Raw genomic sequence first — 110,677 nt, forward strand, 5'->3', positions numbered from 1 at the left:
ATAAGCAAATATCACCTTCACTAGAGGTTTAAATGGCAAGTATTCTGCCCACAGAATGTATGCAGACACCCCATCCATTTCAAAGACACACCAAAAAGATTGTAATATTCATCTTCATCCCAACCTCCTACTTCACACAAAAATTAAAAATCCAACCTCTCTGCCTGGAATGAATGTGCTTTGTAATCATGAAGCTCAGAGCTTAGTGCATTTCTATTTCAAATTAGATGTCATCACCTATGTTTAAAACACATACCATATAAACTGAGCCTCAGTATTGTTCCATTTCTTTATACACAAAGACCAACTTACATTAATTTGATATGAATCTTACTTTACAAAGGCACTTTAGTCTGATGATTTTTATTTTAGATTAAGAGAACAGGAAACAAAAGTAAAGAATCCATGACACAGTGCAGTGTGACCATCCCTTCTGTAACAATCTGTACTTGAACATAAAATGGTTGTTGATAAACTCCATAGTCATTTATAGGTGCTATCTGATTCATGACAGCGTCATCATTATTGTCTAGCTAAATACACCACATATTCATTTTGGCCCTATTATTTTAGGAATGGAATTATAACCTCATCCTCTCCATTACTACAGTTGTTCTCAAAAACCCCAATGAGGATCAGGGCCCTGTTGCACTTCGCATTTTATCCTATGCATAGCGGGTGCTATGAAGAAAGGCCTAAGATGGTTATGGGAGATGAGACAAATGGGGTATCTAGGCTGGCATCACTGACCCAGCAGAGGGGATAAAGGGTAATGTGATAAGAGACTAGGTCAGATATGTAGGAAGCAGCAAAGCTAGCTTGTAAGCAAGAACAAGAACGTTTAACTTGCCGCAGTGGGGAAGGAGGGACTAAAAGTGTTCAGATCAGGAAGTGCTCTGGAAGCTAATTTTAGCAGTCACATGTCTGATGGATTGAAGGGCAGAAGGCTAGTGGGGGCATTGAGGAGACCAGAAAGGAAAAGTTTAGAGTAACTGAGATAGAAGACACCATATCAAGGCACACACAAGAGTTTTAGCTGTCAGGCTCAAGAGGAAAGGATGAATCTTTGAAATGTGGAGAAAAAATGTCAATGTTTGGGTATAACCTGAATGTGTGGAGAGAAGGAAAGGAAGGAGTCAATGATTGGTTATGAGGCTGAAGGATAGGGTGGATGGGGTATTAACAGTGGCAGAAGATGGAGGAAATGCAAATACATTTGGGAAGAAATAGAAGGCACTCAGGTTTAACCACAGGAAATTTAAATTGTCAGTGGAGGAGGAGATGTAAGAGAAAGAGAGAGATTCCTCTACTCTTAGCTACCCCTCCAGGTTCCTCTGCCGTAGGGGACAATCCATCCTAAGTTAGGGAAAGGTGTTTACTCAGAAAGATGAAATTCACCCCTTAAGATATAAGTGAGACATACAGTAGCAAACACAAGAAGAACGAGTGGATAACATTTCCAAATGCACCTAAGTGACTTTAAATGAGATTTTAGCTCCTAACTCACTTAGGTGCTACTGAAAATTTTCCTTGAGCACTTTTGAAAACTCTACCCACTATGCATATTTTAATATCCTACACTTAGATTTCAAATGCAATTCATTGTTCGTACGTTATAAGCAATTTATTTTTATTGCCCTGTGTGGACTTTGTATACTTTGCTGAGCAAATTGGGTGCAGTTTCCCTCTATCATCCTTTTATTGTATTTGCTGTGTATTTAAGAACCTTCTAACAGTTAGGGTTTGAATTCTCAGAATTGGCCTTTTCAAATCACTCAGCTATCCTCACACTGGAACAATGGTGCATTATTCCATTTTATTCCTAGGATAATGTGCTTCCAAAAAGTGGTGTCCGAATGAAGATGAGCAAATTTGGGATGCTTTTAGTTTTGCACAATCAAAACGATGGTGATGTGTCTGGATCTGGGTCCCATTTTACCTAAAATCTCCAAGTTTGAAGGACGGAGGGTTGAATAAATGACACTGATTTTTGCCCAATTCTAACCCTAGATACCTTATACTTAGCGTTCTCCCCAAACCCCAGGACTTTCTCACCATCACCACCTTTGCTACTATGCCTGGCGGATACTAACCAACTTTTTAAGAGGCTTTTCTCTGCAGTCACTAAATTTTAAAGCATCTGATCTCTACCTCTTTCTGAATCCTTACCCTGTAAAAAGAAAATTCTCCAGCATTTCTGATCCCACAGGGATGACGACAAGAATTCAAGAAGAAACTTACTTCCTTTTTAAAGACAGCTACTGGCAAAATCTGACATCCTTAAACTGACCCCACTATTCAGCCCACGATGGCTGGCCTGTTGAGCCTGTGGACTATCAGATTTGACCATGTCATTGTTTTGACACTCAGTGAATCAGAAACAGGAAAAGGTGACTTGTCTTTCAAACAGGATGAGACAGTTTCACTTTATCCATTGAAGCTAATTTTGCTGAAGATATGCTGATTACAAGAATTTTGTATGATCTCATAATACCAGAGCATGTACTTAGGGAATGACTCATCTCACACTTCCCTATACCCACCTGCCCGAGGAAGGCATAAGTGCAGCAGATGTCCGGGAACCATCTTCTCTGCCGAGGAAGGGGGTCTCCCATTATTATAGATGGGCTCAGACTTGAACCAGAAATCCAGCACATGTGCCAAAATGCTATACCAAGGAAAGTCATTTCCTAAACACAGGTTTCAGAGTGGTAGCCATGTTAGTCTAGCAAAAACAACGAGGAGTCTTTCCTAGGGCTCCTCATTGTTTTTCCTAAAACACAGTGATTCAGCATATTACATCTCTGTTTGGCGTCAAGGAAAACCCTGTAAAACATTTTCCCATTTCAGGTTAACCTAACAGACATTGTTCTGCGTTTTTTAGTAGTAGTTGAAGAAGCAAAATGTTCACTCTGGCTCCGGTTCTGCTTCCATTAGTCAATGGGAGCATTGCCATTGTTTTAATGGGTCGGATTTTACTCAGGCTGAGTAGTGTTACTCTGCATTTATTTATATTGAAGAAAATGAGACAACTGGGAGAGTACAGTACTCCTCTAAGTAAGGGTGGGCAACAGTTGGCCCAAAGAGAGATGGATCAGACCCTTTTTAGCTAAAGTAAAATGAACCAGAAGAAATTTGGATATTCATTATTAATTTCAGCAAACCTCAAACTGAGCCGGAACTCCACCACATGCTCCAGGAATGAGGCCCCATCAGACTAGGTAGGTGAAACAATGTACATAATTTGTACACAATGTATCACAACTCAGACATCCTCCTAGTGCAATGAGATTGTGATGTTTACAGAATAAGTGCTGAACCTAAATCGTAATGTTAAATTGGGGTTTTTCCTATGTGAATACAACTGCTTTGAGTGGACTAGGTCTTCCTCTTAAAACATTTGCCCAGTGCTAGATTAGAGAGATGAGATGATAAATCAGCTTTGTTTCTATGGATCAGCTTATAGAATGCTGAATATAATCACTAACCCCACCACACTTAGCTGTAGCCACATGAAAATCACCTTTTAAATGTAGATAATACCTTTCATCCAAATATGCTCCCCAAATAATATAGTATCAGTGAAATGCAGCCATTCTGCCCTAGGAAGGAGGCGTGAAACAGTGCAAAGTACAGTGCAGAAGAGTACAGGTAGAGGACATTTAGGCTAAGAACATCACTGCAAGCTTTACCCTTACACAGAGTGTCATGGGACCTTTAAATGTTCACACATCATGACTATAGATGAGCAAATAATTTATTCAAAAATTATTATTCCTACTATTAAAGTAGCAACCAAGATCTGCATCCCTTTGTGCTAGGTGTTTTGCAGAGTCAAAGGGTATGTCTATGTTTAAATCAAAGGGGTGATTGCAGCATATGTAGACATGCCTGAGCTACCTTTGATGTACAAACAACATTGGCAGTGAAGCCAGGGCATGATGTGTGAACATTTAAAGGTCCCATGACACTCTATGTTAGGTCACAGCTGGAGTACATACCCAGGTTTCCAGGTCTGATGGTATAGCCCAGGCTCCTTGCTGTTTCTACTTCCTGCCTGGATAATTCCTTACGTCTTGGAATGAGTTTTCCCATGTGAATACTTAGACCTTCAACAGCTGGTGTCCCTGAATAGTCTCTAATATTTTGTTGGTTCCACAAACGTTCCTGCCAGCGAACTTATTCATTATCATTAACGGAGAGGGCGCACAAAAGTTGTGTGACTGGGTTGAAGTGAATTGATAATTGTGACACTGGTAAACCACATGCCAACTCTGGCCAAGGCCATAGGCATTAGCTAAGAATTGACAAACTCATAGCTGGAAATCTAACCAGCTCACCTGTATGTTAGTTTTATTCAAAATAGGTATGAGTCTTATAAGAATATATGTAGTGTTAGAGCAGTGGTACCCAAACTTTTCCTATCACTCCCCTTCTTACTAGTAATGAAATCTGTCCGCACTCCTCCCAGCCCCCGCATTACTGCACAGTTGGCTCAGCAGAGGAGCCTGGGCTGAAGATGGAGTTGGGGGCAGAATTGGGGATGGGGGAGGAGCTGGGGCTTGAGGCAGAGCTGGCCTGGGGGCAGAGAAGGAATGAGGGCAGAGCTGTGCTGGGGGTGGAGCGGAGCTGCAGCTGGGGCTGGGGCCAGGACCAGAGTGGAGCTGGGGGCAGAGCAGGGCTGGGTGGCACTCCTTCCCCACCTCCTATGCGGGCTGGCCCGGACCCTGTCACATACTCCTCCTGAACGCTCCTTCCCACCCCCTTGGGGGGCACACCCCACAGTTTGGGGACCACTGGTTTAGACTCTCAGAAATGCTTGTATGTTGCTGCATGCATTAATCTCACTTGTCATGCTGGTATTCCATGCTATAAGGAAATAGGGAAGTTTTGCTTTATAACAACTTTGAACATGTTTGCTCTGATCTTGTGAACCCAGGCAGAGGAATCGTCCCCCCGCACTCACCCATTAAGGAGACCTATCCAGATTAAACGGGCCATTAAGAAACAGCACAGAACAAGGCTTGGTGAATGGGCCTATCGCACCTTGGAAATGCTACATGCAATGAAGCTCATCTTGTGGCCTGGAAGGCCGAATGCGAACATAAAACAGAGTCACAAGACAGTGTGTTGTCTCTTTGCTGTTTGAACTCTCATAGGGGCAGAGACATTGAATGAAGGCAGAGATCCCCCGAGGTTAGCCCTGGGTCTCCCCAGAAAGACATTTTGAATTGACAGATTACCACCTATGTCATCTTTAGGAGTAATAGATGGTAACTCATTTGTGTGCGTATGTTTGCTTGCTTTAACCTGTAAATGATTCTCTTATTTCTGTTTCCTAGTTAATAAATCTTTAGGTAGTTTATTACAGAATTGGCTGCAGGCATTGTCTTGGTTGTGTGATCTAAGACACAAACTGATCTGAGGTAAGTGACTGGTCTCTTGGGACTGGAAGCAACCTGAATAGTTGTGATTTTTGGTTTAAGTGACCATTTATCACTAAGTCCAGCTTGCCGGGGTGGCAAGATAGACTGGAGAGTCTGTGACTCCATAGTAAGACTGTTATGTGATCCAGGAATTCACATTTGTTACTGGCTTGGTGAAATCTAATTATAGAACATATCACCAGTTTGGGGTGTCTGCCCTGTTTTTGACAGTCTGCCTGAGGTAGGCACTCACAGGTGTGAGTCACTCCAGACAGCGTGACAATAATTTTCCTGGAAAATTTGTTGCAGTATTTGTGCTGCTCCAGAAAGGAACTTGAGCCCAAATTTTCAAACCTGGGTGCTTAAAGTTAGGCACCTAAAGGTAGGCAGTGTGATTTTTGGATGCCCTGTCCCTAGGGAGGCGCGGGGCCCGGGACATAGGCGCTGAGTTTCTAATCTGCCGGGGGGAGCACCCAGGCCCTGCCCCCATTCCACCCCTTCCCCCAAGGCCCCACCCCTGCCCGGCTTCTTCCCACCCCTGCCCCACCCCACCTCTTCCCTCCCCATCCTGCCTCCTCCCCACCCAGTTCTGTCCCCCTCCCCCTCGAGCATGCTGTGCCCTTACTCCTCTCACCTCCCTCCCCCCAGCATCTCCTGACACTGCAGGCAAAACATCTGATCTATGGTAGGCGCTGAGAGGGAGGGGGAGGCACTGATCCCGCAGGTGGGGCCCGCCGGTGGGCAGGAGGCATTGGGGGAGGATCTGTTAGAGGGGGCTCCTCCTCACCCCCCCTGCATGCCTGCCCCTCACCACCACCCCTTCGCCTCCTCACCTCACTCGCTTGCCAGCCTCACCTCCCTGTCCGCCTCCTGCAGGCCCCCCCAAAGCACGGGGTGCCGTGATTCGCTGTACCCTAGAGACAGCTCTGTCCAAAGTCAATGGGAGCTGTAGGCACTCTGCCCCTTTTGCAGACAGAAAATTGATCACTCTTCATAGTGCATTTCCGCACATTTTCCCTATAAAAAGGGGGCTTCCCCCCTTTAAAGAAAAACATTATGTGGAATTTCACAGGAGTAACTGCAAAAGGTCCAAAGCAGTGCACAAGAACCAAGGAAAACTGCGCAGAAAGTGGCACTTCAAAAAGGACTCATTACACTTTTCTTTCTCCTGCATTAAAGCCTAATAGCAATTGTATGTACTGCTGAAATTGACAGTCCATCCAAGCAAAAATATACATGCTCACCTCATGCCCAAACCAAAGCTTCCTAAAGTGCTAAAGCTCTAAAGAGGGATAGCTCAGGGGTTTGAGCATTGGCTTCCTAAACCCAGGGTTGTGAGTTCAATCCTTGAGGGGGATCCTGCTAGTGAAGGCAGGGGACTGGACTTGATGACCTTTCAAGGTCCCTTCCAGTTCTAGGAGACAGGATCTCTTTATTTATTTTAGCACCTTCTGCTAAGATTTTTGAAAGTGTGGCTATTAGTCTCCTATTTTCCTGCCAAGTTTTTATGGAAACGTCTTACTATCTAGTGGTAGCTACTGATTAGATATATTCAGTTTCCCAAGAAATGCCCAATGAGTCCTGATGTCAGTAAAAAAAAAAAATCACTAAATGATTATCACTAGCTGCCAATCCTTTTTCTTCGATTTGCTTAAACACCTCAGATCCTTAGTATTCAAACTTTTTGTTCATGTCTGTTAGAAAAAGGGCCACATTCTGTCCCCATTATCCCCATGCAGCTTTATTAAAGGGCACGCGTGTAATCAAACGCAAAATCTGATCCAGTGAGACAACCAGAAAATAACTCCTTATCTTTGCTTGCTCATTGCCCTGGTTATGCATGTACAACAAGGGAACTGCAAGATGCTACCTGACATCAAAGGGAGTTGAGGGCACTCAGCAGCTAGCAGAATCAACCCCCTGATGAGAGACTCCAGTTCCCACCGCAGAAACTGAAGGTATCTCTGGTGAAAATGAAACCCATCATGGTCTGAGAGGTCATGCTCATGACAGCAGAGAAGGGAGGAAAAAAAAACACATTTGCAACTACAGCACATAGGCTTAAAGCCACTAGGAAACAGAAATCAGTGAAAATTACTTCAAAGTGGCAAGAAACCTAACTCAGAAAACACATCAGAGCTAGTTAAACAATAGTCAGAGAGATGAGGAAGTGTTGGGTCCTATTTGGGTGTTTCTGGGAACATGTCAATTCCTTTAGTGTACACAAGGAGGAGCAATGGAAGGAAAACTGCTTCAGAATTCAGCAATGACCAGCATACAAGCATAGGGAGAATGTTGCCAGCTGGCTAGCAAGAGAAAATTCTGACATTCTTTATCTTTAAAAGAAATGCCTATAAAGAGACCTACCGTTCCCTCAGCATGAGAGTGGGCAGCTGTGAAAACCAAAATAAGCTCCATCCTTTGCAAACTGCTCCGTTTGTGTGTGAACTGAATGCACACTCCTGGGCTTTGATTGACCCTCCAGCATGATGGACCCTCTCCTCCCTCTTGAGTAACTCTCTGCTTCTTCTATTTCTCTCCCCCCTGAACTCCTGATTCCAATAGCCTGGGGCAGCCGATTAGAGTAGCCAAACAAATAGTGTTTCTGCTGCTCTCTCAGCCATGCTATAAAAACCTGCCTTCCCTTTGTGTACCTTTCAAGCTTAATTTTAATTTTGTTCTCACAATTTAGTTTTTAATGCAATCCTCAGTCAGGGAGATGGACATCAAAGGGTATGTCTACCCCTGGCTATCAGAGGTGTCATTGCAGCTCAGGAAGGCATACCCACACTAGCTTTAATCTAGCTTGATATATTTAGCTATTCTAGCCAATAGTAATGAATCTGTGGTGGCACAGGCTTCGGTGTGGGCTGTACAAGGGAACTCTGGGTAGGTGGCTGAAGCCAACACCATCACATCTACACTGCTATTTTTAGTTATGCCAGATGAAAGCTAGCACAGAAAGGCCTACAAACACACTTCCGATTGCACTGTAGACAGATCCTGAGTGACATCAGTTGTGTTGGCATGTTACTGCAGCCACAAAAACAGGCATCAGGCTGAGGCCTGCTTTCAAAATCAGATACTCCAACCTTTCATTTTCTCGATGGCATACTCCACGATCAGTAAATTGTGCTAGCAGAACAACCTGTTGTTAACAAGGTTCTAGAGCAGTTTCCCTTACCAGCCTGGACATCGATTTTTTTTCCAAGGACCAAGCCATGATATAGCTTACATGGTGTGGGTTTAGGGCATGATTATCACATGATGTCCAGAAAATGTAACCTGTCTATGCCAGTCAGAGAAACTATGTTACAATCTTGCCAAATACAGTATATTTTTCAACCATATGAACATCTCTCTCTCTCTCTCTCTCTCTCTCTCTCCTGTTTTTATTTATTAAACTGATATAAGATCATTTGTATATAATTCTCCAAGTCTCCCTAATTTGTAAGGATCAATTGTTGGAAAATTGAACTCAGACTCTGTCACTGTCCATAACAGTAACAGGTTAAAAGAAACACTTAGGAACAGATAGCTGAATCTCTGGTCTCTTAATGCAGTGGAATAAGGATACATTTGAGTCAGTTTAACTCCCATTATACTATAAACTGTACCTCAATGCTGATTTAGGGGGCTTTACCCCATTACAACACTCCCACTCAGAGCTTTTCCACCAATGGGTCAGGAACTGTACTTTTTCAGTCAACTTTTAAAAATATGCTTCCTTCAGTGGCCAATCTTCCATTTTAGACAGAAGCCTGAGCCATTAATATAAGAATTGTTGTGCTCCTGTTAGCTAGAAACACCTGGGAACCATAAGCGGTGATATATTGTTGCAAATAATGCTCTCATTTGCATCTGGGTTTAATTAGGTAACTGAAGTCTGTGGTCAGACCTGTGCAAAGAATTGCTGAGGAGAGCGGAGACTAGCTTGCAGAAGCTGGTTAGACAGCTGCTCGTGTCTGTTGCTGCTTGGAAACCTGTTCTTTTCCTAATAAAGGTTGTTGGTATAGGTTAAGGCTTTGTTAGGCAGTTCCAGAGGGATATTTTGTAATTCTTCTGTGCACAAAGGGGGAAAAAATGACTGGAGGCAGAAAATAGAGAAAGAAATGGGGCCTTAACAGACAGGAAAAGGAAGAGGCTGGCAAGAAGAAAAACTAACAAGTCCCCTCATCTCTACTTCCTATCCCAAGCTTTGGGTATTAGTGCAATTAGTACAACCCATCCCCAGGCCTGACGGAAGGGCTGCAGTTCTGAAGATGACGTCCGAGAAAAGTTCACAACACAGCTGAAAACTGGACTGGGAGTGGGGGACAATAGGCACCTATATAAGAAAAAAACCCGAATATTGGGACTGTGCCTATAAAATTGGGACATCTGGTCATCCTATGCACAGAGCAGCAATGGCTTCAGTATAGTGTAAGAAATGTGAGGTAGACAGTTATGGACTACGCCAGAGATGTTTGCAGTGGATTGAGTTTAGACTGAGTTTACAGCCTAGGTGTGAGGCCAAATGACAGAGAGATTTCAGGGTTTGGGTTCAACAGTGACAAAACCTCATGAGCTGGTCTCTCTACATTTTAATTTAAATCACATTCAATCCCCTTCTTGACTGCGACAAGAATTTTAGGGATGGGAGAATGCATTGTGGCCCAGATCCCCAGAAGTATGCGAGCAGTAGGGTTGCCAACTTTCTAATTACACAAAACCGAACACACTTGCCCCACCCCTTTCTCTGCCTCTTCCCCGAGACCCTGCCTTTGCCCCACCCCTTCTCTGAGGCTCCATTCCCGCTCACTCCATTCTCCCTCCTTCTGTTGCTCACTCTCCCCACCCTCACTCACTCGCTCATTTTCACCAGGCTGGGAAAGGGGGTTGGAGTGTACGAGGGGGTGAGGGTGTCAGTTGGAGGTGCAGGCTCTGGGGTAGGGCCAGGGATGAGGCGTTTGAGGTGTAGGAAGGGGCTCTGGGGTGGGCGAGTGGGGCCGAGGGGTTCGGAGTATGGGAAGGAGTTCCGGGCTGAGGCAGGGGATTGGGGTGTGGGAGGAGGTATTGACTTTGGGCCGGGGTGTGGACTCTGGGGTTGGGCTGGGGCCAAGGAGTTTGGGGCACAGGAGGAGGCTCCAGGCTGGGGCCGAGGGGTTTGAGTATGGGAGGGGGCTCCAGGCTGAGGCAGGGGGTTGGAGTGTGGGAGGGGTACAGGCTCTGAGCTGAGGGTGCAGGCTCTGGAATGCGGCCAGAATTGAGGGGTTTGGGTGCAGGAGGGTGCTCAGGGCTGGGGCAGAGGGTTGGGGCATGGGAGGGAGTGCAGGGTGCAGGCTCTGGGAGGAAGTTTGGATGCGGGACAGGGCTTGAGGCAGGGAGTTGGGTCATGGGAGGGGGTGCAGGCTCCAGGAGAGAGTTTGGGTGTGGGAGGGGACTCAGGGCTGGGGCGGGGGGGTGACATGACCCTCGGCTCCTAGGCAGAGGCGCGGCCAGGAGGCTCTGCGCGCTGCCTCCACCCACAGGCACTGCCCCTGCAGCTCCCATTGGCTGTTGTTCTCAGCCAATGGGAGCTGTGGAGCTGGCATTTGGGGCTGGGGCAGCGCACGGAGCCCCCGTGGTCATCCCTCTGCCTGGGACCCAAGAGACACATCAATGCTTCCGGAAGCCTCACAGAGCCAGGTAGGGAGCCTGCCAACCCCACGCCAACTGGACTTTTAACGCCCAGTCAGCGGTGCTGACCAGAGCTTCCAGGGTCCCTTTTCGAGCAGGTGTTCTGATAAAAAACCAGACACCTGGCAACCCTAGTAAGTAGGGGTACTGGAACAATTTTTGTAGTAGGGGTGCTGACGATGAGCTTGAGAGGGGTTGCCTGCATTAAATTCTCCAGAAACGTTTTGAACAAAGTCAGTTGCTTTTTTTCCCCCCTCTTTTTCCTGTGGGCAAACTTCCCTGCTAGTGAGGGGGATTTTTAAGGTTTGCCCAAACAAACCCCTCCAAAATAATTAAGAAATGATACAATCAAAGAAACAAAGTCAGCTTGTCATGCTAGTCATCTCCAGGGCCTGGTTAGAACTTGCTTTCTCAGGGAATGAAGGAAGAATGGCCAACAACTTATATTATTGTTTTATTTGTCTTTAAAAGGGGACGGAAGATAATGCTATTGAAGGCAGGGCTCTTTTCCGTAAGCGGGGGAAAGAAAGAAGCCAAAAAGTAGAAAGAGAAAAAAAGACATCTGGCACTGAAGTAGGAGCCTGACCTAGGTTTATCTGGTCCTAGGGTTCTTCCCCTCTCAATGTCCATCCCATCATCCAGGCCCATTGGCCTCTACATCTACTCCCTCCCTCGAGAGAGCTTCCCTACAATCCCCACCAAGAAGCCCCAGCGTCCGTCATCCCAATCCCCACTCCTCACCCCTCCCTGCTGGCAAGCTTCAAGTCCGTCTGTCTGTCCCACTTCCCAGTCTCTGGCATAGTGAGGAGGAGGAGCTTCAGCTGCTGCAGTTTCAGCACATTGAAGACCCAACACGCAGAGCAGAACCCAGGTGCTACAACAGCAATGCTCTCAGCCACGTGACCTGCACCACTGGCCTTTCTCTTGCCAAATTAAGTACTTGAATGTGGATGGGGGTGTGCACGCTGCCCTCTACTGGCTGGAATGAGACCTGCTCAAATGAGTGGCATAGGCCCTCTATTGTTAACAACTAATGGAGCCAACCCCAAGTGTTCAAAAATCGAGAGTCAGCCCCTCTTCGCCCCCCCCCCCCAAAATCAAGAGATTGGCTTAAAAATCATGATATTTAAAAAATAATAAATTTGGTGTTCTTTTTATTTGCTTTTGAGTTCTGCTCTGCTGCTGTCATAAAGTCCCAAGAAGCCAAGCTATGCAGCATGTGGCAATTCTGAAGCAACAGAGAGCCACTGGCTATGGATCTGTTGCAGTATATACATGTTACTTTAAATATCCAGAAGAAAATCAAGATCACCTCTGCCCATCTTGACTGCACAATATCCTATTTTCGTTCCACTTTAACAATCTCCAACATGCTTTCTCAAGGGAGTATTATTTACATTTCATTTTACAATAATGCACTCCCTTCTGGACAGATGCCAACCTATACCAATTCTATTCTGAACTGACCTCCATATGGTTTACATTACATTCCCAAATGTCCACTGAAGATAGATTGAAAAGATTGTTGTTATTTTGTGTAACATACAATAGTTGATTATTAAAATATTTGTGAGGTTCAATAACTCTTTAATACACACACACACACACACACACACACACCTGTCATCCGGCTGCTGCTAAGACTCATATATATATAATATATAGGAATCAATTGATATATGTTTAATATTAAAGACTGGTCAAATTTTTTGTCAAAACAGCTTTTCAATTAAAAAATGACATTTTCATTGAAATAGAATCTTTTAAAAAAATGTCAATTTTGAAATAAAATGAAGTCAAGCACTTTGATAACATTTGGAATGGAAACATTTTGATTTTTTGTTCCAAATCTAATTTTTTTAATTAAAAATATTTTTTAAAGATCAAAATTGGAACTAATTGGATTTTAAATCAGAATAAAACAATTCAATCAAAATTATCAAAAATGGGGTTTTGGAATTTTGTTTCACAGGAAATTTTGTAATGTTTGGTTTTGTTTTGGACCACAAAAAATTTGGAAATCATGGAATTTCCTACAAGATAAAAAATCCAATTCCTGGCCAGATCTACTTAATATGCAGCATAACCATTTTTATTAAATCTAAAATGAATACATACGTGCAAATCCTTATATTAAAGAACATAGCCAAGTGCTGATTTCTCCAACTATGCTTTATTCTGAAGAAGTCACCAATAGAGAGACCCAAGTCCCTGAACCCTAGTCACCAAAGAGTGGTCTCAAGACTTGACATTGCAAAGTGGAAATATTTCTGAACCTTCTTTTCTTTGTGTTTAGCTTTACAACAGAAAGACAATGCACTATTAAGGAAAAATGCACCACTGTGAGGAGCTTACCTAAGATCCCTGTGCCACTTAAGTCCCCCTGGAGTCCTATTTTGACTTCAGTGGAACTATCACATGAGCAAAGTTACACATATGCTTGTGCTTTGCATGATCGGGCCTTGATTAATTTGTGACTAATCGCAGCTGCAGAAACAAAATTTTCTTTCTATGAATATTCACAGGAACAGAGCTTTGCTAGCAGAATGGTTCACACTATATCACAGGGTTGGGGGAGATGAAGCCAAAACTTTTGCTTACAATTTTTGTTGCTGTTTCCCCAATTCTGGACTGAAGCCACCACAATTAAACAGGCAGACAGTTTTGTGTTTGTCTGCGAGAATTATGATATACAATAAACTATGAAATATTGGTTTCTGATTTGGAAGATTTGTGGGATTTGGGAGTTTCTATTCTCTTCTGTCCAGGTTCCTCTATTGTGTCCATTACTGTGGTTTCGTGTTGTCCTATTATGTTATTATAGCAAATGTAATGCATGTACTAGACATGCATGTTTTATAGTCAATGCTGAATGTCTGGTACCCATTGCCAGAATACAGCAGCTATGTACACTTGGTTGCACTGGCCACATTTCAGACCAGCATGACACATTGTCCTACCAGAAGCACAGAGTGAGCTCACCCAAATTACAGCTTCCAAGAGTGTGAGACGGCTACTAACACAGATAACTCACCCCCAGCCTCCTCAGCCTAGATATTAGTTTTGAACTTTGGAAACACAAGTAGGATCTTCGGTTGCTTGCCAGCCTTCAGAGACAACAACAATAGCAGGTCTGTGTGATGTGTTTGTGAGTGGGTAGGAGGACAAGTTGTTAGATCTATAATTTGTAGCAGTTTGGAAGTGGCACCCCCACTCCCTGCCGTCCACAAGCTAAAAAAAGAGTCAGAGTTCTCTGATTTCCCCAGAGGAGGAGGAGTGTGACATCCATTTACAATACACAACGTAACAGCAGGCTTTTTCTATATTCCCAAGTGAAACGCTGTCAGGCACATGCCCTCTGCCAGCTCTCACCACCACCACCACCACCCACCTCTTTCTGACACACACACTTTTAGTATATGACACCACCCGTACATAGCTCCCTCGGTTACAGCCCCGTGTTGAGAGCTATGCAGAGGTATTCTGGAGCACATGTTTATGCAGGGAGTGCAACATACATTCCCCTAATTAGCGAGCAAACTCTGTATCGCCAGCTCTTTGGGTTGGCAACAGCCCAGAGGGCACAAGCAAGAAGTAGTCCCTGTGCTCGGGAGGGTCTGGGGACTGCTACTGTGGGCAGTCACTGCACAAGAGGGACAGGGTAGCATTGGTGGAGGCTCACTTCACTTATTCAAACCACTTGGCAAGCATCGTCGTCATTACAGGCAGAGTGCAGAGAGAGACTCCTCTGGGTTAATGCTCAAGCATTTCCTTTCCATATCTTTCTCAGACATTTCCATTTGGGGCTGAAATCATCCACATTTATGCTCGGCTGGAGAGCGAATTTTGGGGGGCAAGTTTGAGGAAAAAAATGGCACAGGCATTATTGAGGACAACGAGTGGGCAGGGAAGGAATGGCTGTACAGTTTTGGTTTTATTTTTAAATGTTTGCAACTTAAAAAAGTAAAAAAGAAAAGATGAAATTCTAGAGTCTCTGTAGTTTCAGTAGAACGCTGAAATATGGGGTCAAATCGATTTGAAATACCTATCTGTAGACACAGGGACATAGTCTCAGTATCTGCAGAACTCAGTGGGATGTGGTCCTGGGAAAATTGGTTTTGATTTGGCCATGTACAAGGGCTTTAAAAAAAAAAAAAAAGACTACTTTGCCTGTGTGCACTGATTGTTGTTTTACAATAGCAGGATTTTCACTAATCATCTCCCAGTGTTCCATTGACACTGAGCATGCAGGTGTACATACACTGAATGGAATTTCACATTTTATATGATCTCTCCATATTCTTTTAACTCTGCTTACACAAGCATAGGAAAGTTGAATGGAATTTTTGTTTTTAATATATAGGAATGAATATACATTATGATATGTAAAGCTGCCAGTGAGGCAAGGCTGAACACAAAGGGAGGTCAATTGATCTAGGTTCTATTCCTGACACTGCTTCTGCCTGCCTGCATGACCTTGAAAAGGCACACAGCCTGTTTTCCCATTCTGTAAAATGGTATGATGATATCCATCAATATATTTTAAGTGCCGAGTATCACGATCTTTTACTGGACCAACTTCTGTTGGTGAGAGACACAAGTTGGTCCAATAAAAGCTATTACTTCACCCACCAATCTGGCTACAACAACACTTCACACAAGTATTATTATGTAAGACATTGTCTCATAATATCAGAACATAGGGACGGTCAATGAAAAGGTGGCAAATTCAAAATCCATAGAAGGATATGTATTTTTCACACAATGTGTGAATAAACTGTGGAACTCACTGCCACAAGATGTCATTGAAGCCTAAAACTCAGCAAGATGCAAAAAAGGACTGGATATTTATATGGATAACAAGAATATCCAGAGTTACAATAATTAATGCTGATGAATTTTGGAAGAGAGATATTAAACCTCATTCTTCAGGGTTTAAACACAAACTCCAATGCTTAGTGTCACCTAATCCTTAACCGGATGGCAGATTATCCCACACAGATTTAGTGCAAGATGGGTTTTTTGCACCTTCCTGTGATGCATCTGGTGCTGGCCACTGTTAGCAGTGGGACACTGGAAAGATGGACCTCGGCTCCGAATCAATCAGTGTACCTGTTCCTATGTTATGGAACGTACTCACAAGGATGTGCAGAAATCTTACAGAGTTCTTCAAGGAAAGACTTCACATAGGACTGCTTAAGGACATTTTGGGGTGTTGTAGTTTATCTTTACAACACCCCAGTAGGGTAGACAGAGACCTAACATCCCAATGGCATTGACAGCCTAGAGAAAACAAAGGTGATGCCTGCTGCAATGACTGAGCTCATTAAGCCTTGACAGTCAGCAGGGCATTGTCCTGCTTACTAACAACAACAATCCTTTCTCCTCGTGGGAGTGGGAAGACAAATTCTTACGAAGCTGGGCATGTTCATTCTGTCCTCAGTAATTGATTTTTTAACTCTCCTCTCTGGGAGGGCAGAACCTTTCACTAGCGATGATGCATCTGGAGACACAGAAGGGACAAAACATGTATGTTTTGGGACTTGTTTATTTGATCTAGTTTCTGAAAAAGCCAGCTGAGTGCCCTAGAGACAGAGGGGAAAGGCCAAAAGATTATGGCTTTCTGGCAGACAAGTTTGTGTGCAAAGCCTTGTGGCTACAGTAAATTGTGACAACCATCTGCTTGAGCTCTAGGTACATTGAAGCAAAATAGCGATTCCTGCCCTAACTGTGGTTTCCCAAAAAGGAAGTTTTACAACAGAGGAAGTTCAATGTAAAGAAGAACAAAGTTTGCTTTGACTTTAGGAATATATATTGTCCTTCAGTGGAAGGCACCCTTCGTAACACGGGAATTGAAAAATAGACAGAACAGGTGGGTACTGGGTGAAACAAGACCAGTTTTGTGATAACTACAGGTCATTTCTCCTACCTTCTTCTTGCCAGGATGCTGCCATGCCTTCAGCTCCTGTTAACTTCAATGGGAGCTGCAGCAGGAGCGGCTCTATTTTTTTTTGCCGCCCCAAGCACGGCAGTCAAGCGGCATGCTTGTGGGTGGTCTGCGGTCCCGTGGATTCGGCGGCGTTTCTGAGGGTGGTCTGCCGGTCCTGCGGCTTTGGCGTACTTGCCGCCGAATTGCCGCTGAAACCGTGGGACCGGCCGCCAGAGAACCTCCCGCAGGCATGCCGCCGGAGGCCGCCTGATTGCCGCCTTCACAGCAACTGACACGCCGCCCCCCGCGGCTTGCCACCCCAGGCATGCACTTACGGCGCTGGTGCCTGGAGCCGCCGCTAAGCTGCAGGCACGCAGCACCTCACAAGCACTAAGCACGTTGCAGGACCAGGACCATTGTTAATTATAACATAAGTATCAAATGGAAGATTTAAAATGAAAGGGAAGACCTGACAGATTTATAGCTCCAGACACATAATTATAAGAGGAACATTGCTAAATCAATGGGCAGGCAAGATGGTCTAGGCTAGTAGGCTGAGCATGGTGCTGGGAGCTAGTCAAATCTTGTGTTCTAATCCCAGATTGACACTGATTTGCTGTGTGACCTCATGCGAATGTATCCACATCTTCCTAGTTTCCCCAGATACAAAATGGGGATAATACTTACTTACCTCACAGGAATGCTACCAGCATTAAATACTGTTGGGAAAGAGCTTTGAAGATTAAAAGCATGATATAAAATGCAAAGTATTATTATTATTAATATTATGGTAGCACCTAGAGACTCCAGTTGAGATCAGGGCCCCATTAGGCAATTGACAAACTCTTGGTAAGAGAAAGTCCCTGCTTCTGAGAATTTACAGTCTAAATATACAAAACAGACAAAGGGTGGGAAAAATGATTTTATAGGTGGGGAACAGGGATATTATGTGACATGCCTAAAGCCTAAGTATATACTGTCATTCCCATGTGACTGCAATCTGTACAGGTGCTTCCAACAGCAGAAAGTTTAAAAGAGGAGATGGTTGAGCAGTCTGCATATTGCCACCGAACTGCAAAGAACACTTGCCATATTAAAGGGTCCAATCCTGCGAGATGTTGTGCTACTTCGCCTCCTGCATAAAGCAGTGGGAATTGTGGGTATTCAGCACCTTTCAGGATCAGACCCCACTTTCAGGTTAGCTTTTAAAACTTCAGAAACCTTCATTCCAATTGTTTGAACCAAATTAGAAAGATTTACAAAGGGAAAAAGTAGTAACTGGGTTGGGTTGGAGAGATAGAGTCTTTACAATCTAGATCCTTATTTCAGATGCTTTTATGTTCAGTCCTCGGTGCAATTTTACCAGTATAGCCAAAGCAGATGAAAGGTTACATGTGGCTTAAGAACAATTAAAATGGATTTATTAACAAAATCTATGGGTGGGGGGGGATTAGCACTATCCAGTGTGCATGCATGCGCTCCCCCCTCCTCCCCCCCATTCTCCCCCACACCCTTCTTTTCAGAGGTGCTGAACACCTGAAGCTCTCATTAACCATACTGGACATGTGGGTGGTCAAACCCATATTATATACCCGTTTATACCTTGGGGGGGGGGATATATGACTGGGGCATAAAGACTCACCAGAAGCCCTGGATAGAACTGGAGTGAAAAGAAATCTCTAATGTTCATTTAGAAACATGCAATTGAGGTATGGCAGGAATTTGGGGGGCGGGGGGTGAATCTATTTTGCTTTTCCTTGTATCTGGTTTCTTCAATAGAGGGCAGGCTCTTATTCCCCTTGCTACAAAGGTGGCACATCAGGATATTAGAGAAAAAGCAGGCATCTAAAGAGAAGGTCAGCTGATAAAACAAGGGACACTGATGCCAACAGCACAAATTAAAAGGTACTATGAACTTCCTTCCCTTGCCTTCCTGTTCCACTTCCAGATAGGACATTTTGTTATGACTTAGAACTAGCAGATAATTAGGAGAGCACTCATTATTATATGATGCCTTATTGAACTGAAAAATGAGGAAGTGTTTACTTAAATGTTAGATGCTATTATTGTAGGGCTCGGTCTTCCCATGTACCGAGCCCCCACAAATCCCATTGAAGTAAAGGAAGACAAGAGTGCTCACCTCCACAGGAACGCTCAGCACCTTGCAGGATAGAACCTTGCAAAGCAGCAAATCTGCTAAATGATTCCTAAGCATATTGGACCCAATCCTGCTCTTACAAGAGTTAATGGTAATATGCCCATTGACTTCAGTGGGAGTAGGAGCAGGCCCATTGGCTCATGGGAGAAGGCCACTAACAATTCTGAACCCAAGTATTGCTAGAAAAGGGAAGTGTGAGCTGAAGTAGTTCCTATGGAGCACCTCTGAAGTCACTGCAGTCTGGGATGAGGATAAAATGAAGAGTCATTCCCATCCAACCCACTTGCAGAGATACCTAGCACAGAGCTTGCTACCCCCGTTCCAAAACTCTCTGGGCTTGATTCTTCATTCTGTCCAATCTTCCGAGTTCAATCTCCGTTGGGACTACGATAATACAAATAATGATAATGTAAGAGAGCTCAGGTAAATTTGGGTCTAAAAATGAGTCATATAACCCTCCAAATGAGGACACGTGCAAAGTTAGTTATGAAACCTAGATTCAATTGGAAGTGACTAAAACATACCCGAATAACGATTTTTTTATTCCCGGTGACTACAATAGGATTTCCACATCCATAGCAACAACAGGATACGGCCCATTATTTTGCAATAAATGAGCACTAATTGAAGCGTAAAATGTATCTATTGAGCTAAATACCTTGGTCATATAAAATGTAATGTCTACCACACTGATAAAATAAGTTTTGAGAATTTAATAATTGATTAGTGTTTAACGTACCATAACTGTAATACCCAATCTAATTTAAATATGCATTTGGGAACCTTAAAAAGTGTTACCAGTATGTTCATAGATCCATTTCTTGTTTTGTTTTTAAACTATCCTATAATACCTTAAAGATGTGGAAACTGTATCCTTAAAGCTTTATTCCCTTTGAAATAAACATGTCACAATGTTACCTTTTTCTTTTACTCTATGAATTTTAAACATTTAGAATGGTATAAATAAGCTTTTTTTAAAAGCAATATATCGTTTGTGGAACTCACTGACTTACGATGGGATGGAGGTAAATAGCTTACCAAGTTTCTTTAAAAGAATTATACATTGATCTGAACAAGAATACCATCTGCAGTTACACTGACTGTGCCAGAATCACAAAGGGACTTCAGCATTGCAAAGCAGAGCATCACACCGCCTACTGTTTAGAGACCTAGAAAATCACTGGGATTCACAGAGCCTGGAGCAGGCACAAGGCTCCCTGTTCAATGAATGGGGAAAGAGAGATGCCTAACAATGGGATTCACAAAAGCCAGCAGAGTGAGTTAGGAGCTGCCTAAGCTAGCCAATGGGAGATGTTGTGGCGAGAGGTACATCCTAAGCCCTGCTCCTCTCAGGGAGTTAGGTGTTTAAAGTTAGGTTCCTTTCTCCCCTCTGCTTGAAGGGGAGAAAGGATTTGAACATGGGTCTCCCACATCCTAAGTGAATGTCCTAACCACTGGGCTAAAAATAGGCACCACCTCTGCCTCCTCTTGCAAAGGGATTTTGAATGGCATGCAATCTGGTAGGTAGCCTATGAACATGCCTGCAAAATTGAGCCCCACAGATGCCCTTCCTATCTTCCCCTGCTTTGTGAATCACACCGGGACTTAGACATCTTGGTGACTAGAGTGAGGCATCAGTGCAAATGCCCAGAGGCAGAAACATAGGCATCTAGGGAACTTTTAGCCTGAAAATGTAGGTGCCAAGTAGGTTTTTAGGTGCCTACTGGGTTAGGAGCAGGAGTTTTGTGAATGCCAGTGGCACCTAAATGTTGGACTTAGGTGTCTACGTCCCTCTGTGACTTTAGCCCCCTTGTATGTAAGTGATAAGATATCACAGTGCCTATGCTTGAAGACAAAGCTGATCACCAGAGCAGATCAGAAAGTGGATTCCCACTTCTGATAAAATATAACAAAGAGAGATGCCATTGGAGGGTCTGCTGCCTCCATAACCAGTGCTAGAAACAGGGTATTCATCTATGGATCATTGGTCTTTTCCAGTATGACAAATCTAAACTCTTATAATGCTAAGTCTGACTGCTGCCTATTTCCAAGACTGCATCTATTTTTTTTTGTTGTTGCTTTGTTTTGTTTTGATTAAAGTGTTTATACCAAGGAGGTTTTAAAAATGGTTCCTGCCTTTTCCCAGAAACAAGCACAGTTGCATAGACAAGAAAGAGGAAGATCCAAATTCCAATCTCATTTATGCAGTGTAAGTCCAGAATAAACTCCACTGAGATCAGAACATCAAATCAGGATCTGGCTCCTAACCAGAACCACGGTACAGGAATTTCTTTCTGAAACTTGCTTATGAGTAGCAGTCAGGCAGTCAGAGAGTTAACAGGGCTGGACACGTAAGTTGATCTGTCAGTGAGTAACATACATAGTTGTTATGTTAAAGTTTTCAACAGGATTGCAATTTGTGGAGAGAGAGAGAGAGCTCTTATCTCTTGAGCTGTGCAGAGCTGATTTTGCCTTGGAAGGGGCACAAAACGCAAGGTTAGTGGTACTTAAAGAATTAGCAACCTGCTCTAGTTTCCTTTTGGGGCAGACATCTTCAAACACAAGCTTAACAAATGAAGTTATGCTGTTTATAATGTTCCTTGTCCATGGAGAAATGTTCCGGTGTATATTGATCAGGTTTACTAGGCAAAGTATCCTACAAAATCTTTGTATTTAATGTGGCACGGGTACCACACTGGATTTTCAGAGAGCAGGTTTCAGGGTTGGCAATATTTGTTTCAGCATCAGAGGGGAAATGATTCCTGGTAAATAGGATCTTGTTAGGTTTCTTTTGCACACACACACACACTTCTGTGTGTTACAGAACTGTACTTGTTTTCACAAGCCATAACTTGAATCCAAAATGTATCCATATTTCAGTGTAAACCAACATATAATTGTAAAAGGAGCTAAACAGGTTGAGTGACTTTACATTGTGGAAGGGAATAATGACTTCTCAGGCTGTTTTGGATAACCGAAGCAACTAGTCTAGGTGAAGATGAAATTGCAGAGCTCCTTAACTAAAGTAATACTAAACTCCTTAACTAAAGTCTCTCTTCCAGGTACAAGAATTAGGTTTGTATTTGGGTGACTTTTTTTATATAGAATTGCTGCCAAAACTAGTAGAAAGAAAGCTAATTAGGAAAGATGTTAAAAATGAAACAGTGTGGGTGTGTGTGGGATTGTGTGTAACTAAACTGCTGTGTTAAGATTGAACATATTTACTCTCCACTCTATGGGATATTTACCAGAGGATCTCCGCTCCTGATCTGGTTGAAGTATTGTTATACTATTCTTAATTAACATTAGAATAGACTGCAAGGCATTACAATAAAATTTTCCTACAGTACATGTGAGAAGGAATGTTCCTGTCTTGACTGAGTTGCCCTGCTTTGGGTCACAGGCATGAATTAGTATGGTTGCTTCAATCTGAGCTACAGTTATTTATCTACCCTGACGAACAGAAGCTTGGTCTCTCCTGCAACAGACTTGAGCTTGAATACAATTCTTCTCACTAGTACTGAATCACAAATGACTCACTTCAAACTTGGATGTGAGAGCAAAGTATACATTTGCAAATTGGCTCGTGAGGCATTGCTTTGCAATGTAGGTGGGATAGGTTTCATACTGTAGCAGTCAAGTTCTGTTCTTTTTTCTCCCCTCCTCCTCTCTTTTCCTTCATGCAGGATGGTTTTCTGAGTTCAGGATTTCAGTGTCGTTTTTGAAGGTACTGAAGCAACTGCTACCCAATGCTCTAGTGAATGTATCATGTGGACTTTCCTGGCCTCACGTGAGACTGAAGTTCTTCACTAAAGATGGACGATTTTGCTTTACTTGACCTGTTGGAATGTCCTGTGTGCTTTGAAAAGCTAGATGTCACGGCCAAGGTGCTACCATGCCAGCATACCTTCTGCAAGCCTTGTCTACAGGGGATACTGAAATCCCAAAATGAGTTGAGGTGCCCAGAGTGCAGAACTCTAGTCTACTGCAGTATTGAAGAGTTACCATCCAACTTGCTTCTAATTCGCTTACTGGACGGTGTCAGATATGGACAAAATGTTACGAGGTTTGGCTCAATCCAAAGATCTCGGGTCCTGACCTCTCCTGCCTCAATCAGGAGAGACAGGGGAGATCCAAGAGGTTTACAACTTAATCAGTACAGGCTGGCACCAAATCCCAGGATCCATATGGAAGGGGTAAGGAGAGTCCATGTTTCTTAATATCTTCATAGGCAGAAAAAGTTGCATCATTATGTGTCAAGAACTATGAAAACCTTCATGTTAGTAACACTGCAGAAATATTTAAAAATAGGAGAGATTTATTCACTTGATTACAAATCTGCCTGCTGTCTCCCTGTAATATTTGGCTATTTTGAGTTGATCTCTGCAGTAACAACATCAAATCTCAAGCTTATCAAAAAATAACTTGTCTTTCTGAAAATCAGGTTGCAAAAATTTCAAGAAAACAATTTTCATCGTGAGTTTTCTGGTGCTTGCTAGTTTCAGTTGGGCCAGAAATATTGTGTGCTCTGACTTGCAGATGATATTTTGGTACATATATCTCCCGTCCGAGATTAACTCGGGAAATGCAGAATCATGGAAGTTAGAGATTGAAACGTTTTTTCATTTTATCCATTGACTGAGACTGGTCTTTTTTTTCTCTTCAGTGATTTTCGCAGTCTAATTTTAGAAGTCCTAAGTGGCTTTTGGCATAAGAGTAGTTTTTTCCTATATATTCAACTCATGTTATTTGACCTTTTGAATAGGTTTGTTTCTGTCTGAATTTGGTGTAAAGGTTGACATTAGGTTTTATTTTATCTGCACAGGATTCCTGTCCCTAACTTGTCATCGCTTCGATTCTTAGGCACTCCTCATATAATGCTCATCTAAATTCTTTTCATAATACTCGAGAACAAAGAGTTGCGAAGACAGAGGGTATCTGGGTAGAATGATTGTCAGAGACAAGAATTTACAAATGTATATACAGTGAAGAAACTCACACTTGCATGTGCATAGTGTTTATGTAACATTTATGTACAAGCATATTTCTGTATACATTTAGAACCGGGTACAGTTTGTTATACTGTACCCTATATAAGTACAATTTGGTAGATGCATCCCATTGAATCTCATAACGTCTATTGAGTTAGAAACTCTTCTTGCATGTATGGCACTTTAAAAAATGATCTTTGGAGAATGAATCTCAGATTTTTCTCTTAGTGTGAGAAAATGTGACATTGTTGTCCAAGAAGTTTATGCACTGGACCGCCTTCTGATGTGGCCACCAAAGACCTGTGCTGTTCAGGGGAATGGATGGCTGTTGTTATCAGCCAATGGTTCAAATCCAGCACAGTTTGGTGGTAGTGATCCAGAATTCCTACTCCCTGGCAGCTGTTGGGTGGTGTATGAGAAATATGTTGTATCTTCATTCCAATTTCCAATGGACTAATGAGGCACAGTGACATTAATGGCCTCCCGTTGCAGCCTTAACCAAGAGTCTGAATTTCCCTCAGTTATAGAAGTCTGATTCTTTAAGGTCAGGGTTGACATACATCACAGGGACAGGATGGGTAAGTGTGCATTACCTCTGTGTGTTCTTGACCTGGTCTGTAGTAAATGAAGGGCTGGTGGTTCCAAGGCTGTCAATCCACAACCTTTCATCAGCCCTATATTCATATGATAAATAAGTAAATAAATAAATACATACACACATACAGAGGAGGGCAATTAGAAGACTGGCCTCCATTATTATATTGTTACATTCATCATGAATGCTGTAGCAAATGAAATTTTACAATTGTTTGGTCACTTGCAATCTCCTTGTGACAGTAAAAAGTGAAAGGTAAGGGTTGCTCAACACCAGATTCTTTGCAAAAAAAAGGAAGACATTTTATAAGCTGCAAATCCCACTGGAGAGCATTAACAGACTTGGTAGCCTATCTTTGGATATTATTGTAATCCCAATGGGGTTATTAAGCGAGCACACTGGCCTTATCACTGCCAGTAGTCGTCTTTCATTTTCATTCCGTTAGGTCGCTGTCCAGATAAGAAACCAGAACCAGTCAGCATGGAGGAAATCAATCACCTAGTACTCTTGCACACATACCTGTTTTGCCACAAAATATATTTAACCCAGATCAGGCAAATTCTGGCTGCAACTCAAACCCAGTCCCAACCATCATAGACTAATCACAATCCAAAGGGCCCAAACTGCAATATTCATAGTAAGAACAGGAGTACTTGTGGCACCTTAGAGACTAACAAATTTGCATATATGCATCCGAAGAAGTGGGCTGTAGTCCACGAAAGCTTATGCTCTAATAAATTTGTTAGTATCTAAGGTGCCACAAGTACTCCTGTTCTTTCTGCGGATACAGACTAACACGGCTGCTACTCTGAAATATTCATAGTGTGATTCATTAAGTGGAAGGTAAATACCATAAAAAATCAATCTCTTGCTATTTACTTTATCATTTCATTCTGTAAATTATTGTATGAGTGAACGCAGGGCAAGAGTTAGTTAGTCTTAGGGACTCTAAGTTCTCTAGCCACGGAACAAATACATCAGATAGTGTATGTGCAAACTTCCTTTGACAATATCCAAATCTGTGTTCCTCACCCCAGAGAACACCGCATGGGTATTTTAACCTCCATCACCATGTAACCCTTGGCTGCTGTATTAAAGCTGCCAATGAGAAAGACAATCAGTGGCATGGCCAATGATGGGTTTTCCAATATAAAATAGCTCCCCACTAGGAGCTGGAATTAAATCACTCATTTATTTCAGAGAGGCTACTAATCACTTATCAAATAGCAGTCGTTTTCAGTCACTATCATTATGGGCTGAATTTGCACCTTGAGGTGAAAAGTTTCATAATTTATCCTGTTCAGAACCCTTGTGTCATCCAGCCCCCATTCAAAAGCTTAATTCCTTTTTATGATCATCTTACTCTTTTCTCTGTGTGCTTTAGGTTTTACTTAGCATTCAGGACAAGTAAAAACTTGTTACTGATCTTGTGCAGTGGTGTCATTCGGCTATTTTCTGCTACCAAAAACAGTTACGATCAAATTATCCTTGGGAATCAGAATAGCTGCTTAGACTATTTCCCTGCTGGCTAGAGAAGAGTCCTAGACAACAGGACTGTGATGTTCTGTACGTTGCTCTGGCACTGCCTCACTGAGTAAGACTGAGGAAGTCACCATGCCTTAGTCTACCCATCTGGGAAAAGGGTAGAACAACATATTATACAAGAGTGCTGTAAAGCTTAATTCATTCATATTATAAAGCACTTTGATATCCTCAGCAGCAATGTGCTACAGAATGGAACATGTTTTGGTAGCTCAGTATATATAGAGCAGTGACATATTTCCTTAGCTGCTGTACCGGGTCATTCTCTCACACACACACACACAAACACACACACACATCCCTAATTGAACCAGCCCTTAGTGACAAGAAGCTGTTGCCTCTAAGACGGTAACAATTAACCTCAGGTGTGCTTATAGTGTAAAAATTCAAGACTGAGAAATGATGGCTGATCTTCTGTCTACATCATGGGAGTATTTGAGTTTATGTCCTCTAATCACCAAAATATATCACACTAATCTGAGACCTCCATAAAAATGTATGTGAATGTTGCCCCTGTTGTGAACATAGCTATATAGAGAGAAATGGTTTTCTGGTTAAGCAGATTGGGAGGAAGGATAGTCTTCTGGCAACAGTACAAGAGTAGCAATCTGGAGGTCATTTCTGTTCTCCCATCTATAGAATGGTGATACTTACCTAGCTCAGAGGTACTGTATATTGTGAAGCTAAAATTATTTGATGTTTGTAAAGCACTTTAAGACCTTGGGCTAGAACAGGGGTCGGCAACCTTTCAGAAGTGGTGTGCCGAGTCTTCATTTATTCACTCTGATTTAAGGTTTCGCGTGCCAGTAATACATTTTAACATTTTTAGAAGGTCTCTTTCTATAAGTCTATAATATATAACTAAACTATTGTTGTATGTAAAGTAAATAAGGTTTTTAAAATCTTTAAGGAGCTTAATTTAAAATTAAATTAAAATGCAGAGCTCCCCCGACCAGTGGCCAGGACCCGGGCAGTGTGAGTGCCACTGAAAATCAGCTCAGATGCCGCCTTCGGCACGCGTGCTGTAAGTTTCCTAATCCTGGGCTAGAAGTTGCTAAAGGAGCCTGTTCCAATGCCCACTGAAGTAACGGGGAGTCGTTCCATGGGCTTTGGATCAAGCCTTAGATGTGACTAGCATTATTATTATATAGCTAGGATGGAGGAATTTTGAAAGACAGTAGCCTGGTCTCTTGGGTATTTTTAGATCTCATAGCTGTAGAAGAACAAGTTTGAACTTCTGAGATGATTTCCCTCTCCCCTGACCCTCTCCAGCAGCTTTCCTAATGTTCTTGAAATGACTTGATTACAAAAAAATACTAGTTTAACGAAAAGTAGTGAAAACCTCTGGGAAGATGCAGAGAAATCTCTTGAAGCCTATTGATTTTTAGCTCACTGTTTGCATTCAGATGAACTGTAACAATGATTCAAACGGGTGACTCTTCTCAGTTTAAAATTGCTGAAAAACAAGCTATTGGAGCCTGTGATAAAGAGTAATCTAGTCCTAGGAGAAAACCCACCCACTACCTTCTCGCCAGTGAAATTTCCCATTTGGTGCAGAGTAACACATGAGGCTGCCCTGGCCATTCTACAAGCTTTTGGGGTTTTTTTTTTGGTTTTTTTTTTTAAAGAACTCCTAAAGAATCTTTATTAACATTTTAACCTTCCCCATCCCTCCTCTCTCCTGCCCCATATACACAAGGAGAGAAACCACCCACCTACACACCTCTTCTGTCATTCCATATCCTTTCCAACACCTCCCCAATCGTATTTAATCCTTTCCTCCATCAGCACCAGGCAGACTCAACACAGTCCTGCAGTATAATAAACAACTGTCTTCCAAGCAACCCGCTTATGGGCTGGATCTGTGAGAATAGTTTTGCACATGGTAAAATTAGAGGAATTCACCTCAGCGTTGTTTTTACAGTGGAGGTCGGGGTGAGCCAGACATCTTTGGGGCACATTCAGTACGTGCAGTTAGAATTTCTGAGATGGTAGCTCTTGAGGGAGAATGGAGAACATTATTTTATTTTACAATGTTGCTCATTTGGGGCATGAGCCAAGGCCCACTGAAGTCAATGGAAAGGCTCCCATCGAAATGAATGAGCTTTGGATCAGGCCCTGAGATAGGATCTCAATGAGCATCTCATTTTGGTGAGGATTTTAGTGGGGACAGCTACGATAGTTCATCACAAGGCTAACATCGGTCACTTGCTTGTGTGTGCACGGATGCAGTGTCTATGTATGACTGTAGTAGTGAAGATCGGTGATGCTCAATGGAAGTCGTCTCCCTTCCCCGCCATGGGAAGCTGTGCATCTGCCTCAAGCTATTTCCTCTTACAAGGCTAATAAAATAATCTACTCTGTTCTTAAACCTCTTCTTGCCACTGATACTCAGCAAGCTGTTGCTCTTCAGCCTCTTGAGCTCAGGAGAAGTGTCCATGAAGCCAAAAAACTAAAACAAATCCCATCACCACAGAGCAAGCAAAGAATTCAAACCATTCCAAGCGCAAAGTGCATACGAGCCTCAGCAGAGCTGCTGAAATAATGTTATCTAGAGACAGACCGTAGCCAAGAATTTCACAGCCAGAGCCAAACTCCTACAAAGAGAAAGGGTATTTTATAGTTCCAGCGCATCTCTACATATTTTTTACCTGGTGGTACCTAAATCATTTTTATCCATGCTCTGCACATGTGAATACAATGTAGTATGTTGTATGTGTGTGTCTATATTGGTGGTGTTTGTATAATGATTCACATGTGTGTGTCTATATATATCTAGACACACACATGTGAATCATTATACAAACACCATGGAAGTGCAGCCCACCACGGAAGTGCAGCCACTTCTGAAGTGGAGGACACAGGCAATTTAATAGTGCACCATTTATTGTTCAAGAGCCAGGGGCAGGAAGAATTTTTGCAAAGGAAACTAGGGCAAACCTCAACTGTTACAAAGAGTGCCATGAGATTTTTAATGCCTATGCAGAAGGCATAAGATTTTTGCTTTTAAAAGTGTTATCTGAAAGATCCCCACACAATAAACTGCATGGGACTCAATCTAACAGAGGGCTAAAGGATTTGCTGGGAACTGAATGCTAGGGAGTGTAAATAATTTAACCTGATTAGACTGTTAAAAACCATCCTCTCCATGTGCAATATAAGGTTACTTTCTAGGTGAGGGCTCACTTCACAGCTCAGGGGGAAAGCTACAGTGTGGATACAAACTAAATAAAATACATTTTTGACAGTCGTGAGAAGCGTGAAAAGTTTCTGCGTGGAGCACTATGCATGAAGCTTCCATGGTCCTCCAAAGTGTAGCAGGGCCAAACTGTACCCCAGACACAGATATCTTGTTCATGAATCATGCCACTAAACTGCTATTTGGGCGATGAACATTATAGTGCAAGGAAAGTACAGGGAAAAAAACAGAGCCAGGCAAAAATATCCAGAGAATATAAACATCTGCCCTTAGAAACACAGAAAATACTAGTCCGCCTAAGGCCTATGTTCTTGTCTCAGTGCATGAACAGGAGGAGAACACACACACACACACACACACACACACACACACACACACCCCACACAGCATTTTATGAGAGATAGACAGATGCCTCCTCTATTGAGATAAAAATACAATATACTCCAACGTCGCCACCTTCACACTGAGTCCTATATATAGTGACTATGCCTTGCTATTCTCTTCTCTTCTGAAATCATCTCCAACTCCTTTTGGAATTGACAGACAGGATTTACTTTGCCAGCTCTTTTAAAGCTATAATGTCCAACATTCTTTGCATTGGCACCCAGGATTCCAGAAAGAGGAGACAAGTGCAGCAGGAAACAAATTATTGACCCATTGCACTACTTAGCTTTCCTCCCCTTGCATTTTGCACCTTTCCAATCTCAGGAATGACCTAACAATACAAGGCAAAATCCTGTCCCTACTAATTAGAGTCAGGTTGGGCTTGGAAGGGAAAGGAGTGGATAAATGCTGAGCATGCATTAGGAACAAGAGCTTTCCTACCAATGCACACTGACTCAGGGTGAGGCACACACTGCTGTTTCTTTTAAATGAAGGACCATTTTCTCCATGGCTAGCAGCTACTGCAGGCAGTGGTATATGTGCTGCTCACTTGGGGGGCCCGTTCATGCCACGCTGGCTGCCATACCATGTCCCATTGTCCACCAGCTAGAGATGAAGTCAGTTCTCTTTCCATTCCTGGGGCTGGGCTATGCTGCTGGAAAAGGATGCAACCTATGCCCCAAGTCAGGATTTGCCTTATGGTGACCAGAACAGCATAGGGTATCCTACGGTGTCATCAGTTAGGAGGTCCAGGGAGCCAACGTTCCTCCCCCATAGGGTGACCAGATGTCCCGATTTTATAGGGACAGTCCCAATATTTGTGGCTTTTTCTTATATAGGCTCCTACTACCCCCCACCTCCATCCCGATTTTTCACACTTGCTGTCTGGTCACTCTACTCCCCCACAAGGCTTTTGCACTTCCTCAAAGTTCCATAGGCTGCTGAGCAGAAGGGCGGGGCACGGCCTGACACCTTTAAGCAGTGGTCCTGTAACAAATTAGTACAGCTGCTACTAGAGCTGTGTGATTTCAGCACCACTGACATTTGATCTGACCACCCCTCCATATGGATGGAGGGGCAGCGGGGCCAAATTTCATGGAGTGATGTTGCCACCTTGCCCATGGGATCTGTTCCTGAATGGCAGAGCACAGAAGAGTCCATTGAGAACTTGACCCCTGGTAGCACCGGCTTATGCACAATGTGGTTAAGAGACAGGAAGAACTGTGGTCCCTACAGGAGGTGGAAAGGAAACTGGAATTCCCCCACCCCCCCCCCAAAAAAGAATCTGAAATGGCGCCACTGGTATCCTACATGTGACTTGACTAATGATTTCCGTACTGCCAGAACAAATAATGCACTTTGCACTGTGCACCCTCTGTGCATCACAACATTGTTTGCCCCCACCCCTCCTCAGATGGTCTTAGTGTGGTAATTACTGCCTATTGGAATTAGAAAGCAATTCACTGAAATGCAGAGAGCCTGACAATATGAACAGTAAAAGAGGCTAGCCCTAGAGACACAGCAGGCTTTCAAGAGGCAGCACTGCGTGCTACGTTTTAAGGTCTCTATATGCCTCCTGCTAGCCCATGAAAAATATAGTTACCAGTGTTTACAAGGGGACATCAAAATTTCAGTCATTTTTATTAGAGGGGAGCACAAACCAAAACCACAGCTAAAAACACTCTCAGTGAAGAGGATTTTAGCTCTGAATTGTGCAGCATTAGGAACGCACTAAAAAGGCCACTCATGTAAGAACTTGAGAAGAACATTTAATCTTGGAGCAGGAGAAAGGAAGAAGCACACAAATTCACCTAAAAATGTGAGTAGGGATTAGCGGGCTCAGTATGGGGGAACTGAATGAAATTTTCTGGCCTGTGTTATACAGAAAGTCAGACTAAATGATTTCATGGTCCCTTCTGGCCTTAAAAAAAAAAAATCTATGAATCTACTAATCGCTTACCTGGTTAGAAACCTCTAATCCAGCTTTGCTGGGTGATGATGAGCAAGAACCACACTCGTGATGCAGAGAGTGAACCAAATAACTACAGGGAGAAAAAGGTCCCCCCACCTGAACCCATCTGTCAGTAACTTGGAAAGACTGCAGAGATATTTATCCCTGATCCATTACAGCTCACCCTACATGCTTGTTCAAGCAATTGGTAGGGGAACAAAAATGACTATACATGAGCCAATTTGTGCTTCATGCAAGCTCTCAGCTGTTTCCCATCCCACAACATGAGTGCAGTTCTGACTTGGGCATGCGTGGAGAGAGCGACACATAGCATGCACGGGTTTGCAATAAATTAATCAGGTATAAGAAAGAAAAGAGGTTGGATTAGGGTAGGGCCGTGCACTGACAAATAGCAAAATGACCTGCCCTAAATCTCAGAAGCTGGTTTCCCTGGTTTTACAAAATTAGGTCCTGAATAGCAAAACACACCCCAAAAAAAAAGTGTTTTAATTTGTTACCAAGGCAATGAGTCAGACTCAGATGGCAAGTCAGGAATAGAATAATCCAGGCTTTCGGCAGTGTGCTATGTTCATCTATTAAATACTGCAGTTGGAGGCATGGATGGGGAAAATCTTAGACTCTTTTATTCTCCTATCAAGTATTCCACACAGGTGGTTGGTTGGGTTTGTGATCACAGAGTTCAAGTCAAATGGATTGATTTTGTAATTTTCATTGCTGGAGGAAAGGGGAAAGAAAAGGCAGATTCATGGGTCAGTTTTGCTTTTAGCCTCGGGTTATTCTAAAAGATGAGCTGAGAGGTCTGAGGCTAGTTCTTGACAGGAAGAACACTGATTCATTGCTTCAATTTTAAACTCTTCTCTTGGTCTCCTTCAGTTCTCCTCCTCGCTAAGAAAACTATAGCATTTGCAGTTAAATGTTGGCTTTTGTTTTGTAGTTATTATTTATGAGGCATTCACACCAAAAGATGCTCCCTTAGCAGGCACTTTGAGTAGCATTGATACAGTCTTCCATATATATAGGTAGCAGAATGAGACAGCTACATACTATCCTTCCCCAGCATCAGACTGGCACACAAAGAATCTAGTGAGAGAAGAGAAGAACTTTGGAGAGTGATCTTGGCAGCAGTGTCAGGCTGCACACTCACCATCATTAGGGACCAAAATGATGGGCCTGGTCTCTTCTCCTTTAAGAGAGTTGGGAATGTCTTTGTGATCTTCCAAATGGTTCCATCGCAGCTTGACCTACTACATGCATTGGTTATCTAGACACATACTGCCATCTTTTTGGCAGCCCTACCTGTCTATGAGCAGTATCATCTTCCTTCCCTTGTTCAAGTACCATATAAGGCACAAACATGTCATCTAGCTTATGCAGGCCACTCCGCTAGACTCAAAGTCTCTAGGCACCTACTCTGTGATGAAAATTCCCACCCAGCTTGTCACAGTACTTACTGAGGGCCTGGTCAAGTGTGCATGCAGCCAAGAGACCATGTAGAGCAGAGATAGTCAATTATTTTTTGCCAAGGTCCACATTTCTTGGTCAAGGTATAGCAACAGTCCAGACTCCACAGAAAATAATACAAAAAAACACAACAACAACGATGATAAGTAAATAAAAAGATTTTGGGGTCTATTTGAAAGCATCTGGTGGTCAGGATTTGGTCTATCAGTTGACCACCCCTTATGTAGAGTATGAACATCAAGGTCTTCTTGTTGTTGTTGGGTCTGGGTCTGGTGGACCCAGTCATTCATATCAAAATGGCTGCCCTCCTGGAGTTCCAAGCTGATGGTTAGAAGCATGTGCCATCATTAACAATATTCTGCTCTGAATTAACTTGCAGAAATAAATCACATGCTGCAGTTCCTATGAAGAGACAGTTTGGGGCCCTGTGCAATGATTCTTATAATGGTGACCAGAGACCTTTCAGATGATTCCCTTTTCCACTTGACCTCTCTGAACAAAATCTCTGGGGTTTTGCACGTTGGCCAATTTTCTACTCTGCAGAGGTTCTGAGGTGCCCATGCCATGGGATTTCATACCTTCCATGGGCAAAGACCTGGACAAGAGGACCCAATAAATCTTTTCCATATGTAATTCCTATGACTACAAGGGTAACCAGCTTTCCTGCTAGTGGAGCATTAGTATATGATCACCTCTAGTGATTGCTGCTGCTATAAGCAAACTATCAAATGTCCAACCCCTAAAAGCCCAGTCACCCACTCAAACAGTTACTCAACACTGCTGCCCCTAACATTTTCCTTCCCTCGGTGATAGGCTCAATGATCAATTTGCCGTACTCTAGCAATTTAAGGATACTGATGGCTACAGAGCCAAGCAATCAGATTCTTAAATCAGAGGAACAGAAGCAAAATACAAATTTCCCATTGCTACTGACAATAATCCTGGGTGAGGATTAAACTGTGGTTCTAAAGTACAAAGAATCAGGATTGAACATGTTGAGTGAGGGCTGGCACATTTTATTTCTGATGCCATTTAAAAATCATGACACACTATTTAAACAATGTCCCAGATTGCTGACACATTGGTGGGGGGAAAAATCCAATAGCAAAAACCATGAATGGAACAGCTGTAAAAGGTTTGATGCAGAGGCTACAGCTCACACATGCCTGTTGTAGCTACCACCAGCAGCAAATATACTGTGCCTCCCATAAGCTACAGGACCAAGATGATACATACTGCTGACAAATTCTTCCCCCTACTTCCTCCCTCCACCTCCCCAAGAAAGAAGATAGGATGATTTCTTCAAACCTGTCCCTAATCCATCTTCACCTTTTCCTACCACCTACATAACATAGTATGCACAAAAGAATTTGTAACCATCAAATGAAGCCAAATTCCGATATAATCCCTGAATTATACTTTGTTTTGACATTAATTCTGCCTATCTCAAAATTTCAGATACAGTAATACTTAATATGGTAATGTCATCATCCTGACCTGTTGTGCGGTATTACTGTGCACTGTTAAATAGCTGATGTGTTCCACCCCCAGGATGGGTGCATTTCAGTAGTGAGTCATGTAATTTCAGGGTGTAAAATGCTTTGAGATCCTTTGCAATAAAAGGGGCAAAGTATTATCTTTAATCATTTTTTTCTGCGCTGTTTCAGTCACGACCCCTCCCCAGTAAATAGTCACAACAATACACCCAATTCACAAAATGATGTACGTGTGGGTGTGGTTGTGTATCGAATGCAAATTAGGGAAGTGCTCTGATCGACATTGGTGAAGCACCATTGGCTGACGTGGAGGCGCACAGCTGCAGCAGAGTAGAAATTAGCCCAGTGAGCATAATTTACATGCTCTTTACTTTATATTACATGCTTTTAGATACTACTTTTGGTTGCCTTTCTTGATATCTTTCTTCAGTCTGTTACACCCCCTTACACCTGGTTTCTGACCAATTTACACCCAATGGGTAAATTAGGCCAGTGTTTTCCATACTTTGCTAAATCTACATCACTTACATCACCAACTTCCACATGAGTTGCATCCACTCCCATCAGGTCTGAACATGGCTCATTCATTAACTTGAGCCACAAAGCAGCTTTCACCGAACGTCTAAAATGAATGAGGAGAAAAGAAGGCAGATTTGGTGAATGCTATGAAAGTACTTTCACAGGGCATGGTTTTATTCTCCCTGGTGTAAAAACAGGCTGCTGGGGAGATGCTAACATTCTTCCTGAGGGGAGAAGTAATGCAAAAACTACCCAACTGTCTGAATTCACAGAACATAATTATATGAAGAGATTGAAATGACAAGTTTGATGGTTTTGTTCTATGTGACAAGGCTGACGTTAATGCTGTTAAAAAGAAGAAAAACAGAATTGTAATGATAATGAACTTACCTTCAAATGGTTCCTTTCAACGAGTTGGATCCAAAGAGCTCTGGAAACTTTGTGAAGTGATTGTACAAACTCTATAGATGTAGGAATCACTTCTCCCGCCTTTGAAATTCTGTCCCCTTTGGGACATACTATTAAATGGGGGTAGCAATGGAGATTTAGGTTAGTTATTGAAATGGAGTTTCTATTGCTTGTCTTTCTTCTCAGAAGGATGAAAGTCAATACAGCAATAAAAACCTGCCTTCTATTTCTATGGGTTCTAGCACTATGCGAGGATGCTAGAGACCTGGATTCAGTTCCCAGATCTGCTACAGGCTTCCTGTGTGACTTTAGGCAAGTCTGTTAATGTCTGTTCCCCATCTATAACAACACTTCTTCCCCCACCCCCTTTGTCTCACTTGCCTTTTCAGATTGTAACTTCTTCTGGAAGCAACTTTCTGCTACCATGTGTTTGTACAGCACCTAGCCAATGAGACTGTGATATTGGTTGAGGCCTCTAGGGGCTACAGTAATATAAATCATAATAATGACTGATAGCAGCAAAGTCATTGTAAATGAGAATTGTTAGATTGGGTATTTGTTTCAGAGCTTAAGCTTCCAATTTTGGCACACATTCGACATGTATATTTGTATCTGATATTTTCATTTGCATAACAGAATAGTCTGTCTGCACACTGCCAGAATTCAAGTACACATAGTACAAGTACCATGTATGTTTCAAACCATGCCATGTCTTCACTTCTTACATGTAAGAGAAGCAAAATGATGTGCACTACCACTTGAACAGCAAAAAATCCATAATAATAGTGAGGTGATTGAAGCAGTATGAAGCCATGTCTACACTAGGAGCAGAATAGAAATCCTGATACCAGCAACGTTCCTAGTGTGGGTGCAGCTATAACAGCAAAGTTGCACTTTGTTCCAGAAGAGCAAAGCAACCCTTCACAAATGGAACAAGCTATTCCTGTAAAAGTGAAGTTTTGCTGGTACCTGTATAGCTGTGTCTACACTAGGGACCACACCTATGTCAGTCAGGGATAACAACATTTCATGCCCAACCGAAATAACTATGCTGGCAAAAGTCTGGAGTGTAGAGTTGGCCTAAGTAAACGTTTGCTATCAAAGAAGTGCAATAGTGGGAGAATTTAAGACAAAGGCTAGGGTAGACACAACCCAAGCCAGCAAGTTATCTATAATAAGCCTATAATCGTGCCAAGTTGCAGTCCTGAAACTTCAATGACAGCTTCACTTATCTGTTAAAAAGTTAAGTAGGTCCGGCAAGATATAATACGCTTCCCTGGTCTCAAACAATGGGAGTTTGTACGTTATTGCATAGCGTGCACAGTGATTCGGAATTGAGAAGTCTTCATGCTTGTGTGTGTCACAGAGGTTGAAAGGAAAGGGAATATGGCTAAAATGAGATACATTTATAAGGGAAAGGGTCAACAGATCATCCTATTCATATCTATACTGGCTACTCCTTGTCTTTTGTTTTAAAGGGGAACTTAGTGCAGGTGAGATACGATGGATTGACCAAACTAGAAACAGTTTAGCTAGCTGAAATGGGTACAACATGTGCAGCATGAGCACAGATTGTGTGCTTGAAATATAATCTACAGAAACTACTTCTAGAGATGAGTAGATAGCTCACTGTCTTGAGTCACCCTTTGTCTCGCTAATGAGACTGAAAACAATTCTGAAAACCTTTAACTCAGATAAACAGACCTTTGCAGTCAATAGGCCTACTCATCTGACTCAGGACTGCTCAGGTGATTACAGGTTGACAGGATTGAAACCAAGGCTGTGTCTACACTTAAAGTGCCACAGTGGCAAAGCTACAGTGCTGCAGCTGTAGCGCTTCAGTGTAGCCACTTACTACAGCAAGAGGAAGGGTTCTCCCATTGCCAGAGGTAATCCACCTCCCTGAGATGTGGTAGCTAGCTTGGCAGAAGAATTCTTCTGTTGACCTAGTGCTGTCTACACGAGCAGCTGGGTCAGCTTAACTATGTCACTCAGGGGTGTGGATTTTTCACACCCATGAGCAACGTAACTGGGTTGACTTACCTTTGAGTATCGACCTGGCCCAAGATTGTAAATTGTGGTGGTGGGTTAGTGATGGGGCCTCCTGTCTATTATGGTCAACCCATTCATTTCACATAGACCACCCAAAACCCGATAGCTGTCAGTGGCCTGTGGTCACTACTAAACTTCACTCAGACCAGCCCTCAAGGAGGTGAAAACTACTGAGCAAAACCATGCAAAGCAATCTTAATTGAAGGTGAAGTCAGGCAAAACTCACCCACTTGGTTGTATCTAGTTTCATGTTTAACTAAAAATGGAGTTTTGTTCACTGAAAGAGTAGTTGAGGGTTCAAGACCCCTCTGGTGTCTCTAGGCCTTTGGCAGGCCGTGGGCCTTATGAAATGCTCTGGTGGGCCGTGTATAGCTGTACGTTGGGCACCACTGTCTTAGGCAATGAAGACAAGTCCTTTTTTTTTCCAGAAATGTCATTTTTGCACCTTTTAAGCATTTGCTTTTATGATAAGGAGAAGTAACTGGTGCAGCAGAGTTGCAGCTCCCCCTTTTTCACATGTTGACACTGATCCTCAGTCTTTACTCCTCTGTGGCTTTGCAGGGAGTGGGAGGAGGATGTTCTTTCAAAAACCTCAGTATGGTTTGAACACTTGACTAAACTTTGTTCAGACTTTCGATGGAGCACAAGGCACAGAACCAGTCTAGAGGAGTTAGGGACAAGTGGTCTTAAATTTCACATGCTTCCATTAGGAATGGGTCTGAACAGAAACTATGGATCCAAACACTTCTGAACATTGGGGTGTTCAAAATACAGATCCGGATTATAGATTTTGGCCCATCTCTAACTGATGTCAGGGCATCATAGGATGGGACCAAGGGGCAATGGCGCCAAAGAGAATTAAACAAATATTTACAAACTGAATCAAAAGCCTCCAGTGGGCAAGAAGTCAATTTGGAAGATCTCCAGATTTGGGTTTCTTTTTCCTAGCGATGAATACCTTGTTCCTAGAAATAAATCACTGCTCCAGAGCAGACCATAGTGAGGTACATAAACATCTACCAACTGGCCAGCCACTGCCTCAGTGTGCCATTGCCTTTAACCCCCCTCATGCTATTGTACAAATAATCCAGTATGTGAAGCAGAATAGAACTGCAAGCACAGCTTGGATCTGTGCAGCCGTTTACATTGACTCTCCGGTCCGTTCACTAGAGTGGCTATGCCTCTTCTCTGCGGCATCTCTGCTTCTCGATGTCCTGCCAAACCTTTTGGGTGGCACATCTGGGTCTAGATTTGTTTTTCACAGCTCATTTACAATGTTCCAGTTCTATTTCTGGTCATCTGTGTCTATCTAGCTGACAATGACTGCAGCCTGATTTCCCAACACCCACTGGACAGAACAGTTTCGAACGTGCTCTTGAGAGTCTCCCCGTCAGAGGCCAGCATTTCAAAGATACTTAGGGCCTGAATCTGCTCTCCATTGTGCCAGCGAGACTCAGAAGTAACTCCATTCCTGTCAGTGAAGTTACACCCATGAAACTGAGATCAGAATCTGGCTCCTGTTATTTAGTCCAGGGAAACTATGCCAGTCTGGGAGGAGACTACATGGTTTGGATGGTTTTCTGTATTCAAGCGGACAGGTGCAAGGAAGAGAGATTCCAGGGCATTTCCCGTGTAGAATTATCAACACCGCAGCTGGGAAAGTCACTTGAGTGAAAATCCAAATGTACCTGAACCAAGCCATGTTTGGGTCTGCCCAAATCATCCTAAGGACTGTGAATCTGACTCTAGCAATCAGAACAGTAATGTGCTGGAGGGGGACTCCGAGAGGCCTCTAATTAACATCCTGCCACTAAACTGAAAGGATTTTAGTGAACTTCCTACTTCAATTAAGCTCGCTTGCACACTGGATTCAACCAAAAGGCATTCTCTGAGGATCATAAATACTGAACAGCATTTTTCCCCTTTGGAATGGGCCAAAACACACCAAATAGGAGGTATTTTCAAAAAATGTCCCAAGAGAAGGTATCAACAGACCTCTTTGCCCCACGTCTCGTCCAACACACATACATGGGGCCTGATGCTCTGGCACACTAAATCCTTTTAACATTGCCAGAGCATCAAAGTGGATGTAAAGGGGACAGCAATGGCCCCTGGGAATAGCTCCCATGCAGAGGGTCTCCCCAGTTGGCCTACAGCTGGTTTCTGTGGCATAGTTCTGTGCCAGCACTGATCCCATGTTAAGGGAGAGAAGGGGCATCGTCGGGGGAAGGGATTTGGCTGAAGCACACTCCTCTCTGGCTATTCCCTTTCTGGCATAGCCCACAGAGGGGACGGGAAAGCAGAAAGTAAGTTAGATCAACCCAAAGGCATTAAGTTCAGGACCACAGTGGCCCTTCATACCACAATGTGAGATGGATTCAATATTGACGCAGAGGGAAGGATGCCACCTATTTAAACAAGGTCACTACTTCTTGCAACACTCTGTGTCATTCTTGAATGTCTCCTGTCCAAGCATGTAAGATCACCAACTGGTTGGAGGCCCTGTGGTAAGCAGACACTATGCAGTAATTAAGGACAACAAGCTGGAGAGAGAAGGAAGGTGCTGTTCATTTCTTTATGTTTACTTACATCGCTGTTGCCTTTTCCATGAATACAGTTGTTGGGAAAGAGGGGAAATCCACACTAGCGTCCTTAGTTTGGTTCCGCCTAAATCATTGGCAACGTGCACCCTTGCAAAATGGGATTAAAGGGAAATTCTGTGGAAATGCATTGTTCTGATGCCTAAAACAACCACGTGTTCATCCTGATGTATCCCAGCCAGTTTGTTTGCTCCATTCATCCAGCTGGCAGGACACCACAAGTCAGATCACGCTGCTTGTCATGAATGGCATTCAACGGAATTGCCTGAGACTTGGTTTATCCAGAAATCTGTCTTCATCTGCCTCATTGTTCTTCCTTATTTGTCCTTATTTCTTGGCATTTTTAATGTGCCTTCCTCCCTCCTTTCTTTTAATTCCAATAATATGAGTTATGCAATCTTATAATAATCCAGCATCAATAATGGAGAAGTTATAACTAGCTCATTTAACATAATTATAGTGCACATTTATCCCAGCTATGAGGAGATGCTTTGAACTGCTTCCATATAGATAGATAGATATTAATTTGCCTCTCGGTTTTGTATGGCGGGAGATTCAGATGTTTGGGATGATTGCCACAGCTCCGCTAAAGCCAGATGCAAAACAAACAAAAAACCCCCAAATTCAGCCAGAAAGATTACTTCTCCCACTTCCCTCTCAAATGCTCCAGTATTCTGGAAGGCACAAAGGGCCACATTCTGCTGTCACTTACACCCTGTACAACTCCCCTGGAGTCAGTGAGGTTGCACAGAGTACAAGTGAGGGCAGAAGCTTGCCCAGAGTGTTTATTGTGGTGATAAATCACGGAGCTCTTGAATCTCATAGCCTTTAGTTTTGGCCTGTTGCATTCTCTCTTCCCCATCTCCTGAAGTCTCAAAATAAATGCTTTACATTGGGACCAGACACTGACTGCATTAAAGACACCTACCAGCCCGATATAACTGGACTAGCTCACTACAAGTGGTGGGCAAGCTCGTTTGCCATAATTTCTACCCTTCAAACACTGTGATCTTAAAATACGCACTCAAATGTGAGTGCAGTATAAGGGTCACATTCCACTTAGGCAAGACTGAAAAAGGGAGCTTAGAGAGAGGAAAAATGGAAAAAAATAGAAAAAAGGGGGTGGGCATAAGGCAATGTTATGACAGACTGAAAAAGAGAGAGATCGGGGAAGGGGGAGCCTCTAGCTAGCTTCTTTTGGGGGAGAGAGGGGAATTCTCCCCTCAATGTCTAGCACAGGTTCCCTGTATCTTAACAAAAAGTGGTTTCTAAAATTGAATCATACTTGGGGGAGGAGGGAGGGGGAAAAACACACACACACACACACACACATATACATATTATATCCATTGAAGTCTTGGGAAAATGAGTTTACAAACACAAACCATCATTGCACACCCCAAAAAGAACATGCAAGATTTGCAAGACATGACATTCATCCATTTCTATTTGCCGCCCTAAAAATGTGACCAAAGAGTTTAATATTCATACTTAATTACCCCCTTCTTCCACACAACCCTCTCCCCCTCCCCCACAGTAACGATTGGGAGCATTCAAGTAGGAGAATGTGATCTGGCCCCAGGTTCCATGGCATGTTTACACTTTGTGCTTTATTTATTTTAAAGTTTTGAATCAAAAATATACATCTAGATCAATTTAAAAGGTACACGCAGCATAAGAAAAAAAGGTGCTCCTGCAGCCTGCATTCCTGTTTGATATCAAAGTTCAGGATCCTTAGAATGTGTATGTGTATGTATACATAAGAGAGAGACACACAGAAAGGTACATTGAATGTAGGGGATTTTTCAAATGTATCGCCACTTCCAAAAAGTTATCTGGGTTAAACTTTCTGCCACTACTGATACTCTGTGAAAATTAACAGCCGTTCTCAGAGTATCTCAAACTATGGAGCGGGGCCTCTGGCTAGAGACTCAGAGGTACCCACTAGGATACACAGGGGATGCTACTTCTACATGCATGTTCTTCATTACTTTGCGCTACCAATGACTTGATTTCTGCAGTTATACTTAATCCTTTTAAAAACAGGCTAAACAGGTTTATTTTCAGATGCTGCTGATACAATAAGAGCAGGCAGAAACCAAGCGACCGGTGAAGTGGTGTCTACACTGCAATTAAAAACCCATGGCTGGCCCGTGCCAGCTGATTCGGCCTTGCGGGGCTTGGGCTCACTGGGCTGTTTAATTGCAGTGTAGATATTCGGGCTCAGATTGTAGCCTGGGCTCTAGGACCCACAAAAGTGGGAGGGTCCCAGTACTCTCAGCAAAGAACATCTTATCACTGGTTCTATAAAGTCACCCTGAGCACTATTAGCTGCATTGTCCCAGAGACACAGAGCTGTCTCTGTGGGCCATGACTGGACAGGCAGTCTCTGATGTTGTTGTACCACAGCCCACAGAGATCCTTAAAGGTTGACATAAGGGTGTTGATCTATGTCCTGAAGTGGAACCAGTGGAAGATGCAGAACTTTAGTACATGCTCTTAATGATTTTTCCAGCCAAGGAGAGGAGCTGCTGTGTTCTGCATGGGTTTGAGTTTCCATTGTACCTTCACGTTTAGCCCTGAGTACAGTGAGTATAAAGTCTGGAGGTGGCAGCCATTGATCACTGTGAAATCTACACATGAAAAGTGCTATGGTAGCCCTTGGGGTCATTATTATCATCATCATTTCCTGGTCAGATGGAGGTGAAGGAAGCTACTTCCCACAACTGTTGCTCCCGGGATGTTCAGGATGAGTACTGGGTCCTGTAAAATGCAGGTATTTGTCACTGTCTCAATGAATGGAAGGCAAATGCACTTCATCAGCGAGTCTCCTGATGTACTGTTAACCATAAACCCATGAATAGGTGAAAAATCCAGCTGTGGAGAGACGGGATCAATGTACTGTGGATACTGAACTAAGCAGCACTTCAGCAGCATCATTAATTATTATTACCATAGAAGTCAATAAGAGTTTTGCAGCTAACATCAATAGGCATTTAATCTGGCCAGAAGGGCCATAGGTGTGCTCAGCTATATAAAATCATGAGAGAGAGAGAGAGAGAGAGAGTCTCTGCCCCAAGGGGTTTACAGTCAGCATTAGATTCTCTACACCAATTAAGGAGCAACAGAGCCGGAGAAGAGATTAATGGAAGGGTAAGCAAAAGAAGAGGTCTAAAGAGGGATGTGAATAAGGGAGGCAACTAGATCAGTGCTTCTCAAAGCCGGTCCACCGCTTGTTCAGGGAAAGCCCCTGGCAGTCCAGGCCGGTTTGTTTACCTGCCGCGTCCACAGGTTCGGCCGATCGCGGCTCCCACTGGCCGTGGTTTGCCGCTCCAGGCCAATGGGGGCTGGCGAGAAGGGTGGCCAGCACATCCCTCAGCCTGCGCCACTTCCCACAGCCCCCATTAGCCTGGAGCGGCGAACCGCGGCCAGTGGGAGCCGCGATCGGCCGAACCTGTGGACGCAGCAGGTAAACAAACTGGCCCGGACCGCCAGGGGCTTTCCCTGAACAAGCGGCGGCCCGACTTTGAGAAGCTCTGCACTAGGTGACACAATAAGAGAGAATCTGTTCCAGCCATAGTGAAAAACGTGGTGTGGCAGAAAGGCACTGAATTTTGAGTGTCAGGAAAAAAAGGGGAACAGTAAGGACTGAGAAATGGGGGGAGGGGTTGAGTGTGAGACGAGGTGTAGGAGGAAAGGAGATCAATAATGTAGGTGGAGGCAAAGCTGTAGACACTGAAAAAGAAGGTGAAAATGAACATCTTAAACTTAGTCTGGAAAAAGAGAGAGAAAAAGCTAAAGAAGGGATTCAATGGGGAGAGATATAGTCAGAACATCAGGACAAGACGATACCTTGTTTGTAATGTTTTGAGTAGACTGCGGAGCTGGGAAGGCCATAGAGATAGAGGTAATGGAACTAATTAATGTACATGTCAAAGTTAAACAATTTGGACAGAGAGGGGTGATTGTATTTTAGAGGCAGTGCAAAGGAAGAAGCAGCAAGATTTGACAGGAGCCTGGATATGAGGGTGAGGAAGGACAAAGAGGTGTTGAGGAAATGAAGCCTGGGATGCAGGAAGGACAATCCAACATAATTCTTTTACACTGGGAGCTCTACAGAAACTGAAGTATATGGTCAGATCTACTGTATTCCTCAAAGACAAAGCCTTAGAGAGACCGTGTGATGATATTGACAAGGTTAGGGAGGGCATGTTGATCACAAGTGAAAGGAGTGGCTAGTATAGGAGGCGATGCCTGGAGATGGATTAAGAGCCATGGTAGTGATTAGCCAAAGAGTTCTTTCCCACATGGCAGGCCTCAGCAGGTTTTTATATGCATTAACTTTAGAAACTAGACTGACTATGAGCAAAACAAATAGTGAGCTACACCCACGCCCCACTGGAAAGCCTCTATATCTAACTGAGCAGGTGCCATTGCCAATCCACACTACAGTCACAATCCATACAGTATGAAAATTCCAAACTCCTCCACTTCCTGGGGGTTGACTTTGTTCACAAAGAAAATAAGAATGAGGTAATATCAAGATACTCCCCAGGTTTAGCTGCTCCCGGAGTGCCTCCCTCCAGATTGCTCAACCCACTCCCTAGATCTTCTCTCCTAAGAGAGTCACTCTTGTCTCCCACATATCTAGGTGGGGTGATGAGTCGCCTGACTCAGCAAGTCAGCAGACCCTGCTTAACCCTTTTCTAGCAGGATCAACAGCTACTAACAAGGCCAGGGGTCTCACTCAAACATTGCCAGCCTGTTACACTATATTGAGTATTTCTAGAGGCCTCGTTGGATTTAACAGAAGTGGTTAATGGGTTTGACCCATATCTTGTGTTCACGAGGTGCTAAGAGCAGCGGTTCTCAACCGGGGGTCTATGGACCTCTGGGGGCCCATGAGCGCTTTCAGGGGGGCCGTGGAGCCCCACAGCTGAAACCCAGTTCCCCGAGCCCCAGCCCCGAAGCCAGGAGCAGCGCGGGGCTGAAGCCAGCAAACCTCCTCCACCCAAGCCAGGAGCAGCGGAGGGCTGAAGCCAGGAGCCTCAGTGCTCCTCCATCCCCGCTGAAGCTGGGAGCTGCACTGGGAGCACCCCACCCCCACCCATACAAAGCCCCTAGCTACTCCCTGCCTGCACCCTGAGCTACTCCCCTGCCTGCACACAGCCCCTAGCTACCCCCTGCCTGCACACTGAGCTTCTCCCCTGCCTGCACATAGCCCCTAGCTACCTCCTGCCTGGTTTTCAAACTTTTTGAACTGAGTCCCCACTTTGAGTGATATTTTTGGTTGCATCCCCCCACAGCCCAGACAGGCTGGGTGGCTTCCTGAGTGAGTCAGGGGATGGAGGTGGCGCTCCCTCCCTGGACCCTGCTATGCGGAGCGGGGTTGAGCCCCACCACCCCTTACCCCCCCCCCCAAAAAAATAGAAGTAAAACTGTGCCTATGCCCAAGCCCCGCTCTGATCCCCACTGGACCCTGATGTTTTTATAGCATGTTGAGGAGGGCCTCAGCCAGGAAAAGGTTGAGAACCCCTGCTAAGAGGACCACAGTCATACAATGTTACTAGAGTTTTCTTCAGTACAGCACCACTAATGCCGTTCAGAAGAGAGTGGGAATTTCACCTACTGACAGCAACCAAAAGAGTTGGTTTCCAGAGTGTGAAGGGAATAGGCTGGTATCAATACACACTTCACTATGAAGGTAACTAAACAGAGGTGCCAGTGAGAAGTCTGATGACATTCCTCAGTGAATAAACTAGATGATAGTTTTGATCCTTTCTTTCAGCCTGTTGACATTTAAAGTTTCATTGGCAGATACAACCCGGCCTGATCTGACTACTTCTGCAATCAGATTAAAATTTATTCTCTTTGTTAAGTACCACGGCATGTATAAAATAAGCTAACCTCATGTGGGCTCTGCACAAACAAATATCTCTATTTCTTTCAGAAATTTCAGACCCTTTTTGTGTTCTGATTTGAATTTAAAGTGAACTGATAGGTTCTTCAAGCTACATCTACCAGGGCCTTTGCAGCCGTGTATTATCTAAGGGAGACTGACAGTCACTTTTGGCTGTGGACAATTTGATATACCTTGAAAGTTAAATCTTCAGTTAACAAATGTCCCGCCTGCTTAGGTGTATTTAGTTCTTAAAATAGATCAAAATCAGAGCAAGCGCTATGCTTAAATTATGCACGTGAAACAAAGCACTGCGTGTCATTGCCACACATGCACAAAACTTTGTTTCAGTGAAGAACCCAACAGCAGCATTTCCATGTTTGCTTTTTAAAAATGACTCCAGGCTGGAGAGATTGAGCTAGACATTTCAACATGAAGTCCCTGGTTATCTCTAGAACCATTCTGCAGAGCTTTGTTGTGAGCATTTTCTTCCCGACAGCACCAGTGATATACGAGGTGCTCTAATGACAATAAGACAAGGTCACAACTCTCAAGAGCTTATGAACTTAAAGGCTTAGTTAGGTCCATTAAACAATGGTCGACTTTGGGGGGGGGCGGAGATGCCAAGCAGATACATTGGGAGGCATTGTTTCTCAGGCAGTCACAATACCTCCCAGAGGTTCCCAGCACATAGAACATGTGTGTAACACATGAGGAAAAATGTGGGTCTTGTCTTTCTCTAAGTGATTCCACAACTATGGATTGTGACCCCAGTCATCAACGGATGGGGTCATGAACACATCTGAACTGCTCTACAAAATGGCATCCTCCAGTGGTGTGACCTTGCATGCACCATACGTGCAAAGTCACGTTGCACAGACGTTGCCATTTTGCTCTACGGTCTAACCTTGAGGGCATCATACATATGAGATAACGTTGTAGGCCCATGTTGCTCTGTTGCTGTCTGTGGTCACAGGAATCAATAAGTCCGAAATGGGGTCATGCAGGTAAAAAGTTTGGGAACAGCTAAGGCCTGGTCCATGTAAAACATAAGAGACGATTGCTACCAGCTAATGGAGTTATCCCTTTAGCTCAGTGGTGTTCAAACTTTTCCTGTCGTGTCCCTCCCTTACCAGCAATGGAATCTGTCCATGCCCCCCACCTCCACTACTGCACAGTTGGCTCAGCAGAAGAGTTTGGGCTGAAGGCAGAGCTGGGGACTGAACTGGGGATGGGGGGGGAAGAGCTAGGGCTAGAGGTGAAAGTAGACTGGGGGTGGAGAGTGAATGAGGGCATAGCTGGACTAGGGGTGGAGCAGGGGGCGGAGTGGAGCTGTGGCCAGGGCTGGAACTGGGCTGGGGGTGGAGCAGGGGACAGACTAGAGCTGTGGATGGGTCCGGAGCTGAGCTGGGTGGTGCTCCCTCCCCACATCCCTCATGGTGGCTGGCCCCAGCCCTGCTGTACGCCCCCCTGCATGTCCCACAGTTTGGGGGCCACTGGTTTGGTTAAGTGGTAGCAGCCTTGATCAAATTCCTGGGGTTTAATCCCCACTAATGACCCAGGCCCTCACTGAGCCCTCTTTAATAGATGCCACATGCATTTCCTACTGAGACCGACTAGTGAAAAATGGTGGCAAGGCTGCATGTGTGTGGGACCCATCGACAGGTAGCATAGATATTTCTGGTTTCTCTCTATTTCAGACCAGCTCTAGAAAAAGCAAGAATTACTGGGGACACCTGTGGCTGCAGCACCACAGTTGATTGTATTGGGCTCATCTGCTGTAATGCAGTGAAACTGTTGCAAGGCAGCCAGGCTTTCCACATCATGTTTGCATTGATCAAATTAGATTAACAGGGCAACTTACTGCTCAGTTCTTCATTCAGAGGGGCTAAAACAACAGTGCTTGGATCCAGGGTTAGGCTGGGTTGGGCAGATAAGGTTCTGGGATTCCAGGCAGAACCAGGGCTAGATTGTGCATTGGATGGTGCCAACATGAGTTTTTAATGCAATCTTGTGGACTCTCTTAGGTTTGCAAGGGCATGACTGAACATGGATTAGCCAAGTCAGAGATTGCTCCTGGGCGGGAGGACAAAGGGAGACACAAAGTAAAGGGCACTGAGGCCTCCAGAACCTTCTAAAACTACAGGTCAGAATTTTATGGGCACTCAGCACCTGCCACTGAAGCCAGTGACACCTGTGGGTACTCAGCACCTCTGACAAATGAAGTCTTGTAGTGTTGGGCTAACATAAGTCATTTAAGTTGCAGGTATAAGATTGTTTGGCCCTTACATCCTCAGAAAGAGAGAGAGACACTGTGCTCAGAAGATGAATATTAAAGCCACTTGTTTTGATAACAAATTCTTGTGATTGAAAAGAAACAGAGCTTGCAGAGTTTGGACTTCGTCAAAGAACTTTAAGGCTACACAGAGTTCTTTCATTGCCTTTCCTTTTGCACAGATGCACTTCAAGTATTACTAAGCCAGGTGCATGCATGTTTACCATTAGCACATTTTACAGTACAAAATGAATTACTTTTAATTAGCATTAAACATTAATATTAATTGCTTTATGTTTCAAAATACTTTGAAGGTGTAAAGAGCTATGAAGGTATTACAGGAATTTCTTCTTTTCCTGGTTCCCTTCTCTGTAGTAAGTAGCAATGATTATGTAACTATTCTTGTAGAACATTCTCTTCCCAAGTTCTAGGTCACTTTCTGATCTTTCCCCAAGCTCTAATTAACTTGGAGTCTAATCTTTCTCTGGGATCTTACCTTCCTCCTAGAATACTGCTGGGATTGATGGGTTTGTGTACATGAACTGCTAGCCCAATCCTAAACTTTGACATATCTTTGCTAGATTTGCGGTTGTGGAAACTTGTATTTCTCCACACACAAAAAGTAACCAAACACTTTCTGTCTGAATGACAAAAACAAGAACAAACATGAAATTGCAATAACGTGGGTGTGGGTGTGTTGCCTGTTATATGTTGGCTCAGTGCTGCCTCCCAAACCCATGGTACATTTAAAACCAGACCAGGAAAAGCACTAACAAATGTAGAGAGTAAGGAACAATCCTGCAGTGACAGGAGCTAGTTGACTTAAAAAGTCTTTTCCATCTGCACATATACCATCTCCACAGACTAGTTATCTACTATCACAAACCCAGTCGAGCCTCTCCTCTTGGCCACTCACCAGACTGCTGTGAGGGGACCCCGCCACTGGGTTCTACAACATTATTGCTATTTCTTTAATAGCACAAGTCTATACAAGAACAATAAAGGCTATACACACTTCCCTTCCCCAATTTCCTCACCTTTCTGGAGCATTCTTTGCACTGAGGTCAGAATCCTTTGGGGCTGTCCACCATCCTTCTGTCTCAGTGCATGGTTGTATTTGGCTCTTCTTCTCCAACCCTGGTCTGTCCCATTCCCCTCTCCAGCTCAAACTTCCTGTGTGTGTCCCTGAGTCTTCCCCTTTCCACCTTCTCCAATTCCTCCCCTCCCTGTTGAGGGAATTTTGAGAGAACTGTGTTGCCCTAGGAAGCAGTAACTCTTCTGTTCTCCCCAGGCAAGGGCTATTGAGGTGCTGATAGTCCTGAACCAATTGGCTATTGCCCTGCTCTGGCAGGGCCAGAGACCCAGCCCCCCCCCCCCCCCCCCCCCCAGCATATTTACATAGGGGAATTCAATGATACAGCAGTTTTCATAATAACAACTTAATAATCAACCAGAATTTCATACAGGTTCCCCAAACCCTCACACATACCAAGGGCCAAATTCTCCTCACATATTGGTCCTGATTCAGCCAAGCTCTACAGCATGAGTTTTAGTCACATTGAAATCAATGGGACTTGAGGCTATACTTATGTACTTTCCTGAATTGGGATCACAGATCCCATTCCCCTCCACGGGAGCTCTTGGGCCTCAAGTTAGGAGGTGAGCTCAGAATATTTGCTTTGGAGCCACGGAAGCTTTCGGAAATGAAAGAACCAAGCTGGCCTTTTGGAAGCATTAGCGGTTGAGCTACGCTCTCAAGAGGGAGAGCGTTTTTTACAGCCGTGCGGAGCTTCAGTTTTGACAGACTGTGCTGGTGAAGGATGGTGGGAGAGCAATTAATCACTGGGGGAGCAGCTCAGCAGAATCTAAAAGGGAACACAATTGTCAGATAAAAACATTGTTTAAAATAACAGTTTAGCTCTGATTTGGGGGCGATAGCCACTTTCAGTGGAGAACAACACCACTAAGCACTTTCCACAGCAAGCAGTAACCAGCCTTAACTCCCCACCACCACCCCAGCGAGTGGTGATTCCTACATTACAGATGGCGAAGCTAAACAACAAAGATGTTAAGTGAGGCACTTCAGGCCAGCACAGCCAGTATTAGGACTCCAAAATTCCTGACTTCCAGGCCTGTGCTTGGCCCACTAGCCTGTGCTGCCTCTCCAATAAGATGATAATGATGATGATTTACTGTATATTGGTTATTATGTGAGAAGCAAGCCAGGATCTGGGAGCAGGAACCAGGGACTTAAATTTTTTCCATTCATACTAGAGTTTAGTTTAGATTTAATTTAGGGCACATGAAGGTAAGTTGATTTAATAATAGTACTTAGCTCTTACATGGCACTTTTCATCCACAGATCTCAAAGTGAGATCAGGATCATTATGCTCATTTTGCAGATGGGGAAACTGAGGCATGAGGAGGGACGTGACTTGCTCAAGGTCACCCAGCAAACCAGTGGCAGAGCCAGGAATTAAAGCCCAGTTTCCTGAGTCCTGGTGCAGTACCCTAGCCACTAGGACACACTGTCACCCAGCCCTTGACTGCCCTAGGGACTGAAATCCACAATTTATCCATAGAATGGGCACAGCCTGAGCAGTAGCAGTGGAAGCTCCCCACTTCAATCCTCCCCACTGCCCAATTAACATGCCTTGCTCCTCACCTAGAAGTCCACTTCTAGATAGTGATATGAATTATTCAGCCTCTATGGATCAGACAATCCTTGGCCTCTCAGCCTATGGCAGCAGATAGCTTTTGAACAGCTCATGTCAATACATTTAACAGTAGTGAATGCCACTTTAATAATAACCAGGTCATGCTGCAAAAAAGGACCTATAATGAATTAAACACATTTGCCAGCTGCTTTACACTTAATGTGCAGTTTCTCCCCCTACATAAAGTTGCAAAACCCAAAGAATGGGGAGAGTTAATCTAGGGCTCCAGAGACAAGATAAAAGAGATGAAGAGGCATTTGCTGGTGCTATCTTTAGCATTAGCAGTTTCATTTAACTCTGATCTGGACCCTGGAGCCAAGGTCCAGTTCCAGAATGTGGGCCTCCCTCAGAACGTTTGTTCTACAGCATGTGGGAGGTGACTACAGAACACCTGGGGCTTTATTGTGCCTGACAGGCACAGCTCTGGGTAATTGTGGGGATTAGAGGTTGTGGAGCCTCAATAGAACAGGGGAACCCCAGACCATGTGCGGAGGGACGTGCCTGTGACAACCTCCCTTGAGGGGAGGGAACAGCAATGCACCTTTCTTTCGCTCTTAGTTCTGCTATCAACACAGAGGAGGAGGAATAGACTTTACCCATGCCTCCCCATGGAAGCCCTAGAAGATGACATTTCCTCTGTCTGGGGAGCGTAAGGATGGCAGCTGTGCCCAGCCACTGTGAGGAGAGGGGCAGAAAAGTCCAAGTGATGGAGCCTGCTGTGATGGGTTCCCCCACTTCTTCGGGGTGACACTCGGAAGTGGGGTACCACTGAGCCCACCTGACCCACTAGCCTGGGCTCCCTTGACACTGTATTGCTGACGCAAGCCAGCCAAGCCCTCCCCCTCAGGCTTCAGACTGCACTTTACCGGCACACATACAGGTAGGGACACACCCCAGCTGCAGCTTTACACACAGATGCTGAGATCAGCTCTGCATGGGAAGGCTCAGCTAAGGAATTGCCCAGTACTCAAGTGCACGCCCCCCACTCTAGAGGGTAGACCCAAATCTGTACCATCTTGTGCTGCACAGAGAATTGTACAGTGTAAACTCGTGAAATTCGCCCCCTCCCTCAATGTGGAGAGAGATATGCAACAGCTTTTTGCCCCTCAGCTATGAAGTCCACACACTGGGTTTTAGACAAAACAAAACAAGTTTATTAACTATAAAAAGATAGATTTAAAGTGATTATAAGGGATAGCAAACAGATCAAAGCAGATTACATAAAAAATAAAACAAAATGCAATCTAAGATTAATATACTAAAGAAATTGGTTACAAGTAGCAAATTCTCACCCTAAATGATGTTTTAGGCAGATTGCAGAGACTTGCTTGCAGCTTAAAACTCCAGAGATTCCTTTCACAAGCCAGACACCCTCTAGCCTGGGCTCAGCCCTCCCACCCTACCCCAGCTCAGTCTCTTTGTTTCTCAGGTGTTTCCAGCAGCCTTCTTTACTGGGCAGGGAGTTAGTGAAGAACGAATCATGATAATGTCACTCCCCTGCCTTAAATAGTTTTTGCATATGGCGGGAATCCTTTGTCTCCCAGTGTGGTTCCCACCCCTGGTTAGTGGAAAAATACTAGTATTTTAGAATCATAGAATATCAGGGTTAGAAGGGACATCAGGAGGTCATCTAGTCCAACTCCCTGCTCAGAGCAGGACCAATCCCCAGACAGATTTTTGCCCCAGATCCCTAAATGGCCCCCTCAAGGATTGAACTCACAATGCTGGGTTTAGCAGGCCAATGCTCAAACCACTGAGCTATCCCTCCCCCCGGAAGTCTAGTACCAGGTGACTTGGTCACATGACCCTGCAGCCATAACTCAGAGGCTGTTTGCAGGGTCCCCAGGAATGCTTTCCAATGGGAGATTAGCATCTGCAAAGACCTACTGTTTTCCCTAATGGTCCTTCCCAACCGGCCATCAGGACTGATTGTATTCTATCTGGTGAGCGTTCCCCAGGTGTAAACACATTTGTAATAGATGCATAGTCAATATTCCTAACTTCAGATACAAAAATGATACATGCATACAAATAGGATAATCATATTCAGTAAATCATAACCTTTCCAATGATATCTCACATGACCCATCTTGCATAAAATACATCTTAGTTATGCCATAATCATATCATAACCATATCTCCATGAAGAATATGGGGCGTAATGTCACACCTTCTTGCACAGATCTTCCCAATACTGGCACATCTGCTTGTCTGGAAACAACCCAGCCTTTGTAAAATGTATCCCAGGGTTGAACTTCCCTTGGGGGCTGGTGGTGTTCTTTGCACCTTCTTCTGAAGCACCTTGGTACTGACCACTAATGGAGACAGGATACCAAACTCCATGGATGATCAATCTGATCCAATGTGTCAATTCTAACCTTCCTAACTGATCAGACACTATGCAGTTTAGATTTCTTTCAGCATGAATGACTGTGGAATGGATGATAGAATTTGCAAGTGGGAGGGGGGAATCTCTTTTCAAGTCCCTGCATCTCCCACATCCCAAGGGAGGTCCTAAACACTAGGCTATAGAGTCTCTTTCTCTTTCTGACTCAGTGACTATTTAACTATTTATACAAAGTGGAACAGCTTTAACAGAAGAGAGACCCACCTCAGAAGAGCCAACAGCCAGGGCACTCTTCTGAATGTGGGAAACTGAAGTTCCAGTCCCTCCAATGAACCAGGCAGAGAAGGGACTTGAACCAGGCTCTCATCTATCCCAGGTGAACGCCCTAACTATTGGGCTATTGGCTATTCTGAGCGTCCCTCTCCCCAGCCACCATGAAAAACTTCAAAAGATCTCAGTTTCACCCTGATGCAGAGTGGGAACAACTTTCAAAAGCGCCAAAATATTTGCAGGGAAGAGAAAATTGCTTTCCACCCAGCTCTAATTTTTTTTTCTGGTCTTTAGACCTTGGCTTCAGCACTCTGGGCCACCATAGTATGTTGTATCTGTAACCCACAATGGATCAGTGGGATATTTTTGACTTATACTTTTTCAATCTTTGCACTGGAGGAATCAGGATACCCCTAGAGCCCTGTCTCAAGTTCAGAGTTCTCAGTGAGTGATCTATATACTTCCACAGAGAATGGAGCTGCCATTATTTCAAGAGGCATAACAATTGCAGGGAAGGTACTTGAGCATATTCCACTAGGAACTGTATAATTGCAAATAAAAATGTATTAAAGGAAACCTATTTTAGAAGATGCATAGCCTGTGGAACCCATTGCTGCAAGATATTATGGAGGCAAACAATATTGTAGGATTCATGAAAGGATTAATAAGAGTAAGAAGAATAACATCTGCAGTTACACTAGCTAGGATAAACTTTATCAGCTATATCCACCCTCTTTCTTCATAGCATAAAACCAACAACTAACTGGCTCAGGTTAGAAAGAAACCTCTCCCACAGGCATGCTATTGCAAAATTGTGCAGCATAAGGGTTTTTTCACGTACCTCTAAAGCATTTGGTTTCTGCCACCACTGCAAATTGGATACAAGACCAGACGGACTACTAGTCTGATACAGCATGGCAACCGCTGTATTAAATAGCACCAAGATGCTATATTAAAATAGCATTATTAAATAAATAATGTTTAGCAAGCCAAAACAAGGATATTCAATAAGGCTGCTGCTTCTAATGTCACTCTTCCCTCTGTGCTTAGAGATTGCAGAGGTCTATTGGCAGTGCTCTTTATTGTAGGCAATACAACTTTTTACAACACTCAGGCACCTGGAATGAAATTCACCCCTATTCAGAGAGCCTATACAGTACTTAAGTCAGCTGGCCCTCACACAGGATTATTTTGTGGGTAGATTACAAGCCTTAACCCTTACTGCACTTCCAACTTTTTAGTTCCTTTTGCACTTCAACCAGAAGCATACGGTACAAATTACAGTAAATATAAGTGAAACCCAAAGTCCACCAGTGTTATGTGGAGTGTAGTAGGACAGTACACTATCTAATAAAGCTGCTCACCCAAGGTGTTTCCACCAGCCTGGAATACAAACCCCCCACCTCATTTTCTGAGCTGATGCAGACGTTTGTTCCCTGTGCTCGTCACACCAAGCGCTGCACACCTGGAACCGCTGCATAGCAAGAAGCAGCCTTTGGCTTATCTGTACTCGTCTTCTTCCAGGAAAAAATCTGCAAGGTTGCTTTCAAACTGTAGCTCCTGAGCTCAGGGCAGCGAGGCCAGTGATGGCTCTGGGTTTGATTCAACCATCCAAACAATCCATTGCACTGTGTATTAAATTGAATTTTTGGAGTGGATAAAATATGATTCAGGTCAGTAAAGTGGATATTTTAAGTGAACTCTAGTTTTACTTAGGAGACTGTTGTAGGGAACAACGCAGGAAGGTTCCCTCATCTCTTCTAATTTCAGTACATGTCTCCCTCCTACCCAGATTGAACAGTTAAGAAACAATAATAATATTAATAATTATTATTAATAAAGTGCCCCCTCCTGAAATGCTGAGCAGGTAAAATATAAACTAAAGCCAACAGTTAAACCATAGTGCATAGGATACTGAATAAAAAACTAACTAATAAAAAGCCTAATGATGTGGGTTTATTAATATGAAAACATTGTGAGAGGATCACAAACTCACAGGAGACAATTAAGCCCCACAAGGAGGACAGTACAGAGAAAGCAATTGCTCATTTCATCAAATTCCTAAATATTGAACCTGATGTGTTAGCTGCACTGGTGTCAGTCAGGAGTTCTCCTTTTTGGCTTGTCTTCACTAGAAACTGACATCAATTAAGGATGCAAATGTGAGGAGTCATGTTAGCTTACACAACGATGAGCAGAACTTTGTGTCAGCAGGTCATGAGTAAAAGCTAATGTTTGTTTCTTATCCTGCAGGTTCCCAGGGCCAGAGCCCTGTACAGCTACAGAGGACAAAACCCTGGTGAACTGAGGTTCAATAAAGGGGACATCATCATATTGCACCGACAGCTGGATGAAAAATGGTACCTGGGAGAGATCAATGGGGTCAGTGGGGTTTTCCCAACCAGCTCTGTGCAGGTTATCAAACAACTTCCACTGCCACCACCCCTGTGCAGAGCACTTTACAACTTTGATCTGAGAGAGAGAGATAAAAATGAAAATAAGGACTGCCTGACATTTCATAAGGTAAGGTTGCCTTTCCGCAAGTCAGGGGCAGGTATTTTAACAGCTGGGTAGTTTCTCAACCCTGGGTCCTGTCATCAGCACCATAGAACCTTGCAGGTCTATAGAACCTTTCATCTAAAGATCTCAAAGCTCTATACAAACAAGAATTACACTTCCCAGCACCTCAGTGGGGTAAGCATCATCCCCATTTTACACATAGATAAACCAAGATGGAGAGGTTGAGGGTAGGGTTTTCAGAAGTCCTCAGTGTTAACCCAACTCTAACCAAGCATTGAAGTCAATGGTTGAAAGTCCCACCTAAGTGACTTCCCCAAGGACACACACTGATATTTAGAAAATGAGTGGAAATTTGACAGAGGTGGAAACAGAACCCAGAAGCCTGATGTTCAGTCCTTTGTTTTAACTTCTCAACAATGCTCCTTTAGTCAATTAGCTAATAACCGATTAGCTGCATTATTCCCTAAACTATGGGAGGGTTTGCCTTGAAAGATGTTTAGTTATATAATAAAAGGAGAATGACTTAATGTCAGGGGACAGAGGTCATCTATGCACCATCAACATATTCAACCATTCCTTTAGGAACATACATTAGTGAAGCAACACCTGCATGGTTCTACAGACATTTGCCATCTGTCATGGTATTCTACTGAAATTACGGGACTTGCATTTATTCCTTTTAGAGGAGATATTTTTCAAGGTAACTGTGCTTCACAGCAATATCAACACTTCCTAGTATGTCAAAATTAGGTGAAGCATATTGAATCCAGCCGAGAAACCAACGCCTACGGGCTCTGATGTCTTAACAGAAAAGTCACCTGTTTTTCCTTTCACTTGGCAACTCAGCCCCTAGTGCTGTTGCTAATCAGTGACAAAAACAAGCAGTTCTCTAGAGTGGCTTAAGGACAAAATTAAGAGGCTTGATGGATAGGGCTGGGTGAGGGGAAGGCTGGGGGGAAGAAAGTTCAAATATCCAAAAACCAGCTGTTATCTCAAACTGGGATGAGGCAGAACCAGAAGAGAAAGTAAGTTTCACTGAAGCATCTGCTGCTGCTCACTTTGCATTGTCACTTTAAAGTGTGGTTTCTAATATTGCTAACAATAACACAGGGGACACGGGGAGCCAACAATATTTTTTAACTGCAGATGCTTTCCTCTCTTTCATGCCGTCTGGTTTTGTTTTCTTTTTTGCTTTATTTGTCTTTGTTTCACTGCTTACTCATTCTATTTATTTGCTTTTGGAGACAGCACTCCATTTCCACGCCTACAGCTCAGTTAGCACACGGAGCGTTATCGTACATATAAAACAGGCAGATGCTTCTTCGAGGAGGGGACAACACACTCACTCACTCACATCCCCGTCCCTTGCAATGTTAGTCAGACAGCTCACATTGTATGTTCTCACTGAAGGATACCAGCTGCTGCAGTGATTCCGTTTAATATCACCCATCAGGCTGCACGAGGTCTAGGAAGCTCCCTCTGTGCACCCAACCGCAGCAGGAGGATTCAAAGCTCAGCATACCCTGCATACCCTCCTCTCTGCTGCTCTATTCCCCTCTTGAGGTTATTTGCACCCCAGTGGGTGCTAGTAGTCAGCAGAACCCAGGCACTGCAGTTGTGACAAGACCCTTATGGGTGATGCAAGAAAGGAGAGGTTCTGTGCACCCATTCAGAGTGAACCACAATCTGGCCCTGGATGTTTATGCAGTGATTTAAGTCACAGTTCAGATGACAAGCGCTATCAAAGTGCAATGTATTATTATTAAAAGAAACATCTGGAAAGGGGGCCCGATTATCCCCTCTCCTTCATCTTGTGGAGTCATTTACACCTGCGCAAAAGGAAAGCAAAGTTCTACCAAACCGTAATGGAATCCTCATCTACCCACTTTGCATAGATGCAAGTGATGCAGGCCAGAGGGGAATTAGGCCAAGACCATTCTGCTCTCAATTGGAATTTGAGACTCAATCAACTTTTACTCTAAAACTTCAAATTCATTCAAAGGAAAGAAAAATGTGAGTTTGGTCCCATGCATTTTTGGACTTTTTCTCCCAGCAGGTATTTTAAAAAGATCAAATACAAGTATATTAAAAACGAATAATATTTCATTTCTGTTGGGTTGCACAGAAAATGGATCTTTCCAAAGGATTTTTAGCCACCAGTCAATACAAAACTAGTTTTGCTCCAGAGTATTTGAAGCAGGGCCGGCTCCAGGGTTTTGGCCACCCCAAGCAGCCAAACAAACAAACAAAAAAAGCCGCGATCGCTATCTGCAGCGGCAATTTGGTGGAAGGTCCTTCGCTCCGAGCAGGAGTGAGGGACCGTCCGCCGAACTGCCGCCGAATAGCTGGACGTGCCGCCCCTCTCCGAAGTGGCCGCCCCAAGCACCTGCTTGGTAAGCTGGTGCCTGGAACCAGCCCTGATTTGAAGTACTGCAGGTCCAATAATATTAGGATATTTCAACTCTTGAAATATTGGTTTATAGGAGTTTCTTAGCAGTACAGTGCCAATTGCCTGGAAACTTATAATGGTTTATATTTGGTACATATCTGAAATGCCATTTTTCTTATTTTATTCATGCGTAGTAATTAAAGAATTTCCACATGAAGGGAGTCTTTTAAAAAGTCATAAGCTCACTTGCTTTTCATGCATTTTCCATTATTTTTGGTTTCATGGTCCTGATTTAGCAAAGCATTTAAAGTTAAGTTAAATGCACACTAAGCATAGAGCTGAATAGAGATGGACTTAAACATGTACTTAAGGCTAAGCATGTGCCAAAGAGCTTTGCTGAAGACCTGTGTTCTCTACAGTGGACATACCTCTGAGGCTGCTTAATGATTTTTGCTTTGCAGCAATTACGGGTCAACCCCATCTTTACACCTACTGTCTGCCTATCCCAGATGGGAAGGTTGGTAACAATATGCTTCTGCATTTCAGGGTGATATCATCACAGTGATTAGCAGAGTTGATGAGAACTGGGCAGAGGGCAAGTTAGGTGATAAAATAGGGATCTTCCCCATCTTGTTTGTGGAGGTAAGTGAAGCACATTCAAAAATATTTATTCAATCCATTACCACAGTAAGCAGTTGACACGTGTATTCACTCCCACCATACTGAATTATGCTCCTCAGGTGGTCCATGATCCTGGAGGGTATTCTCTGGTTTCTGTTACATCTCATTTAAGTGAAGAATGGTGGTTGGAAGCTAAGGAGATACTCTCAAACACTGCCCTGTCAATGTATCTCACCTCCTAACTGGAGGGACCACAACTACCAATGAAGGGGTAATTCAGTCTTCATGGACTATTCAGTTCTTGGCATTTTGCTGACACTATGAATAAGGGTAAGGGTAACATGATGGGTTTTGTGATGTTAATAATTAGAAATAGTTGCGAAATTGAAATTGAAATTCTATTTTAAATGGGGGGACCTTTTCAACCAAACTGAACACTTTCATGGGGAAAAAAATCATTTTTTTGATCAAAAAATGTTAAGTGAAAATTCTCAAAATTATTCATCCAAGTTCCATTTTGTTTTGTGTTGTTTATGGGGGGAGGGACATTTTCTTTCACGTTCACTCCCCCGCTACTCATCATTTCCAGTGGGAAAAAATGAAATAGGGTTGTTTTTCCCCAACAAAATAACATTTTTCAAATGTTTTTCAAAATTTTATTTCAAACATATTTTTGGCAAAAAAAAATAAATCCAAAAAATGTCATGGAAAATTTTCATTCCTTGCTAATTTTTTGACAAACTAGACTTGCCTTTTTTGATCAGCTCTATTAATACAGTTCCACTAGAAACTGTAATGAGATCAACCAACTGATTTTCCATAAAGCACAAAACATCTATCAGATAGTAACAGCCTTAAGTCACTACCAACCTGCCCCAAATTCGAAGCAGAGATTTAAAGAGAGAGATTTAGAGAGATTTAGTGCATTATCAATCTCCTTGGCCATCTAGTCTTTCCCCAGTCACAACATTTTTTGTTTAATACTGAATTGATCATTAATGATCTCCCTACGTTTAGTTTGGGCTATAAACTGTAAATAGCACACAAACAAATCAAAATACCTAGACACAAATGGAGATATTATTAAATTAATTACAGAAAACCTTTGTTACTTATTCCACAATTACTTTATAGACAGACACTAGTAAAAATATTACTTGAAGTTCTAATAGATTTTGTAAAATGTCTCTTCATTTCATGAAATAATTTTGACTCAGGTAATTACTTACTTAATCTGGCATTAGCTGGAATAAATTAATTACATCACTGGGGAATTAGACATTGATTATGGGAAGGGCAAACCTAGGGCTAGTTTGGAAGATACAGGACTTCTTTTGGCTTTGGCTTTACAGACAATGATCAGATCTGTATTCCACTTTAACCAAACACCTAGTGGGGAATTTCAGATAAATGGTTTTGGTTTTAGACTCATCTCTAATTACTTACAGAAATTACAATATTATACATAACCCTTATTTCTGTAAATACTTGGAGAGGAGTCTAATATATGTATAGCACATACACAGTACCTGTTTTAAATCTTGTTTTAAGAATGTGTCTTTGGGATTGAGGAGGAGGGAATATAAAAACAACCTAAATGATGATACTGTAGGGGCAATTACCCGTTCCATGCTAGATTGATTATTTTTCATCCTAGGCATTAGGCATACTGTTTCAAATGAGTGGGCGAGAATCTCAAAGTTTTGCAATTCTTTAATGTCAGCAGTAAATCATGATTAATTTCTTTGGCAGCCATTGTGGTAAGAAACATTGCCACCACATGCCCTTTGATATTAATATTGAGGTAATAAGCAGTTTCTAAGAAACCCTGTTGAAATACAGGCTATTTCTACACTAGTTTATGGTGACGGAACTTACGTTGCTCAGGGGTGTGAATAAACCACCCCCTGAGTGATATAAGTTACACCGACATAAGTGCCAGTGTGGACAGGGCTATGTCGGTGGGAGAGCTTCTCCTGCTGACATAGCTTCTGCTGCTCACGGAGGTAGTTTTATTATGCCAACGAGAGAGCTCTCTCCCATCAGCATAGAGCGTCTTTCACCGGTGCAGCGGCGCCGCTGCAGCACTGTACGTGTAGATATGCCTTAGTCTCTATGTAAACTGAGGGTCTGACTCTGCTCCCCTTAAAATCAGTGGTAAAAATCCCACTTCTTTCAATGGGAGCAGGATCATTCTGTGAATGTTTTGGTCTAAACCAGGGGTTCCCAAACTTGTTCCGCCGCTTGTTCAGGGAAAGCCCCTGGCGGGCCGGGCTGGGTTGTTTACCTGCCACATCCGCAGGTTCAGCCGATCATGGCTCCCAGTGGCCGTGGTTCACTGTTCCAGGCCAATGGGAGCTGCTGGAAGTGGCGTGGGCCAAGGGACATACTGGCTGCCGCTTCCAGCAGCTCCCACTGGCCAGGAGCAGCGAACCGCGGCCACTGGGAGCCGCGATCGGCCAAACCTGCAGACGCGGCAGGCAAACAACCCGGCCTAGCCTGCCAGGGGCTTTCCCTGCACAAGCGGCAGACAAGTTTGGGAACCACTGGTCTAAACTGATCTAACTGAATGGAGACAACACAGCTCATAAAGCTAACTTCACTGAGGACTTCTCCATATGAAGGCCTTCATATCAGTTGGAGAGACTTGACCCCCTGCTGTGAAATGCGCCCAGTCTTGCCAACACAAAGCAATTAAGGAAGATGTGCCCATTAGTCCATTGTAATTTGGTGTTCCATTTATCATGTGTACCGGAGCTGAGTGGAAGAAACCAGCTGAGATGCATTCTTATTCATCTCTGTGAGTCTCAAGTTTTGACAGGAAAGGAAGCCATACTTTTCTGTGAGACTCCAACTGGAGAGAGAACCAGACATCCAAGCTTAATCAGATGGTGTCTTGGTGACAGACTTCTTCTGATCCATTTTACTTTGGTGGTCAGCCTTGTGTTAGTAATTATTCCTCTGGGATTTGTCACTGAAAATATAACAAAGCTGAGCCACTCAATTGCAAAGATGAACCATAATGTCATCTGAAGCTCAAACTCAGCTATGCTCCTTGTTAGGATGAGGTATAAAATGTGAGTCTATGCTCACTGGGTTTGGGGTCTATGCAAAGCTTAGCTTCTGAGATGGTGCCATAAAACTTCTCTTCTTTCTGTCCCAGCCAAACATGACTGCAAGACAACTCCTCCAGACAAAGAAAAGCCACCGATCCTCCCCGTTTAAATATTCATCACCCTTAAGGACAGCCTCTCCCAGAGCGAAAGGCACAGAGTCACCAACCTTCCGCAAGGTGTCAGAATCTAGGAGGAAGAGCCTGAAACCATTTTCTATCACGAATGCCTTGAATTCACTCAACAGGATGGTCCACTCACCCACAGAGCGGCAGACACTGGAAATCAGCTCACCAGTGCTCATCAGCTCCAGTAATCCGACTGTGGCAACCCAGAGCAGTGAGAAAGTAGAATTCCCATATGGCACCCCTGTCCAGGTAAATAAAAACTATTCATGTTGCTGATTGTTGAGCACACACATTGTTTGCTCTGCAAACAATAGGCTGAAAAGTAAATTCTAGGTGGAAACATTTTTCACTATGCAGATAGCAATTTGAAAAGCCAAAGCTCAAGTTAGAATTAAACAGCTCTTTTAGGCTTTTAAACATTTTTATATCTACAATGGTTTAAACTCTTTTCCACAGCTTAGTGCAGCTTTCTGTAAACACTACAGGAAGATGATAAAGGTAAAAAACTCCCTTTAAGAACTGCATGTTAAAAAAACGGGACGGAGGGGAGATGGAATGCCAGTGCTAGAGACACCTACAAGACCATATGTCATCCATGAAGTCAGGAAGTTTGGGACTTCTTCCCTCCTTTGGAAATGGAAAGCTCTTGAGTCACACATGCCAATGTGACTCATAAAAGGGGAGATTAAATTATTAGAATGACTACATTGTTTTGGTAAACTGCGGAGGCGGAGACTGAGAAGAAAGAGGGTTTTCTTAAAAAAATAAAAGACTTTCCCGTTTGGAAAATCTGGCATGGAATGTGCATTCCATGGGCAATTCACTGAGCCTCAGTTTATTTCCAGAGAAATGTGTACCACATAAACATGCATGTGGGGGCATACACACACACACACACACACACACACACACACACACACACAACTATGGGTTTGCTTTATGTGAAGGTATAGTCCAAACAGACAAAAACAAACAATATCAACAAAATAGAAGGTAAAATTAAAAACACTGATAGGCCAAGTTCAGAGGTGCCACCTCACTGATGTTTCTAGCCACCCACACAGCCTCAGGTTGTAAATACTGGTACATGTTTGCGTAAGTGTTGCTGATGACGCATTTAAGAGACTGTTTTCTGCACTCCCTGTGCTGCCTGAACTCCTAGGGTGATATTCTGGCTCCATTGACGTCATTGGAAGTTTTGCCATTGACTTCAATGAGGCCAGGATTTCTCCCCTAATGACTTTAGCGTGAGGTTCGCCCCTGTGAGGAAGGACCTGCAAAGTCAGATCTCAAGTTATCATGTTTAATGAGTTGAAAGTCCAGCTAGGTTAATGAAAAAGCTGCAATTCCTTAGGGATCCTTTAGATGGCAGTTGTTTTAACGGGCTTCTCTCTTGTCTCTTTGCTTGAATGTCAAATGTATGTAAACCTTGGGGTTTTTTAATGTATTTATTTATTTAAATATCTCTGTCATCTTTCCAGGGTTCTAGGAAACTCCTGGCATCTAGGGTTATGTCTACACAGGTGTAAAAAACTCGCAGTTGGCCTAGGTCAGCTGACTCGGGGTCATAAGGCTCAGGCTCTGGGGCTGAAAAAGCGCTATATTGACAGGCTGCAGCCCAAGCTTTGAGACCCTGTGAGGGGGGAAGGTCCCAGAGCTCAGGTTCCAGCCCGAGCCTGAGAACACCTACACAATGATTTTTAGCCCTGCAGCCTGAGCCCCATAAGCCCAAATCAGCTGATGCAGACCAGCTATGGCCATGCCGCAGATATTTTGTCCCTGTGTACACGTACTCTAAAGCACACCATTAAAAATCCAAAATGTGCAATACAATATTTTAATGCAGTAGTTTCTCCTAAAGGCAAATTTTCCACTTACAAGACTTGTCCACAAAAACTAAAAGACACTCTACTCAGTCATGTTACAACACCCTCCCCTCCCCCTACAGACTCAACCCCGAAATGCTGGCAAGGAAAGATGGGAGTTGCAGTATGCCTGCCTGCCTTGAAAAGTTACCAAATCAATTTTATCTGGTAGATTGCAGAAGCTGCAATGGCTAATTCCACTATGGAAGTCACAGGCTGTGAAAATGACCTCGAGTAGCAATTTTCAGCTATAAAAATCCACAATCTACATAGGGGTATCTCTTTACCCACCATGGAAATGGACCAACTCATCTCCCACTGTAATCAATGGAAGTTGAGGGTGCTCAACACCTGAGAGGATTGGCTCTAATTTAGGAATACTATATCCAGTTGAGAGTGCAGGTGAATTTAACTAAGAAGAATATGCTTTCCCAAACTTGAATTTGACCACAATCAATGGGGGTTGGGAGGTTGTTTGTTTTTATAAATACCCTACTTAAATACGCTGTCTAAGGGCTTGTCTGCCTGGTATGTTAGTTCGCAGCAAACCAGGGTGTGAATCTACAGCACACTCGCTAACTCACCATGTGGCCACTGCTACTGCACACTAAAGGTTCTGTAGTGTGCTTTGACAAACTCCCCTTTGATATACTCCTGTTTGAATCAGGAGTTTGAAACAGGAGTACATTAAAACGCACAGTGGAACTTTTATGTGCAGTAGCAGTGTCTAGATAGCCAGTTAGTGCACCACAGGCTAGTTTGCATTGTAGATTCACACCCTGGCTTGTCACACACTGACTTGCTGTGTAGACAAGCCCTAAAATACCCTCTTTCAGTATATAATCTGGAGAAAGCAAGAAATGCTGTAACTTACCAGCTAAAAAGGGTGGAAACTATTACTTGAAAGCCAACATAGTGTTAATGGAAACCTGTCATCATTGAGGACCAAATACTGCAACACTGAATTAAATGGGAGTTTTGACACTGCCTTCAGTAGGCAGGGGATCAGGCCACAGGTGAGCCTGCTCTAATGATATAGTAAAAAGCACCTTCCAGGAAGTTAAGAGAGGTGGTACTAGAGTAATGAACTCAGACTTCGCTAGCAATAAACGTGATGCCCTCTGAAAGATGATCTTAGCCTATCAACCTTAATACAACTTAGTAAGGCTTGTCTTGTCTCTTGATTACACATGATGCCTGCTTTCCCCCCCTCACACACACGTATCTCGCACTCCTCCATTCCATGATTGTTATGAAGCCAGATAGCAAAGAAATCCGATCATCCAGACCAGAACCCATTTTCCTTTGGAAAGGAGCCCTGGTCTTTGCCCTTCCGCTACGTCACTCTGCTGCCTGCATCCCTTTACTTCCAAAAGAGGAATTTACCATGGCAGTAAATTCTCATGGCAGCCTAGGAATCCTTGCCTCCTTTCAAACCTTACCCCAAGATTGTCCCAAGACAGACTGAATTTGGGACTGTAATGGTGTAACAGTGTTATTAAAATAGACCTTTCAAAATAAGATCGCTCCTTTTCAGGGAAGCGAAAGGTCCCAAGATCCCCACTCTCTGAGCAGAGGTCTCCACCCTGTTTGTTTACTGATCATCTGAAAAGAAAAAGGGGTTGTTAAGATTTATTTGCCACCTTTCACACTCAAGGTAGTTCCAAAGGTTTTATAAGCAATAAGCGAGTTCTTGGTAGTGCAGTGGCTATGCAAGAAAACCCAGCAGGTATTTTGTATTCAGCAATACGTTGCACAGCGCATTGGAGGCTAGATCCTGTTTTACTGTGAGTGAAAGTAAAGCTCTACAATGGGATCATAATTCAATTGAAATTGTATCATGGCTTATGAACCCAATGTCCTTTCACTGAAAAATGTCTCTTGTGAACTACTGTCAACAGCATAAGCCATAGAGCAAGTATGTTACCTTGTTGCCTTATAATGGCTCTTAATTGGCTTTTTTTTCTAAGCCAACCTTGGCTGGTTGGTTTGCTTGGCTGGTGTTTGTTTTGGAGAGGGGACGCTGAGAGAGAGGTTATGTTTTTTTATCTCCTGTCTGGGTTTGGGGCTGTGATATTTGCACCTCAGGCTTGTTCTAATTAGCAAAGTTCAGATTTGAGTGTGGGTATAGATCTAAACTTCCCTCTCCCTCCCTGGTATTTATCTCTCTGATGTATTTATAGAGATCAATCATATCTCCCCTCAGTCTTCATTTGGTTAGGCTAAACAAGCCAAGCTCCTTAAGTCTCCTCTCATAAGGTAGGTTCTCTATTCCTCTGATCATCCTTCTTTGCACCTGTTCCAGTTTGAATTCATCTTTCTTAAACATAGGAGACCAGAACTGCACACAGTATTCCAGATGAGATCTCACCAGTGCCTTGTATAATGGCAATAACACTTCCCTATCTCTACTGGAAATAACTTGCCTAATGCATCCTAGGATTCCATTAGCTTTTTTCACTGCTGCATCACATTGGCGGCTCATAGTCAGCCTGTGATCCACCAATACACCCAGGTCTTTCTTCTCCTCTGCTGTTTCCAACTGATATATGTTCCCAGCTTATAGCAAAAATTCTTGTTGTTAGTCCCAAATATTGTTGGCTCCCCATGTCCCCTGTGTTATTGTTAGCAATATTAGAAACCACACTTTAAAGTGACAATGCAAAGTGAGCAGCAGCAGATGCTTCAATTAAACTTATTTTCTCTTCTGGTTCTGCCTCATCCCAGTTTTTGGATATTTGTTAGTCCCAAAGTGCATGACCTTGCACTGTGCACTATTAAATTTCATCCCATTTCTATTACTCCCGTTTCAAGGTCCTCCAGATCTTCTTGTATGATAGTCCAGTCCTCCATATTGGCAATACCTCCCAACTTTGTGTCATCTGCAAATTTTATTAGCATATTCCCACTTTTTGTGCCAAGGTGATGAATGATGAGAGCCAAAGTTGTAGATAAAATTTGATGCTACGTCATCATTTTAGGTAAACTCTTTTGAAAATCTGGCCTTGACTTAGGTGCTGAGAACTTTTGAAAATCTGGTCATCAGTGCATCACCTAAAGTGTGATTGTATCCTGACAATTGTCTGTATACAAACGGCATTGCGTGGTGGAGAAAGGGTGTTCTGTGTTCAGATTTAATTACTCCAGATCAAACGTTCTCTATTTGCAAGTAAAGACATATGGGGGTGGGGGGGTTCTTCTGCAAACTCAACCTGGGATCTGAGAGTCATGCAAGGTTTTTTCTTTCTTGCACATCATCATCGGTAATAAAAGTTCTGCAAGCCAATTAATTAATTAGCTCTGTGGCCTGCAGTAGGTTTGCAGAGGTGAAATTGACTGGAACCCAATAAGCCATTCTGTTGATGATGCACCAAAAGGAACTTGTCTCTGATTCCACAAACCGAACCCACAGTTCAGTCTCTTTTGGGTGTGTCAGGCCTGCAGGCCTAAGAAGCATTAAAGAATAGTTGTATCACTAAAGTCAGCAGATAATACTCTGAATACACAGAGGGAGCAGATTGGTTGATTTAGAAGGAGCCAGTGTTTATGTCATCACTATTCAGAGCAGAATGGTACTTTAAACTTTCCTCTATACTTCACCTGACTCAGTAAGTATTCAATGTTGAACCAAGAGGCTGAAGTCCAGAAGGAGCTTTGCCTCTGAAAATCCCTTACCCCAAAGATATCACTGTGGAAGACTACAGAGTAACCAAATAGCTAGAAATGCCAGTGATCTTGGACAACCGATTCCTATAGAACAACTTCTGCTAGGCACTGACCTCGAAAGAAAATACTAGGTACTCTGAATCGAACTCGAGCTGGGGTAGCAAAGACTGGTGACAATATGACCAAGTGGAATCTAAGGAACAACCCCAAATGTGAATGTGGAGAGCGTAGGCAAGCACTTGAACACTGCCTGATACAATGGTCCCTGTCAATACCCTGTATTCCCAGGGCACTATTTGAGATAAGTGACATCATTAGGTCTTGGCTGCCGCTTTGGAGTGACAAGTATGATGATGATCTGCCTCTGTAACAAGAGGCACAGGTTTACTGCAATTAGATCTGGCATTTTACCCAACCGTGTGATCCACTTTAAGTATAATTGGCTGCATTCTAATAGTATTAAAACAAAAAAATACCAACAATATTTTGTATGTTGCAATGTCATCTCTGTGCATGTTGCTGTGAAATAAAATCATGAGTACCTCAAGCAAATGCACACACACTATACAGCAACATGGGAGCTAAGATAAGTGCTGGGCTCCAGCAGTGCAAGGAGCCTAGGTACTTCCCCTAAGGGTAAGTCCAACTAAATTAAAACAGGTCCCACCTCCTTGTAATGCTCCTTTGTTATACCCTACTGGAAATTCCAGTAGATTTCTTTAGAATCCCTCACCTGTTCTCTATTGGCAGCCCCAGGCCCTAGTGGCCCAGGAGACTTTGCTTTGTTCTATTGCCTCCTTGGCCAATTAGTACCAGCTGAAATTTCCACATGCCAAGACGTGAAACAAAATAGGCCCCAACACCAAAGCCAAAATCCGAGACTGGATGCAAAACTTTGCACAAATTTGAGGCTGTTCAGATCCATCTTTATGTTGTAACTGACAAGTAACAGTGGAGGTGCTAAGCCCTGAAATTAATTCACTAGAGATGGGCCCAAACTCTTGCTCAGAATCCCCTTCCTCCCCTAAAACTTTAGGGAAGCTTGGATCACTCTCTGAAATGGAAGCATTAAGGAGGTGCATTCCTTGAAGCATTCCTGAGCTTGAAGCATTCCTGGGCTTAGGTGTGGGTTTTATTTGCTTTCCTAACTCAGTAGGGAGCCTGTCAGTTTCCCCAGTACCTTCTTAGAGACTGGTGATACCTCTGCCTTGGATGGTTGCCTGCAGGAAACTGGAGGGTTACATTGGCTTGTTCTGCTTGACTGCAAGCCTGGGGTCTACTGTCAAGACTTTCATTTGCAGCTTCAGAAGGTTTCTTTGCAAGCAGGTTAGTTTTCCCTTTCACCAACTCTTTCTTTTATACAATCTAAACTGAAGCTTTGTCTCCAATGCAAAAATAGGTCTGTTTTTACATCAAGATAGGTAACTTGAGACAGCTATTTCACTGAAAAAAAATAAACCTCGTTTTGCAGTGAAGATATAATATAACCTTTTGCTTTGTTTGGAACAAAAGGATTATTGGGGCCATGGTCTTATTGTATATACTATATAAAATAGAGGAGAAAATATTAGGGGAACCATGTAATTATTGTATGCGTCATGTGTGAAAAATACTCCAATATTTTCAAAAAACCATGACTCAGTTTTGTTAGAAGAGCGTTGGGTTAGGTGCCATGGAGCTGAGACAGCCTCACAAAGATCAACATTTCTCACTATCACCAGGAAGGAGATGATGCAGGCAGCAGCACCAATTTTCTTTTATTACTATATTGCTGATTGAGGTAATTTTTTTCCCCGTGCTGGCCCAAGTGAATGGCTTCTCAAATGCACAGAGCAGGTCCAACACTGGGTATGGCAATGTAAGCTTCTCCCACACCACATCCTGCCAGGTGCCTGGCTTTCCTCACCTGTAAAATGAGGATAATAATGTCACCTTGCCTTGCATGGGTGCTGTGAGGGTCAGTTCAGGTTTGTGAGGCACTTTGAGGTCCTTAGAAGAAAGGTGCTTTAGAAATCCAGTCAGTGTGTGGTGGGTGGGGAGGTGAACTCACTCAGGATTATAACAAGCTTTCTTCCAATCTAAAAGCCAAAGTCAAAGGTGACTTTAAGCTGACCAAACCTACATCTCCCCCAAGCTTGCAAATTATACATCCTTTCTCATCACCTCTGGACTGGGATCACTGACTGTAAGGGAGACCAAGTTACACATCACTAATTGCCAAGTGCCTCAAGGAGGCCAATGTTACAGATGGGTGAAATTTTGGGGGCAAATAGTAAATTTGCCCAAAAATGCAGTTTGGGGATGACTGAAACCATTCACAAATCTGTTCAAATCCAGCGAATCATTGTGACTGAATAAAATATGAGGAAAGCAATTTCAAAAAAGTCAAAATGGTTCATTTTGACATTTTCTAAAGTAACTGTGTCGACATTTCGTTTAGAAACACACTGTTTCATTTCAAAATGTCATTTCCTTCTACCCAAATGCTGGTCCTCCGAACACCATGTTTTCAGTTTTTCGTTTTGGTGAGAAAAAACGAAAAAAATTCAGATTTGGGTCAAAACAAATGGATTTTTGTTTACAGATTTTTCAGCTATCAATTATTTGATCAGCTCTGTCTACTGTATTGTAAATTAGCGTAACTTATGAACATAGAAAAAGGTGTAAGTTACACAGCTTAGATCTCCTTACCTCTCAGTTTGGCCTAGGAATCTCAAGTGTCATCTTGAAATAGTCATGTGCTTCCTGCGTATAAATCTCCGTATAGTTCCATCAGCTGCCAAGTCTCTGCGCCCAATTACGCTGAGCCATAGATGGGGTTAGATGTGCTCTGAAAGAGTCACTTGACCTCCTATTGCAAACAATGAAGGCTCTCAGAGGGATTTTCCAGAGTTCTGCCATTAAGGTCAGTTTGTTGTCTGGCTTTCTGGCAGGAAAGGCTTTAATAGAAGGTGAGGTCTGCCTAGAGTACAGTGCACAGAGAGGCTAACATGAGCTCATGAGTTGGAGCCTGGATGGAAGCTGTAGATCCTAAATGGAGAAGGGATAGAAGATGGAACAATATTCACCTCTCCCTCTTTCATCCCCTAGTGGAAGTTTCTAGCTGTCCTAAGATGAGTGCAGGAAACATGCTTGTCTGCTATAAGGGAGGAAGGATGGGTTTATTTAGATGGAGCAAAAATTCATCACAGAATGAAAGACAACGAGTGAAAGCATTAGGATCGCCAGGCACACTGGCGAATAGGCTGAGTCGCCTGCATGAGAGATATGCATCATGACAGACATACTCCCTTGCTGGGAGCGAGGGAAAGTCCTCACTCAGGTATCTGAGGCGTCCATTTGAAATACAAAGAGATCAGGAGCACTCAGTGCCATGGGGCACCACACCTCAAAACAGGAAGCTTCTCTCCCTTCAATGAAAGAAACTGCCCCAGTCAGCATCCCTAAGACCTGTTGCTCACAGTTCTTCTCTGTCTGGGCTGCTGCTCAATCCTAGGCTGGAATAAATTGTCCTGAGTATGATCTCTGGTGAATTTTGGCCTTTGAGACAATACACTGTCTCAGGCAGGAGTCCAAGTAGTGGGTTTGTGAGACTCAAACAAAAAGACTAGATTGTGGGCAGGCTCACAGGTCTTGGGGTTAGCAGAAATTGGGATCACAGAGGGGGAAAGGTCTCAATCGCTATAGCAATTCTGGAGTGGGGCAAAGTAGAGGTGAAAAAAGAATCAGTTATTAGAAACTGAAAAAACAAAACCCTATTATATCTTTTTCCCCCTTTTTCCTCTTTTTCTCAGCGATTTGAAGTCTTTAAATCATGATTTAGGGACTTCAACAGCTGAGTCAAGGGAGAGAATTCTTCCGGGAGTGGGTGGGTCAGCTTTTGAGGCCTGCATCATGCGGGAGGTCAGACTAGATGATCATAATGGTCCCTTCTGACCTTGGAGTCTATGAGTCTATGAGAATCTCCTAAATAAATGTTAAGATTATACATTTGGCCTCAGTCAAAAGGCCACTAGATTTATTACTAGTGACTCCTCACAGGCCAGTTAGAACTTCAGTATGGTCCTGCAGGAAGCTGTCAGTAATCTCGTCCATGAAAAGACACCTCTTCCCTCCCCATCTTGATAAACAGATGGATTATGGAGGTGGAAGAGAATTCCAGTCCAAAATAAAGGCATGAGAAGAAAACCCTCTAGCATCCAGTCTGTCTCCATTATGGCCTCAGTGCCTCCAAGGGAGCTGATGATGCTAGAAGTGTGGGAAGAGGATCAATCCCTAATCCCAATCACTGTTAAATAAATATGTGTATCTTTAAAGCAGAAGTGGGGTCTGGAGAGGGTGGGAGGGGTGGCACAACACAGCACATACCAGCAAAATAACTCATGTTAGAAAATCCCCACTGGATATCTCTAGTGTCTCCCAAAATCTGCTCTACCTTACTCCCTGGCACCTTTACTGTGAAGGATCATGTCAGACTCATTTCAGTCCATAAAAGGAAATGAACTGGGAGAGACTTCTCTTATCAGCCCTCCTCCCATTGCCCGTAATTGCTGGCACACTGCAACACTCTCCCTTCCTTTTACTCTTGCCAAGCCATGCACCCTCTAGGAGCCAAAGCCAGTTCTAAAAGACTCTGGCCCACTTTGCCTGGGCATGCAGTGAGCAGCACTGCACGTTGTGAAATCGCCCAAACTGAAAAAAAGCCATTGTTCAGTCACTGATCTCAGTCCTTCCCCTCCAAATCCACAAGAAGGTAAAAAAAAAAGCTACAGGGATCTCTTGTTAAACTACTACACTCATTTCCAGATCCAAACCAAGCCCATCCCGGCAAGTTGGGTGATAGCAAGGTCAGGGAGCACTTAGCTAGAGGCCACTGCTACTCTTCACCACTAGTCAAGTGGGTCAATGGAAGCAGAGGAGCTCAAGAAACGTGATGGCCAGCATCACATTTTATACCAGTCGTTATACAAAACATGTAGGACTTGGGTTTCAGTACACTTCAGTTTACTTTACACTGTAAATTGGCAGAAATGGCCCCCTGCAAGTATCCCCTTGCTAAGAAGCCTTCCTGGGCCAATGTGGGGCTGGTGTAAGGGCTTTACATCAGCACCCAGTGTAGACAGCATATTGCAGACAGATGGCAGGAGTTGAAGAGAGAGGGTGGGCCAAGGGCCAGCAGAGGACACAGTTATTCCCTGCTTCTGAGGGTGCACAGGGGGATCCATGGGTAGCAGAGCACAAATGATTACAACAGCCCTGAGGTTGCTCTCGACCTACAGCTGGCTGGAAACTTTTTATTACACTTTTTTTTTAATCAAAAGATGCCATTTTGTCAAAACCAAAATACTTTGCGAAACTATATTTAATTTAGATAGAGGTTTCTACAGGACAGTTTCTCAGGTCCAGGGTGGACTTGAGAAAGAGAGAGGAAAAAGATCAAAAACCTAATCTTTTCAGTCCAAAAATGGATGTTTTGACACAATTTTCCTTTCATTCCAGTGTGAACTAAAACAAATTTCCAAACCTCAAAAATTGTCACAAAAACAGAATTGTCATTAGAGATGGCTGGACACTTATACCAGAGGCTGGGCCGTTCCCCAAGGCCCAGGGAGAGAAAAGATTGCTTAAAGCTAGCTGTTTCCTTCCCACCTTTCCCCCCCCCCCCCACCCCCCACAACTCCTGAGCTTTGGGCATAACAGAGGAACTGAAAATCAGGGCTAATACGTTGCAGGGATTGGAGTTGGTAACTCAATAAGCAGTGTTTTCTTTTAAGTCAACAAATGCCCCAGGCATGGTATTAAGTGGGGGGGGGCACTACTGCTGGAATTGTTAGCTTTAAGATGGGATAGGAAATTAAAGCTCTGACCATTTTCATCATTAAAGATCCTGTGGCCCTTTTCTCCAGAATAGGAGGATGAGTCCATGTGGCCTGGCAAATTCCAGCTTAAATGCTTTCTGCTGACCTAAACTTCCCCATGTTAACAGAATTGCAGAAGCTATTCTTCACTCCCCCTCCTGAGAACAGCTATGCCACGTAAATGGTGCAATATGGCTTCTGTATTTCAGCCTGCAAGTGGCTGCATTTTTGTAGTGGATGAACTGATTCTTGTATTAGTTTCATCCCAGAGCAAATGTTTATGACCAAGTTATAAAGCTGCAAAAGGAGGCTATAATTAAAACCCTTTAATGAAGGTTGCCTATCACCTCCCTCAACTACGTGTGTCCTGACTTTGAAGACGTGCCAGTACACTGCCTGCTCTATGCCAGCTTGAGTACAAGAGCTCTGTCTCTGAGGCTGCGTTGCCAATATAAAGAGAGCAAGAGGAAAAACAAACTTGAACTTCATAAGTAGAAATTAGGAAAGTGGAAAAGGACATGAAATCACCTTTATAAAAGCCTTTGGTTTGCTGCTGTACTGCTGTTACACACAAGGACTGGATCACAAAAAACTGCCTGGGCGCCACCTTATAAGAATCCCAATATGCACAGATGAGTCTTAAATTGTCTTAAATAAATGAGACCTTCATGAACCAGGGCTCAACAGCACAACCTGTTTGTTATTCTTTCTGAAGTGAATTTTTGTCCCTGTGAAAGACAGTGAGCGGATTGAGAGCCCAGGAGATTGCAACCCCCCAATGCACAGAGCAGGTCCAATGCTAGGTGGAGCAATGCTAGCTTCTCCCCCACCACCCTATGCAATGGACCTCAGCCTCCCCATCTGTACAAGAGAGATAACAAAATCCCCTTGCCTCTCGGGGTGATGTGAGACTTCATTAATCTCTTTGTGTCTATAAAGCACTTGGAGAGCCTCCAAAGCAAGGTGTTATAGAAGTGCAAAGGGACCACCTTTGAAGGAGAGAGATTTCATTCTCCTTGTCTCATTTAATCCTTTGTCTCTCTGCTGAAGCTGCAAACAAGCCTAGCGCAACTGCAGCCGGTCAAAAAATTTCTGCTGAAATAGTTTTTCTCCTCCCAAAAAATTGGATTTTCAACTAAACAGAATGTTTCACAAAAAGTGTCTGCTTTCTGAGGAAAATTTTGATTTTTTTTCATCAAAACAATCAAATGCCCAAAAACCTACAGTTTTCCATTTGTGTGCCAGGAAAACAAAATATTTCAATTAAGACATGCCAGTGTGGTGCTGATGAGAGTTGTAGTTTGGTTGCCTTATGTCTCCATTCTCCCCTATGGGCTGGGCTCCATAGCCACACTACATCTCCCATGATGCACCAGAGGCAGGGACTCCCATGATCCATCAGCTCCCCTCATCAAGAAAGGAGACTATGGTGTACGGTGAGTGATGCTGTTTGGCAAAAGAGTCCACTCTATAGAGGAAAATGGGAGCATGAGGCACCTGAACTACAAATTCCCATGAGACATTGCGGCAACATTTCTAAATTGAATTATTTGTTTTTTTTATTTTTTGCCAAAAAGTCAAAAAATTTCTCAGGGGGCGGGAAAAATTCCCAACCAGCTCTAGTGCCAGCTCTGATGTCAATTCCACTAAGGGTTGGACTAACACCGCCAACTCATTTAATCAAACAGCTATTAGATGGCCACACCTTTAAATCACTATCAACCTTAACTGACATCAAACTGGCTACCTAGAGGTAAAAGCCTCTGATTGCATTAGCTGTACCCTGAGTCCCCACCCTATCCTTCAGTATACAGGTGCAACAGGCTTGGGTTTGTAGGTGTAGGTTTTATTTGATTGGTAGAGCCGATCCTATTTGCCTAAGTATAAACTTACGAAAGAAATGGCATCAGTTAATTAGCTGAATAATCACAGAGTCCTTTAGGTATTTGTTATGGGCAATAGTGGAAGTATCCTTGGGAGATCTGTACAACCCATCTTCCTAATTTCATTTCCTATAAGAGGTATATTTATGAGAGAGACCCTAACCTGACTGCTCCCATCCCCCTTCACTGGTCCAGCTGTGTTGCTCAGTGAAGATTTTTCTCTGAAGGCAACCAAGTGACATCAGTTATCTGCTTGTAGCTAATAAAGTACAGGCTGGTTTAGCAGACTGCACTGGCTCTGAGACAAACACTGATAAGAAAAATTAGCGACATAGCCTCTTGGGTTGATGACCCCCATCCACAGCCTGTTCCTTCCCAAATTAGAATTAATCGTCTCTGTTCTAAAGTTTCATCTCCTCAGACCTGTTATCAAGCAGCATGTGACAAATGGGAGCCCATGGAGGATATCCCAACACAGGCACACTAACAGACACCTGGATATGAGTTACCTGCCAATAGCATACTAGCATACTCCTGCAGCTCATGCAAGCACAAGATAACCAGGTCGAAACACCTTGGGGTTCAAGCAGACCCCAAGATTGAAGGTGAACAGGGCAGTAATAACCTGCTTTCTCCAGATTCCACTATTTCAACACCATTTCCTGCTTCCTCCTGTTAAGCACAGCGCTCTTAAAGGGTTAATATGTTTAAGCTCTGGGTTGTTACAAATAGCAGGCAAAATGCTGCTCTCAATTACAGGCAGGCAATGCCACAGTGTACTCGCACTTCTTAAGCCAATGGGGTATAACAGAGAATGGAATTTGCCCCCAAAACCCTTTCCCTCACACAAGTAAGTGTTTGCCTCTTCCCCCTACATGAGAAAGGGAGTTTTGTCCACACCATTACCATTTAAGTGAGGCAGAGCTAAAAATTAAATACAAAATGCATACAGAACTTGGAAAAGGTGGAAATATGCAAATAAGTAAGAAGGAAATAAAAATTGCTTACATACAAGAAAGAAGTTTGGCTTATGAATGCTGAAAAATAGCCAGATGGTGAATCGGTACGTTTTTATTACTCCCTCAAAGGTGAACAGTTCTGAGGTTGGTTTCCTATTAGTCAGATCACATACGTAAGTTACTGCATCTTGACTAGCTGTGGCTTAGGGCAATGACAACTATTAAAGTCCTCTACCATATGCAAATATCTTATTTGCCAGCTATCAGCCGGTCTTGTTGGAGCAAGAATCTAGCCTAGCAGTTAGAGCTGAATCTAGATGGAGTAGCTCCATTAACAAAGCCCAGGGTCATAGCCAGGAGTCAGAAACTAAAGCCTTAGCTGCAGGGTTAGCTGGAATCGCTGTCAGAAGATGGAGCCAAGGGTCTGAGGCGGGTGTCAGAGGTCAGGAAGGAGCTGGAGCAGGAGCAAGACTAGAGACAGTGGAAGCAGGGGCAGAACTGAGTGTAGCTGGAGGCTAGGAAAACATTGAGCAGCCACTGGACTGCTGCTGCTGCTAGCAAGGCTTGATATCACGCTGCAGGTGTCTGCAGCAAATCAGGTGGTACAGTCAGACTGTTTCTATCAGGACCAGCTGTGCTCACTGGGTTCCCAGGAGACTAGCTCTGCTGCAGGCTGGCCCCTGACAATACCCTCCCTCACTTCAAGGGCGTCTTCTGAGAACCATAGGACCTGGTTTTCGGGGGTATTTCTGATGGAAGGCACATATGAGTTCTGGAGCATGAACTTTTTCTACAGCTCCTATGACTCCCCTTTCGGCCCATAGCCATCCCAGTTCACCAAATAATGGAGTTTGTCTCAAACTCGCTAGAATTTACCAGCCCTTGTACTCCTCTTGGCCCTGGACATCTATGTCAGGTGCTGGTGGAGCAGAACAGCCGGGAAAGGGATTTTCTACATAAGGATTCGAAAGGGACACATGGAAAACCGGGTGTACCTTCAAGGATTCTAGCAACTGGAGCCTAAATGCTATAGGGTTAATTTGTTCCAGGATCTTAAATGGACCTGGGTATTAATGGTCCAATCTGGCTATGGGACTGGTGGATTTTAGGTGTTTGGAGGACAGCCAGACTTTATCTCCTACATATAGAGTTGGTGTGGCTTGGCATTTTCAATCAGCATGAGGTTTGTATGATTCCTTGGAGGCTTCAAGGTATTCATTAAGCTCTTGGTGGACCTGGTGAAGGTGGACAACTAGAGCTGCTGCAGCAGCAACTTGGGACCACGGAGGGGGTGCAGCTGAATGAAGTCAAGGGTGGAAACCATAGTTTGCATAGCCCGTTCTATGTCGGGTGGCTGCATGGGTGGAATTGTTGTACGCCAACTCTGCCTATGGCAAGAGGATGATAACTGAGAAAGTGACAGAGGTATTGCTCGAGGACCTGGTTCACTCGTTCTGTCTGCCCGTTGGTCTGCAGGTGATAGGCTGAGGAGGTAAGCAATTCCATTTCTAAGAGTTTGCAGAGTTTGTGCCAAAAATGGGAAGTGAATTGTGAACCTCGACCTGCCACTACTCAAGTTGGCGGCCCAAGGAGCTGAAAAACATGATCTAGAAAAAGGCAGGCTATTTCCTGGGCGGTTGGGAGGGAATGAACAGAAATAAAGTGTGCCATCTTGGTGAGGAGATCAACAGTGACAAGGGAGCAAGGTTGCTCTGTGATGAAGACCAAGGATATCAAGGACCAGGGTTGAAATGAGGTAGTCAAAGACTGAAGAAGGCTGAGTGGTTTGGCATATGGGCACTTGCTCTGACAGCACAGATCATATGAATTAATGAACCTCTTACCATCAGTACTCAATCTTAGCCACCAGAAATTCCCTAACACTGGTCTCAGGTTTTGAAGTAGCCAAAATGGCCAGCAATTGGCATATCATGACACATCTTTAACACCTCGAGTCTGGGCTGGCCTTCTGAGATATAAAGGCACCTTCCTCAATAAAGCAAACCATCTTTCAAATGAAACCCTGAGCTGGGCACAAGGTTAGGTGCCTCTAGGATCTGACAGATCTTAATAGCCTGGAGGTCATGGGGAAGCAGGGACCAGGTAAGGAATATCCAGTCCCTGGTTGCTGTCCCTGGAATAAAAATTTAACAGGTATAAAATGGTATCCAAGGGAGCTATGTATTTATCCTGGCAGGACAGGGCCTTCTCATTCTGTGATCCAGGATGGTAGGTGACAACAAAAATCAAATCTGGCAAAGAAAAGTGACCAGAAGATCTGTTGGTGGTTAAGGTTACAAGCAGTCTGAAGATATTTCAGATTCTTGTGGTCAGTAAGGACCTGAACTGAGCTCTTTCTAGGTGTCTCTACATTTCAAAAGCTGCCTTTCTCACAAGTAACTCTTTGTCCCAGATATCAGAATTCTTCTCAGTGGAGGTTAGCTTTTGTGAATAAAAGGTATGTGGGGGGAGGGGGTTGGTTATGAGAGCCAGTATGTTGTGACATAACAGCTCTGGTGGGAAAATTCAAAGCATCTACCTCAATGGTGAAGAACTTGGCATGATCTGGGTGCACAAGAATGGTAGCAGAGGTAACAGATATTTTTGGCTGATCAAATGTGAACTTTGCCTCTGGTGACAAGATGAAGTGGACTCCCTTTGAAGTGGCACAGTTATCGGGGCAAGTAGGTGAGAGAATCCTTTGGTAAAATGCCTATAAAAATTGGAAAACCCAAGAAATCACTGAACGTCTCTTGTCGTTTGGAGCATTCCACCCAGAAATGGCAGATACCTTCTGTGGATCCATTGTTAGCCTTTTGGGGAAAATTATGTATCCACGGAACTCAACTGTGTCTTTGTCAAACTCACATTTCTCCAGTTTGGCATAAAGATGGTTTTGACAGAACGTGGCACACATTACTCATGCAGTGCCTGATTTTCAGAAAAAAAACCAATATCATCCAAATAAATAACCACAAACTGATTCAATATGTCACTGAGATATCTTTGATGAAGTGCTCAAATGTCACCGAACGGTTACATAACCCCAATGGCATAACTAAATAGTCAAAATGTCCATGTCAGGTGCAGGTATCAGTGCCTTCCCTGATTTGGATAAGGTTGTAGGTCCCATGAAGATCCAACTTAATAAAAATCTTGGTCAAGTGAAGCCTCTCAAAGAGTTTGTTAATGAGTGGCAGGGGGAAGCGTTTTCAGACTGTCATTTTGTTCAGAGCTTGAGAGTCAACACAAGAGCATAAGGAGCCATCATTCTTTGCCACAGAGAAGATTGGCAGTCCCATCGGATAGGTGGAGGGGCGAATAAGCCCCTTCTCTAGGTTCTTGCAGCTGTACTCCTAGAGCATCTGGAGTTCAAGTTCTGTGAGGGAATATATGTGGCCAAAGGGGATCTCGGCTCCAGATTGCAAGTCAGTTGGACAATCATAACTGTGATGGGGCAGCAAAGTATCTGTCCTATTTTTTATCAAAAATAGAGTAATCTTGATATTTCACCAGGACTCTGGACGCTATCAAGGGGGTCACAGAGATGACAGCAGTCACTTTCAGTGTACCTCCTTTGGTCTCTGAATTCTCAGGTAGATGGCAAAGATTACTGGGGCTTCTGGTCCAGCACATGATTTTGGGAGACAAAGTTGACAGCAGAGTCTTGATGTGAAGCATACCGTGCCTGGCCCCCAATGGATGCATGGATTATGGGTGATGAGCCAGGGAATGTCAAGGATGACAGGGGAGTGAGGTGCACAGATCAGACCAAACTGTAAAACCTCCTGGTGACCCTAGAGCATCGTAACCATCAAGGTTGCTGTTTGATGAGTAACCAGGCAGAGGAGAAGAGGTATCCATCAACAGATTCCACCAAATCGGGGGTGCTCTTGCACTGAGTTGGAATGTTGTGATCCTGGGCAAAGTCTAAGTCCATGAAATTGTTGGAGGCCCCTGAAGTCCACAAGCCTCCTCAGCTCGATCTCTGATATGGTGGGATGTTGTAGCCAGAGAGGGAGTTGGAGGGCACTAGCATGGTGTCCCTCCACAGCTGGGGTACAAGTTCCTGGAGTGAGGGGAGAAGAGGGGGAAAACACAGGCTCAGCCAGACCCCCTTCTCAGGGCTGAGGCCTGGAGTCTTTCTAGTCAAGACACAACTGGATTCCTAGCAGGGCATCCCGAAGTGCAGTGTCCAAATTCCCCACAGTACAGGCATAGGCCCAAAGCATGATGCCAGCCCTTCTCTGCATCAGAGGCAAGGCCAAACCCAGCTGATCTGCTGTAATGAGAACGTGAAAGGGGACTGGGAACTCGACTCTCTCTCCAGGAGATAGGTCAGGGGGTCATAGGTACCTTGACCAATCAACTTGACCAAGACATCCAGGATGGATGGTGGCTCCACCCATGCCAACTCAGCCTTAATTTGCTCACTTAGGGCATGTCGGAAATGATAGTGCTGTTCCACCTCATTCCATTTAGCATTTGCTGCTAGAATTCTGCAACAAGCTTGGTGACCAACCTATTTTCCTGACGCAGCCCCCGAAGCAGGTTCTTGGTGGATCGTGTGCAATTTGGATCATCAAACACAATTGCCGTAGCTCAGACAAACACTTGAAACTGTCCCAGCAGGGGTCTTGAAGTCTCCAGGAGGGAAGACGCGCAGGCCGAGACCTCCCCAGTTAGCAGACTAAGAATAAGTCCTACTTGGGTCTGGTCAGTGGAGAACAACTGGGGCCGAAGCATGAACAGGAGCCAGCATTGCACGGAACTTGTTATGGTACCCAGCAAACTTATCCGGGATTGGAATCTCTGACTCCCTAGAAGCCAGTATGGCTGCCACTGGCAGGATGACTTCAGCCCACAGGGCTGCAAGGCCATAACCTGGGCCTGTAGGGTCTGCAAGATCCCACAATGTTCAGCAGGAGCACAGTTGCCTCTTCAGAATCCATCTGAAGGGAAATCCAGACACTTACCCACCTAGGGCCCACTAGGCGAACTAGGTAGCTGCCTAGGGTGCCAAGATTTGGGGGCACCAAAAAGCGGTGCCCACAAATTTTTTTTTTTTTTACACTATTGCTCCCGGTGGGGGGATGGGCCGCTCGCAGCCGTGTTAGCACCTACCTCTGCAGGCATCCTCTGTAACTGCGGGCCCTGCCGCTTCCCTCCGCCGCGCCCCACATCACTGCCTGCCCACCACACCCCCGTCAGCCTGGAGCCGCCTCCTCCCTGAGCCCCTGAGCTGCCGCATCGCTCCCTAACCCGCTCCCTCCGGCTCTGGCAGTCCCAGACCCCCTGCCGCAGCAGTGGCTGCTGCCCAAGGGCTGCAGATCGGAGCGGGTGACATTACCCCGCCTGCAGCTGGCTCTATTGACAGCAATGCAGCGGCAGGTGGGGGGACGGGGGTGGGGGAAAGGAAGAGCAGACTGTGGCCACCGGTCCACCTGCGGGGGTGGATCATGGCCCTGCCAGAGGATACAGGGTTAAAGAGCTGCAAAAGTGTAACCATCCTCAGCACATGCCACCTTCCAAGGCATCATTTCCATCCATCCCTGCAGCCCTGTGGAGCAGGTAAATAGAGCCCCGTTTGGGGGGAAACTGAGGCAGAGAACAGGGACGTGACTTGCCCAAGGTCACCCGGGGAGTCATTGTCGGAGTCCTGCTTTGAACACAGGAGATCGAGGCTCCTAGTTCTGCACTGGCTCAGACCATTAGACCAGAGGCCTTCAAGCCCTGAGCTCTGCACCTGCCCACACAAGGTATCTGTCTGGGATTCAGGGGCAGCACACTGCAAGTTTTCAGTGAAGAAACACGGCTGTCTCGAGCCCTTATGGCTACAAGGAAAATCTTCCAAAGGTGATGGGCGTCTAGCCAACACAGTTCTGTCTGCCTGAGTCTGCAGCCAGCCTGGGACAACAGCTCTAGGAAATGTGGCAGTAACTGTTAAGTCTAATTACGACACCGTCCGAGCCAGATTTTCAAGTACTATGGGTGACCAGTTGCGTGGTGCACAACCACTGCAAGTGTGCGAGCAACTCAGGTTACGTGCAGCTGAACCTGGGCAGGCTGCAGCACCCAAGAGATTTTAGTTCTCTCACTGAATGACAGCAGATGCACCAGTAACTTTACTAGGTAGAAGTTTAGTGACCACATTAGGGCCATATCCTCCCCATTCCCAGCATTGGGCCAACTGCCCCTCATCATTCTCCTGATTGCTTGTGTTGTTATTGATGGGAGGTCTGCTGTGGATTGAGGGGTTTATATAGACCTGCCTTTGCAGGCTCAGTCCTGGCCCAGCATTCGAAATAAATTGCCCTGAGTTTCAGAAGTACTGAGACCCCTGGAGTTCCCACAGACATTGGGGGAACCACAGGTGCTCAGAATCTCTGAAAATCAGGCCCAGAATGACACTGACACCTCTGCCCTGGGCCAGAGCTCTCTGAGTAAGTGATTGGCGTGGGGCAGAGTAAAGGGCTTCAGCAGTGATTGGCGTGGGGCAGAGTAAAGCAACCAGGACGGTCATGGCGGAGGCTGGAACTCTGTCCTCACCTCACACCTGTGGGGAAGACAGGCCTTCAGACACCCCCTCCCACCTGCACTGCACTTTCCAGCCCAGAAGCAAGGAACCATTTCACACCTTAGCGCTGGGAGGAGCTGAAGCCAGAATGGGGAAGTAACTTGCCTCCAGTGAGTTGGTGCCAGGGTGGAGAATAGAAGCCACTCCCAGCTCTGTGCTCTGATCCCCAAAACAGCCCTTTCCAGATCCATTGGGGGGGGGGCAGGAGGGATTCTAGCCATGTGCAGGAGACCCAAGGCTATTTATTTTCATTCAATATGTAGACTAAATAATGAAATTAATAAATTTTCAAGCCAAACGTGTATTAATTCTAATGAACAATGCCACATTATGCAGTATTCATTTTTGAAAGCTTATAATAAGCGATGCTCCGGGGAAAGGGAGAGGAAGGTGGGTGCAAGGTGGAAGTTTTGCCTAGGGTGCAAAATATCCTTGCACCGGCCCTGTACCCACCCTTGTTCAATCTTTTGAGCTTCTCAGACCGTCAGCAACCAAGTCATGGGCAGTCTGGCCTAGTGGCTGAAGCAAGAGTCCAGTCTGCCATTTATCACTGAAGCCAGATGTGGCAGATCCTGGAGCGAAGCCAAGGGTCATAGCTGGGAATCAGAGACTAAAGCCTAAGCCAAAGTCAGAGTCGCAGTCAGAAAGTGGAGCCGAGGGTCTTGGCTGGGTATCAGAAGTCAGGAAGTTGCTGGGGGCTGGAGCAGGCACAGGCTGGAGCAAGGCTAGAGACAGTGGACCAAGTGCAGCTGCTGTCTAGGAATCTGTTGAGAAGCCACTGGACTCTGCTGCTCCTATTGGGTTCCGGGAAGCAGGCAGGCAAAAGCCCGCCCATTACTAAAGGACTAGAACTCAAATAATTATGGGGGACAACCAAAAATGTAACAGGAGCAGGTGTGAAAGTCAAACAAACAAATGAAACCTGAAGGGGACACCAAGCATGGACTGCTGCTGCAGAGTTTAAATATCAGGTTGCAGGAATCAGCAGCCAATCAGGTAGCACAGTCCATCAGACAGCTTCCATCAGGGCCACCCGCACTCCTTTGGGTTGCCGGGAGGCTGGATCTGCTGCAGGCTGACACCTGACATTGCTCTTGACTGGCTTATCAGATGCCAACTGTAGGGTTGTTGGTTTTTTTCCTGGCCCTGTAATTTCATCCTTTCTTAGCAAGTCATCTCAAAGAAAAAAAACAAAACGTTTACACTTTAAGAAATTCATGACTATAATAGGAGAGAGCTCTCTGGTGAAAATATTCAGAACATCTGGAACAAAACATCTGAGGACTAGCAAAATGCATTGTCCCTTGAGTGAACTTGGCTTAAATAAAATTAATGGAGATATCCTATCTCCTAGAACTGTAAGGGACCTTGAAAGGTCATTGAGTCCAGCCCCCTGCCTTCACTAGCAGGACCAAGTACTGATTTTGCCCAAGCTCCCTAAGTAGCCCACTCAAGGGTTGAACTCACAACCCTGGGTTTAGCAGGCCAATGCTCAAACCACTGAGCTATCCCTCCCCCCTGTTAACTCTTCAGTCAATAAATCTTGACATTCTTCTCAAGAGGAGCCAATATCTGCCTATCTTTCTATATCATCCAAAACCCTCCCATGCAACATATGACACGACAAGATTACTCTGTTTTTACTGAATCATATTTAAAGGCAGGATATTGAGGGATTCAGAGCTGGGAGGAATGTGTCATTTTTGTAGCTGCTGTGTGGTGGCGTGAGGGTGGGAAGTTCAAGAATTACAGATAATGGATGTGTGGGAATATGCCTGCCTTAACCCATGTCGAATACAAAATGCTTCACACCAAGAGAAAATGTGGGCTGCTAAATACTGTGATAGTTTAAGGACCTAACCTCTACTGCGCTTGTTGAATCCCACTGTATTCCTTAGCATATGACAATCTCGGGATTTCTCACGTTGGCAGGTTAGGGGCATGGAAACAGAGAAGAACCAGAAATACTTTTCAATGCCATAAATATTAGGAGTGAGCCTAACACTGTTCAGGACTGGTGCTAAGAAAGATACAGCTCTACTCACCAAAGCGGCGAAGCTGAGAAAAGAGGAAAACAGATCATAAGTTACTTTATAAAATAATCTTTCTGGCTAACGGGCTTGTATCCCTTTAACCCATGACTTTTTTCTTCAAGGGGCATTGCAGGGAAGAGACAGTGACCCATTTATTGATAAAAGCTTGCTGAATGTCCACAGGCAAGTCACTAAGAGTATGTCAGCCCTGCAATTGGGGGATGTAATTGCAGCCCCTGTAGACATACCTGTGCTAGTTTTAATGTAGCTAGGTCAGGTACCAATAGCAGTGAAGAGGCAGCAGCATGGGCTATACAAGCCCACCTGGGTATGTACTCAGGCAGCTAGGCTGTGCTGCTATGGGTTTACTGCTATTGCTATATGAGCTAGTTAAATTAAAGCTAGCTTGGTTATGTCTATACATACTGCAATCACACCTCTGACTGCAGTGCAGACGTACTGTTAGTTTCTCTGGGCTTCAGTTCCCCAGGAGAGGATAACAGCATAGCCCTAATATCACTGGGAAGTTGTAAGGATAAATACATTAAAGATTGAGAGGCACTCAGATCCTCTGGTAATGGGGCTAGATCAGTATGATTGATAGATGACTGGTGAAAGTTGGGATTTATAAAGGTTTCTTCTTTCCCTTCTCCTGGACTTCCTTTTCACTTACACTGTGAATAGCGGCCCATCTCCTAGCAGTCACTCTGTGGCAGCACAGCCTCCAGGAATGCTAGTCTTGTGGGAGATGAAACAGGCAGCCTGACATCAGTGGTGAAAGCAGCAGAAGTGTTTGGAAATCTCCAGGCAGGAACTTTTGCCCCAGCTCTGGCAGGGACTTATTGGTGGTCATGTTTAATATAATTGCTTTGACAACAGTCACAGATTCAGGCCCCTCGCCCCAACATGAGAATCACACGAGAAAAGTGCAAACTGGGTGCTAGGGTGATTGGTACAGTGGGAACGTGGCAGGAAGGAAGTGTTCCCTCAACAATAGTCACATCATTTGTGGAATTATGACCTCTGAAAGACCCCACTTCCCAAACTATTGTGCAGCTTGCTGTGTGCCACATAGTTATCACCTGCCACCCCAGAAGTGGCTGCATGTCAGTGGAGCTTTGTATATGCATGAAATGCTTTTTCATCCCTTAGGATGATATGGAACCTATAAATACCAGATAATAATAATAATTTAATAAATACTGTTGTTATTGCTGCAAGCTCCCTGCCACAAGGACTGTCTCATTTGTGTATCATACAGAGCCAAACACTTGGTTGGAGTTTAGTAAATGAAATTATAATTATACAGTCCCACTCCCCTGACTGAGGTGACATTCTTCCCCCTGATTATCACACTTGTGATTTTAAATAACATTTTGTCAACCCCTGCCAGCTCCTCTTCCCTTCTAGGTTTCATGCCTGGAGTGCATATTAGTCCCAACAAATGAAGCAAGGACTCCCTCTGTTGTAGGACTAATCCAAAAGGAAAGAGGGGGAAAAAAACCCAAAAAGAGGAATGAACTCCACCGCCCTTGAGCGGATCTCATATTTATATGATCAGCCCTGATTACAGATTTAGGGCTCAGACATAACATTTGAAAGTCATGGCTGTTAGATGACGTTTATCCTGTTTAATCAGTGTGCTGAAAATCTCCACAAACACAAGATTAACCCTCTTTATAAGCCTGTAGCTTGGCACCTTGCCAGCAATGGGAAAGTATCTACCTGGCCCTTTTTCTGTGCCATGCAGCAGTAGCACTAAGGGCAGAACTAGCGCCACCCATAAGCTGGAGAACTGAATAAAAAATGATGATGTATTGAATTCCAAAACTAGGCAAAATCCTACTATGTCTCCATTTTAAAGTATGTGGTGCTGATTATCCTCTTACTTACACCAGGGTAAATAAGGGGAAATAGCTCCCCTGAAGTCAGTGGAGTAACAGCTGTAAAACCAGTGTAAATCAGGGGAAAATCAGGCCCTGTGTGTGCGTGCAAGTCCAATAGGCACTAGTGAAAGGTGCTGGGCTGACAACCCTTGAAATTAGACACCATTCTTTACTCACAGAATGGTATAGCATGGGCAGTGACAGTGCAACTTCCTCCTCACTGATCCACCTGTGTGCATCAGCATCAGCGTTGATGTAGAAAGGCCACCTTGAGAGATGAAGGGGTAGTAGCTTAAGTTTCCATGACCCATGCAGCCTCTGGACTCTCTGCTGTGACTGGCAGCAAGGTTGCCCATGGGCATCGACTGTGGTGTAGACAAGAGGTTTGGAATGTAGATAACCTGTCCACTGGGAAATGAATTGAGACAACAGTCCACTGAAAAGATGATAGCAATCACTACTGAACTGGGCTGGAATTCAAACTGTCTCCGCCCCTACACAAACCGTTCTGTGATATTCAAGGCCATCGGGATAATAAAGCAACAGAACACTTTTGTGGAACATGGCATGTTTCCTTGCTTTGGTGGCAAATGACTGTGGGGTCATTTCACCCTCTTCACAGTCGGGTTCCGATGGCTGAAGGAGCCTAAACTCAAGGTCATTTTATTGTACTTACCTTGGTTCCATTTTTCATTGTAGGTCAGCGCTTCTTATTATACTGCACCAGGATCCCTGGGGCACTCAACTGCCATCGTCACCCTTCCCCATCTTCAGCAACACATATCAGCTAATATGTACGTATGAGTATTGAAACTTTGTTGCTTTTGTTTCAGAGGGTGGCGTGGAGCTTGATCTGTAAAATCCCATCTTGATATATGGTGCTTCATTTTCAGTGGGGCTTCTGGGGGTTACCCAGCCAAGGCAGAATGGACACTAAGTGATTTCCTGAAGTCACATACCAATGAGGAGCTAAAACCCAATTAGAAGCTGCGATTCTTTGGAATCATAGTTCTTTCTTATGCATTCTAGCCATCAGATCACTGAGCCCTAGTAAAACTCTTGAACTCACAGCCTGACTCTTAGGGAAGTGAAAGGACATAGAGCAGTAGAAAAATATAGATAGAATATTGGCAGCACACAAGGGCTTTTCGTAGATTCTGAGTGCTTTTGCTCAATTTAAATTAGTATGATCTTCATATTTCAGTTACTACAATCCTAACACTGTTTTTTTCTACCTTTCTGATTGTTTATCTCTTTCCAATGCCCATTGAATTACTGATGTGTTTCTACATTTTCAAACCAAATTCTTTAAAAGTGAACTGAAATCCTCTTTAAATTAACTAAGAAACTATTTAAAAGTTAATTGATTTTTAAAACAAATAATTCAAAGAAAAATACATGTAGAGTTAAAATTTGCAAATAAATATATTGCAGTGTTTTGTTTGTCTGTCTCCTGGACAAGGATCAGCAGCCTAGCTCTCATGATAAGCAACCCTACAAGAACAAACGAGCATGAATGCAGTCTACTTCTCATGAGCACTTCTATAATGAAAAAATCTAGATCCTGATCCTGCAAAGATAAATACATATTAGTAAGGTGTATAACTTGAGTTATTCTCATGCATAAACTTACATACACAGGCCCTGATCCTTCAGAGATTTACACACATGGCTTACTTTAGATCCATGAGTAATCCTAATGACCTGAAATGGGAGTATACAAGGGGTTGCAATTAAGCACATGTGGAAGAATTTGCAGAATTAGGGCCATTTTGAAGTGTTAGTAGGATTGGGTCCCTAATTTGGACAGTTCATTGCTCAGAACCTACAGTAACAAACTAGCATGAGTGCAAGCTACCACCTAAGAGCGGTACTTCAATTAAAAAAAATAATAATAAACCACTGGGGAGTTAGAGCAGGTCTGCACAAATAATAGGAGGAAAAATCCTCTTATAAGGAAAGACATTTCAATTTCAAACTTCCAAATGGTTGTTATGACCAACACAGAGAGAACAATTGCTTTTAAGAACTAGCAAAAAGTCCTTGACAGTCTCCTTTTTTCAATAACACTTGGTTTTGAGGGGATGATAGTTGCTGTAGCATCTGCTACTCAGATTAATATTTGAGAACAGACATCCCACCTGGGAGAAAAAAAACCAATGCAATTAGATAAAATGTGTCTCCTTGGAGACAGACAAAAGTTCTTTAAAAAAATAAAATAAATAAATAAAAGCCATAGGGCCCTGGGAAAGGGGTAAAATTGAAAAACAGGTGGATGAGATTTTTGATGTTTTGTTTTCGTTATTTTTTGCCATTCTGTCTCACGAGGCCCCCTTTTGAGAACAAGCAATCTCATTACACAACTGGAATCGGGGGCGGGGGTGGGGGGGGTTGTTTTGTTTTTTAAACACAGCTCTCTGACCAGGTTTGCTAAGCAGGAGAGACAGGGTGCAGGGAGCCCCCAAACACTTGTACAGGAGACAGCGATAACTCAGCAGTACATGCTGAAGAAAGCAAAGTAGATGGGGGGGGGGATCTGGCTAATGCTTTCTATTGAGCTCACAGTCCCTTTGGATGTGTCTGGGTGAGATTATAACCAACAAATGCTGGCAGGATGACCCAGGTTAGCAAGTCCTGCTGCTGACCACATACTGATCCCATTGTACCTTTCAAAGATATAATGCCTCTTTGACACAGTCTTTTGGGTGGTGCACCTCACCTGCGCTCTAGTGCTGCTCTGCTTTGGAAGAGGCATAACTTAGTCCCTAATTGGTTATTTCAGTGGAGTATTCACGGTTTGAGAACAAAAAACAGCCCCCTCCCTCCCCAATACTTGCTGGGCCCCTTTGGCTTAGACTGACAGGACTAGGTCAAAAAAAGTTGATAAAGACTGCTTCATTCTTCGTTCCTGGCAGCTTTTCTTTTATTCAGATCCCCCCTGGCCTTAAGATGTAAGCAGTTTCCTTCCTACAAAGCCTTTCCACATTCATGACAGCACCCAGCTATATGATGCGAGTGCCATATGAAGATGCTTCAGGCAATAGGCTCTGCTCACATAGAACCAACAGCATCAGCTCCCAGAATGATTAGAAACAGGATTGTTGTGTCATCTCCTATCCTTACGGCATGCGGGGGAGGCTACTTTTCCATAGTGCATGTCTGCGCTTCTCTAATTTCCTGTGTATCACCAGGTGCGTCGCTCTACACTCCTACACTGCTCATGGACCGGAGGAGCTGGATTTGCAGAAGGGAGAAGGTGTTCGTGTTTTCGGGAAGTACCACGAAGGCTGGCTCAGGGGGATGTCATTGGTCACCGGAAGAGTTGGGATCTTCCCCAGTAACTATGTCGTACCCCTTTTCAGGTCTGATTTCCTTATGTGAAATAACATATTTGTAGAGGGAGTGGTCCAGTGGGTAATCTGATATCTGCTCATCATGGGGGGGGGGATATAATTGTTGTGGAAAATTATGTGTGTCTGTCAGCAAAAGGTTCAGATCCAGCGTGCAACTCATCCAACCCTGAGCCTACGGGCAGATCCTCCACCAAAACCCACTCCAGAGATTTCAAAAGGTCTCTTACCTTTCAGATGGGCCCTGGGTTTGGTGGGAGATTGCCCATGGTCCTCCGGTCTGGGGAAGTCTTCTGTGGATCCCGGACAAGCCCCCAAATTGTTGTGGAAAATTGTCCACACTGTTGATTTTGGATCAGACAGCCTGAGGCTCCTTTATTGATTAATCAAACATGCATGCATGGGGGAGTCAGCCAAGGCAGTCAAACCCCCCCGACAGATAAAATGCGAGAGATTATATAGGATAAAACCACAAAAATTACATATACTTCCTTAAAGTTTTACATCCATGTTAGGAATAAAGCAAAACAAGTTTTCCTGTTTTTCTTAGTTTTGCCCTTTGTGGTTTCTTGCTCTGTCACCTGACATCTATTAATCATAATCTGTTACAAAGGTTAATTCTACTTTTATAATTTCTACAGTTAGTTCTGCTTTTATGATTTCTGTCTACCCTTCTCCTTTTCTCTCCCCACCCCCCACCCCGCCGTTTTCTCCTTCCTCCAGGCCACACATACAGTTCACCTGACCCTACATACAGTTCACTTGACCAAAGTTTAGGCTTTAGACTATTTTTCCTCCACATAATGCAAGAAGCCCACTGCCTGGCTCCAGGGCAGTGAGATGTTCCCAGAATATTGATCATGGCTGTCAACACCCTGGGTATATGGAATGCTGTCCTGCTCCCACCCCTCCAGAATAACCAGATTTCATTTCACACTATGCCATTGGTCACATGCGCTATATGTGCTTTTACCTCCCTCTGAAGATCAGGCACTTGCCACCACTAGCTGTAAGATACCCATTGGATGGACCAGTGTTCTCGTAGGAATTGCCGTAGGGTCCAGATAAGATGGACAGATGAGCAATATGGCGACATCCTTTATTCATCTCTTTTGAATCTGAAATTTCAACAGTGTAATGCAGTTAGAAGCCCTTTTCAATTCTGCTTAGTCCACTCCAGGATTTAAGGAAACCCTGTTTAATAACATGAGGCAACATCCTTTGTTATTTTGGGAGCTAAAGAGCCATCAGGAGCCAGAGGGTCTCTCCATGCCCAGTGGCCTCAATAAAGAATCCCCTTTATATTTGTTTCAAGACCCTACTGTAATCAAAGCACTGTCTTCAGAGCAGCTGTTTGCTCCAAACGTTGGAAAGTGTTGACCTAGCTATATAAATGTGCATTAGCAACCCCGTAAAGTAATAATTGGAAGCTTATAATCTGGGGGAGGCAGCATGGATGCACACTTAGTCCCCTCCGAGGTGTTTCAGGTTAAGTTGACAATCAAAAGGGACAAAGTAGAAAGATGATTAAATTGTTTCCACAAATCGATAGCTTACTCCCTGAACAGGGACAAGTCAGTACCTAGGCAACATCTTATAGGAACATCAAGGCTTTTTTATTTTTTAAAGCAGAGATTCCACTGCTGAAAAATTCATTGTGGATTGCTACAGCTTCTTTTCTCTCGTACAACAAGGCAGGGATGGACATCAGAGAAAAGTGGGAGAGCGATAAGCAGAGATGAACAGCAAAGGACTTGTGGGGATAATTTCCAAACCTACCCACTTTCCTTTCGTATGTGATCACATCAAAGCATCACAGCCCTTTTTGCAGATGCAACAGCCTGTCACTCAAGGGTGTGAATGCTAAGGTGGGAGCGGAATTGTTTGGGCTGATCCAAGGAATAGGGAGATGAAGTAATGCATGTGAAAATGAAGCTTGAGTGTCAGAGAAGGGAGGGATTGCTAGGAGGGAGTCTATTAGTTTGCAGAACAGTCTGCTAAAGAGACTAGTGCCTCCCTGTGGTTATTCAAAACTGGACTGGAGAAAGCACTGTAGCATGTACCTACAGCCATAAAAACGCAGATAAATACTGCTTCCCTACTCCAGGGAGGTGGTGTGAGGATAAATGCATGAAAGATTGCAAGGTGTTTGGTACTACTGTGATAGGTGCCATACAAATCCGATTGACTGATTTATAGATCTCAATAGATAGCACCTCGAGATGAGGTTGGCCAGCACTTAGAAAGGAGACTGTCAGAGGAGGGGGTGCCCCACACCAGCGCTAGGAATAGCTCCCCAAACAAAAGTTCTCCCCATCTTGATTTTCTATAAATGTGTCCAACGAGAAATCTCATCCTTTCTGGAGCATGAGCAGTGTAACACAGGGCCTGATTCTCCATTGCCCTGCACTGTGCACAGTCACTTACAAACTGCAAAGTGAAGTAAAACACTCCCATCCTGATCTAGGAGCATTTTACATTGGTGTAAACAGCCCTATCTAGTGCAGAGCAATGGGGAATGACCCTCTGTCCTCTAGACTTTCCCCCACTGTTGCCCCCACTTTTCAGATACAGCAGCCAGGCCTGGAAGGTTCACAAGCCCTATCTGCATCTGCTTCCCAACTGCTTAAACCCTTCATGCCTCATTCAAAAACTCTGCACACATGACAGGGAAAATGAGGTCTGAGGACTGAATCCTAGCTAGGCAGCCACCCACCCAACTGCCCGGGACTTCCCAGTTCCAAAAAGATAGCATGCCCTATCTCAGAAACCTTGCCAGGAACAGAGTACCTCACCACTGAGGGAAGGTCAGACCAGCTCAAGGTGTGTGTTGCCCTCTAGTGGCAGAGCAGAGATAAGCCAGAATTCTGATACACTGATAACCTGAGCTTCTCCTCTGGCTCCTGCCCAAGATGCCCGTGCTTTAACAACAGCAGAAGCTTAGGTCTATGCTAATCTGTGGCCATGAAGTCCTGTGCAGCTAGCATGCCCCAGAGACTGCAAAGTCCAGAAAGCCACAGACACATTACAACCTCTAGGGGTGGTGTCAGAAGCGGGTATTGGGGGTTTGCAGGTGGCTCCCTACCCGGTGAGTCACTCCTGAGCCAGTGCCCCAGGATGGTGCAAAGGGGTGCTGCCTTTTGGACGAAGGAGCGAGCAGCCACTCAGCTATGGAAGTGTGCCTCAGTTTGGACTATGTGAAAACTTATCAAGGAACTCAGGCTTTGACCCACTGAAATAGCCTAATGGTGGCCTAACCCAACCCTCCCTCCCTCCCCCACTCTCTCTGACATTGACAGATAGACTCTAGCTCCTTTTTCGTTTCCTGCTTATATTTCACTGTGTTAAATTCTCACTTCAGACTGAAGGCGATGCTGCCGCTTTGATCCCAGCATTAGCCCTCCAAACATCCTCCCTGATTTAAAGGGAGCCAGTGATTATTCTGTGTCTCTCTGGCTCATTTCTCTGCGATACAGCCTCTGATAATGGCCCCACCTTCCCGCTAAACAGAACAAACAAACAATCCAACACAAACCCCACCTACCCTAAAGTCACCTCAGCCATAAGCTCCAATTTTGGAGCTACTCTTCTGTATCCTCCTTTGGACAGTTCATCATACTAAATTGACATGCCAGTTATTTTGATGAATCGCCTGTTATTAAACCATAAATCATTCTTCTACTGTCCGAGAAAGCCGCGGGAAGGGAAAGAGAAGAGTCAGAAGGAGCCGTCTTTCCCCTTTCAGAGGAGTTAGACAGCCTTTACCCTGGCTGACTTTCCCATTGTATTGGAGCATTTGGGAGGGTTATTTAAGCATCACACTGATGTGGGAGATCGAAGGCCTTTATGGCAATGTAATGGATTTAGGTGAAAAAGCCAACATGCCCTCTCCAAGGAAAGCAGATGAGGAGAGGAATAATGGGAAGTGACAGCTGCTCGAACAGCAACTGGGCAACTGGAGTCAGAAGGGCAAGGAGTGTGAAAGCCGCCACAGCCTTTTCCTTAAGGATCATTGCACTCCCTTAGTGCTTTCTGGTGAGACCTTTACCGAGAGCCAAAGTGTGATGTCAGCGAGCCAAAGGGCTCACTTGCCCAGCTCATTCAGTGCAGGACAATGGGTCGGACACAGGCCGAATGAGCAAAACCAGCATCTTTTAGTGGCATGGAATTTTTACAGTAACACTGAAATGAAAATGGTTCCATTTCCCTTTGGAGAGGCACAGATCAGACCAGACCACCGGGTGAGGTTAATTCACCAAGCTAGCTTCAGAGCATCTTAAGCTAAATACAGCACAATAGCTTTCCTTCCCTAACTCCATGGGCGGAGTGCAAACCTAATGATGAGTATTTACATATGACTCCTGACTGCGTCTGTGAGATTTAGTGGGCATTCACCCACGAAAGCTTATGCGCCAATACACCTGTTAGTCTTTAAGGGGCCTCAGGCCTCTTTGTTGCTTTTTGCGACATTTTGATGGCTTCTGTGCTGCCTAACACATTAGTAAGTGGGACAAATGCTGCAGCTCCACACAGTAATTACCTGGCATGGCCCCTGCTGGCATTATGGTAGAACACTGGCACCTAAAAGCCCCCCTTCCTTTTGGTCCCCCATGGGAACTGTTGCAAAGAAATCTAGGTCGTGTCTGAGAAGGCCCAGGTATAAAGTGGGCATGTGTGAGTGGTAAGAGCAATAGGGCTGAGAACGCTTGCTCTAATGGAACCAGAAAGTGAACTGCAGGGATTCCAGAAGGGTTTGTTTGTTTGAAAACCTGATGAACTCTAGGGAGGGGCTATTAAAAATTCTGATCTGGCTCCACAGTTTTGCAAACAGTCCTTTTCTTTATAATGGGCTGAACCAAAAACAAACAAAACCTGTGTGTGTGTGTGTGTGTGTGTGTGAAGATTTGGATTTGAAGTGTGCCTCTCTGTAGCTAGATTTAATTAACTCTCTCTCTTTCTCCTCCTTCCCCCCACCCCTCCTTTTTCAATCTATACAAGCAGGAAGTCACCCAATATCTCTGAATCCAGGATGCCTTCCCTGTATGCCACTTGGACATTATCCACTGCATCACTCTCCTCCCAGGGGAGCATCTCAGAGAATGGCCCAAGGCAGAGCAAGCCTTTGAAATCGGCCTTCATGCCCACGGTGCTGTCCTCGCCACTGAGAAACGTAGCTGTGCCAGCCACCTCAGGACAAACATCACTGAGGCGAGGACGCGGCAGTACCAGGAAAAGTAAGTTCTAGTGGGAGGGTGAAAACAGGCCTGTGAGTGTGTTCCCAGGTGGACAAGTGGTACTGGGAGCCTTTAATTAACACACACACTCAGGAATGAGGTAATACTGGTAAGAAATAACATGCTACAGCTCCTAGAGCTGGCCGCTTTACAGAACACATCCAGCTGGGATGGAAGCCAATGGGGGCAATGTCTACATATAGCCACAGTGCTATAGCTATGCTGCTGTAATCCCGTAGTATAGACACAACCTACAGCGATGGAAGTAGTTTTTCCCATTGCTGTAGGAACTCCACCTTCCCAAGTGACCGTAGCTAAGTCAACAGAAGCATTCGTCTGGTGACCAGCTGCACCTCCCCCAGGGGTTGGATCAGCAGAGCTCCGATGGTCTGGTAGGTGGATATTTCACATGCCTGAGTGCAATAGCTCTGTCAGCTTAACCTTTACGTGTAGGCCAGGCCTTAGTCTTGTGTAAAACCTGCAGGTGGATGGACTGGGGGGGTCTGTCAGGAGAGATGGTTTAATAGTCAAATACGTCCTGGTTAAAACATATAGACTGACTAGATCTGCACTGTCATTTCCCACTCTTCTTCTTCCTTGTTAAATTAAGTGATCTCCAGGCTGCTTAAAGTAAGAGGAGGTGGAGGTTTCAGGAGTCCTTAAATACTGAGATTGTAAGGCTGGAGTCCTGGGAGTTACAGAGAGATCAATTTGGCTCCTCCAGAATGTAAAGCTTTGATCTTTCAAAGAGCTTCAACATGGCCTCTGATTTTGTACCTGCAAAGAACTGCAGGTGAAATTTTGTGAACAGACATAATTGTAGGTGCATTTGACAGCACTTAGACATCTCACTACTGGATTTTTGGGTGCAAACAAGGGGTTAGAGGTCACTTTCAGAGTCCGAGTATGTGCCTGTCCCATGTCCTTGACCCTAATCTTCCCTTACTGCTCTATATGTTGGTTGATTGCTGCCTTCTACTCCAGAAGTGGCTGCATTTCAGTCCAGAGGGCATACTCACACTTCATCAGGATGAAGTGTAAGATCTATTTATTGGCATAACTGTAATAGCTGAGAACCTCAAATATCACCAAATCAAGCCTCAGAGAAGCCTGCACGAGATAGGAAAGTATTATTGCAGCCATTTTAAAGATGGGGAAACAAGCACAGAATGAATAAGGTCATCGTGGAAGTCTATAGCAGAGCTGGCAATCAAACCCAAGGCTCCTGTTCTTAGTCCTGCCTTAACCACAAGACCATCCTTTCTCCCTGCTCCTGCTATTCCAAATTCCTGACGCAACACACAAAAGGATCCTTTCCAGGGGCTTATGCAGAGCTCAGCGTGCTGCATTCTTTCCATGAGGTTGGCAAGGTTTATTTCAGACAGCACAGACTGCCATGGAATAAATCTCCAGCTATATTTAAGCAACTAAGCAATGCATTTTTCAATTGTTTCAGCCTGAACTGCTACTTGAGTTGGGCAGAGTCACTGGCAGGGGGTGAGGTTCATTTGCAAAGGACACGGTCAATGTTTTTAGGCTCAAAATTGGATTTAATCTTAAAAGTTGTTTTACCTTAAAGGACTCATTCCCCCACTGTGGTTCTGTTTAAAATCAATCTTTCAAGCAACGGGAAATTGCAAAAGGAATAAAGCATGCATCACCTGTAAAGTAAACATTCAAATGGAATAGGCTGTGATGTGCAAACAACAAATGTCACACAGCTGAGAGACCTGCTAGTGAGGGCTCATAGCAAGTGTCAAAAAAAAAAAAAAAAATTGGGACAGGAGGTGGTGGGTAATAGGTGCCTATGTGAGAAAAAGACCCAAAAATCAGGACTGTTCCTATAAAATCGGGACATCTGGTCACCATAAGTATAGGGCTCATGCTTGGGATTAGTAGCTGACTGGCAAAAAACAGCCCACCTCTGTGAAGTCAGTGGTAGTTGAGGGCACACAGCAAGCAAGGACCTTAGTACCTAGCACGATCAGATCCTTCTAGGTTAGGGTTCTACCCACCTACTTCAATTTGTCCAGGGTGGGGTGGGAGTAGAAGAATTTTGTGGCGAATCAGTGTGCGACGTATCATTGCCTCACCTGTTGATGCAAGAGTCCAACATGGAAATTCAATATTGTTATGCTGTGTTAACATGGCTCAAAGCCTGAGACAGCTGTAGTCTTTAAGGTGACCAGATGTCCTGATTTTATAAGGACAGTCCCGATTTTTGGGTCTTTTTCTTATATAGGCTCCTATTAACCTCCACCTCCCTCCCGATTTTTCACATTTGCTGTCTGGTCACTCTAAGAGTCTTTAATGGCCCTGTAGCATACAGGCGGATTGAGGAATGTCAAGCTTGTCCTGCCCACTGCCATATACGTTCCATGGATTGAGTTCAGCCTACATTAACTGACAAAGAGGAGGGGAGTAAAGCCCAGTGGTTAGAGCAGGGGACTCCAGACTCGGGCTCCTCAGTTCCATTCCTGACTCCATCACAGAGTCATTGCATTGCCAGTGCAAATCACATTGTCTCTGCGCCTCATTTCCTTACATTTGGAAAATGATGACGACAACAGTATTTATCTAGTACCCCACCTTATTGTTTGTATTGCCCCAGCATGCTGAGGCCCCAGTCAGACTGAGGCCCCATTGTGCTAGGTGCTGTACAAATACACAGAAGTGCTGGGAAAATGAATTCATTAAGCTTTGAGATTCTCAGATAAAAGGCACAATTTGTTACCTGCAAAGACTGCTTAGGGAACCCCTGTGGAATTGCAGGGAGTGGAAGAAGTCATTTTTGCTCATCTGTCATTTATATTTGGCCCCCAACCAGGCAAAGGCCCCTGCAGACTTGTAGGAATTCAGTTAGACCTTTCCTCAGACAGCAGACAGGCTCAGCATCCAACAAGAGCTGGTGGAAGGGGATGAAACATGAGAGTTTTTCCTCTTTTCTGATTCCTTTTAAATTTTCATATTTGCCCATTGGTGCCTATTTATTTTAACCTTCATCGCCTATTGACTTCAAAATGATCTTTCTTCCCAGATGGATCACTGCAGAGACCTGTGCAGCCCGGAGCTCTCATTCAAGTTGTCGGCTCCCTCAGTCGCACCCCAGCTGCCACGGTGCGGCCCCAGCAACTTCAGCTTTACCAGCATGTCTCCTCTCAGCCCCATGGCACTGCTGGCATGGTGGACCCAGGAGCCAGGCCAAGTGCCTCCCACGATGCTTCATTGCTGCTTGTGCCCAGGGCGGGTGAAAGCAGATCTCCTTCTGTATGTAGCTCAATGATCCTGGATGCCAAAGAATCCCCAGCAAAAAGCGAACCTGCTCCAAAGCCACCTCCATCAGCTCCGCCCTCCATCCTGGTGAAACCAGATACCTCCCGGAACAGCACCGAAAAGGTAGAGTAAGGCAGAGTCATTGCAAGGAGCGGTACACTGACCCTCCACCTCTGGAAAGTCCAGAAAATCCTGCTGGGACTGACCTTAAGTTTCAGCTGACTATTCACCATGGTTCAGATCCCAGGAGGTCCTTACTTCAGTGAGTCCATACTCAGGCAAGACTCCTAATGCGATTCATTGGGATTTGTGCCCGAGTAAAGTTCTCAGGATTTTGCCCCCTCTCCCACACCCAACCCCATCCCAAGTTTATTGTTGTTGGAATGAAACCATTCACAGGACGCAGATATTGTGGACTCCTTTGTCTGCAAAAGCCCCTGCTCACTTATGGCCAAATCCTCACATATTTACCCAGACCTTAACCCAGGCAAGAGTCCATGAGGGTTTGAGTGAGAAATGAGTAAGGAGCTCCGAATCTGGCTATTAGAACTCAGGATTGTCCAGCCAGGGCTTCTGAGACTCCTGGCTGGCTTCTTTTGCTTGCGTGTTAATTGCTTCTCTGCGGAATAGGTTGGGTGTTTTCTGGTGGACATCTGTAGTAAAAAATCACAAATGGTTCCATTCGAGGAGTGAAACTACCCTGGTGACAACTTTCCCCACAGGTGGCACCTGCAGAATAACTTTGTAAAAACCACACAAGTCCCACAAAATGAGGCCAGCCCAGAGGTTTCTGGTTAGCATATTAGCTAGAGCTTCATCTTTCCAGAGTCTGAGGTAAAAGCGAGCCAGAGGATGGAAATCAGGTTCTGAACACACCCATGTATCTGGGTGAATGGCACAGCAGGATAGAAGTCAGCATCTCTCAGAGGTCTCCCCACCATTCCATAGTCTATGGTCTCCTCCATTTTAACTCATGCTGTATCCAATCCTGCCTCTCTAGGTTCTCATATCACCCCCATTGTGTAGTATCCAGTTATTCTGGTACCCGCTATGCTCTTCTGATGTTTCCCGCCTGGTACAGTACACATTGTAAAGCCTCTAACCATTCCATTGCTGCACACCATTCCAGGCGTGGGGCAGTCCAGCACACCCTCTGTTGTGTACCTAGTCCCCTGCTGGGAAAGTATCTGTGCTCCATGCTAGCAGCACAATGCCACAGCAGATCAAAGCAAAAGGCAGAGACTCATTGTGTTTCTGCCGTAGTAACTCTTGGTTCTGTTCACATTTCAGCAAGTGAAAACGGTGAGATTTCAGAACTACAGCCCGCCTCCGTCCAAGCGACACAGCTCACAGCCATCACCAAACCATCCAGGTGGCAAAACTGAGCAGGGAGTAGCCACAGAGGGAGCCCAGCCAGAAGCAAACACCCTGGGCCCTGACATGACAGCTCTCTATTCACACCGAATCAGCTCCAGCCCAGTGCATCCGAGGAGGACACTGCACCCAAAGACATCATCGCTGGATCTTTCTGCCCAGGCGGGGCAACTGACCTTCCCTACCAAAAATAACTACAGCAGCATTTCCGAGAACTGACAGGTTTTTTCCATTTAATTGCTTTCTTTTTCAAATGGGGTTTTCTCCTCTGTGATAAAACAAGCTCGCCACAGACCTCACACCAACCTGCCACCACTCCCGCTTCTCCTTACAAGAGCTAGAGATCCAGTCAGGAACTTACCAGACCTCAGTTCCATAGGGAGCAAGGCCTCCTTCAGGCACTCACAATAACTGCAGCTGCAGGTGGCCAGCCAGTAACTTGGGGGTCTCTGTGGAACTGGGATGGGGTCAGCACCCCTCTCTAATTTTATGGTAGAGTCTCATTTTAAATGCATATGACCCACATCCTGCAAGCCACATCTGTATGTCATGGCAATGCATCCAAAGTCATCAGCCCACACTGCCCCAATGAGTAGATGCAAGCACCACAGATCAACATGGAATGGGTTTGTGGTCCCCACAAAACCAGCATTCTCTGGTATCCTCCAATATCTTGCAGCCAGCCTTATAGAAAAGTGGAAGAGAGAAAAAGTGTGCATATATCAGAAATAGTTAAACCTTTTTTGGTCTCCTCTCTGCTATGAAAACCCATAGAGATCAAAACTCTGGTTCATTACCTTTCTCAGCTCTACAGGATAAAGAAACCATAAATCAAATTCAGGCAGTTCCTGGATGAATTTTCAAGTTCCCCTTTGATGGGTTTTTGCTTCAGTTTTTGAGCCTGAGAGTAGAGGTAATTTTCTGGGGAGATAACCCTGCCCTGCAATCAGTACTAAGCTGCAGCTGTTTATGACAGTCATTGAGTCCTTGCAGTCATGTGATTTGGATCTTGCTTCTGCTGATTGGTTGTTTTTTTTCTGATTTGTGCACAGTATAGGCAACACCAAAAAGATGCCTGTGATGCAGCTGCAATGCTATTTCCCCCTATTTAAATCCTAAATGGATTTTTAAAAATCCGGGTCTATGTTGAGGTTCATGATGTCTAGGTATGCAGCAAAGACCCAAATGTGAAGGACTAGGTGGCTAAGGATATATATATAATATATTTTGCAATACTTTCACAATAACAGGGTTTGGTATTAAACAGGAAGGTGGGTGTATTTTGTAGCTGGAAGGGGTTGGACAAAGACAACAGAACCAGTCTTTAGAGCTGTCACTTTAAAGTACATCCACCCCCACTTTGATCTCCTCACATCAGTATCTCTCTCTATATCTTGGGTATATTTAGGATACCTATCACCATGGCATCAAAGCACTGAAACACTGTGCGCAAAAACTCTGATTGAGATATCTCCTGGCCCAAAATAACTACATGCTATTTTACCAAAGTGCCAATTTCACTGTCAGTATTTCCTTTCCCTGTCACTGCTCAGGGCTCAAAGCATGTGTGTGTATGTAAGCAAAAAGCCCCCTCCTTTTTGATCAGCCTGATTCTGCTAGTGCTGTCACGATGCAATGGGAACAAGGTCCAAGTTCACAAGTGTTTCGATCACGTTGAATATGTGGCACTTGTTTGGGTGTATGCACCATTCCATATTCAGTATCATATAATGGACAGTTGTGTGGCTTTGCAAACTCGTGTGTCCACAGGTGATATGAAACCTCACTCATCTCACTGTATCTTATCATCCACACGGAGAGAGGTGGTTTTTTCATGAAAGGGAAGCTCCTGAACTGATGCTAATACAAGCTGGATCTGGCTAGTGTAGGTATGGGTTTGAGGAAGGACTTTAGTGGTTTATTCAATTGTAATAGTTTGATTTTCAGAAATGCTAAGCACCTGCAGTTCTCACTGATATATCCATGGGAGCTGCAGATGCTCCACATCTCTGAAAAAACAGGCCACAAAAAAATTCATGTTACCAATTTTCATGCCTTTGCATGGATAGCAGGACTCAGGAAAGGGAGAAGGGAATATAGCTTCACCTCAATTGCACAGAGTTCTAGCTGGGTACCTAACTTTGTATCCCCAGAATGAACGGCATTCTGTTATTAATAATTAATCATTCCCATAACCTCTTTCTGCCTGAATGGAGTCTCTTGTGGGAAAATCTGCCCCAGCTACAGATTAACCTTACAAGGTGACTTTACCTCAACATATGTTTCTATCTGAAGACACTGGTGAATTAGTGTGTTGCTTCCTCTCTGTTCTCTTTCTTTAAATCTCTCTTTGCATGCAGACAGTTCTAATGTGCCTGTTGAGTTTACAAAACTACTGATGGGCTCTCCTTTGCTCTTTCACCCTGCTCTTTTGAGGTTCTGAAGTTACACCACCATAGCCTTCTAAGCCAGGGGTTAATTGCCGGTAATCCGAGAGGATCTTTTTTGGAGCTGCCTGAGGCTTCCCAATCCATCACATCAGGCTTGGCTGTTGATGAATGTGAGGTGTCATGAATCATGCTCCAGGCAAAATTGGAATTGACAGCCTCAAACCTGACTGGGTTTTTTTTAGCTGAAATGCTGGGAAATGCATCAGCCATCAGTAACATTCTATATAGAATCATTCTATCCATCTAGTGCAGAGACATAATGTGTGTGAATGAGCAAAACACCTTGATCCCACTAGTTCATGGTGCAACAAGCTTTTAAGTCTAAATAGAGAGTCTCCTTTACAATATTCCATTTTGTTCCAGCACTTGCATTCAGCATTTTAGGAACCTAATCTCTCCATCTTCAGTGGACATAGCTGTCTCTCTCTCTCTCTCTCTTTAACTTCCTCCTATGGACTTGAGGAAGCGTAGAGTGAAATGCGTGCAGTGGAAGAGAACTGAAATGCCTGCTCCAAGTCCTGCCGTACTGGCAAGGAAGCGGAAGTTTAACTCCCCACCTTACAAAGAATAGCTGCCATTGAATATTGTTTCAGAGTGGTAGTCGTGGTAGTCTGTATCAGCAAAAAGAACAAGGAGTACTCGTGGCACCTTAGAGACTAACAAATATATTTGGGCAGAAGCTTTCGTAGGCTAAAACCAACTTCATCAGATGCATGGAGTGGAAAATACAGTAGGAAGATAGATAGATAGATATAGTGAAAATCTTAACTTCTTAGGCTTAACTTCTTAGCTTTTGCTTCTTAATGGCAAGCGAGTGGTCACAGGGCTGTGTGACTTTGGGTACGTATTCACTTACCGGAGGGTCCGGCGGCAGGCAATCGATGTTCTGGGATCGATCCCGGAAGTGCTCGCCGTCGACGCCGGTACTCCAGCTCGCCGAGAGGAGTACGCGGCATCGACGGGGGAGCCTCCCTGCCGCGTCTGGACCCGCGGTATGTTCGGACTAAGGTACTTCGAATTCAGCTACATTATTAACGTAGCTGAATTTGCGTACCTTAGTCTGAAGTGGGGGCTTAGTGGGGACCAGGCCTTTAAGGTAAATGCTTTAGCTCACGGATGTCAGGCCCATGGGCCACATACAGTTCAGAGCAACTACACCTCTGGCTCTACAAATGGCCTAATCAAGACAATCACACTAGGCTTGGTTCTAGTGTGTTCATATGAATGGATAAAATGGCTTTTTCCCCCATAGCCTCTCTATTTTGAATCCAAGGTTCCACTTTCTACTGTGTTCCACACCTGCAGCATTTGCCAGTGACTCCATCTGTATAATTAATTCTCCTGGGTGGCTTCCCCCCCCCCCCAGTGCTCTGACATAGCTGCTTTAGATGAGCCAGCTGTTGGTTAGTATATCAGCAGATTTCAGAGTGGGTCATAGAAAGCCACCTAGCCTTTCATCAGTATGCTGTAAATCGGAGGTAGGACATGAGCAGGCAAACCTGCCCATCTATAGGTATATACTACTAAAAGATCTGATCCAGGCCATGTCTGTTAGGCTTTTCTGTCTCCTTGAGCGCATTTGAGGAAATCTAGTGTTCATTAGTCATCGGAGTGGCAGTTTTTAGCAAAACCAAACAACTTGATTTTTCCACTCGTTTGCACCTTGTGTTGTCATTTTTGTCTGTGCAAATTGAGAGTACATTGCTACTTCTCATTTGGTAGCGTTGTACCTTCCCTTTGCACAAGTCTTAGGCTATGTCAGCACTTTGTATGGGGTGTGCAATTCCCAGCCGAGGAACCTACCCACGCTAGCTCTGATGCAGATTGCATGTTAAAAACAGAGCGTAGCCACAACAGCATGGGTGACTGGAGCCATGTATGTGCCTACTGTCTCAGACGGGTACATACTTCAGGTGGCTAGCCCATGTCACCAATGTGGCTAGACTCTATTGTTTGTGTGGTAGCTTGATCAGAGAGAGCGCATGTATGTCTCCACGAGCTGAGACTCACGCCCCCAGCTCTAAGAGTAGAGATACCCTAAATGACAGCACACAGTACAAGGCAGTGGAGAATCAGGCCTTTTGTCTATGCCATTGGTGGCCTCTGGCCACTGAATGTTTTTTTTTAAACCCAGATGCCAGCTGCTAGCACTTGTGCAGCGTGATGATGAGCTACGAAACCCAAGGGAGCTGGAACAATTTTTATAGTGGGGGTGCTATAAAACCGTTGAACCAAACCATAAACCCTGTAAATAATAGAAACCACTTCAAACCTGCAGGTGTGGCAGCACCCCCAGCACCCCTACTTCCAGCACCTATGACTAAACCTGGCTTGTTCAAATAGATACACAACATTCCCATGTAGCCCTGCTATATACAATGATAGAGACATGATAATGAGTGCTTAAGCGCATAGGAAGAGAGAAACTCAAGTTTCAGTGCTTAGCCTCATCTCAACTAATAGGGTTTAGGATGAGAGCTTCTGAGGATGGGGTAGGAGAGGCAGATTATCTCGCCATGGGGTTTCTTGCTCCATTTTTCTGAAGCATCTGGTGCGGTCAGAGGCAGTATACTGGATGTAGGTGCACCACAACAGATCCCAGCTGGCAGTCCCTCATGATGTCTCTGTAGCACTCAGTTCTTGAAAATTGAAATAGCAAGACCAAAACTTGCTATATTGATAATTCCGTTGCCTTCCATTTTGGTCACAGATTATCAGACAAAGTACAAGGTACAAAGAAAAAGAAAGTTAGCAACGTCAGAATATCATTCCAGATGCAGTGGAGCATAATGGGTTTGGATAATGAAAATATATTGCTCTCTATCTAACAAGCTGAAAGTAAAAGAGCAGACTGGTCACACAGAGCCTCCCACCATCAATAGAGTGCCTTGATTGTCTGAAGTGCATAGAAAGGAGCCCTGGGATAGTGAATAAAGTAGTACATTGGGGACAGAGGGACTGTTAATGAACCTCTCTCAAGTTTGTGAACAGGGCTTCTCCTCAGCTCACAGTATCAGCTCATTTTGTATGATTAGTTAATGAATTGGAGTTCGGATCAGATCATTCATCAGCCCTGTTTTAATTGCCTGCCTAGCTGCTCAAGGACCTGGAAGTCCTTCAGTAAGTAACCTAACCCCTTGAGCTTGAACTGCAGTCATGTTTCCTGATGAGATAAGAAAAGAGAAGAGAGAGCAAAGGCGAGAACCAGAACATTTTAACCAATTGTTTCCACCAGTTTCTGTTGCAGAATACAACCAGCCAGAAGTGACTGCAGTCAGACTCACCAGAGAGGCAACCAAACAGCCTTGTAATACTGATGGGAGAATTTACCAGTCCAGGCCCAAAATCTGCTTTTCCATCTGTTACCACAAGGAGGAGAATAATGAAAAAAAAGGAGTCTCTGACCCATCAAAAACAAAGGCATGCACAAAGGAGGGCAAACAGGGACACAGGCCCCCCACGCTAATCAGTGGAAGCACAGAACTCCTCCAGCCCAAGGGCTGTGGTGGGAGCTGACAGCTCCTCCAGCCCCGGGGCTCTGGCAGAGGTATAAAACGTGCCCCTCCAAAAGCGATGAAATTTAAATTCCTGCGCATGCTCCTGATCAAAAACATTACCTGCCACATTTTGCAAGGCTACTTTAGAGGCAACCCCACCCTTATTCTGTTGCTGTCATGGTCCCTTCTAGTATGAGCTTGACAACTGTAGTTGGGACAAGGGGGAGAAGTTGCAGAGGGACAGTATCTGCCCCATGATGGGGGTGCCTAATGGAGAGTTTTATCACTTGATGAGATGGATGGGCTGGGATTATAAATGGGTTACACTCAAGGAGGATGGCCAGTCATATGGAAAGTAGATTCAGAATCATATGTTTACTGGGAGCTGAGAAGAGCTGAGACATGCAAATGAGGTATATATGCAGATCACGGGCTACATAAGTTGGAGTTCCTTTTATTTGCCTTCTTATTTTTGAGCCTTCAGTGTTCACATTTTCTCCACAACCAGTAGAGCTGGAAACTTTCTGTAAATGAAAGCTTAGTGTCACTTAATCACTTGACTCCAGAAACTGGGGCTTTTTGAAAAAACACCAGATATCATAAATCTTGTGATAAACTAGTCAAAGTTGAGAATGAGGTGTACAATACCAAGCCCTGGTTTCTTTCCTTCTCATGCTTGGTTCCTCCTTTCAGACACAATCCAGGTGTCTTGATACTGGAAAGACAGACTAGCATCTGGGAAAACAGTGTACAGAAGAAATAGCGTCAGATGCTAAGGAGAATTAGGTTGTGACTAGTGACCAATTTCCATGGTAGGTAGAGCTGTATTGTAAATAGAGGAGGACATCAGGAAACGTTTGTTGGATATCCATCTCAAGAGTGCTCAGAGAAAAACCAGGAAGAATCTTCTGTTTGCATCAGAACAAGCAACAAAGTTTACAATCATTCCTCATCACTTAGCATAATATATCCACCGCAGTGATCTTACCTAACATGGGGCATACAGTCTATTTACATGTCATGATCAAATGACAAGCAATGCACCCTTCTTCTCCTGCTCCAAATATTTTGCCCTGAATTGGCAAGGTCATTTTCTAAAACTAGTATTAGGAAGAGCAATTAGCTTTAGTGCATTTAGACAACAAATCCATTCTGTATTTTTAGTCACGAGGTATTTTAAATAGGTCACTTGTTTCCCAGTGTTTCATGTTCTGCCCTGATCCTGTTAATTTTTCATAAACTACAAAAAAGAAGCTAAAACACTAACGGGTCTGACCTAAATCCACAAAATCCAGGTTAAAGGCTAAAAATCTGGGAGGATAGACAGCCCTTACCTTACATAGCAGTTATTTACTGTATGGCAAATAGAAAGAGGCATAATGCAAAATAAGACTGGTCCGCCTATGTTTTTCATTCTGACCTCTGAACTGTCATTGCTTTAAGGGGTTACTTCAACCTGGGGCCCTGTAGCTCTTTTTTGTTTGTTAGCTTTATAGCAAGTATTTTTTTTTAAATGAAAAACTCATCAGAGGCATCAAATATATAGTTGAAGAGTAAGAAGAAATAAGAGTGAGTATGAGCAGTGAGGCCAAATCAACACCACATGCCTATTGTATAAAATCTCTTGATGTTACTATAGGCAAATGTGTCACTGTAGTATTATAGATACCGGACCAGCTTCTTGAATCCACTGTGGCCCCTTTACTCTTCTAGGGTGGCACAAAGGGACTGTAAACTACGGAGACAACTGCTCCTGCCCTGGAAATACCCCCAATATAAGGAGGCTTTTCTGGTAGCACAGGACACACTACCTCTCCTCACAGATCCCACTGTGGAGGTGCAGGGGATGTGTCCACAGCATCCTGCCCTCCAGCTCTTCTCAGTGATGAAACCACCCACAGGAGTTACCACATGGAAAGCAATTGTAAATTACAGAAGCCATTGGGCTGCTCTAAATTGCTCAAGGCCCAACTGGGCCCAGAATTTTGAGAGCATGATGGTGGGCTTTATGCTCCCCTCTCTCTCTCTCTCTCTTTCCCCCTACTCCGTGCCTAGTGCAGAAAAGCAGTAATGCAGGGTTTGACCAACGGATTACACACAAAAGTGATTTCATATGTATATTTATAATATGAATCATTTATTAAATAGAGTCATTACAGTTTATTGTGTAAATAAATATTTAAATGTAATAAAATCCATAAAATGTGTTTTTTCCTTCATGCACAGTGGCTTTTTAAAATGTTTGTTTTCTATCATTATCTCAGCTGTTTAAAAAGTAACAGTTTAGAACACCCAAAGTAGTCCATGTTTAGGGCCTGATCCTGCCCAGCTAAAGCCAATGAGAGTTTAGCCAGAAACTTCAGTGAGAACGTACACAAGTTATTTACTCTGAATTTGTAAATGAGACTGGTTTTTTGTTTGGTTGGTTTTTAAATTTTACTGATGGCAGAAACCACTATTTGGACTGGCTCCTGATAACCATAAAAATGATCAAACTTGGTAAAAATATAAACATGGAAAAAATAATATATCTAGACCAAGTTTCAGCCCAAAATTCATATATTTTAAGGTCAAAAGGAACCATTAGATAATCTAGTCTGACCTCCTGCATAGCAGAGGCCAGAGAATTTCATCCAGTTGTTCCTGTATTGAACCCAATAGCGGTTAATATGGCTGTAATATTGCATTGTGTTATAAATTAATAGAATGGAAACTTTTTTTGTAATAGAGATAGTAGAATATATTTTCTTTCCTAATTTTGTGATGGGGGAGGGCTTTGGGGAGGTGGACAGAACATATCATTTTCGTCTATTGTTTAAAAATAACTGTTGTATAAATTCAGTTATGTGAAGTTCATTTTTAAAAGGTTTTTTGATTTAACTCACTTTCCTCAAGAGGAGGAAGTGAAAAGTTGATGAACAAAATGTATCTTCATCTTCTGTTTTGTATTAACCACTGAGGTATTTATTTTGTATTTCATCAGTTGAAAGGCTCTGGTTTTAGAATGCTCTAAGTTACTACAAATTTACTTGCTTACGTTTATAACTCTAATGTTTAGGTTTGTTGTCTATAGACCAATAAAAAAAAAAAGTTACCTTGACTTGAGTGGACTACTGCACCTTATACACTGGAAATGTCATTGACAGACTGGGTTTCAGAATGAGTGCACTGCAAAAATTAGCTCATTAGCATGGTGGAGGTCAACAGATGGAAAGTATAGATGTTGGTCAAGTTTCCAATGCCAAATATGTATATGATTCCATTCTGTAAAATATTTTGTGTTGCCATGAAATTTGTTTTTGCATGAAACAATAAAACCATGTTTATTTTCATTTATTTGAACTTAATTCTACTTCTAGTCTTTCCAGTTGCCTGCATGAAAGGAATTACTTTGTACAGGAGAATTATTTTAGTGCTGGTTTCAGGGGACTTAGCAGATCTACTCCGAATTCAGCCATTCCTTTCCAGCTACTCTGGGACTGTGGTTTGAGTTTGGGACTCTAGCTAGGACTACCATGGCTGTCTCCCTCTACCCATCACCATTTTGACACCCGATAAAAGGGAGATCTATCTCCATTCTTTGCCTCCAGCAAAACTGCAGTAATCTACAAAGGACTGTATTAATAATACATACGACTAAGAAAGTTTTCCTCCAAGGATCTCAAAGTGCATTTCAAAGGAAGGTAAGTACCATTAGTCTCATGTTTAGGAAATGGAATCAGATAGATTAAGTGAGCTGCTTAGGTCACACTGTGACTTGCTGGAGAAAGAATCCATTTCCTTCCACTTCCAGTTTCATGCCCTATTCATGGCACTGTGCTTCCTCCCTTAAATGTGCTATTTCTCTATAAGAACATAAGAACAGCCGTACCGGGTCAGACCAAAGGTCCATCTAGCCCAGTATCCTGTCTACTGACAGTGGCCAATGCCAGGTGCCCCAGAGGGATTGGACCTAACAGGCAATGATCAAGTGATCTCTCTCCTGCCATCCATCTCCACCGTCTGACAAACAGAGTCTGGGGACACCATTCCTTACCCATCCTGGCTAATAGCCATTAATGGACTCTATAGCCTTTTCAGTTGCAGTGATTTTGCCACTGCTG

General features: G+C 44.1%; 1 protein-coding gene across 3 annotated transcripts; it reads left to right on the forward strand.

The window, feature by feature from the left end:
* The first annotated feature begins 21,371 nt into the window (after positions 1-21,371).
* SH3RF2 (SH3 domain containing ring finger 2) lies at positions 21,372-103,736 on the forward strand. 3 transcript variants are annotated; one of them, XM_034780041.1, is made up of 10 exons: positions 21,372-21,667; positions 22,858-23,367; positions 56,152-56,421; positions 59,354-59,449; positions 62,592-62,918; positions 88,096-88,190; positions 90,588-90,758; positions 95,748-95,980; positions 99,018-99,376; positions 100,544-103,736. In XM_034780041.1, exons 2-10 carry the CDS (start codon positions 22,987-22,989, stop codon positions 100,844-100,846), a joined length of 2,235 nt encoding a protein of 744 aa, XP_034635932.1. In that variant the 5' UTR covers positions 21,372-21,667; positions 22,858-22,986; the 3' UTR covers positions 100,847-103,736. The 3 variants fall into 3 exon arrangements, with proteins under 3 accessions (XP_034635932.1, XP_034635933.1, XP_034635934.1); XM_034780042.1 differs by lacking the exon at positions 21,372-21,667 and adding an exon at positions 21,700-21,793; XM_034780043.1 differs by lacking the exon at positions 21,372-21,667 and adding an exon at positions 22,006-22,246.
* The last annotated feature ends 6,941 nt before the right edge of the window (positions 103,737-110,677 follow it).

This window comes from Trachemys scripta, chromosome 8, assembly GCF_013100865.1.
Source record: "Trachemys scripta elegans isolate TJP31775 chromosome 8, CAS_Tse_1.0, whole genome shotgun sequence".
NCBI classification, from domain to species: domain Eukaryota; kingdom Metazoa; phylum Chordata; order Testudines; family Emydidae; genus Trachemys; species Trachemys scripta.

Coding starts and splice junctions, on each gene's coding strand:
- SH3RF2 (XM_034780041.1), top strand. CDS start 22,987: ATGGACGATTTTGCTTTACTTGACCTGTTGGAATGTCCTGTGTGCTTT. Junction 56,422..59,353: donor ACTGCCTGACATTTCATAAG/GTAAGGTTGCCT, acceptor TCTGCATTTCAG/GGTGATATCATCACAGTGAT. Junction 88,191..90,587: donor CAACACATATCAGCTAATAT/GTACGTATGAGT, acceptor GTGTATCACCAG/GTGCGTCGCTCTACACTCCT.